Source organism: Pristiophorus japonicus, chromosome X (genome assembly GCF_044704955.1).
Source record: "Pristiophorus japonicus isolate sPriJap1 chromosome X, sPriJap1.hap1, whole genome shotgun sequence".
Classification (NCBI taxonomy): domain Eukaryota; kingdom Metazoa; phylum Chordata; class Chondrichthyes; family Pristiophoridae; genus Pristiophorus; species Pristiophorus japonicus.
In genome coordinates this window covers 14,832,280-14,976,458 of record NC_092010.1, presented here as the reverse complement: position 1 = coordinate 14,976,458, position 144,179 = coordinate 14,832,280, and the positions used below count along the sequence as shown (strand labels likewise).

Below are 144,179 nucleotides of genomic sequence, written 5' to 3'. Positions count from 1 at the left end.
TCACCACCGAGCTTTCGGTGGTAGAGTAATAGGCTATAGGTCTCCTTTTATCCCCGTGATCTTGGGTGACCACGGCCGTATAGAACTCATCTTCATTGTTACAGTGGATGTGGAAATCTTTACTCATGTCAGGCAGTCCCAATCCAGGTGCGGAGACTAGTTCTGACTTGAGTTTACTATACGCCTGTTCTTGTTCAGGGCCCCACTCTATAAGGTCTAGGGCCGGTTTTCCTCTCTTTACTAGTCTTTGTTTCGGCTCGGCAATCTTTGCAAACTCGGGGATAAAGTTCCGGCTGTAATTAAAGAGGCCCAGTACCTTCCTCGCCCCCCTTACCGTTACTGGTCTAGGCATGTCCTTGACAGCCTTTTTCCTATCCGAGGGCATTTCTTTCAGCCCCTTTGAAAGGCAGTACCCTCGGTACAGGACTTGGATTTTCCCTACCTGGGCTTTCTTGGGGTTGACCTTAAGGCCTGCCGTCTCCAAAGCTCGTAACACCAGGAATAGGGTTGCCTGATGTCCCTCCTTGGTTTCTGAAGCTATTAATATGTCGTCGACATAGTGTAAAATACTATTTCCTGCCGGTACTTCTATTTGTTTTAGTACGTCGCTCATGACTCGGTAGAAAATGGCAGGACTATTATGGAACCTTTGTGGTAATCGGGTCCAAGCATATTGTTATCCTCCACCGTGAAGGCGAATTTCTCTTGTGATTCTGGGTCGAGGGGAAGTGCCCAGAAGCCATTGGCTATGTCCAGGACTGTAAAGATTTTATGTTCAGGGGATAATCCATTAAGGATTGTGGAGGGACTGGCCACTATCGGGTATAGTTTGGGGGTGACCTTATTCAGGGCGGTGTAGTCAATGGTTAGTCCATAACTCCCATCTGGCTTCCCTACTGGCCATGTTGGGGAGTTAGTGGTGCTAACAGTTTCTCTGAAGATACCTTTTTCCACTAGTCCCTTTACTATTTCTACAACTTCTGTTCTGGCTTCGGGTCTTATAGGGTATTGCTGGTGTGGTTTATGAGATGGTCCAGGGACATTAATAGGGTCCATGTCTGCCTTTCCGGTATCCAATTTTGTCTGTGCCCAAACCCTGGGCACAGAGGCACAAATGCCGCCATATCCTCCAGTCTCGGTATGCCAGTTGGTTTTTGTGGCTGTTGCTACACCTAAACTTTCCATATGGTGAGCTATCTGTCCCAAATCTCCCTTACTGACATCTGCCTTTGGCCATGTTAATTTCCCCTTGCCACAATCAATCAGGGCCTGAAATTACTTAATTACGTCATTCCCCAATATTGTTCCCTCACGATTCTTGCATACATAAAATCTCATGGGTATACATAAATTATCAATTTCCACCACTTGGGTGGTGCTCAGGTAGGCCGGTGTTGGCCGTCCATCTATTCCGTTTATTAAAGCCTTTTTGTTGGTTACGGGAAGGGGTAGATTGGTAATGGATATTGAGGCTCCAGTGTCCACTAGCATCTCACACTGTCGGCCCCCTACTAGTGCAGACACATGTCCTTCCCTCCTTTTTACTTTGTACAGGGACCGCCGGGCATCACAGGGTGGCTTTGTACTCCTGCCACTGCTGGTATTCCTGTTCTGACAGGGTCCTTGCCTTATTAGGATAGCCATTTTTACCATAGTAGGTCACGTCTAAATGTCCCTTTTTGCCACAATATGTGCATTGTTTTTCCATGCGTTTCCCCTTACTTTCTTTGGCAAAGTGACCCACCTTCCCGCAGTTATGGTATGTCCCCTTTTTCTGTCCTCCCCCCGTCCCTGCTGCAAAAACCCTTTCTTGTTTTATCTTTGGGATTTTTCATCGCCCCCCTCCCTGGACGCCACTAGCCCACTCGACCAGTTCATCATAATCCTGGGTTACAATTACTCCCATTTTTATAATGGTCTGGTGTGCAGCGGATAGTCTGTCCTTAAATGCCTGGATAAATGCTCGGTCGCCGCGGCCCGTGTTTCCCTGTCCGGAATAATCGTTCCCCATACTCTGAGGCTCCTTCCCCTTTTTGTTGTTTGGTTGTAGTAATTTTACCCCAATTAGTAGGGGCATTACCTAAAACTCGTTGGATCTCGGTTTTAAAAGGGCCAAAGGCCGCCTGTTGACCATCTACTTCAGTGGTTAAAGGTACCGCGTGTGTCCAACGTCCCCCTGAAAAGTCGGCATTGGCTGCTACCGCGGCTCCTCCGGCCACTACTCTCCACCGATCTGCCGGGCAAGCCGCTCGGACTAGTTGGTGTATATCTCTGAGGTATAGCTGGTGGCCCACCCAAACTGTATCCAGCTCTGCCCAAAATTTGGTATTCGCACACCGGGGTTGTAATTTACCCAGGGATGCCATTATCTGCTGTCTCTCACCGGGGGTAGATGGTTTATAGGTTGCAGTGGGATCCGCTGCAGTTCCTCCCCTGGTGACTGGCGCCACCGGGAAGGTTTCTAGATCTTCCTGACCCGGGGCTGTTGCCTCACCTTGGTAATCTTCGTAAGGGGGCAGTGAGGCTGTTTCTCCCCCCCATTGGGAACGGTTCTGAATCTGTTGTTCTAACGCCAGGCATTTCTTTTCCCATTCCCTACATTTTCCTTGTGCCTGACTTAATTATTTACTTTTCTCTTCCCTTTTCTCTCTAATGTCCTTTACTTGCTCAATTAGTCCTGCTAACTGATGTACTAGTAATACTCCGGCCTTTTTGGTTTTATCTTTCTTTTGTTTTGCCATCCAACTTCCCTGTTGTTCTAATGTCTGGGATACATCCCAGCCGTCTTTCTGCATTTTTTTAATTAAGACTTGTCGAACTTAAATACTCACGGCCACGATTCACCTCGCAGAGACCTCTTGTCTTGCTCGCGAAGATTAACGTGTTTCCTTACCACTGGAGTCCGGCTCTTGGTTGGAGTGATCAGCTCCCTTCCGCACCGATTTCTATATCATCACCTATGAACATTGGACTAAAATAATCAACCCCCGCATCACTAATTACTTTACTTTCACTCTGCGTTGTACGCCACTACAGTCTGAATTTCTTAACTCTTATCACATACTATCAAGTTATGTCTCTTTCCTCACTTAATCTATTTTATTCGTTTGATACCACTTCGCCGGCCAGCCGCTTCCCCCAGTATAATTTCTGGGTGGTCAGAAATTGACTACTGTCCCGTTCTACTTGGTCATACGACTATCCAGCTCCGCGGTATCCTGCCGACTACGCCAATTTGTTAGTGAAAATAAATTCACATGGACTCTGGTAAAGTAAGAGAGACAACTTTATTGCTAACAGAGCTCTGGGAGAAGAGTTGAGATCCCACGACCTGCGAAGCACCTTCTCCCCGAGTGCCTGGTGCCGTGGGGTTATAAGCAGTTTACAGAGGGTGGAATACAATCATTTAAATTCATTTACATACAACCAATCAATCCATATGGCAACGCAATTCGTTCACATACAACCAATCAATCCATATGGCAACGCAATTCATTTACATACAACCAATTATATTGTTGCACAACTTTTTAGTCCTAGTGAAACCTGATAGCATGGCGCGAGTTTGGGGCCCTTCCTCTGTATCTTCTTTTGTGGTTAGTTATTCTGTTACAAAGCTTTCTATGAAACAGTGGCCTGCACCTGGCCATGAGTCACTTGTTGCTGCAGAGTTCATTAGGCTTCTTGGTACAAAGTTCATTTAGTGAAAAGGCAGATAGTTGGCTTACCCCATCATGCTTTGCTATGTCCGAAAATCCACTCCAACACATCCAATACTGGAGGCAGTGGAGGGGTCGAGCGAGGTGGTGGAGAGGTAGAGCTGGGTGGAACCTGACGTTGTGTTTCCGGGTGATGTTGCCAAAGGACAGCATATAGATGTGAAATAGGAGGGGGCCAAGGATAGATCCTTGGGGGGGCACCAGAGGTAACGATGTGGGAGTGGGAAGAGAAGCCGTTGCAGGTGATTCTCTGACTACGATGAGATAGATAAGAATGGAACCAGGCGAGTGCAGTCCCACCCAGCTGGCCGATGGTAGAGAGGTGTTGGAGGAGGATGGAGTGGTCAACCGTGTCAAAGACGGGTCGAGAAGGATGAGGAGGGTTAGTTTACCACAGTCACAGTCATTGATTAGGGCCATTTCAGTACTGTGGCAGGCACGGAAACTAAATTGGAGGGATTCAAACCTGGATCTGTTGCATCTCTGGTACTTTATCCTCTTCCTCTACTGTGAAGACTGATACCAAGTAGCTATTTCATTAGTCTACCATTTCCTGCTTTTCTTTTACAATATGATCTGCATCTGTCTTTAAGGGGCCCACAGTTATCAGCCACTTTTTCTCTAATATGCTTGTAAAAACCTTTAGTGTTGCCCTCAATATCCCTCAAGTTTTTTCTTTTATTGCGTTTTTGCATCTCTTATTTCTTTATATCCCTTTTTTTCTACTCTTTATATCTCTCCCAGTCCGTGGTATCTCAACTGTTCTTTATATTTGTGCAAGCCCTCTTAGTTTTATACGAGCTCTCACTTTTGTTGACCAAGGTTGTTTAGTTGGACAAGTAGCACTCTTGCCCTTCAGGGGCATGTACAGGACTTGTATTCTACCAAATACTTCCACTGTTCAACTGTAGTTTTACCAACAGTTCCACCCAGTTTACTGTGATCAATTTCTGCCTCATCCCTCCCAAAGTCTGCCTTCCCTAAATATCAAACCTTGGTTCGTGATTCACTTTTCTCCCTCAAACCCAATATTGAATTCAATCATATTATGGTCAGTGTTAGCTCGGTGTTCCCTCACCGTTAGATTATTGACTCATTCTGGCTCATTACTTGACACTAAATCTAATATGACCTGCCCTCTTGTTGGTTCAAGAACCTATTGTTTCAGAAAACTGTCCCAAATACGCAAGAAATTCACTGCCTTTGGGGCTCTAGCTGTTCTGCTTCTCCCAGTCTGTGAAGGTTTAAAGGGGTTGAAATTCGGTGCTGCCATTTTTGAGGCGTTGTCACCACTTGAGAGAAATTTTTAACGCCTCGCTTCAGGCGCGGTCCCCAAATGCGAACCAGTGTTGTCTCCCAAAGAGTTGATAGCAGCGTAAAATCATGGCGTTGCACACTTACCTGGAGGCGCTATGCTGTGTTGTGTGGGCCATTAGGCGTGGGCTCAACATCCAGGAGTTAGGCAGCATTTGGAGCTGCACCACAGACATAGTGGCCCCACCTGGATTTAATTGAAACATAGAAAATAGGTGCAGGAGTAGGCCATTCGGCCCTTCGAGCCCGCACCACCATTCAATATGATCATGGCTGATCATTCACCTCAGTACCCCATTCCTGCTTTCTCTCCATACCCCTTGATCCCTTTAGCCGTAAGGGCCACATCTAACTCCCTTTTGAATATATCTTAATGAACTGGCCTCAACAACTTTCTGTGGTAGAGAATTCCACAGATTCACAATTCACAATTGAGGCATTGATTGGGTGCTTCCAGGCCTCGTGGCACTATTCGCTTCCCACGCACTCGCTCAGATGGTGAGTATGGCAAACCCAGCAGCAGCAGCTCGTCAGCGTGTCCACCAGTTCATGGACGCAGCAGTGGATGCACTGCTTGGTGCCCTGGAGAGGCATTGGCAAGTGCTGAGGACACAGGCTGGGAGGAGACCCCAACCCAAATATACCGAAGGCTCTGGAGGGAGATAGTAGCGCGAGTGTCTGCGAGTGACACAGTGCCAAGGACAGCGATGCAACGTAGAAACAATTGGAGCGACCTAACACGGATAGTGAGGGTGAGTATCTTTAATTTCAACATGCTATGCTCTGACCTCACTCTGCACTCTGCTCAATGTAGTGTTTCCGAATCCATGCTCTGAGTGGGTGAGGCCACAGTCAAGGTTCCCATTTGAGCCTCACCCACTGCAAGGGCCTGCATGCGCTGTTATCCTTGCTACTTGGTTCTGCAAACCCACCCTCGTGTTGTTGACTCCTCACTCTTCATATGTGTCTCGAAGACGGTATCCTCCCCGTTACTGTTAGGTCCTGGCCCCCTGATCCCACCATTGCCACAGCAAGTCCACGCAGCGAAATAGTACTTGCATCGAACTGTGAAGACTGTCATCGAGTAACATGTACTGAAAGTATGTAAGGTACTTGGGACACACTGATCGAAGGCTTCTAACTCCGACTTTCTGTTAAATACTACAGGTGAAGCTCGGCCACAACCGGCGGGAGGGAGCAAAGGCAGACTGGTGGAGGGGAGCCAGACCTCCAAGTGCTCACTTCGTTGGAGTAACGGATAGCTGCCCTGATGGGCGTGTAAGTTGATGCGATGGCAGTGGGTGCGGCCGACCCCCCCTCGGGACAGTGATGGTACGTGGAGTTCCTTTGCAGCGACCTGCAGGACATGGCCCCGACACCATCAATGTGCAGCTATTTCCATCAGACTGGCATTCACAAGCGCCTTTCCCTGCTCCTGACCCCCTCACCTGCAGGTAACCGCTGTTCTGTGTTTGTGCTTTCAGATAGCCAGCCAGATCCACTGGGGTCTTCTCGGGCGCCTTCCATGGGTGCAGATGGTGGCAACGACCAAGAGGGGGGGCGCGGAGGTGGGTGATGCTCCAGGACCCAGTGGCCTCCAGCAATGCCACGGGGGAGGGGAAGCCAGGGGACCAGCTCCCAGGAGGGTGAGTGCACGAGTGAGTGATGCTCAGCAACACTCTGACAATGAGCCCGACCTAGAGGTTGTCGCAAGACAAATCCCTGCAGTTGCACCGCGATCTGCTAGGTGTAATGGCAAGGGTGCCCCAGAGTCTCGATGCACGAGCTGTGAGGATGGAGGAGTCCGCCTCAACTACTGCTGATGCCTCTCAGCAGCCCACCGAGTCCATCCTTGGTCGATACCAATGGATGCTGGATGCAAACGATGACCATGGGGTCCCAGACATGGTGGCACAGGCTATTGCTGACATTGCAGTGGCCATTGAGCATCAGGCCGATGCTATTGTAGGCCTCCATACTCAAATGTCATCAGTGCATGGTGTCCTGAGTCAGCTCCCTGGTGTACTGCAGTCACAGCCACAGAGACAAATAAATTCATCGGACGCACTGACCGCTGCCATCCTGTCTGGGGCCTCATCAGGACCAGCGCAGGATTCTGACCTCACCCAGATTTCTGCAGATGATGATGCTCTGCCCCGGGGGAGTATCAGCCTGTTGGGCCAATTGGACCACGATGTCCTTTCTCAGGACGACATCATTCTGCCTTTGCAGCTGCCGCTCTCCATCAACAATAAAGTGCTTCCGCCCATGCTGAGGTTATGCAGTCCGCAGCCTGATCTTCCAGGGCCCGAGCTGGTCGGGGACGTTCTGCTAGGCCATCATGTGTGGCTGCGGCTCCAAGTCAGCAACCAGCCTTGCTAAAGGCCCTGAGACCCCCATTGAGGAGGAGCAGTAGACATGGGAGGGGGGGGGGGAGAAGGGAAAGGGTGGTAAAGCCTTCTTTAAGATAAAGTAAAGACCCATGGGAAGGTGGCCACATATGCTCACCTTGTGAAGCTATGAGCTTTTAAAACTAGTTGCACTTGTATGACCCACCAAACATTTGCTTGATAGTCAACAGAGATGGCTAGGTTGTTGCAGTGTGAGCTCATGTAAATTGTTGCACTTGGATGAACGCTGCAACAATTGTTTGTTACTTGCCAGAGATGGCTACCTTGTTACATAATGAACTGATGTCAATAGTTGTACTTGGATGTCTATGAGAAGGTTTGAAGGGGTTTTGTGGGTATGTTGATGTGTTGGGGATGAAGTTGTTGTCTTGTGGATGTTTTCAGCACACCATGATTTCCATGATTTATGTTTGTAATAAATCAATTTTGGATTGCTCACATGATGATGCAGTGATTATTTAAGGCGGAGGGCTGCAGGGTGTGTAGTGATGTGTTGAGTTGATGCCCAGGTGTATAGGCTGGCCATTCAGCACATCAAGACTCATTCATTGGAATCGATGAGCAGCCCTTCCAACCGCAGCAGTGTCATGCTGCCTCCTCCTTGGCTGAGGCTCCTCGTCTTCCTCATCATCGTCGGCCTCTTCCTGAGGTGGATCTTCCATCCCTGGTGGTAATGGCTGTGCCCTCATAAGGGCCAGGTTGTGCAGCATGCAGCAGACAATGCTGAACATGGAGACTCTGTCAGGTGAGCACTGCAATGCCCCTCCAACACGGTCAATGCAGTGGAAGCGCTGCTTCAGAACCCCGATAGTTTGCTCGATAATGGCCCGGGTTGTGATATGGCTGGTATGGTAGCGCTGCTCAGCAGGGGGGTGGTGGGATTGTGGAGGGGTGTCATCAGCCATGGGGCCACACTATATCCTTTGTCGCCCAAGAGCCAGCCATAGCCTTCATGCGGTGGCTTGAACAGTCGTGGCACACTGGTCTCCTGCAGGATGAAGGCATCGTGGCAGCTGCCAGGATAGCGGGCATTGACAGCAAGGATCACCTGCCTGTGATCGCAGACCAGCTGAACGTTGAGGGAGTGGAATCCCTTGCGATTCCGAAATATATATCTATTGTGGGACAGGACCCTGAATGCCACATGCGTACAATCGATGGCCCCCTGAACCCTGGGGAAGCCCCCTATCCTGGCAAAGCCACGGGTGCGCTCATCCTGGTCTTCCCTTGACACGCTGAACTTGATGTTGTCTAATCGTTTGCCGTAGAGAGCGTCGGTCACCTGGCGAATGCAGCAATGTACTGCAAACTGCGAGATGTTGCATATATCGCCAACAGGAGACTAGAAGGACTTCAGTGCTACTGCCACTGACAAGCGAGGTCCTAGTGCCGATGCCAGCTGCCAGGTATGTCTGCAGAAGGATGCAAAACTCTGTGACCACCTCTTTGCAGAACCTCACTCAGCCTTCTTAAGCACTGCTCCTCGGACATGTCAAGATAACAGTAATGCGCACGATAAACCCTGCGTCTGTACGGCCTCCAGTCCCGCCGTCTGGGGTGTCTCCTCTGGGGAGGATCCACATTTGCCCCCTAAGCTGTCTCTGCAGCTGGCGCCCTTCAAGTCGACGATGTGGTGTGCGATCACTGCCCCCATCAATTGGTAGAGGTCACAGCGAAATGCAACTTTCAGATTTTCCCGATATGGAACCCAACAATGTGTCCCACATGCTAGTTGTCAATCTGACGAGTCAACAGCAGTACCATGACAACACCCTACACTCTGTGCGAGCGTCAAACGCAGCACTGACCGAGACCTCAGCTGCAACTCCCTTTAAATAACTCCCCGGATTAGTTTCTCCGCCTTGTGCAGTCCAACTTTTTCAGGTGCCATTTGATGCCAGTCATTAAGTGAGGTGGCAAAAGTGAATGTGGCGAGAAGGGCGCCAAGGAGGCGTCGCACACATACTGATGTCATGATTTCCATGGCCCAACCGCCTAACTCCCAGTTAACACCGAAGTTATCAACTGAAGTTTGACCCCAAAGTCTCCCATGATAACCACTCTGCTTTTGCAACAAGCTTCTCTGACCTCTGTTAATGCATCCCACTATTTTGAGAGGTCTGCAGACAACTCCCAAAATCTTCCATCCATTCCTATTCCTCAATTCTACCCAGAGAGTTTCTACTGCTTGCTGTTGCTATTTAAAGCTACAAGTGCCCTCATCAATATTGTGACTCCTCCTCCAATTTCCCTGTCCCCTTATAACCTGGAATATTTATCTCTGTCATGCCCAGTTTATAGCCAGGTCTCGGTGATGACTACCTCCATCAGACCCTTTAAGTTGAGTTTGTGCTTCTAATTCACTCGTTTTATTCCTTATACTGCATGCATTGGTGTATGGAACTCTTATTTGGGCAACAGACCCCACCCTGCCTTTAGCATCTTTCGAAGAGGCAGGAAAAAATTTAGGGGCAAGGTGAAGAAATGTAACCAATTAATACTGTCCACATTCACAGCACTGACTTTCTTTTCATCTTTTTTTGTTTACTTATTGAACCATTTCCTTTTTATGATCTGGTAAAATCTGTCTCAGCAATTGCTGTCGAACCCCAATCATGCCAGGAATTTGTGCTTTAATGAGTGTGTAGAAATTGTCACTGCTGGAGGGCTACTGGACAGTGGCCAGACTGAAATATCACATCAGGTGAAATGGTTCACCTGCACATTGAAGTTGAACTAAATGGGAAACACTATGTTAGCAGTCGTGCATCCACTCAATTGAAATTACTGAAAGAATTGCCTTTCGAATGTGTCAGGAGGAGCTAAGGTTTAACATTTATTTTCAGTTCCTTTTTTTCATGCTCTTATCACATTACCAGGGCTAAAAGGGTTCAATTATGAGGACAGGTTGCAAAGACTGGGCTTGTATTCCATGAGTATAGAAGATTGAGGAATTATCTAATTGAGGTGTCTCTGATCATTAAAGGATTTGATGGAGTAGATAGTTTTTCTCTACTTCCTCTGGTGAGGGAAACCAGAACAAGAGGGCTGACCTGTATTTGAACTCCATCAACCCGCCTTGGTTCTATATCCCTCAATACCCTTGCCGATCAAAAATCTATCCATCTCCATTTTGAAATTTTCAATTGACCCCCTTTTTGGGGGAGAGAGTTCCAGAGGAAATAGTTTTTCTCGCTCTACCCTATCAAATCCTTTAATCATTTTAAACACCTCAATTAGATTACCCGTTAATCTCCGATTCTCGGGCAAATACAAGCCTAGTCTATGCATCCTGTCGTCCTAATTTAACCGCTGGGATTCAGGTAAGGGTCTGTTCTGTAGCTGAGGTGAACATTGAACTGCTGAGAAACGGTTACCTGAGCTTTGATACTTGGTCCTCTTCATTTGCACAGACAGATGAACAGGGTACATTAAGAATTCTTATGGCTGAGTCAAGGTCTGTCATGTAACATTAGGAGCTGTTCCATTATACTCAATTAGTCACGTGATGTTGTGTTCAACTACAGGCACAGTTCCTTTGGAATTTTGAGACCACTTACTGTTTTCTTACACATTGTGAGTATTGTGTGGGATCCAGCATTCATATTTCCTCAACAGCATAAAGTCCGACTCGCCATCAGCAACCGAATGAGTGATTTGTTAATCTGTAAAAATATTTGTTGACATCAAATCTGAACCTTGCACCATGTACAGTAGACACCTCAAGTTGCTGAAAAATATCACCAACGATGTCTCCGCAAGATCCTACTAATCTCCTGGGAGGATAGGCGCACCAACATCAGCGTCCTCATTCAGGCTAACATCCCCAGCATTGAAGCACTGACCACACTCTATCAGCTCTGCAGGTCACATAGTCTGCATGCCAGACATAGAAAACATAGAAAATAGGTGCAGGATTAGGCCATTCGGCCCTTTGAGCCTGCACCACCATTCAATATGATCAGAGCTGATCATTCCTTCAGTACCCCTTTCCTGCTTTCTCTCCATACCCCTTGATCCCCTTAACCATAAGGGCCATATCTAACTCCCTCTTGAATATATCCAATGAACTGGCATCAACAACTCTCTGCGGCAGGGAATTCCACAGGTTAACAACTCTCTGAGTGAAGAAGTTTCTCCTCGTCTCAGTCCTAAATGGCCTATCCCTTATCCTAAGACTATGTCCCCTGGTTCTGGACTTCCCCAACATCGGGAACATTCTTCCCGCATCTAACCTGTCCAGTCCCGTCAGAATTTTATATGTTTCTATGAGATTCCCTCTCATCTTTCTAAACTCTAGTGAATACAGGCCCAGTTGAACCAGTCTCTCCTCATATGACAGCCCAGCCATCCCTGGAATCAGTCTGGTGAACCTTCGCTGCAAGAACATCCTTCCTCAGACTAGGAGACCAAAACTGAACACAATATTCCAGATGAGGCCTCACTAAGGCCCTGTACAACTGCATTAAGACCTCCCTGCTCCGATATTCAAATCCCCTAGCTATGAAGGCCAACATACCATTTGCCGCCTTTACCGCCTGCTGTACCTGCGTGCCCACTTTCAGTGACTGATGAACCATGACACCCAGGTCTCATTGCATCTCCCCTTTTCCTAATCTGCCGCCATTCAGATAACCTGCCTTCGTGTTTTTGCCCCCAAAATGGATAACCTCACATTTATCCACATTATACTGCATTTGCCCACTCACCGAACCTGTCCAAGTCACCCTGCAGCCTCTTGGCATCCTCCTCACAGCTCACACCGCCACCCAGTTTAGTGTCATCCGCAAACTTGGAGATATTACACTTTATTCCTTCATCCAAATCGTTAATATATATTGTAAAGAGCTGGGGTCCCAGCACTGAGCCTGCGGCACTCCACGAGTCACTGCCTGCCATTCTGAAAAGGACCCGTTTATCCCGACTCTCTGCTTCCTGTCTGCCAACCAGTTCTCTATCCACGTCAGTACATTACCCCCAATACCATGCGCTTTGATTTTGCGCACCAATCTCTTGTGCGGGACCTTGTCAAAAGCCTTCTGAAAGTCCAAATACACCACATCCACTGGTTCTCCCTTGTCCATTCTGCTAGTTACATCCTCAAAAAATTCCATAAGATTCGTCGAGCATGATTTCCCTTTCATAAATCCATGCTGACTTGGACCGATCCGGTCACTGCTTTCCAAATGAGCTGCTGTTACATCTTTAATGATTGATTCCAACATTTTCCCCACTACTGATGTCAGGCTAACCGTTTTCTCTCTCCCCTTTTTTTAAAGGTGGTGTTAAAGCTACCCTCCATAGGAACTGATCCAGAGTCGATAGACACTTGGAAAATGATCACCAATGCATCCACTATTTCTAGGGCCACTTCCTTAAGTACTCTGGGATGCAGACTATCAGGCCCCGGGGATTTTTCGGCCTTTAATCCCGTCAATTTCCCTAACACAATTTCCCGCCTAATAAGGATATCCTTCAGTTCCTCCCTCTCACTAGACCCACTGTCCCCTAGTACTTTCGGAAGGTTATTTGTATCATCCTTTGTGAAGACAGAACCAAAGTCTTGGTTCAATTGATCTGCCATTTCTTTGTTCCCCATTATAAATTCACCTGAATCCATCTGCAAGGGACCTACGTTTATCTTCACTAATCTTTTTCTCTTCACATATTTATGGAAGCTTTTGCAGTCAGTTTTTATGTTCCCTGCAAGCTTTCTCTCATATTCTATTTTCCCCCTCTTAATTAAACCCTTAGTCCTCTGTTGAATTCTAAATTTCTCCCAGTCCTCAGGTTTGTTGCTTTTTCTAGCCAATTTATATGCCTCTTCCTTGGCTTTAACACTATCCTTAATTTCCCTTGTTTGCCATGGTTGAGCCACCTTCCCAGTTTTATTTTTACTCCAGACAGGGATGCACAATTGCTGAAGTTCATCCATGTGATCTTTAAATGTTTGCCATTGCTTATCCACCGTCAACCCTTTTAGTATCCTCTGCCAGTCTATTCTAGTCAATTCACGCCTCATACCGTCAATGTTACCTTTCCTAAGTTCAGGACCCTAGTTTCCGAATTAACTTTGTCACTCTCCATCTTAATAAGGAATACTACCATATTATGGTCACTTTTCCCCAAGGGGCCTCGCACAACAAGATTGCTAATTAGTTCCTTCTCATTACACATCACCCAGTCGAGGATGGCCAGCTCCCTGGTTAGTTTCTTGACACATTAGTCTGGAAAACCATCCCTAATACACTCCAGGAAATCCTCCACCGCATTGCTACCAGTTAGGTTAGCCCAATCAATATGTAGATTAAAGTCGCCCATGATTACTGCTGTACCTTTATTACACACATCCCTTATTTCTTGTTTGATGCTGTCCCCAACCTCACTACTACTATTTGGTGGTCTGTACACAACTCCCACTAGTGTTTTCTGCCCTTTTGGAATTCCGCAGCTCCACCCATACCGATTCCACATCATCCAGGCTAATGTCCTTCCTTACAATTGCATTGATTTCCTCTTTAACCAGCAACGCCACCCCGCCTCCTTTTCCTTTCTGTCGATCCTTCCTAAATGTTGAATACCCCTAGATGTTGAGTTCCCAGCCTTGGTCACCCTGGAGCCATGTCTCCGTGATGCCAATCACATCGTATCCGTTAACTGCTATCTGCGCAGTTAATTCATCCACCTTATTCCGAATACTCCTCGCATTGAGGCACAGAGCCCTTCAGGCTTTTTAACACACTTTGCCCCTTTTGAATCTTGCTGTAATATGGCCCTTTTTGCTTTTTGCCTTGGGTTTCTCTGCCCTCCATTTTTACTATTCTCCTTTCTGTCTTTTGCTTCTGCCCCCCTTCTATTTCCCTCTATCTCCCTGCATAGGTTCCCATCCCCCTGCCATATTAGTTTAACTCCTCCCCAACAGCACTAGCAAACACTCCCCCGAGGACATTGGTTCCGATCCTGCCCAGGTGCAGACCGTCCGGTTTGTACTGGTCCCACCTCCCCCAGAACCGGTTCCAATGTCCCAGGAATTTGAATCCCTCCCTGCTGCACCACTGCTCAAGCCACGTATTCATCTGAGCTATCCTGCGATTCCTACTCTGACTAGCACGTGGCACTGGTAGCAATCCTGAGATTACTACTTTTGAGGTCCTACTTTTTAATTTAACTCCTAGCTCCCTAAATTTGTCTCATAGGACCTCATCCCAGTTTTTACCTATATCGTTGGTACCTATATGCACCACGACAACTGGCTGTTCACCCTCCCTTTTCAGAATGTCCTGCACCCACTCCGAGACATCCTTGACCCTTGCACCAGGGAGACAACATACCATCCTGAAGTCTCGGTTGCGTCCGCAGAAACGCCTATCTATTCCCCTTACAATTGAATCCCCTATCACTATCGCTCTCCCACTCTTTTTCCTGCCCTCCTGTGCAGCAGAGCCAGCCACGGTGCCATGAACTTGGCTGCTGCTACCCTCCCCTGATGAGTCATCCCCCTCAACAGTACTCAAAGCAGTGTATCTGTTTTGCAGGGGGATGACCACAGGGGACCCCTGCACTACCTTCCTTGCACTGCTCTTCCTGTTGGTCTTCCATTCCCTATCTGGCTGTGGACCATTTACCTCTGGTAAGACCAACTCGCTAAACGTGCTATTCACGTCATTCTCAGCATGGTGCATGCTGCAGAGTGAATCCACCCGCAGCTCCAGTTCCGCAACACGTTCCGTCAGGAGTTGGAGGCGGATACACATCCTGCACACGTAGTCGTCAGGGACACCGGAAGCGTCCCTGACTTCCCACATAGTACAGGAGGAGCATAACATGTGTCCGAGCTGTCCTGCCATGATTTAACCCTTTGATACACTTAAATTGGCAACAACAATGCTAAAAGTTACTGATAGAGAAAAGAAAAGCTACTCATCAATCACCAGCCAATCACTTACCACCTTGGCTGTGATGTCACCTTTCGATTTCTCTCCACTACTTTTTTGCCTCACTGCTGCAGCTGCACAAGCCACGCCTCTCCGACCCCGGACACGCACTGCCCAACTGCCCGAACTCCTCCTCCGACGTACCTTTATAGGCCTCTCCGACCCCGGACACGCACTGCCCAACTGCCCGAACTCCTCCTCCGACGTACCTTTATAGGCCTCACCGACCCCGGACACGCACTGCCCAACTGCCCGAACTCCTCCTCCGACGTACCTTTATAGGCCTCTCCGACCCCGGACACGCACTGCCCAACTGCCCGAACTCCTCCTCCGACGTACCTTTATAGGCCTCTCCGACCCCGGACACGCAATGCCCAACTGCCCGAACTCCTCCTCCGACGTACCTTTATAGGCCTCTCCGACCCCGGACACGCGCTGCCCAACTGCCCGAACTCCTCCTCCGACGTACCTTTATAGGCCTCTCCGACCCCGGACACGCGCTGCCCAACTGCCCGAACTCCTCCTCCGACGTACCTTTATAGGCCTCTCCGACCCCGGACACGCGCTGCCCAACTGCCCGAACTCCTCCTCCGACGTACCTTTATAGGCCTCTCCGACCCCGGACACGCGCTGCCCAACTGCCCGAACTCCTCCTCCGACGTACCTTTATAGGCCTCTCCGACCCCGGACACGCGCTGCCCAACTGCCCGAACTCCTCCTCCGACGTACCTTTATAGGCCTCTCCGACCCCGGACACGCGCTGCCCAACTGCCCGAACTCCTCCTCCGACGTACCTTTATAGGCCTCTCCGACCCCGAACTCCTCCTCCGACGTACCTTTATAGGCCTCTCCAACCCCGTACTCGCGCTGCCCAACTGCCCGAACTCCTTCTCCGACGTACCTTTATAGGCCTCTCCGACCCCAGACTCAAGACTCCCAAAGCAAGTGCTCTACTCAGAGCTCCTCCACGGCAAACGAGCCAAAGGTGGGCGGAGGAAACGTTACAAGGACACCCTCAAAGCCTCCCTGATAAAGTGAAACACCCCCACTGACACCTGGGAGTCCCTGGCCAAATACCGCCCTAAGTGGAGGAAGTGCATTCAGGAGGGCACTGAGCACCTCGAGTCTCATCGCCGAGAGCATGCAGAAATCAAGCGCAGGCAACGGAAAGAGCATGCGGCAAACTAGTCCCACCCACCCCTCCCCTCAACGACTATCTGTCCCACCTGTGACACGGACTGTGGTTCTCGTATTGGACTGTTCAGCCACCTAAGAACTCACTTCAGGAGTGGAAGCAAGTCTTCCTCGATTCCGAGGGACTGCCTATGATGGTGACCTTGCACGGAGACTCATGAGGTCAATGGGTCTTCTCACAGCCAGGTTTCACAATGGCCCCATTGAAAGTCAGACGAGGGCGTTTGACTTTGGACTGGCCTGACAGCTTATTTGAAGCTGGCTAAAATTGGGGATGAAGTGAAGAAGGCTTTTCAATGGAACCACTTCAGGATGTCCTGGAACAGCTGATCTGCAGAGATCTCCGTGTGAGGTAAGGATACTGTAAAGTCCTGACCCTGCAGTACAGACTTACACGAGGCACATGCTAAAGTCAAGGTCACTCTGGACCTGCACCTTTATTTCACAGCTCTGGAATGCCACACTTGCCTGAGACCTCCCTTTATATACCTGTGTGGAACAGGTGTGCAGTGTCTCCTGCAAGTGCACCCCTGGTGGTAAAGTATGCTTGTGGTTACAGGTCATATCTAGTTACAGTCATGTATAGCATGGTAAGATACAGTTATATACAGTAGTGTGAGTTACATGACATCACTCTCCCCCAAGGTCTTATTGTCTTTATAGATTCAGTCTCTCAGGTGGTCTACGCTCTCGCGTGGAGCGTCTTAGTTGTGGTTCAGTTGTTTGCCTTGGTGCCTGTTTTTCTTTCGGTGTGATTGCTGGTATCTCGCCTGGGCTCTCTGTTTCGTTCGGTGTGATTGCTGGTATCTCGCCTGGGCTGTCTGTTTCGTTCAGTATGATTGCTGGTATCTCGCCTGGGCTGTCTGTTGAGACTGCCCTTTCCTCAGGTTGTTCCCTCTGTCTGTCCACCAGGTATGGTGTGAGTTCCACATTGTAGTCTGCCTCTGGTTCTGCAGTGTTGTTGGTAAATCTACTTTTTGCTTGGTCTACATGCCTCCGGCAGGTTTGGCCATTTTCCATTTGTACAACCAGTAGCCTGTTTCCTTCCTTGCCTGTTACTGTCCCTGCAAGCCATTTGGGACCCCTGCCATAGTTTAGCACAAACACTTTGTCCCCTATCTCATTCCATCTCCCCCTCGAATTTCGGTCATGGTACTCAGTTAGCTTCCGGCGCTTTGCCTCAACAATTTTATGCATGTCTGGGAGGATTAATGAGAGCCTGGTCTTTAAGGTCCGTTTCATCAATAGTTGCGCGGGGGGAACCCCAGTCAACGAATGCGGACGAGATCTGTATGCCAGCAGCAGTCGCGACAGGCGGCTCTGCAGCGTGGGACCTTTGATTTTAAGCATGCCTTGTTTAATGATTTGCACTGCTCGCTCTGCCTGGCCATTGGAGGCCGGCTTGAACGGTGCCGTCTTAATGTGATTTATGCCGTGGTCAACTATAAAATCTTGAAATTCTGCGCTGGTGAAGCACGGACCATTATCACTGACCAATATGTCAGGAATTCCGTGCATTGCAAATATGGTTCTCAGGCTCTCCACAGTGGTGGAGGTGGTGCTCGAGTTTAAAATGGTGCACTCGATCCACTTTGAAAATGCATCGACGACTACGAGGAACATTTTGCCCATGAATGGGCCCGCATAGTCTACGTGCACCCGCGACCACGGTTTGGGGGGCCAGGGGCTCAGGGGGACCTCCCTGGGGGCATTGCTGAGTTGGGCACAAATGGTGCACCTTCGGATGCAGAGCTCCAAGTCCGCGTCAATGCCAGGCCACCAGACGTGGGATCTGGCTATGGCCTTCATGAGAACGATTCCCGGGTGCTCGCGATGGAGCTCCCGGACAAACGCCTCTCTGCATCGCAAGGGCATAACTACTCGGCTGCCCCACATCAGGCAGTCTGCCTGTAGTGATAGTTCATGCATGCGCCTATGGAAAGGTTTGATCTCTTCGGGGCAGGCATCGCGGGCCTCTGCCCAGTCACCAGTTAAAACACATCTTTTGACTAAGGATAACGTGGGGTCGTTGGTCGTCCAGGCTCTGATTTAGCGAGCCGTCATGGGCGAACCTGTGGATTCAAAGGCATTGATTGCCATGACCATCTCACAGTCCTGTTCGTCGGACCTTTCCGTGGTCGCCAGGGGTAGCCTGCTAAGCGCGTCGGCACAGTTGTCTGTGCCTGGTCTGTGCCTTATTGTGTAGTCGTAAGACGCCAGCATGAGTGCCCACCGTTGAATGCGCGCCGAGGCGTTGCCGTTTATTGCCTTGCACCCGGATAGCAGGGACGTGAGGAGTTTGTGGTCGGTTTCTAACGCGAACTTGGCCCCAAAAAGGTATTGGTGCATCTTTTTGACGCCGTACACGCACGCGAGCGCCTCCTTCTCAACCATACCGTACCTGCGCTCCGCCCGCGAAAGTGACCTGGAGGCATAAGCAATGGGTTGCAATTTACCCGCACCATTGACATGCTGTAAAACGCACCCGACCCCGTACGCTGACGCATCACACGTTTTACCTGGGTCAAAAAAGGCTAAAACACTGTTGGAACACAGAAGGTTGCGTGCCTTATTGAAGGCGCGTTCTTGGGCGTCCCCCCAAAACCAATTGCACCCCTTTCTGAGTAGCACGTGGAGAGGCTCCAGCAGCGTGCTCAAGTTCTGCATAAAGTTCCCAAAGTAATTGAGTAGCCCGAGAAAGGCGCGCAGTTCTGAGACATTCCGGGGCCTGGGTGCCAGACGAATTGCTTCAGTTTTTGATTCTGTTGGGCAGATTCCATCAGCGGCAATCCTTCTGCCCAAAAATTCAACCTCAGGCGCGAGAAACAGACACTTGGATTTCTTAACTCTTAGGCCTACCCGATCCAATCGATTTAGTACTTCCTCCAAATTACGGAGATGGGAGTCGGTGTCCCTGCCCGTGATGAAACACAACTGTCCTTGGGATGGACTTGAGCAGACTCTCCATGTTGCGCTGGAATATAGCAGCTGCCGACCTGATGCCGAATGGGCATCGATTGTGCATAAAAAGGCCTCTGTGTGTTGATGGTGGTGAGTAGCTTAGACTCTTTGGTCAGTTCTTGCGTCATATACGCAGATGTGAGGTCAAGTTTCGAGAAAAGCTTTTCTCCAGCCAATGTGGCAAATAGGTCCTCCGCTCTGGGCAGCGGGTATTGGTCCTGTAGGGAGACTCTGTTTATGGTAGACTTGTAATCCTCACAGATTCGTACAGATCCATCAGGCTTCATGACAGGGACGATGGGACTTGCCCAGTCACTAAATTCCACGGGTGAGATAATGCCTTCCCGCAGAAGCCGGTCCAGTTTGTGTTCAATCTTTTCCCTCATCACATAAGGCACAGCTCTAGCCTTGTGATGGACCGGTCTGGCATCCTGTGTGATGTAGATTTTAACTTTAGCCCCTTTGAAGGTGCCCACACCTGGTTGAAAGAAATGTTCAAAACGACTTAGAACTGTTGAGCAGGAGGTCCATTCCTCTGACGACATGGCGTGAACATCATCCCATTTCCAATTTAGTTTTGCCAGCCAGCTTCTCCCCAACAGTGCTGGGAGATCCCCGGGGACAATCCACAGGGAAAGTCGGTACACCATCCCTTTGTGTGTAACTGAGAGCATGGCGCTGCCAAGGACTGGGACGATTTCTTTGGTATAGGTCCTTAGTTTGGTGTCGATCTTTGTGAGTTTTGGTCTGTTGCTTTTGTGCGGCCACAGCTGTTCAAATTGTTGGACGCTCATGAGAGATTGACTAGCTCCCGTGTCCAGTTCCATGTTGATGGGTATCCCGTTGAGTAGGACCCTCATCATTATTGGAGGCGTCTTGTTGTAAGAACAGTGGACATTGATCGTGTTGACTTGGTGTCCCGGGTACTGTCCCCACCGTCTTCTGGTCCGCTTTCTGACCCTTCTGATTCGTATACCAGCCGAGCTGCTGTTTTTCTGCACATGCGGGCCAGATGCGCTGTATAGTTGCAGTTTCTGCAAACAGCATGCTGAAATCGACACCCCTTTGTTGAGTGCCTTCCCCCACATCTCCAGCACAGACCACTTCCATTGTTTCCGAAGGATGAGCTGCATCTGGCTGATCTCTCTTGAGCTTCTCTCAGTCTGTAGTTGATTGCTCGCATTGTGGGTTGATGAGGTGTGAACGGCCGTTCATGTGGCCCTTGATGGCTTCTGGCACCACTGCCTGCTGTTGAAGGCCTGCTCTCCTGCCTTTGTCTGTGTGTGAGGGTAGCGGCTTGTTTCACGCTGTGAACCCCTTGTTCCGATGTTTCGTTAGTTGTCGTACCCACAGTGTAGATCAATCTCGTTTCTTCTTCTCCTGCCAAGAATGTCTGTGCAACCAGTGCTGCTGCCTCTAGAGTCAAGTTCTTGGTTTCTATGAGCTTTCGGAATATGCCTGCGTGGCCTATTCCTTCAATAGAAAAGTATCTCCGTACTTCTCTCCTTAGTTCATCGGAGAACTCACATGAACTAGCCAGCCTCTGAAGTTCTGCCACAAAGTCAGGTATGCTCTGGCCCACACAGCATCTGTAGTTGTAGAACCTGTGCCTGGCCATGTGTAGGCTGCTCGCTGGCTTCAGGTGCTCTCTCACCAGTGTGCTCAACTCCTCAAATGACTTGCTTGTTGGTTTCTTGGGTGCCAGCAGGTCCTTCATTAAGGCGTATGTTTTCGAGCCACAGCTGGTCAAGAGATGGGCTCTTCTCTTGTCTGCCTTATCGTCGCCCAACCAGTCTTTGGTTACAAAGCTTTGTTGGAGCCTTTCTATAAAGTCCTCCCAATTGTCTCCAGCATTGTATTTCTCATCTGAGCCGTTGTTGCCATTCTGTGGATTCTGTGATCCCGTAACTCGTTGCCACTGTAAAATCCTGAATCTAATGTACAGACTTACACGAGGCACATGCTGAAGTCAAGGTCACTCAGGACCTGCACCTTTATTTCACAGCTCTGGAATGCCACACTTGCCTGAGACCTCCCTTTATCTACCTGTGTGGGACAGGTGTGCAGTGTCTCCTGCAAGTGCACCCCTGGTGGTAAAGTATGCTTGTGGTTACAGGTCATATCTAGTTACACTCATGTATAGCATGGTAAGATACAGTTATATACAGTGGTGTGAGATACATGACACATACAGCATTTTATAACACACATTTTCCTGAATATATATTTTGCTATATAAAAGGGGAATAAAATAATCCCACGCTTTAATGACCTAATGACTGAGAGTTGATTGGCAGAATCCTGGGTTGCGCAATAATCCATTCCATACACCGTTGTATCACATTCTACATTTTTGCAATGTGATTTTTGTTATTAAATTGCAAATCATTCAGTTCTGATACCTGTAACTCATTGAAAAGCAACGAGGCATCTTTATATTTAAAATCAGTCGGCACACTTTTAAAACGAGTCTGAACTGGTCCTCGCCTGACCCACAGCCACTTCCTCTTTTGAAGTTTGCGAAAGTTCTTTTTTCTGGGGGCTGTTGATGAAGAAAATGTGTCCTCTGCAGATTCTCCTAATTACGGTTTGTAGTGTTTTTCCGAACTCATAAAATGCAGGTGCGGTGTTTGTGTTGTAGGAGTGAATCTCCGCCGTGGCTGAATGGGGGAAATTGTTGATGCAGAGACCGGTTTCGAATGGGAACTGTTTATTCCCGATTTTTTTCCCTGTGAAACCTCACCGGGTCGCCACTTCAGGAGCAGTCCCAGAACAAGCTTTTCCTCGCGTCCCGACTCCGGTCTGGGCTTGGAACTGGAGCTGTGTGGCACAGGCTAAATTTTGGTTGTGGGCTGTGGCTAGGCCGGAGCCTGGGTCTGGCGCAAGAGCTCAGGTGCGAACAGCGACGCTTGCAGCGGGACAGATCGGTCAAAGGCCTCTGTACCTGTGAGAGAGTACAGCAAAGAGTCTGGTGCCGGCACTCCAGAACTCAGAACTGTCGTTTTATTTGTGGATTCATAACAATGTCAATTTGTAACCTCAAACATCCACATTTAAATTTTCTTTTTACAGTTTTGTTTGTGTTCTGGTTTTTGTGGAATCTGCTGATCTTCATTCTTTTGAGACTGGAGATGAGATTTCTTTTATTACTAAAAGAATTGATTAATGGAGTGCATTCATTGATTGTTTTTTTGAAAAATAGAAAGAAAATAATTCGCATTATTGGGGAATCTGTGCCCAACATATTATAAAAGGTGATCATATCAATTAATTGAGGTGTATACGATTATGAGGGGCTTAGATAGAGTGGACCTATTTCCCTTGGCAGAGGAGTCAATAACCAGGGGGCATAAATTTAAAGTAATTGGTAGAAGGTTTAGAGGGAATTTGAGGGGAAATGTCTTCACCCAGAGGGTGGTGGGGGTCTGGAACTCACTGCCTGAAAGGTTGGTAGAGGCAGAAACCCTCATCACATTTAAAAAGTACTTGATGTGCACTTGTAACCTACAAGGCTATGGTCCAAGAGCTGGAATGTGAGATTAGGATCTTTTTCGGCCGACACGGACACAATGTACCGAATGGCCTCCCTCTGCACCGTAAATTTCTATGATTCTATGACAGAGGATGGAGTTGAGACACAGTGAGGCATTAAAATGTAATTAGATAGATGCTTGAAAAGGGAATGAGTGAACAGGAGAGTGGGATTAGACTGGGTGGGATATTAAAGGGTACGGGGAGTGATGGGGAGAGTGGGATTAGACTGGGTGGGATATTAAAGGGTACAGGGAGTGATGGGGAGAGTGGGATTAGACTGGGTGGGATATTAAAGGGTTTGGGGAGTGAGGGGGAGAGTGGGATTAGACTGGGTGAGATATTAAAGGCTATGGGGAGTGAGAGTGGGATGAGACTGGGTGGGATATTAAAGGGTATGGGGAGTGAGCAGGAGAGTGGGATTAGACTGGGTGAGATATTAAAGGGTATGGGGAGTAAGTGGGATTAGACATAGAAACATAGAAAATAGATGCAGGAGTAGGCCATTCGGTCCTTCGAGCCTGCACCGCCATTCAATGAGTTCATGGCTGAACATGCAACTTCAGTACCCCATTCCTGCTTTCTCGCCATACCCCATGATCCCCCTAGTAGTAAGGACTACATCGAACTCCTTTTTGAATATATTTCATGAATTGCCCTCAACAACTTTCTGTGGTAGAGAATTCCACAGGTTCGCCACTCTCTGGGTGAAGAAGTTTCTCCTCATCTCGGTCCGAAATGGCTTACCCCTTATCCTTAGACTGTGACCCCTGGTTCTGGACTTCCCCAACATTGGGAACATTCTTCCTGCATCTAACCTGTCTAAACCCGTCAGAATTTTAAACGTTTCTATGAGGTCCCCTCTCATTCTTCTGAACTCCAGTGAATACAAGCCCAGTTGATCCAGTCTTTCTTGATCTATGTCAGTCCCGCCATCCCGGGAATCAGTCTGGTGAACCTTCGCTGCACTCCCTCAATAGCAAGAATGTCCTTCCTCAAGTTAGGAGACCAAAACTGTACACAATACTCAAGGTGTGGCCTCACCAAGGCCCTGTGCAACTGTAGTAACACATCCCTGCCTCTGTACTCAAATCCCCTCGCTATGAAGGCCAACATGTCATTTGCTTTCTTAACTGCCTGCTGTACCTGCATGCCAACCTTCAATGACTGATGTACCATGACACCCATGTCTCATTGCACCCCCCCTTTTCCAAATCTGTCACCATTCAGATAATAGTCTGTCTCTTTGTTTTTACCACCAAAGTGGATAACCTCACATTTATCCACATTATACTTCATCTGCCATGCATTTGCCCACTCACCTAACCTATCCAAGTCACTCTGCAGCCTCATAGCATCCTCCTCGCAGCTCACACTGCCACCCAACTTAGTGTCATCCGCAAATTTGGAGATACTACATTTAATCCCCTCGTCTAAATCATTAATGTACAATGTAAACAGCTGGGGCCCCAGCACAGAACCTTGCGGTACCCCACTAGTCACTGCCTGCCATTCTGCATAGTCCCCATTTACTCCGACTCTTTGCTTCCTGTCTGCTAACCAGTTCTCAATCCACGTCAGCACACTACCCCCAATCCCATGTGCTTTAACTTTGCATATTAATCTCTTGTGTGGGACTTGTCGAAAGCCTTCTGAAAGTCCAAATACACCACATCAACTGTCCACTCTACTGGAAACATCCTCAAAAAATTCCAGATTTGTCAAGCATGATTTCCCTTTCACAAATCCATGCTGACTTGAACCTATCATGTCACCTCTTTCCAAATGCGCTGCAATGACATCCTTAATAATTGATTCCATCATTTTACCCACTACCGATGTCAGGCTGACCGGTCTATAATTCCCTGTTTTCTCTCCCTTTTTTAAAAAGTGGGGTTACATTGGCTACCCTCCACTCCATAGGAACTGATCCAGAGTCTATGGAATGTTGGAAAATGACTATCAATGCATCCGCTATTTCCAAGGCCACCTCCTTAAGTACTCTGGGATGCAGTCCATCAGGCCCTGGGGATTTATCGGCCTTCAGTCCCATCAATTTCCCCAACACAATTTCCCGACTAATAAGGATTTCCCTCAGTTCCTCCTTCTTACTAGACCCTCTGACCCCTTTTATATCCGGAAGGTTGTTTGTGTCCTCCTTAGTGAATACCGAACCAAAGTACTTGTTCAATTGGTCTGCCGTTTCTTTGTTCCCAGTTATGACTTCCCCTGATTCTGACTGCAGGGGACCTACGTTTGTCTTTACTAATCTTTTTATCTTTACTAACCTTTTTATCTTTACATATCTATAGAAGCTTTTGCAGTCCATTTTAATGTTCCTTGCATGCTTCTTCTCGTACTCCATTTTCCCTGCCCTCATCAAACCCTTTGTCTTCCTCTGCTGAGTTCTAAATTTCTCCCAGTCCCCGGGTTTGCTGCTATTTCTGGCCAATTTGTATGTCACTTCCTTGGCTTTAATACTATCCCTGATTTCCCTTGATAGCCACGGTTGAGCCACCTTCCCTTTTTTATTTTTACGCCAGACAGGGATGTACAATTGTAGTTCATCCATGTCTGCCATTGCCCATCCACAGTCAACCCCTTAAGTATCCTTCGCCAATCTATCCTAGCCAATTCACGCCTCATACCTTCAAAGTTACCCTTCTTTAAGTTCTGGACCATGGTCTCTGAATTAACTGTTTCATTCTCCATCCTAATGTAGAATTCCACCATATTATTAAAAGTAATAGGAAGTGAGGGGGGAGAATGGGATTAGACTGGGTGGGATATTCAAGGGTATGGGGAGTGAGAGTGGGATTAGACTGGGTGGGATATTAAAGGGTATGGGGAGTGAGGGGGAGAGTGTGATTAGACTGGGTGGGATATTAAAGGGTACGGGGAGAGTGGGATTAGACTGGGTGGGATATTAAAGGGTATGGGGAGTGAGCGGGATTAGACTGGGTGGGATATTAAAGGGTACGGGGAGTGAGGGGGAGAGTGGGATTAGACTGGGTGGGATATTAAAGGGTACGGGGAGAGTGGGATTAGACTGGGTGGGATATTAAAGGGTACGGGGAGTGAGGGGGAGAGTGGGATTAGACTGGGTGGGATATTAAAGGTGACGGGGAGAGTGGGATTCGACTGGGTGGGATATTAAAGGGTACGGGGGAGAGTGAGATTAGACTGGGTGGGATATTAAAGGGTATGGGGAGTGAGCGGGATTAGACTGGGTGGGATATCACAGGTTCATTTCACAAACGACCCTTCGAAGTTAGCAGACAACCAAGGACCCAGGGATGAGAGGCCAACATCTGGTCCTAGTGCCGTTTACTTTTGTGATAATGCTGCAGTTATAATTTCAGAATGTAAATCTAACTCTGCTGAAATGTTACTCGTGGTTCTCTGTCCTTCTATCCAGGTCACCATTGGTCTCGTGTGTGGGCCAATTGACAAATCATGCAGTGAAAAGGAATATAAGCATGACGGTGTCTGCTGTCCAATGTGCCACCCTGGTAAGTCTGAATTCTAAACTCACTCTAATGGCAGGAGTGAGAGCACAGGTTGGGTTTTCTTAACTTTTTGAAAGTGGAACCGAGTACCCGAGTAGCATTGGGGAAGGTTTTATAATTGGTGCTCAGGACACTGGTAACACTGACAGGGTGGCATTTACTGCCCAGCCCTACGGAAGGTGGTGATGGCCATTGATAGCTGCTGTTTGTTTTGGCTTGCTAGATCGTTATGTTAATTGTGTTAGGTGGGCCTCCGGTGGCAGTAAATTGCTTGTGTCTGGCAATCGAATACAACTCCTCCTATTTGGAAGGCAGGAACAGTGTTCAAACTACCCTGATTTAGTGTACTGGTATTGTAGGCAAAGGCAAAGGAAAAGTATCTTCTAAATTCAAAACCACTAGTTACACCCACAATAAATAGGAAAGGAGTATGTTAGAATTCCAACATGTAACACGTTAGCGAAAGGGTTTTCAACCAGTCCGCTTACTTCCCCTTCACTAATATCATAAGAATATAAGAAATAAGGAGTAGGCCATTCGGCCCCTTGAGCCTGCTCCGCCATTCAATTAAGATCATGGCTGATCTTCTACCTCAACTCCACCTTCCTGCATTATCCCCATATTCCTTAATTCCCTTAGTGTTCAGAAATCTATCGATCTCAGCCTTGAATACACAACGACTGAGCCTCCACAGCCCTCTGTGGTAGAGAATTCCAAAGATTCACCACCCTCTGAGTGAAGAAATTCCTCCTCATCTCAGTCCTAAATGACCTCTTATTCTGAGACTGTGACCCCTGGTTCTGGACTTCCCAGCCCGGGGGAAATATCCTCCCTGCATCTACCCTGTCAAACCCCTTAAAAATGTTATATGTTTCAATGAGATAGGGGAAGAAATTGCGTAGCGCCCCGTTTGGATCGATAACTTGTGCAGCAGGACAAAATTGTTGCTGGGTGCTCCACGAGGGACTCTTTCACGAACTTCCGGTTTAGCGCTCCAGGAAGGAAGTGGAGCACTAATTCAAGTGCTACCCCTTCCCTTGGAGCGCTAAAGCCGGCAGGGGGGACGGGCGCACCACTAATGTCGAGGGCAGCAGTGCCGGGATCAGAGGCTCCTTCCCTCCCTTAAAGGGAAAGGCCATCGCTGCAGGCTCTGCATTGAAATAATGTCCCTCCATGGCAACAGCAGTCACGATCCGCCACGATCAGCCCCACTGCCTCCTGCAGAGTGCAGGGCTGATTGATCGCGGCTCACCAAGATGTTCAAAACACAACCCAAGGCATAAAAAAACATTTTGATGGACATAAGTGGCCTTGCCTTTAAATACAGCTCCACAAGCGGCCGGCCTCCCTAACAACGCCTCCTGCAGCTATTGGTGCTGACACCCGGCGATGCTGCAGGGGGTGGAACCCACGTTCGAGTCCAGGGCACTACGCAGCACGATGACGTCCTGGAGATTGTGGTGCTTGGGGTTACCGCTGCCGCAAACCTCGACAGGAATTTTGCGGGCGTCGGTACTCTTGCCGTGCCCGGTCACAGACCTGGTAGCAACCCATTATCGCCCCCCAGAGGCGCTAACAGGAGGCGAATTTCTAGCCCACAGGAATACACCCTCGTCTCCTCAATCTCTCCTCATAGAACAATCCCCCCATCCCAGGAATCAGTCTGGTGAACCTTCGTTGCACTCCCTCAATGGTAAGTATAGAAACATAGAAAATAGGTGCAGGAGTAGGCCATTCGGCCCTTCGAGCCTGCACCACCATTCAATAAGATCATGGCTGATCACTCCCTCAGTACCACTTTCCTGCTTTCTCTCCATACCCCTTGATCCCCTTAGCCGTAAGGGCCATATCTAACTCCCTCTTGAATATATCCAATGAACTGGCATCAACAACTCTGCGGCAGGGAATTCCACAGGTTAACAACTCTCTGAGTGAAGAAGTTTCTCCTCATCTCAGTCCTAAATGGCCTACCCCTTATCCTAAGACTGTGTCCCCTGGTTCTGGACTTCCCCAACATCAGGAACATTCTTCCCACATCTAACCTGTCCAGTCCTGTCAGAACCTTATACATGAAATCGCCTCTCATCCTTCTAAACTCCAGTGTATAAAGGCCCAGTTGATCCAGTCTCTCCTCATATGACAGTCCAGCCATCCTTGGAATCAGTCTGGTGAACCTTCGCTGCACTCCCTAAATAGCAAGAACGTCCTTCCTCAGATTGGGAGACCAAAACTGAACACAATATTCCAGGTGAGGCCTCACCATGGCCCTGTACAACTGCAGTAAGACCTCCCTGCTCCTATACTCAAATCCCCTAGCTATGAAGGCCAACATACCATTTGCCTTCTTCACCGCCTGCTGTACCTACATGCCAACTTTCAATGACTGATGAACCATGACACCCAGGTCTCGTTGCACCTCCCCTTTTCCTAATCTGCCGCCATTCAGATAACCTGCCTTCATGTTTTTGCCCCCAAAATGGATAACCTCACATTTATCCACATTATACTGCATCTGCCATGCATTTGCCCACTCACCTAACCTATCCAAGTCACCCTGCAGCCTCTTAGCATCCTCCTCACAGCTCACACCGCCACCCAGTTTAGTGTCATCTGCAAACTTGGAGATATTACACTCAATTCCTTCATCTAAATCATTAATGTATATTGTAAAGAGCTGGGGTCCCAGCACTGAGCCCTGCGGCACTCCACTAGTCACTGCCTGCCATTCTGAAAAGGATCCGTTTATCCCGACTCTCTGCTTCCTGTCTGCCAACCAGTTCTCTATCCACGTCAATACATTACCCCCAATATCATGCGCTTTAATTTTGCGCACCAATCTCTTGTGCGGGACCTTGTCAAAAGCCTTTTGAAAGTCCAAATACACCACATCCACTGGTTCTCCCTTGTCCACTCTGCTAGTTACATCCTCAAAAACTTCCAGAAGATTCATCAAGAATGATTTCCCTTTCATAAATCCATGCTGACTTGGACCGATCCTGTCACTGCTTTCCAAATGCGCTGCTATTTCATCTTTAATGATTGATTCCAACATTTTCGCCACTACTGATGTCAGGTTAACCGATCTATAATTACACGTTTTCTCTCTCCCTCCTTTTTTAAAAAGTGGTGTTACATTAGCTACCCTCCAGTCCATAGGAACTGATCCCAGAGTCGATAGACTGTTGGAAAATGATCACCAATGCATCCACTATTTCTAGGGCCACTTCCTTAAGTACTCTGGGATGCAGACTATCAGGCTCCGGGGATTTATCGGCCTTCAATCCCATCAATTTCCCTAACACAATTTCCCGCCTAATCAGGATATCCTTCAGTTCCTCCTTCTCACTAGACCCACTGTCCCCTAGTACATTCGGAAGGTTATTTGTGTCTTCCTTCGTGAAGACAGAACCAAAGTATTTGTTTAACTGGTCTGCCATTTCTTTGTTCCCCATTATAATTTCACCTGAATCCGACTGCAAGGGACCTACGTTTGTCTTCACTAATCTTTTTCTCTTCGCATATTTATAGAAGCTTTTGCGGTCAGTTTTTATGTTCCCTGCAAGCTTCCTCTCATACTCTATTTTCCCCCTCTTAATTAAAACCTTAGTCCTCCTCTGTTGAATTCTAAATTTCTCCCAGTCCTCGGGTTTGCTGCTTTTTCTGGCCAATTTATATGCCTCTTCCTTGGATTTAACACTATCCTTAATTTCCCTTGTTAGCCACGGTTGAGCCACCTTCCCCGTTTTATTTTTACTCCAGACAGGGATGTACAATTGCTGAAGTATATCCTTCCTTAGGTAAGGAGACTAAAACTGTACACAATACTCCAGGTGCGGTCTCACCAGGGCCCTGTATAATTGCAGTAAGACATCTTATACTCTCATCCTCTTGTAATAAAGGCCAACATACCATTTGTTTTTCTAATTGCTTGCTGTACCTTTCTGTGTGTTAACTTTCTGTGATTCATGAAGGACACCCAGGTCCCTCTGAACACTAATATTTCCCAATCTCTCACCTTTTAAAAATGTTCTGCTTTTCTATTTTTATACCAAAGTGAATAACTTCACATTTCTCCACGTTACATTCCATCTGCCACATTTTTGCCCACTCACTGAGTCTGCAGCCCATTTAAATGTCTGCGCATCCGTGATTTTTCCATTGTGAAACCAAAAAGCGGACTGTGTGGGATCTCCAGACTGCTGTGCAGCAGCGCAGCTTAACAGGAACATTGGTGCTCGGCTTTCCGCTTGAGCTGCATCTTTTTATTGATCGCTCGTTCAACATCTATTTTTCAATTAGTGGCAGCTCGGAGGGAATGTAGATGGGAGAATTGTCCATCTCTAGAGTTAGTGGGGGTAATTGCTAACTTTGTCACCTCAGCATGCCTGTTGCAGAACCTGGCCGACTTTCAGCCCACTGAGATCAAACAGTGGGTACTATTTGCACCCGAGTCTCAAGTGGGAGTAACAGCAATTCTTTACCACTGAGAACTTCTAAATCACCCCCTTTAGGTGCAGGTTGGCAGAGCTGAGGCTGAGGGAACCCCTGATTGTTGGTAAGCTTCCCACTGCCCCTCCAACAAGGCCCAACTAGTCATTGGGACTCTGCAGCTGAGTGAGAAGAATCGTGGTCCCTAATGACCGCTCTACTGCTAAACCTGTATCGAACCTTGGTTAGACCACACTTGGTGTACTGCGTGCCGTTCTGGCCGTCATATTATAAAAAGGTTATAGAGGGTGCAGAGAAGATTCACAAAGATGATACCAGAAATGCGAGGGTATACATATCAGGAAAGGATGAACAGGCTGGGTCTCTTTTCTCTTGAAAAAAGAAGGCTGAGGGGTGACCTAATGGAGGTCTTTAAAATGATGAAAGGTTTTGATAGAGTGGATACAGAGAGAATGTTTCTACTTGTGGGGAAGAGCATAACTAAAGGCCATCAATATAAAATAGTCACCAAGAAATCCAATGGGGAATTCAGGAGAAACTTCTTTACCCAGAGAGTGGTGAGAATGTGGAACTCGCTGCCACAGGGAGTGGTTGAGGCGAATAGTATCGATGTATTTAAGGGGAGGCTGGACAAGTATATGAGGGAGAAGGGAATAGAGGGTTATGCTGATAGATTTGGATGAGGAAAGATGGGAGGAGGCTCAAGTGGAGCTTAAACGCCGGCATGGACTGGCTGGGCCGAATGGCCTGTTTCTGTGCTGTGCTGTGTGTAATGTTCTAGGTTCTGTTAATGACCCAGGACAGTGTTCTGGTGCACTGCAGCCCAGCCTGGATCATGTATTGGATCTCAGCGTCTACCACAGAGGATTGACTTGATTGCAAACCTGATCACCTTGACCACAAAGAGACCCCGCCACCCCCCCCCCCCCCCCCCCCAGAAAGAGATAGTCACTGGTTGGTCATTATTCTTAAATTTATTCTCCCACACTTGATTGGGTCGTTCTTCCCACGTGATTGGCTCCCAGTTCCTGCCACTTTCACAAGAGCTCCAGTGGACCAGTCAGTTAAAACAAACTGAAAACACCAGGCCACCCCCCAGCAAACCTTTTAAACAAGGATTCTTACAGTTGGGGCCAGTTACACTTTCGACCTCCTGCCCCCAGCTCTCTTTCCGACCAATTCTCAGCATCCATGGTTTTTCTTTGTATCTGTTCTGTGCTCGGACTTATTAGTTGGCACTCTCTCTCTCTCTCTCTCTCTCTCTCTTGTTTTCTGTTCTAGGTCAGCGAGTTCTGAAGCATTGCGAAAAGGATCTTGGCACAGCGTGCAACCTGTGTGAGGATGCCAGCTACCAGAATTCTTTCAACGGCGATGAGAATTGTATTCCCTGCAGCGATTGTAGAGAAGGTGAGTGATTCAAATACCAGTTGAGACAGGCAGGGGCCTCGGCTCTTCCACCCCCAGCGGTCGGACCCTGTGACAGAGGCCACTGGCTGGTTGTCGGTGGGGAACATAAGAATTAGGAACAGGAGTAGGCCATCTAGCCCCTCGAGCCTGCTCCGCCATTCAACAAGATCATGGCTGATCTGGCCGTGGACTCAGCTCCACTTACCCGCCCGCTCCCCGTAACCCTTAATTCCCTTATTGGTTAAAAATCTATCTATCTGTGACTTGAATACATTCAATGAGCCAGCCTCAACTGCTTCCTTGGGCAGAGAATTCCACAGATTCACAACCCTCTGGGAGAAGAAATTCCTTCTCAACTCAGTTTTAAATTGGCTCCCCCGTATTTTGAGGCTGTGCCCCCTAGTTCTAGTCTCCCCGACCAGTGGAAACAATCTCTCTGCCTCTATCTTGTCTATCCCTTTCATTATTTTAAATGTTTCTATAAGATCACCCCTCATCCTTCTGAACTCCAACGAGTAAAGACCCAGTCTACTCAATCTATCATCATAAGGTAACCCCCTCATCTCCGGAATCAGCCGAGTGAATCGTCTCTGTACCCCCTCCAAAGCTAGTATATCCTTCCTTAAGTAAGGTGACCAAAACTGCATGCAGTACTCCAGGTGCGGCCTCACCAATACCCTGTACAGTTGCAGCAGGATCTCCCTGCTTTTGTACTCCATCCCTCTCGCAATGAAGGCCAACACTCCATTCGCCTTCCTGATTACCTGCTGCACCTGCAAACTAACTTTTTGGGATTGATGCACAAGGACCCCCAGGTCCCTCTGCACCACAGCATGTTCTAATTTTTCCCCATTCAAATAATATTCCCTTTTACTGTGTTTTTTTTCCCAAGGTGGATGACCTCACACTTTCCGACATTGTATTCCATCTGCCAAACCTTAGCCCATTCGCTTAACCTATCTAAATCTCCTTGTAGCTTCTGAGTCCTCTACACAACCCGCTTTCCCACTAATCTTTGTGTCATCTGCAAATTTTGTTACACTACACTCTGTCCCTTCTTCCAGGTCATCTATGTATATTGTAAACAGTTGTGGTCCCAGCACCGATCCCTGTGGCACACCACTAACCACCGATTTCCAACCCGAAAAGGACCCATTTATCCCGACTCTCTGCTTTCTGTTAGCCAGCCAATTCTCTATCCATGCTAATACATTTCCTCTGACTCCACGTACCTTTATCTTCTGCAGTAACCTTTTGTGTGGCACCTTATCGAATGCCTTTTGAAAATCTAAATACACCACATCCATCGGTACACCTCTATCCACCATGCTCGTTATATCCTCAAAGAATTCCAGTAAATTAGTTAAACATGATTTCCCCTTCATGAATCCATGTTGCGTCTGCTTGATTGCACTATTCCTATCGAGATGTCCCGCTATTTCTTCCTTAATGATAGTTTCAAGCATTTTCCCCACTACAGATGTTAAACTAACCGGCCTATAGTTACCTGCCTTTTGTCTGCCCCCTTTTTTAAACAGAGGCGTTACATTAGCTGCTTTCCAATCCGCTGGTACCTCCCCAGAGTCCAGAGAATTTTGGTAGATTATAACTTAATGCATCTGCTATAACTTCCGCCATCTCTTTTAATATCCTGGGATGCATTTCATCAGGACCAGGGGACTAGTCTACCTTGAGTCGCATTACCCTGTCCAGCACTACCCCCCTAGTGATAGTGATTATCTCAAGGTCCTCCCTTCCCACATTCCTGTGACCAGGAACTGGGCAATAAATCCACCAAACTCCAAGCTGATTAGACAAGTTGAAACCGAAAGAAAGACTTGGATTTCTATAGCGCCTTTCACAACCACCGGACGTCTCAAAACACTTTACAGCCAATGACGTACATTTTGAATTGTTGTCACTGTTGTAATGTGGGAAACGCGGCAGCCAATCTGCGCACAGCAAGCTCCCACAAACAGCACAGTAGTAATGACCAGATCATCTGTTTTTTTGTTATGTTGATTGAGGGATAAATATTATCCAGGACACCGGGGAAAACTTCCCTGCTCTTCTTCGAAATAGTGCTGTGGGATCTTTTATATCCACTTGAGAGAGTAGACAGGGCCTCGGTTTAACGTCTTGGTTTAAGTGTTGAAGAAAGACTTGGATTTATATAGCGCCTTTCACGACCACCGGACATCTCAAAGCGCTTTGCAACCAATGAAGTACTTTTGGAGTGTAGGCACTGTTGTAATGTGGGAAACGAGAATCTGTTAATAAGAATCTGTTGTTCTCTGGTCCGATTCAGGGATGTATTCAATCGTTACTTGCACTCTTAAAAGTGACACCATCTGTGACTGCTCAGAAGGCTATCACTGCGAAAACATCACCTCCAAAGGCTGCAACAAATGTACAAAGCACAGCACCTGCAAACCACGGGAGCTACAAATCGGCAAAGGTGAGGGGTCAACTCCAAGGTATCTCCTTCATTCTCGGCCCCACTCTCGACGTGTTCTCCCCCCCCCCCCCCCCATGTGCACACACAGACCACAGTCAGTCCATCCAGAAAAAATTAACAAGATCAGTTTGATTTGATCATTAATTTCGTAATGCCGGCAGACAGCATTGTATATCTGCTTTGCTTACAGGCTGAGAGCAACAGGAGACCGAGCAGGAACACGGGCTTCTATCTTTTTAAAAAAAAACAGTGCCTGGCCCAGCTCCAGTTTAAATGTAAAGATACAACGTTGGAACATGAGGCAGGGCAGGTAGCCATTTTTATCACAACATCCCACAGAGTAAAACTGCTCACCACTGCATCTGCCTGCTTATGCCCATGACAAAGAAAAAAAGACTTGGATTTATAGAACACCTTTCACGACCACCGGACGTCCCAAAGCGCTTTACAGCCAATGAAGTACCCTAGCAGTGCAGTCACTGTTGTATTGTGGGAAACGCCAATTTGCGCACAGCAAGCTCCCACAAACAGCAATGTGATAATGACCAGATAATCTGTTTTTGTTATGTTGATTGAGAGATAAATATTGGCCCCAGGACACCGGGGATAACTCCCCTGCTCTTCTTCAAATAGTGCCCTGGAATCTTTAACGTCCACCTGAGAGGGCAGATGGGGCCTCGGTTTAACGTCTCATCCGAAAGACAGCACCTCTGACAGTGCAGCACTCCCTCAGTCCTGCACTGAGTGTGTCAGCCTAGATATTTGTGCTCAAGTCTGTGCAGTGGGACTTGAACCCACAACCTTCTGACCAGCTGACATTTGTGTTGGCCAAACTCAGCTGGAGCAGTCGTAGGAGTGTTCCAATTGACCTTGGCACCCCAGAGTCAGAGAGGGCGGTGAAATTAGCCAGGGTTCCTGATCCTGATCATAGAATCATAGAAGTTTACAGCACGGTAAGAGGCCATTTCGGCCCATCGTGTCCGTGACAGCCAATAAGAGGCTATCCAGCCTAATCCCACTTTCCAGCTCTCGGCCCGTAGCCCTGCAGGTTACAGCACTTCAAGTGCACATCCAAGTATTTTTTAAATGTGGTGAGGGTTTCTGCCTCTACCACTCTTTCAGGCAGTGCGTTCCAGACCCCACCCACCCTCTGGGTGAAGAAATTTTCCCTCAAATCCCCTCTAAACCTTCTACCAATTACTTTAAATTTATACCCCCTGGTTGTTGACCCCTCTGCTAAGGGAAATAGGCCCTTTCTATCCACTATATCGAGGCCCCTCATAATGTTATACACCTCAATGAGGTCTCCCCTCAGCCTCCTCTATTCCAAGGAAAACAAACCCAGCCTATCCAATCTGCCCTCATAGCTAAGATTTTCCACTCCTGGCAACATCCTCGTAAATCTCACCACATCCTTCCTGTAATGTGGTGACCAGAACTGCACGCAGTACTCCAGCTGTGACCTAGCCAGTGTTTTATACAGTTCAAGCATAACCTCCCTGCTCTTGTATTTTATGCCTCGGCTAATAAAGGCAAGTATTCCGTATGCCTTCTTAACCACCTTATCCATCTGGCTTACTTTCAGGGATCTGTGGACATGCACTCCAAGGTCCCTTTGTTCCTCTACAATTCTCCATGTACAATAGACACTTCAAGTCGCTGGAGAAATACCACCAACGATGTCTCCGCAAGATCCTGCAAATCCCCTGGGAGGACAGATGCACCAACATTAGCGTCCTCGACCAGGCCAACATCCCCAGCATCGAAGCACTGACCACACTTGATCAGCTCCGCTGGGCAGGCCACATTGTCCACATGCCCGACACGAGACTCCCAAAGCAAGCGCTCTACTTGGAACTCCTTTACGGCAAACGAGTCAAAGGTGGGCAGCGGAAACGTTACAAGGACAACCTCAAAGCCTCCCTGATAAAGTGCAACATCCCCACCGACACCTGGGAGTCCCTGGCCAAAGACCGCCCGAAGTGGAGGAAGTGCATCTGGGAGGGCACTGAGCACCTCGAGTCTCGTCGCCGAGAGCGTGCAGAAATCAAGCGCAGGCAGCGGAAGGAGCGTGCGGCAAACCAGTCCCACCCTCCCTTACCCTCAACGACTATCTGTCCCACCTATGACAGGGACTGTGATTCTCGTATTGGACTGTTCAGTCACCTAAGGGCTCATTTTTTAAAAGAGTGGAAGCAAATCTTCCTCGATTCCGAGGGATTGTCTATAATGATGATGAAGCCCTCCCCAAATGCATTACATCACACTTCTCCGGATTAAATTCCATTTGCCACTACTCTGCCCACCTGACCAGTTCATTGATATCTTCCTGCAGTCTACAGCTTTCTACTTCATTATCAACCACATAGCCGATTTTAGTATCATCTGCAAACTTTGTAATCATACCCCCTACATTCAAGTCTTAAATCATTGATATTTACCACCACAAGCAAGGGACCTGGTACTGAGCCCTGTGGAACTCCACTGGAAACATCCTTCCAGTATCATCAACACCATCAACCATTACCCTTTACCCATCATGAGCAGTGATCCCTGTTGGAAGATGCGTGCGTGGGTGAGGCTAGGGTCGTACTTGACTGGGATCTTTGTTGCTCTGCATTTCTCAGTGGGTCTCAGCCTAGAATCATGACACCAACCCCGTGTATTATTGGGAATATTTAATGCTTCAACTTTATATTTCTCAGGAGCTTACAGGAGGGACACCGAGTGCCAGCCTCGACCAAGGGGGCATAACTTAAGTAAGAAAGCTCCTACAATACCACCTGAGAGGACAAAGTGAGTAGACTGTTACAGATCACTTTCAATCCAAAACATTTACAGTGACCACCTACCTATATCTGGGCTCCTCCCTTCCCACCAGACTTCTCCCTTTCTCTCTTCAAGGTGCGATATGCTGTTGGAGTGTCGTTCCATGGGTTTCAGCAGCCTCTCCTATCCCGTTGCAGTGCATGATCCTGAATAGCAACAGTTAGCAAGGTCTTCTCCTGTAGTGGTTCTCCTGAGCCTAACCTTACCCAATGTCCACACACATACTTTCCAGCAGGATGGGGATCAGAAGCAAGAATCCCAGCTCCTCTCCCCTCTTGGGAGAAATACTGCCACCCATGTGAAAGAAAGACTTGCATTTCTATAGCGCCTTTCACGACATCCCAAAGTGCTTTACAGCCAACTAATTACTTTTTCAAGTGGAGTCACTGTTGTAATGTGGGAAACGCAACAACCAATTTGCGCACAGCAAGCTCCCACATACAACAATGTGATAATGACCAGATAATCTGGTTTAGTGATGTTGATTGAGGGATAAATATTGTCCAGGACACCGGGGAGAACTCCCCTGCTCTTCGAATAGCACCGTGGGATCTTTTACGTCCACCTGAGAGAGCATAAGGAGCCAAATTTTAAAGTCTCATCTGAAAGACGGTACCTCTGACAGTGCAGTGCTCCCTCAGCACTGTACTGGAATGTCAGCTGAGATTATGGGCTCAAGTCTCTAGGGTGTGACTTGACTGTGATGAGGTAGAAACCCACATCACATTTAAAAAGTATTTGGATGTGCAATTTAAGTGTCGTAAGCTACAAGGCTACGGAGCACCTGCGGAAAAGTGGGAATAGGCTGGATAGCTCTTTGTCGGCCGGCACGGACACAATGGGCTGAATGGCCTCCTGTGTATTAATTTCTATGATTCTATGAACCCAGGACCTTCTGACTCAGAGGGGAGAATGCTAGCCACTGAGCCACGACTAACACCTTGACACAGTGGAGAGCAGCCAGTCATAATTCGACATGTTTGGTTTACAATTTGGAAAATCCATTGGGTTGAAGCAGCCAGACTAAAATGTCCAAGGGATTGGAATATTGCAAGTCTGGAACTCTCTCCCTCAAAAGGCTGTGCTTGTTGGCGGTCAATTGTAGTTTCCAACACTGAAATCAATAAATTGTTGTTACCTAAGGGCATCAAACGACATGGAGCTCAGGCGGGTACACAGAGTTAAGCGACTGATCAGCCATGATCTAATTAAATGGTGTGACAGGCTTGAGGGGTTGAATGACCTCCTGTTCCTATGCTCCTAAAATCATGCCGACTACATACCATCATGCCATACACCACACCTGGTATTCTGGTCTGTGTGCCTGGTGTGCGATGCTCTGTGCCAGCAGCTGAATCATATCAAATGATCCATTAGTTGGGGAGGCTCAGTCAGAGGTCATAGAGTACATGGTTTACGAAATGCAAAAATGTCACACTAATGCTGTACAGGCGGTTGGCTTTGGGGAACATTGATAGGACAGTGTAGAGGGAGCTTTACTCTGTATCTAACCCATGCTGTACCTGCCCTGGGAGTGTTTGATGGCACAGTGTAGAGGGAGCTTTGCAGATGACACTAAACTGGGTGGCGGTGTGAGCTGTGAGGAGGACGCTAAGAGGCTGCAGGGTGACTTGGGCAGGTTCGGTGAGTGGGCAAATGCATGGCAGATGCAGTATAATGTGGATAAATGTGAGGTTATCCACTTTGATGGCAAAAACAGGAAGGCAGAATATTATCTGAATGGCGGCAGATTAGGAAAAGGGGAGGTGCAACGAGACCTGGGTGTCATGGTACATCAGTCATTGAAAGTTGGCATGTAGGTACAGCAGGCGGTGAAGAAGGCAAATGGTATGTTGGCCTTCATATCTAGGGGATTTGAGTATAGGAGCAGGGCGATCTTACTGCAGTTGTACAAGGCCTTGGTGAGGCCTCACCTGAAATATTGTGTTCAGTTTTGGTCTCCTAATTTGAGGAAGGACGTTCTTGCTGTTGAGGGAGTGCAGCGAAGGTTCACCAGACTGATTCCTGGGATAGCAGGACTGACATATGAGGAGAGACTGGATCGACTGGGCCTGTATTCACTGGAGTTTAGAAGGATGAGAGGGGATCTCATAGAAACATATAAAATTCTGACGGGATTGGAAAGGTTAGATGCAGGAAGAATGTTCCCGATGTTGGGGAAGTCCAGAACCAGGGGACCTAGTCTAAGGATAAGGGGTAAGCCATTTAGGACTGAGATGAGGAGAAACTTCTTCACTCAGAGTTGTTAACCTGTGAAATTCCCTACCGCAGAGAGTTGTTGATGTCAGTTCATTGGATATATTCAAGAGGGAGTTAGATATGGCCCTTACAGCTAAAGGGATCAAGGGGTATGGAGAGAAAGCAGGAAAGGGGTACTGAGGTGAATGATCAGCCATGATCTTATTGAATGGTGGTGTAGGCTCGAAGGGCCGAATGGACTACTCCTGCACCTATTTTCTATGTTTCAATGTTTACTCTGTATCTACCCCGTGCTGTACCTGCCCTGGGAGTGTTTGATGGGACAGTGTAGAGGGAGCTTTACTCTGTATCTAACCCCCTGTACCTGCCCTGGGAGAGTTTGATGGGACAGTGTAGAGGGAGCTTTACTCTGTATGTACCCCGTGCTGTACCTACCCTGGGAGTGTTTGATGGGACAGTGTAGAGGGAGCTTTACTCTGTATCTAGCCGTGTTAATATCCTTTAGTTTGAGCACAAAATAACTGATGCTGTTGATCAATATGAGAATGCGTCTGTGAAATTGTTTGACTGGTACAAACGTCTGTCCTATGTCGAGAGGACAGTGATATTACATGGGACTGCAGTATAATGGATGTATCGAGCTTTTTGGTGTCCGGTTATCATCGCATCTAATGATCAATTAGCTCAGTGGCTTCATTAAAATAACAGACATAGAATTGATACAAATGCATTAAACGGTTCATTACTAGCATCGCACCGTTTGATTTCAACTCGTTATTCTTCGAAAACAACACTCGTCCCAGTTATTTGATGAATTTGTTAAAATATTAAAACTGTGTGTCTCAAATTATATTTTGCTTCCACAGTGATGATGAGAATGGACAGACTGGACACACACCTGGGAGTGCCCCAGCAAACGTGCAATATATTATCATGTTTTTCATTTTATCACTCTCAGTTTGTGCTAACATCGTCTGTATGATCTGGAAGAGAGAAGTTATAATCTATCATTTATGCTCAGGTATCTATGAAACTGCGAACCACATTTTGTGTACCCTGGTTGAATATATATAGTGCTGCAATGGGGGATTGTTGGGGTCAAAGCCACTGTCTAAGAGCCAGGGGGAGAGGTGGTCTCATTCTGAGAGAGAATTGCAGAAAGCAGGACTATTGTGACTGGCAGTAAAGAACCGAAACAGCAAAGATTCCGAGGGAGTGACCTGGAACATGGGAGGCGATTGCTCTGGGAGGGCACAGGGACTGTGGAGGCATTTGAAAACCTGGACAGGGTTCTAGAAGTCGATTCACTCTGGCACAGCGAGGCCGTGGAGCTGGGTGCAGAGGCGGCGGGAGGGCTGTTGGGTGTGCAGGACTGTGTAGGAGAGTTTCTGGATCAGTGTTTTGTGCGGGTGGAGGGGAGAGGGGGCCGGGTGGGAGGGGTGTGGGGGTGAGCAGTGAGGGTGGCAGTAGGAGGAGGGGGAGCGGCAGTGATGATGGGAGGGGGAGCGCTGGCTGAAGGGGGGTTGCGGTGAAGGGAGGGTTTGCGGCAGGGAGGATGGGAGAGGGAATGCGGATTGGAGGCGGGGGAGCTCTGCGAGGGGGTCGGGGTTGAGAGGAGGAGCGGTGGGATGAGGTGGTGGTGGGTGGAGTGAAGGGAAGCGATGGGAATGGTGAGGCTGGGAGGGGAGGGGTGCTGGGTGGGAGGGGGGTGGGGGGAAGTTCTCGTGTTGGAGGAGGTGGCAGAATGTTGATATATTGGATGTTGGGTCGAGCAGGTTGACAAGCCTGAGCAGACAGCCAGTTCATGGAGTCATAGCGACACCGACATGGGTACAAGTGAGAGCTGAAATGGCTGTCTTTGTTTTTTTTCCATGTTGAACTGAAGGGAATTCTAACTCACCCAGGACCCCATGTTAGGTGGGCAGGTGGATGGTAATGTGTCACCGACAGTCTGGACTTTCTCATAGGTGACAGGAGAGCTACCTGTTCCGGTGTCTTCCTAGGGTGGAATTTTAACCCCAAAAATGGGCGCGATGGGGTCGGGTAGGAGGTTAAAATGATAAATCTGAATCCAATCCCAACCCAACCCGCCCACCTCCGATTTTAACAGTGTGGGGGGGGCAGCCAACCAGCTCCCAGGAGATGGGTTGGCCATTTAAATATGTTAATGAGGCTGGGTGCTCATTTTGAAGCAACATTTTAAATGTAACCATGGACAGCTGGGTTACCCAGGCCTCAGGGAATCCTGCAGCTAAAGTGAGGCGTGCTCCCCCCCCACCCGAAGCCTCCGATCTCCAATTGTCCATCCTTGGCCCCCAACCCCCTGTCTGGCCTCCGATGCTCGGCCCCCGACATCCCCACTCAAGCCTCCGATCTCCAACCCCCTCTTGGCTTTCCTAACCCCCCCACCCCGATCTCCGGCCTCCTCCGATCCCGGCCTTCTGACCCCAGCCTCCGATCCCTCCCTCCCTCCTCTCTCCTACCCATCTGACAGCCAGCTAGCCTCTCCAGCTGGTCGCCTGCAGGCGGGAAACAGAGAAACAAAGCGTTAATCAGGCCCGGCCGTTGAATTCAGCCGGGCCTGAGGGAAATCCGTTCTCCTGGGTTTCCCGACTGCATTCCAGCAATCCCCCCGCCCCAGCCCAGCTCCCTACCCGCCTCCAAGTTCAAATTCCAGCCTTGGTCAGCTGCTTCAGAGCAACCCCGAGTCACCTTTGCTGAGATCAGATGACTCTGCAGAGACCGGGAGATTGAGGCTTGGGACCTGGGTGGTCCTGGCACTATGCACTCACTGGGGCCAGCTTTCTGGATGGGTGCTGCTGGCAGGGGCCTCGCTCACTGACGACACATCCGTTAAATCAGCCCAACAACCAATCGGGGGAATTGTGCAGTTTTGTGAATAAATTGAAATGAATGATGATACCTGGTTCATGATTATCAGCACTCAATGTGTGAATGTTGTTTTAAAAACTGCAAGTAAAGCTATTATTTTTTTTAGGTTTTTCAACTATTGGGGCCTGTTTCAAGGTAATGCATTTTTGTTTTCTGTATGAAACTCAATGTTTATCGTAATCTGGAATCAAACAAGGCGGGGGGAGTAAAATTCATGTTGAGTGGTAAAGAATCGACCGCCTGTTTTACACCCAACTTGATTTTCTTTCCCATTGAACTCGACGGGGACAAACTTACACAGTGTTAAACGGACAGCCAATTCACTGCCACCCAAGCTGAACTTCAACCCTGAGGTGTCTTCACTTCCTTGTGAAATTATCTTCTCCAATAACATTTACATCTCACTTGGTGTTTCAATCCCTTCACTCATCTTCCCAATAATACTGACAGGCCTGTAGATCTTTGGTTCTGATTTATTCCCTTTTTTGAAAATAGGAACTCCATGAGCTAGCTTCCAGTCTAAGGGAACTGTTCTCGACTCTATTGGACTATTGAAGGTACAGGCAAGGGGCTCACAGAGCTCCTGTCCCAGCTCGTTAATCACCCCTGGATGGATATGATCTGACCTGGAGTCCTATCAATGCTGAGATTTCCTAATCTACCCAAGATGGCATTACTATCTATTTTAATATTAATAATGCTTTTCAATACTGAGCAACCCATATTTGGAACAGAAGCATCATCTACAGGAGTATCGACTGATGTGAAACAGTCATTCAGCAGCTCTGCCATAACCTGAGATAGTTTGAATCAGCTCTAGAGTGTCCTTTAGTGGCCTCATACGATCCTTAATGGTCTTCTGACTTCTGGCAGTGCTCAACAGGCCTTTGCTGTTCCTGCCACAATTACACGCCGTCTTCTTTTCCAGAGATCTCCTGGCTACTCTCGTGGACGTTTTTGACTCCTCAATTGCATGTGATATTTTTCCCTGTTCTCCTGTGAGTTATATGCCTTAAGTGTACAGAATGCCTCCTATTTCAATCAAACCTGTCTCTGCACATTTCTTGTTGGCCAGAATGGTGTTGTTTTGCCATGGGCCCTTTTAACCATTGGAACATCCATGGCTTCATTCTGTTTGAGAGTGGTTTTAAACGCACCCATTTATCCTCAGTACAAAAGCAAAATACTTTGGATGCTGGAAATCTGAAATAAAAACAGAAAATGCTGTAAATACTCAGCGGGTCGAGCAGCATCTGCAGAGAGAGAGAGAGAGAGTTAACGTTTCAGGTCAATGACCCTTCGTCAGAACGAGATATAACCGGTTTTAAGCAAGTACAGAGGCAGGGAAAGGGGGAGGTCTGTGATGGGGTAGCAGGCAGGAGAGATTAAATGACAAAAGATATGCTCATACAAAGCAAAAGGAGATGGTAATGGGGCAAGTAAAGAAACAAAAGCGGTGTAAATGGGAATAGCAGAATCATGCAACAGCTGCCGTCTGGGAAAAAATGGGGGCAGAGGTTATGATCTGAAATTGTTGAACTCGATGTCGAGTCCAGAAAGCTGTAAAGCGCCTAATCGAGAAATGAGGTGCTGTCCCTCGAGTTTGTGTTGAGCTTTATTGAAAAAGTGTAAGACACTGAGGACAGTGAGGTCAGAGTGGAGCGGAGAATTAAAGTGACAGGCCACCGGAAGCTCAGGGTCACACTTAGGGACTGAACGGAGGTGTTCCGCAAAGCAATCACCCAATCTACGCTTGGTCTCCCCAATGTAGAGGAGACCACATCGTGAGCAGCGAATACAGCACTTAATTGAAAGAAGTACAAGTAAATCGCTGTTTCACAATGTCTATCTGATAGGGTTGCCCAGTCAATGTTTGCCAGATCTTCAGCCATTTTTGTAAATTTAGCTCTCTTAAAATCTGGGACCAACATTTGATTATCTGCAACCTTTGCATCGCCAATCTGATTAAACCGAATTATATTATGATCAGAGTTGGCCAGGTGTCGCCACACGTGAAGGTTTGATGCAGCACTGCTAAAAACCACATCTAGAATCGGTCTACCCTGAGTTGCCTCACCAATATGCAGTGTAAGGAAACTATCATTGACGGAAAGAGAGAGAGAGGGCTGTAATGGAGGTTGGAGGCCAGAGATGAGCAAGGGACCATCTATCGGATGATAATTGTTTTCAGGTCTGTGAGAGGGCCAGAATAGCCTCGCTCCTGCAATTATACAGGGCCCTGGTGAGACCACACCTGGAGTATTGTGTACAGTTTTGGTCTCCTTACCTAAGGAAGGATATACTTGCCATAGAGGGAGTGCAACAAAGGTTCACCAGACTGATTCCTGGGATAGGGGGATTGTCCTATGAGGAGAGATTGAGTAAACTCGGCCGATATTCTCTAGAGTTTAGAAGAATGAGAGGTGATCTCATTGAAACATACAAAATTCTTACAGGGCTTGACAGGGTAGATGCAGGGAGGATGTTTTCCCCGGGCTGGAGAGTCTAGAACCAGGGGTCACAGTCTCAGAATAAGAGGTCGGCCATTTAGGACTGAGATGAGGAGAAATTTCTTCACTCAGAGGCTGGTGAATCTTTGGAATTCTCTACCCCAGAGGGCTGTGGAGGCTCAGTCGGTGAGTATATTCAAGGCTGAGATCGATAGATTTTTGGATATTAAGGGAATCAAGAGATATGGGGATCGGGCGGGAAAGTGGAGTTGAGGTCGAAGATCAGCCATGATCTCATTGAATGGCGGAGCAGGCTCGAGGGGCCGAATGGCCGACTCCTGCTCCTAATTCTTATGTTCTCTAGATACAGCGGTGTTCAAGTCTCAGACAGACTGAGTTGAAATATCGCACAAGTTTTGTGTTGATTTAAAAGCAATTGGAGTTGATTTCACAACCTGAAGCTTAGAGCTTCACCTCATGGGAGCACAGGTGGAATTCAGGAGTGGAGGTGTCCTGCACAACTTTCTATCCGCTAATATCAATGTGCGGAAACCCCTGGTGATTTCCGAGTCCGGATTGCCCACAGATAATCCTGTGATTTCAGTGATTTTAATCACAGGCTCGAGTTTCTCATTGCTGTAAAGTTGTCTCTCTCACAAACTCACTCTGTTCTCACACAGCAAGCGACTGATGATGAGCACCGTGCGGAGGCAGGAGTCCAGACATCCGTGCAGGAGCAGCAGCAGGGGCACGGAGAGTATTTGGCCGTTTCTATACAGGAGCAATCATTGCATAGCCATTCGGCTCTCACCAAGCAAAGCCATGACTTCGCAGGCAGCAACCTGCTGACTGCAGGCAAGCTGAAAGAGGAAGACGGTGAGTACTTGGTGCTTAGAGTGCAGCGGTGCACCGGCTCAGAGTGAGGACAAACAAAGCTCAGGTCTTCACCAGTCCCAGAGTGTGAAAGGACAGTGTGATAACCCACTGTACCACCCAGTCCCAGAGTGTGGAAGGACAGTGTGATAACCCACTGTACCCAGTCCCAGAGTGTGAAAGGACAGTGTGATAACCCACTGTACCACCCAGTCCCAGAGCGTGAAAGGACAGTGTGATAACCCACTGTACCACCCAGTCCCAGAGTGTGAAAGGACAGTGTGATAACCCACTGTACCCAGTCCCAGAGTGTGAAAGGATAGTGTGATAACCCACTGTACCACCCAGTCCCAGAGTGTGGAAGGACAGTGTGATAACCCACTGTACCACCCAGTCCCAGAGTGTGAAAACCCACTGTATCCAGTCCCAGAGTGTGAAAGGACAGTGTGATAACCCACTGTACCACCCAGTCCCAGAGTGTGGAAGGACAGTGTGATAACCCATTGTACCACCCAGTCCCAGAGTGTGGAAGGACAGTGTGATAACACACTGTACCCAGTCCCAGAGTGTGAAAGGACAGTGTGATAACCCACTGTACCGCCCAGTCCCAGAGCGTGAAAGGACAGTGTGATAACCCACTGTACCACCCAGTCCCAGAGTGTGAAAGGACAGTGTGATAACCCACTGTACCCAGTTCCAGAGTGTGAAAGGATAGTGTGATAACCCACTGTACCACCCAGTCCCAGAGTGTGGAAGGACAGTGTGATAACCCACTGTACCACCCAGTCCCAGAGTGTGAAAGGACAGTGTGATAACCCACTGTACCACCCAGTCCCAGAGTGTGAAAGGACAGTGTGATAACCCACTGTACCACCCAGTCCCAGAGTGTGGAAGGACAGTGTGATAACCCACTGTACCACCCAGTCCCAGAGTGTGAAAGGACAGTGTGATAACCCACTGTATCCAGTCCCAGAGTGTGAAAGGACAGTGTGATAACCCACTGTACCACCCAGTCCCAGAGTGTGGAAGGACAGTGTGATAACCCACTGTACCACCCAGTCCCAGAGTGTGGAAGGACAGTGTGATAACACACTGTACCCAGTCCCAGAGTGTGAAAGGACAGTGTGATAACCCACTGTACCACCCAGTCCCAGAGTGTGAAAGGACAGTGTGATAACCCACTGTATCCAGTCCCAGAGTGTGAAAGGACAGTGTGATAACCCACTGTACCACCCAGTCCCAGAGCGTGAAAGGACAGTGTGATAACCCACTGTACCACCCAGTCCCAGAGTGTGAAAGGACAGTGTGATAACCCACTGTACCACCCAGTCCCAGAGCGTGAAAGGACAGTGTGATAACCCACTGTACCACCCAGTCCCAGAGTGTGGAAGGACAGTGTGATAACCCACTGTACCACCCAGTCCCAGAGTGTGGAAGGACAGTATGATAACCCACTGTACCACCCAGTCCCAGAGTGTGAAAGGACAGTGTGATAACCCACTGTACCACCCAGTCCCAGAGTGTGGAAGGACAGTGTGATAACCCACTGTACCACCCAGTCCCAGAGTGTGAAAGGACAGTGTGATAACCCACTGTACCCAGTCCCAGAGTGTGAAAGGATAGTGTGATAACCCACTGTACCACCCAGTCCCAGAGTGTGGAAGGACAGTGTGATAACCCACTGTACCACCCAGTCCCAGAGTGTGAAAGGACAGTCTGATAACCCACTGTATCCAGTCCCAGAGTGTGAAAGGACAGTGTGATAACCCACTGTACCACCCAGTCCCAGAGCGTGAAAGGACAGTGTGATAACCCACTGTACCACCCAGTCCCAGAGTGTGAAAGGACAGTGTGATAACCCACTGTACCCAGTCCCAGAGTGTGAAAGGATAGTGTGATAACCCACTGTACCCAGTCCCAGAGTGTGAAAGGATAGTGTGATAACCCACTGTACCACCCAGTCCCAGAGTGTGGAAGGACAGTGTGATAACCCACTGTACCACCCAGTCCCAGAGTGTGGAAGGACAGTGTGATAACCCACTGTACCACCCAGTCCCAGAGTGTGGAAGGACAGTGTGATAACCCACTGTACCACCCAGTCCATGAGTGTGAAAGGACAGTGTGATAACCCACTGTACCACCCAGTCCCAGAGTGTGGAAGGACAGTGTGATAACCCACTGTACCACCCAGTCCCAGAGTGTGGAAGGACAGTGTGATAACCCACTGTACCACCCAGTCCGAGTGTGGAAGGACAGTGTGATAACCCACTGTATCCAGTCCCAGAGTGTGAAAGGACAGTGTGATAACCCACTGTACCACCCAGTCCCAGAGTGTGGAAGGACAGTGTGATAACCCACTGTACCACCCAGTCCCAGAGTGTGGAAGGACAGTGTGATAACCCACTGTACCACCCAGTCCCAGAGTGTGGAAGGACAGTGTGATAACCCACTGTACCACCCAGTCCCAGAGTGTGGAAGGACAGTGTGATAACCCACTGTACCACCCAGTCCCAGAGTGTGGAAGGACTGGTTGATTTTCAGTTCTGTGCGAGTGATGGGTAATGTAATGACAGATTCTGAAATTGAAACCTTTATATTTCAGCGGAGACCATCCCCATGAGGAGCTCTGTGAAAGCGTTTCATGATGATGCTTACTGCAGTGAAGATCCTTTACCTCATCTACAATAAATGGGACCTTTATGATGAATTCAGACAGCGCGTTTTATTCATTCTGTATCATGTCTAAGCTCTGAATCTTTTTTGCTATTTCTTGCCATTTGTCTTCAATTTAATGACACTTTTAAAAATATTCATTGCTGGGGTGTGGGCATCGCTGGCAAGGCCGGCATTTATTGCCCATCCCTAACTGCCCCTTGAGAAGGTGGTGATGAGCCGCCTTCTTGAACCGCTGCAGTCCGTGTGGTGAAGGTGCTCCCACAGTGCTGTTAGTTAGGGAGGGAGTTCCAGGATTGTGACCCAGCGACGATGAAGGAACAGCCGATATATTTCCAAGTCAGGATGGTGTTTATCTTGGAGGGGACCTGGGAGGTGATTAAGTTGTCATGCGCCTGCTGCCCTTGTCCTTCTAGTTGGTTGTAATGTATGCACTTGAGTATGCCTCGTTCTAAACAGGGTACAACCTGCTGGATTATTGATGAAACGTCTCAGTTTATTGCAACCGAACTTGTCTGATACGGTAGAGAATTAGTGCAGAAATGTCAATTATCATTCCGGTACTAAAGAAGGGTGATCAGGTCAGATCTCTGTCCGTTGAATAAGGCAAATCCACGCAAATGGGACATTGGTACAATTACTCGTGTATGTGGCACCAGACAGTACTTGGTCAAAATTGGTGAATGCATCACAAGAACACCATAAATAGGAGCAGGAGTAGGCCACCTGGCCCCTCGAGCCTGCTCCGCATTCAATAAGATCACGGCTGATCTGATCATGGACACAGGTCCATTTCTCTGCCTGCTCCCCATAACCCCTTATCCCCTTATTGCTCAAAAATCTGTCTATCTCCACCTTAAATATATTCAGCCTCTCTTCTCTCCTCCCAGCGCCCGGTTCTCAGGCCACCTCCAATTTCTGCGGTCTGGAAGAGTCCGTGTTCCAATTGTATGTACAGTGTGTGAGGTTGCAGCCCCTCTTCCATTATTTGAAGGGGCTGCTCCTCAATTTCTGGTTGCACTTCAGTCCCACACTCCTGATCTTTGGGCACACTGTGCGGAGGGGAGCGGGTAGGTCCGAGGGCCTCCTGGTTGGACTGCTCCTGGGCATGGCCAACTGCCTGCCCCTCTCCCGCGGTTACATCCGAGCCAGGGTATCCCTGGAGATGGAGCACGCGGTGTCCACCGGTACGCTCGCGGACTTCCACGAGAGGTGGGCGCTGGAGGGATTGAAGTGCATCATCACCCCCGGCAACCAAATTTTAATATGATCATTTTTTATTATGTTCATTTTAGCGGGGCACTCAGCTTTGTCGTTTAATTAAAATAGTTGTGGAGCTGTTGAGTTGTGAGTGGCTTAGCCAGTCACGTGATGTTCACAAGACTCAATAAAACCCCAGCCAGTTGGGTTTGGGGGATCCACAATGAGGCAGGTGGCTGTGAGCCCGGTGGATGAACTGGTAATGTGTCATGTGGTTGTTAAACCTTTGTTAATTAACCAACTAGTTCTTAATAGCAATGTGTTGCTGTGAATTCTTAAGCAAAGAACCCATGAAGCAAATACATTACAATAGTAACGGTCACGGGTTTGGGAGCACTGCCAAAGAAGCGGCAGTGCATCTTGTAGAAGGTGCACAATGCAACCACAGTGCGCCGGTGGTGGAAGGAATGAATGTTTGCGGTGGTGGGTGTGGGAGCTTGCTGTACGCGAATTTGCTGCTGTTTCCCACATTGCAACAGTGACTGTACTTCACTGGCTGTAAAGCGCTTTGGGACGTTCTGAGGTTGTAAAAGGCACGATATAAATGTTATATACATTTTAATGCAGACACATATCTGTTAATCGTGGACTTTTTTTTATTTATAAAAAGTTTATTTTAATTAACATTTTAAAAATAAAGAAATTAGAAAAAAATTGTATTTGGTCAATTTTATTTTTGGAGAAGGCAATCCAGTTGTTCGGAACTGATGGGGCAATCCCTTGTGGCAAGAATGGTGTGCAGCCTGGAACCAGTTGCCGCCTCCTTTTCTCGGTTCCTCCAGAGGTTGAGCATTTTAAAGGTTTGCATGACCATACTCTGGTTCGGTGATTCACACTGCTCGATTTCATAGCTTTTCAGCTCCAGGAACTCTATCCCAATTTGCTTCCACTGATGTCCCATTTTTCCGGCCAATTGCATCAGAGTTTTGTCCGTCAGTGTCTTTGGTTCCACTTCTGTAAACAATGAGATGCAACACTGGAATTAAAACATTGGCTTATGGTTTCCCTGATGGCCTCTAAGTGGGTGAGTGTACTGTCCAGTGTGGTACTGAGGGACCAGTAGTCTGCACAGGAGTTGGGAGCTGTAAGTGAGCGACAGCGCGACAGCGAGAGAAACGCAAAAATCAAACACTGTCCCCGCGGCGGATCATTATCCAGCGACTCCTGCTGGACAGTCCATGATGTGGACGTCAGGAACAAGGGTAGGATTGGGCTCAGCCGTGCTGCACGCCACAGTTGAATATCCCACTCAGAGAGTCAGGGCTGAATTTTCTTCTGAGGTGGGGCAGTGGGTCGTGTGGGATTTCCACTCGCTGCGTTGACCCCTGCTTAAAAAGTCTTGCCTCGCTACGCTGCACATCCTCCATTTTCCGTCCTGGCCACTTTGCTGTGCTCCCGCCCTGTGTGTCCCCAGATTCGCTTTCGAAAATATGGTCACCCTCCCATTGTAACCTCTCTCATTTCTGTGCCCTGTTGAAATATTCCACAAAGATCTTAATTTTAAACGGAATATTTAAGCATGATTTTACATACTGCTTTTCTTTGCGTTGACCTCCTCGCTCACCGAAGGATCGGACACAGTTCCAGCACTGTCACAGCACACGGGGCTCTTCCTCTGTGCTAAGTAAAGGAACAGGTGATTAGAACTCCGGTCCGGTCTGGTCAAGTCTAAAGCCAGGAGCAATGACTGAGGTCCGCCTCCAGCTTGGGTGTCCTCTGACCTTGACATCAGGTACAGACGGATTTGAAATTGATTCTCAATACCGACCCTGTGAAAATCTCAGCAGGTTCACCAGGGACAGTTCACATTCTCTTCCAGTCTATTTCAATCAGTTCAAGTGCTTCAAAATCGGTACCTTACAGTATCAAGGACACTGCTGAACGACACAGGGCTCTGGGAGCCAAAATGTCTACCATTAATAATGGGGTAGAAAGGCCGAGAGCATTATTGTGTCATCTGAAGTGTGCACGGTCTAACTTCTGCCCAATATCATTTCCCCACAATGACCCCACATGAAGTCGGGGTTATTACCATGTTAGCGGTGGGGGCCGCGCCAACAGGATATCAGAATGGCAGAAGACGACACCGGTGGGTCTGGCTGAAGAGACATGGAGTTTCCAGGCGAGGGTTTGTTACTCACTCGCTGGTGGGCCCAGATATTAACAGCAACCACACCCTCCGAGGTCGATTGCCACTTGCTCCCTCCTCGTGCAGCCCGTAATTGGCCCAGGACTGCACCTACGCCTGTGTTCTGCGGCTGGGCACGATGCTGGCTTATCTGGCCAATTTCCGGGGGCAGTGCAGGGACACCCCCAGACATGTCAGGATGGAGCTGCTGCGGGTACAAGAAGCGCCTGCCCCTCCCCATCCGAGTGGCAGTCAAGGGGCAGAAATCTGGCAGAGACCGATTAAACCCAATGTGAGATTGACCGCTGCCACACTGCACTGGACTTTTCTGGGCTAAGAGCTTCAATATTTTGTACAATATGTTCTGGGGAGGCAGAGAGAGACGGTACGATTTCTATCTCCACGGGAAAGGTGCAAATTATAGACAGGCTTCTGGCATTTCTTTGGCAGCAGCACAGGATACAACATGGGGGAAGATGGGATATACAGTGGGGAGACGCATGGGAAAAGGTTTATTCATTAGAAAGGATTTGTATAATGGACTTTGTACTTCTAAGTTTCTATGTCTTCATTACTTGTGACATAAAGCGACTGTTTATCCGTGAGCTCCTTTCTCTGGTAGCAGCTGGTAAACGAGTGCTTAATCTCTGCCCTGCAACTTACAAGTCCAGCGTCCCTTCTCTCTACCTCTGGTACCCCAATGCATATCGTCCCAGTGTACAGACTGCCCGTGCCAGTGTGAGCCCAGTGTAAGACTGCCCGTCCCAGTGTGAGCCCAGTGTACAGACTGCCCGTCCCAGTGTACAGGCTGCCCATCCCAGTGTACAGACTGCAATTCCCAGTGTGAGCCCAGTGTACAGACTGCCCATCCCAGTATGTGCCCAGTGTACAGGCTGCCCTTCCCAGTGTGTGCCCAGTGTACAGGCTGCCCTTCCCAGTGTGTGCCCAGTGTACAGGCTGCCCATCCCAGTGTGTGCCCAGTGTACAGACGGCCCGTCCCAGTGTGCCCAGTGTACAGACTGCCCATCCGAGTGTGAGCCCAGTGTAGAGGCTGCCCGTCCCAGTGTGAGCCCAGTGTACAGGCTGCTCGTCCCAGTGAGCCCAGTGTACAGACTGCCTGTCCTAGTGTGTGCCCAGTGTACAGACTGCCCATCCTAGTGTGAGCCCAGTGTACAGTCTGCCCGTCCCAGTGTGAGCCCAGTGTACAGGCTGCCCGTCCCAGTGTGTGCCCAGTGTACAGACTACCCGTCCCAGTGAGTGCCCAGTGTACAGACTGCCCGTCCCAGTGTGTGCCCAGTTTACAGACTGCCCGTCCCAGTGTGTGCCCAGTTTACAGACTGCCCGTCCCAGTGTGTGCCCAGTTTACAGACTGCCCGTCCCAGTGTGTGCCCAGTTTACAGACTGCCCGTCCCAGTGTGTGCCCAGTGTACAGACTGCCCATCCCAGTGTGTGCCCAGTGTACAGACTGCCCGTCCCAGTGTGAGCCCCGTGTAGACTGCCCGTCCCAGTGTGTGCCCAGTGTACAGACTGCCCGTCCCAGTGTGTGCCCAGTGTACAGACTGCCCGTCCCAGTGTGAGCCCAGTGTACAGGCTGCCCGTCCCAGTGTGAGCCCAGTGTACAGGCTGCCCGTCCCAGTGTGAGCCCAGTGTACAGGCTGCCCGTCCCAGTGTGAGCCCAGTGTACAGGCTGCCCGTCCCAGTGTGAGCCCAGTGTACAGTCTGCCCGTCCCAGTGTGAGCCCAGTGTACAGGCTGCCCGTCCCAGTCTGAGCCCAGTGTACAGGCTGCCCGTCCCAGTGTGAGCCCAGTGTACAGGCTGCCCATCCCAGTGTGAGCCCAGTGTACAGGCTGCCCGTCCCAGTGTGTGCCCCGTGTACAGGCTGCCCATCCCAATGTACAGGCTGCCCGTCCCAGTGTGAGCCCAGTGTACAGGCTGCCCGTCCCAGTGTGAGCCCAGTGTACAAACTGCCCGTCCCAGTGTGAGCCCAGTGTACAGGCTGCCCGTCCCAGTGTGAGCCCAGTGTACAAACTGCCCGTCCCAGTGTGAGCCCAGTGTACAGGCTGCCCGTCCCAGTGTGAGCCCAGTGTACAGACTGCCCGTCCCAGTGTGAGCCCCGTGTAGACTGCCCGTCCCAGTGTGTGCCCAGTGTACAGACTGCCCATCCCAGTGTGTGCCCAGTGTACAGACTGCCCGTCCCAGTGTGAGCCCAGTGTACAGACTGCCCGTCCCAGTGTGTGCCCAGTGTACAGACTGCCCGTCCCAGTGTACAGACTGCCCATCCCAATGTACAAGCTGCCCGTCCCAGTGTGAGCCCAGTGTATAAACTGCCCGTCCCAGTGTGAGCCCAGTGTACAGACTGCCCGTCCCAGTGTGAGCCCAGTGTACAGGCTGCCCATCCCAGTGTGAGCCCAGTGTACAGACTGCAATTCCCAGTGTGAGCCCAGTATACAGACTGCCCATCCCAGTGTGCCCAGTGTACAGACATCCCTTCCCAGTGTACAGGCAGCCCATCCCAGTGTGTGCCCAGTGTACAGGCTGCCCTTCCCAGTGTGTGCCCAGTGTACAGGCTGCCCTTCCCAGTGTGTGCCCAGTGTACAGGCTGCCCGTCCCAGTGTACAGACGGCCCGTCCCAGTGTGAGCCCAGTGTACAGGCTGCTTGTCCCAGTGAGCCCAGTGTACAGACTGCCCGTCCCAGTGTGTGTCCAGTGTACAGACTGCATGTCCCAGTGTGAGCCCAGTGTACAGGCTGCCCGTCCCAGTGTGAGCCCAGTGTACAGACTGCCTGTCCCAGTGTGAGCCCAGTGTACAGACTGCCTGTCCCAGTGTGAGCCCAGTGTACAGTCTGCCCGTCCCAGTGTGAGCCCAGTGTACAGGCTGCCCGTCCCAGTGTGAGCCCAGTGTACAGGCTGCCCGTCCCAGTGTGTGCCCAGTGTACAGACTGCCCGTCCCAGTGTGAGCCCAGTGTACAGGCTGCCCGTCCCAGTGTGTGCCCAGTGTACAGACTGCCCGTCCCAGTGTGTGCCCAGTGTACAGACTGCCCATCCCAGTGTGTGCCCAGTGTACAGACTGCCCGTCCCAGTGTGTGCCCAGTTTACAGACTGCCCGTCCCAGTGTGTGCCCAGTGTACAGACTGCCCGTCCCAGTGTGTGCCCAGTGTACAAACTGCCCGTCCCAGTGTGAGCCCAGTGTACAGGCTGCCCGTCCCAGTGTGAGCCCAGTGTACAGGCTGCCCGTCCCAGTGTGAGCCCAGTGTACAGGCTGCCCGTCCCAGTGTGAGCCCAGTGTACAGGCTGCCCGTCCCAGTGTACAGACTGCCCATCCCAATGTACAAGCTGCCCGTCCCAGTGTGAGCCCAATGTACAAACTGCCCGTCCCAGTGTGAGCCCAGTGTACAGACTGCCCGTCCCAGTGTGAGCCCAGTGTACAGGCTGCCCATCCCAGTGTGAGCCCAGTGTACAGACTGCAATTCCCAGTGTGAGCCCAGTATACAGACTGCCCATCCCAGTGTGCCCAGTGTACAGACTGCCCTTCCCAGTGTACAGGCAGCCCATCCCAGTGTGTGCCCAGTGTACAGGCTGCCCTTCCCAGTGTGTGCCCAGTGTACAGGCTGCCCTTCCCAGTGTGTGCCCAGTGTACAGGCTGCCCGTCCCAGTGTACAGACGGCCCGTCCCAGTGTGAGCCCAGTGTACAGGCTGCTTGTCCCAGTGAGCCCAGTGTACAGACTGCCCGTCCCAGTGTGTGCCCAGTGTACAGACTGCCTGTCCCAGTGTGAGCCCAGTGTACAGGCTGCCCGTCCCAGTGTGAGCCCAGTGTACAGACTGCCTGTCCCAGTGTGAGCCCAGTGTACAGACTGCCTGTCCTAGTGTGAGCCCAGTGTACAGTCTGCCCGTCCCAGTGTGAGCCCAGTGTACAGGCTGCCCGTCCCAGTGTGAGCCCAGTGTACAGGCTGCCCGTCCCAGTGTGAGCCCAGTGTACAGGCTGCCCGTCCCAGTGTGTGCCCAGTGTACAGACTGCCCGTCCCAGTGTGAGCCCAGTGTACAGGCTGCCCATCCCAGTGTGTGCCCAGTGTACAGACTGCCCGTCCCAGTGTGTGCCCAGTGTACAGACTGCCCATCCCAGTGTGTGCCCAGTGTACAGACTGCCCGTCCCAGTGTGTGCCCAGTTTACAGACTACCCGTCCCAGTGTGTGCCCAGTGTACAGACTGCCCGTCCCAGTGTGTGCCCAGTGTACAGACTGCCCATCCCAATGTACAAGCTGCCCGTCCCAGTGTGAGCCCAGTGTACAAACTGCCCGTCCCAGTGTGAGCCCAGTGTACAGGCTGCCCGTCCCAGTGTGAGCCCAGTGTACAGGCTGCCCGTCCCAGTGTGAGCCCAGTGTACAAACTGCCCGTCCCAGTGTGAGCCCAGTGTACAGGCTGCCCGTCCCAGTGTGAGCCCAGTGTACAGGCTGCCCGTCCCAGTGTGAGCCCAGTGTACAGGCTGCCCGTCCCAGTGTGAGCCCAGTGTACAGGCTGCCCGTCCCAGTGTGAGCCCAGTGTACAGGCTGCCCGTCCCAGTCTGAGCCCAGTGTACAGGCTGCCCGTCCCAGTCTGAGCCCAGTGTACAGGCTGCCCATCCCAGTGTGAGCCCAGTGTACAGGCTGCCCATCCCAGTGTGTGCCCCGTGTACAGGCTGCCCATCCCAATGTACAGGCTGCCCGTCCCAGTGTACAGGCTGCCCGTCCCAGTGTGAGCCCAGTGTACAAACTGCCCGTCCCAGTGTGAGCCCAGTGTACAGGCTGCCCGTCCCAGTGTGAGCCCAGTGTACAAACTGCCCGTCCCAGTGTGAGCCCAGTGTACAGGCTGCCCGTCCCAGTGTGAGCCCAGTGTACAGGCTGCCCGTCCCAGTCTGAGCCCAGTGTACAGGCTGCCCGTCCCAGTGTGAGCCCAGTGTACAGGCTGCCCGTCCCAGTGTGAGCCCAGTGTACAGGCTGCCCATCCCAGTCTGAGATTCTGGGTCCGGCCCCGGGCTGTTTATTCATTCAATTGACTGGGGTGCTTGTTGCAAATCCGTGCACCTTTGTCACTTTCCGGGCGTCCCTGTGTGTAACTGACACGCTGGGTCTTACCCTGTTTGCTTCCTTCTGACCTGCCCCTCTTCCCGTCTGCAAACATCTTCAGCAGGTCACGCCTGGGGACTTGAAATAGGGTCTCTCGGGTGATTTCTCGGGCCTGTTCGGCATAGTATTGCACGAGTAGAGATGCTATTTCCTCCCGAGATCTGTCTTCTAGTTGACCACTCGGTATCGGATTGCTTTCCCTGAACTTAAGATGGAAGTTGAACCGTTTGACTTCTGTGTCGTTCAGTTCATCAAGGACTTGGATCAGAAACTTTGCTGTTGACATGATGATTTTTCATTCAATGCGATCCAAACTCGTTTCTTCACCGTTACACAAAGACTCGGGGACTGGTCGCTTGCCAAATGATACAGTCCTCAGGTACAGCCCAATTCACACGGTGCTGCTCTTCGGAAATAAATTAACCACCGCGGGTTAAGTTTCGCTTTCGAGCTCAGAGCTCGCTTTTTACTTCCTGAGGAAGTCGTTCCTGCTCACACTGGGACGGGCAGCCTGTACACTGGGCTCACACTAGGACAGGTTGGAATTCATCTCCGGTCAGGGCTGAATTCTGCCCCCTCCCTCCCTCGTTCTTGGAACTGCAGCTGGAATTTAAATTAGAATAATAAACTCGACAAACTTAAAGGGGATAAGATCCGTGGTCCAGATGGGTTGCATTTGCATCTATTAAAAGAAACTAGAGAAGAGACAGCAGAGGCACTATTACATAAAAAATCTAAAAATCCAATAGAAAAGGAAATCGTACCAGACAATGTTCCCTCTCTATTTTTTTTGTACGAGGTCCCTTTAAATTTGCAGAGTGACTATTTGCACTGTTTTTTCTGCGCCTGTATCCTCTGGACTCCGTCCCATTTTATACACTGCTCCCAGCAAAGGACTGGGCACAGCAGCAGCCAAGTTCATGGCACCGTGGCTGACTCTGCTGCACAGGAGGGCAGGAAAAAGAGTGGGAGAGCGATAGTGATAGGGGATTCGATTGTAAGGTGAATAGATAGGCGTTTCTGCGGCCGCAACCGAGACTCCAGGATGGTATGTTGCCTCCCTGGTGCAAGGGTCAAGGATGTCTCAGAGCGGGTGCAGGACATTCTGAAAAGGGAGGGTGAACAGCCAGTTGTCGTGGTGCATATAGGTACCAATGACATAGGTAAAAAAAGGGATGAGGTCTTACAAGATGAATTTCGGGAGCTAGGAGCTAAATTAAAAAGTAGGACCTCAAAAGTAGTAATCTCAGGATTGCTACCAGTGCCACGTGCTAGTCAGAGTAGGAATGGCAGGACAGCTCAGATGAATACGTGGCTTGAGGAGTGGTGCAGAAGGGGGGGATTCATATTCCTGGGACATTGGAACCGGTTCTGGGGGAGGTGGGACCAGTACAAACCGGACTGTCTGCACCTGGGCAGGACCGGAACCAATGTCCTAGGGGGAGTGTTTTCTAGTGCTGTTGGGGAGGAGTTAAACTAATATGGCAGGGGGATGGGAACTAATGCAGGGAGACAGAGGGAAATAAAATGGAGGCAGAAGCAAAAGGTAGAAAGGGGAAAAGTAAAAGTGGAGGGCAGAGAAACCCAAGGCAAAAAACAAAAAGGGCCACATTACAGCAAGATTCTAAAAGGACAAAGATTGTTAAAAAAAAACCAAGCCTGAAGGCTCTGTGTCTCAATGCAAGGAGCATTCGTAATAAGATGGATGAATTAACTGCGCAGATAGCAGTTAACGGATATAATGTTATTGGGATTACGGAGACATGGTTCCAGGGTGACCAATGCTGGGAACTCAACATCCAGGGGTATTCAATATTCAGTAAAGATAGGCAGAAAGGAAAAGGAGGTGGGATAGCATTGCTGGTTAAAGAGGAGATTAATGCAATATTAAGGAAGAACATTAGCCTGGATGAGGTGAAATCTGTCTGGATAGAGCTGCGGAACACCAAAGGGCAGAAAACGCTAGTGGGAGTTGTGTACAGACCACCAAATAGTCATAGTGAGGTTGGGGATGGCATCAAACAGGAAATTAGGGATGTGTGTAATCAAGGTACAGCAGTTATCATGAGCGACTTTAATCTACATATAGATTGGGCTAACCAAATTGGTAGCAATACGGTGGAGGAGGATTTCCTGGAGTGTACAAGGGATGGTTTTTGTTGTGTATGGAGAAAGAGTCAGACTGAACACTGTGAGTTCAAAGTAAAGTGTGACCTTAGTCTTTTATTGCAGGTCTCCAGAGTGCCTCTCCAACCTGTGAAGCCTCCTTAAATACCTGTGCTCCCAAGGGATTGTGGGATCCCTTGGGACTCCAGGGGATGAGCCCTCTGGTGGCTGTACAGAGTAAATACAAGTCCACATATATAACAACACCCACCCCGCAAAGTCAATAGTGTAACTATTTACAATGTGAGTCGATCTGGGGCCCTTCTTGCCCTGGTTGATCGTCTCGGTGTGAAAGCTGGTGTTGTTGAATCATTTATTGGGCCCTCGCTGGGCTGCTGTGCAGCTGGCCTTGCTGGGCTGCCTGGTGTGTTGGGCCCAGCAGGGCTGCTGTGGATGATGGGTTCTGCTTCGTGGTCAACCGTGGTGCCGGTTGCCACTGGTGTGTATGTTGGGGGATCAAAAAAGGTAGGGTCCAAGGTGGGTTGCTCAGGGTAGTCCGTGAATCTGAGTTTGATTTGGTCCAAGTGTTTCCAGTGAATGAGTCCGTTTGAAAGTTTGACCCGAAACACCCTGCTCCCCTCTTTGGCCACGACAGTGCCGGGAAGCCACTTGGGACCTTGTCTATAATTTAATACAAATACAGGATCATTGATTTCAATCTCACGTGACACATTTGCGCTATCGTGGTCTGCACTTTGTTGAAGCTGCCTGCTCTCTACCTGTTCATGTAGATCAGGGTGAACTAACGAGAGCCTTGTCTTAAGTGCTCTTTTCATGAGCAGTTCAACAGGTGGGATCCCAGTGAGTGAGTGGGGTCTCGTGCGGTAGCTAAGCAGAACTCGGGATAGGTGAGTCTGCAGTGAGCCTTCAGTTACCCTCTTCAAGTCTTGCTTGATGGTTTGCACTGCTCTCTCTGCCTGACCATTGGACACTGGTTTAAACGGGGCAGATGTGACATGTTTGATCCCGTTACGGGTCATGAATTCTTTGAACTCAGCACTGGTAAAACATGGCCCGTTGCCACTCACCAGGACATCGGGTAAGCCGTGTGTGGCAAACATGGCCCGCAGGCTTTCAGTAGTGGCAGCAGACGTGCTAGCCGACATTATCTCACATTCAATCCACTTGGAGTACGCGTCTACAACCACAAGGAACATTTTACCCAAGAACGGGCCTGCATCGTCAACATGTACCCTAGACCACGGTTTAGGACTGCCAAGACCATAAACGTAGCGGCGCCTCCCTGGGTACATTGCTTAACTGCGAGCATGTATTACATCTGTGAATGCAGGGCTCTAAGTCCGCATCGATACCGGGCCACCACACGGTTTCATCATTACGATGCCTGGGTGGGTACTGTGGAGGTCATTGATGAAGGTGTCTCTGCCCTTCTTGGGGACCACTACTCGATTGCCCCACAGAAGGCAGTCTGCCTGTATAGGCATTTCATCTTTGCGCCACTGGAACGGCTTTATCTCTTCCTGCATTTCCACTGGGACACTGGACCAGCTCCCGTGAAGCACACAACTTTTGACTAGAGATAATAAGCGGTCCTGACTTGTCCGGGTTTTGATCTACCGGACAGTGACAGATGATTGCTCACTCTCAAATGCTTACAATAACCATGGCTAGATCTGCGGGCTGCGCCATTTACACCCCTGTGGTGGGCAATGGCGGCCTACTGAGAGCATCGGCGCAGTTTTCTGTGCCTGGCCTGTGGCGGATGGCGTAGTTGTATGCGGACAACGCGAGCGCCCATCTCTGGATACGGGCCGATGCGTTGATATTTATCCCTTTACTCTCGGAAAACAGGGGTATAAGTGACTTATGGTCAGTTTCCAATTCGAATTTTAGCCCAAACAGGTATTGATGCATTTTCTTTACCCCAGAGACACACGCTAATGCTTCTTTTTCAATAATGCTGTAGGCTCTCTCAGCCTTAGACAGACTCCTGGATACATAAGTAACCGGTTGCAGTTTCCCGAAATCATTAGCTTGTTGCAATACACACCCGACGCCATATGACGACGCATCACATGATAGTACCAAACACTTACATGGATCATACAACACAAGCAATTTGTTTTACAAAGGCATTTTCTTGGCTTTTGCCCCAAACCCATTCGTCCCCTTTTCGTAGTAAGACATGCAGTGGTTCTAACAGTGTGCTGAGACCCGGTAAGAAGTTACCAAAGTAGTTCAGGAGTCCCAGAAACGACCGCAGCTCCGTCACGTTCTGTGGCCTCGGTGCGTTCTCGATTGCCTTCGTCTTCACGTTGCTGAACCTAATGCCGTCCGCCGCAATCCTCCTTCCCAGGAACTCCACTTCAGGCGTTAGGAAAATGCACTTCGAGCATTTTAACCTGAGCCCCACCCAGTTGAATCGACTAAGAATCTCCTCCAGGTTCTGCAGGTGCTCAACTGTGTTCCGACCTGTGACCAAGATGTCGTCCTGGAAGGCCACGGTGTGCGGGACCGACTTCAGTCAACTTTCCATGTTTCTCTGGAATATCGCCGCCGTTGATCAGATTCCAAACAGGCATCTGTTATGAACAAAAAGGCCCTTGTGCGTGTTGATACAAGTGAGGGCCTTCGATAATTCCTCCAGTTCCTGCGTCATGTGGGCTGAAGTCAGATCCAGCTTCGTGAACGTCTTTCCTCCCTCCAGCGTTGCAAAGAGGTCGTCGACCTTTGGTAGTGGGTATTGGTCCTGCAGGGAGAAACGATTGATAGTTACTTTGTAATCGCCACAGATTCTGACGGTGCCGTCTCCCTTGAGGACTGGGACAATAGGGCTGGCCCACTCGCTGAACTCGATCGGTGAAATGATGCCCTCTCTTTGCAGCCGGTCTAGCTCGATCTCTACCCTTTCTCTCATCATGTACGGTACTGCTCTCGCCTTGTGATGGATGGGTCATGCCCCCGGAATTAGGTGGATCTGCACTTTTGCTCCTTGGAATTTCCCAATGCCTGGTTCGAACAGCGAAGGAAATTTGTTTAAGACCTGGGCACACGAAGTGTCGTCAGCGGGCGATAGCGCTCAGACGTCGTCCCAGTTCCAGCGTATCTTTCCCAGCCTGCTCCTGCGAGCAGCGTGGGACCATCGCCCGGTACCACCCAGAGTGGTAGCTTGTGCACCGCTCCATCGTAGGAGACCTTTACGGTAGCACTGCCGATTACAGGTATCAGTTCTTTAGTGTAAGTTCTGAGTTTTGTGCGAACTGGAGTTAAGACCTGGCCATGAGGTCTTGTTGCACCACAACCTTTCGAAAGTCTTTTTGCCCATGATGGACTGGCTCGCGCCCGTGTCCAGCTCCATTGACACCGGGAGTCCATTTAGTTCAACATTCAGCATTATCGGGGGACAATTCGTGGTGAATGTATGCGCCCCATGTACCTCTGCCTCCTCGATCTGAGGCTCTGGTTCATCGTGATCCTCCGTGGATCTGTCCTCCTCTGTAACATGGTGGTTTGCAGGTTTAACAGGATTAGCAGCTCGCCTGCACTCTCGTTGGAGAGTGGTTTTTCCACAGCCCTTGCAAACGTACTCTTTGAATCAGCATGAATGGAAACGATGATCACCCCCACAGCACCAACAAAGTGTTAATGGCCTTGCATTCATCACCCTTGATGGTGGACTCTGAGACATCTGCGGACGTGTAGCTGCAGGTATGTGTGACCTGCCCTATACGTAGCGATTCGAAAACAACATTACTTTGTTTACAGTACTTGTAGCAGCACTTGTGTGCTGAGAGATTTGCTTAGTATAGTCACTGGTGGCAATGAACGCCTGGGCTATCGCTCTGGCCTTACTCAAGGTTGGGGTCTCTACAGTCAAAAGTTTGCGAAGTATGGTTTCATGGCCAATGCCAAGTACAAAAAAGTCTCTGAGCATGTGCTCCAAATGTCCTTCAAATTCGCAATATCCTGCAAGGCATCTTAGCTCGGCGACATAACTCGCCACTTCCTGGCCTTCAGACCTTTTGTAGGTGTAGAACCGGTACCTCGCCATCAGAATGCTTTCCTTCAGGTTCAAATGTTCTTGGACCAGTGTGCACAAATCGTCGTATGATTTCTCCGTGGGTTTCGCTGGAGTGAGCAGATTCTTCATGAGGCCATATGTTGGTGCCCCACAGACGGTGAGGAGGATCGCCCTTCGTTTGGCAGCACTCTCTTCCCCATCTAGCTCATTGGCCACGAAGTATTGGTCGAGTCGCTCCACAAAAGTTTCCCAATCATCTCCCTCCGAGAATTTCTCCAGGATGCCCACTGTTCTCTGTATCTTTAGGTTCGCTATCTGTATCTCGTCGCCAGTTGTGTATGAAGAAAGAGTCAGACTGAACTCTGTGAGCTCAAAGTAAAGTGTGACCTTAGTCTTTTATTGCAGGTCTCCAGAGTGCCTCTCCAACCTGTGAAGCCTCCTTAAATACCTGTGCTCCCAAAGGATTATGGGATCCCTTGGGACTCCAGGGGATGAACCCTCTGGTGGCTGTACAGAGTAAATACAAGTCCACATATATAAAAGTTTTCTGGACAAATATGTTGAGGAACCAACTAGAGACCTGGCCATCCTAGACTGGGTGTTGTGTAATGAGAGAGGATTAATTAGCAATCTTGTGCGAAGCCCCTTAGGGAAGAGTGACCATAATATGGTAGAATTCTTCATTAAGATGGAAAGCGACACAGTTAATACAGAGACTAGGGTCCTGAACTTAAAGAAAGGTAACTTCGATGAATTGGCTCGAATAGACTGGCGAGTGATACTTAAAGGGTTGACGGTGGATAGGCAATGGCAAACATTTAAAGATCACATGGATGAACTTCAACAATTGTACATCCCTGTCTGGCGTAAAAATAAAACGGGGAAGGTGGCTCAACCGTGGCTAACAAGGGAAATTAGGGACAGTGTTAAATCCAAGGAAGAGGCATATAAATTAGCCAGAAAAAGCAGCAAATCTGAAGACTTGGAGAAATTTAGAATTCAGCAGAGGAGGACAAAGGGTTTAATTCAGAGGGGGAAAATAGAATATGAGAGTAAGCTTGCAGAGAGCATAAAAACTGACTGCAAAAGCTCCTACAGATACGTGAAGAGAAAAAGATTACTGAAGACAAATGTAGGTCCCTTGCAGTCAGAATCAGGTGAAGTCATAATGGGGAACAAAGAAATGGCAGACCAATTGAACAAATACTTTGGTTCTGTCTTCACTAAGGAAATCACAAATAACCTTCCGGAAATACTAGGACACCGAGGGTCTAGCAAGAAGGAGGAACTAAAGGAAATCCTTATTAGTCAGCAAATTGTGTTAGGGAAATTGATGGGATTGAAGGCCAATAAATCCCCAGGACCTGATAGTCTGCATCCCAGAGTACTTAAGGAAGTGGCCCTAGAAATAGTGGATGCATTGGTGGCCATTTTCCAACATTCTATAGACTCTGGATCAGTTCCTATGGACTGGAGGGTAGCTAATGTAACCCCACTTTTTAAAAAAGGAGGGAGAGGGAAAACAGGGAATTATAGACTGGTCAGCCTGACATCAGTAGTGGGAAAAATGTTGGAATCAATTATTAAAGATGAAATAGCAGCACATTTGGAAAGCAGTGACAGGATAGGTCCAAGTCAGCATGGATTTATGAAAGGGAAATCATTCTTGACAAATCTTCTGGAATTTTTTGAGGATGTAACTAGTAGAGTGGACAAGGGGAGCCAGTGGATGTAGTGTATTTAGACTTTCAAAAAGGCTTTTGACAAGGTCCCACACAAGAGATTGGTGTGCAAAATTAAAGCACATGGTATTGGGGGTAATGTACTGACGTGGATAGAGAACTGGTTGGCAGACAGGAAGCAGAGAGTCGGGATAAATGGGTCCTTTTCAGAATGGCAGGCAGTGACTAGTGGGGTGCCGCAAGGTTCAGTGCTGGAACCCCAGCTATTTACAATATACATCAATGATTTAGACGAAGGAATTGAATGTAATATCTATAAGTTTGCAGATGACACTAAGCTGGGTGGCAGTGTAAGCTGTGAGGAGGATGCTAAGAGGCTGCAGGGTGACTTGGATAGGTTAGGTGAGTGGGCAAATGCATGGCAGATGCAGTATAATGTAGATAAATGTGAGGTTATCCATTTTGGTGGTAAAAACAGGAGGGCTGATTATTATCTGAATGATGACAGATTGGTAAAGCGGGAGGTGCAACGAGACCTGGGTGTCATGGTACATCAGTCATTGAAAGTTGGCATGCAGGTACAGCAGACGGTGAAGAAGGCAAATGGCATGTTGGCCTTCATAGCTGGGGGATTTGAGTATAGGAGCAGTGAGGTCTTGCTGCAGTTGTACAGGGCCTTGGTGAGGTCTCACCTGGAATAGTGTGTACAGTTTGGTCTCCTAATCTGAGGAAGGATGTTCTTGCTATTGAGGGAGTGCAGCGAAGGTTCACCAGACTGAATGATAGGACTGAAAAATGAAGAAAGACTGGATCGACTGGGCCTGTATTCAATGGAATTTAGAAGAATGAGAAGGGATCTCATAGAAACATATAAAATTCTGACGGGTTTAGACAGGTTAGATGCAGGAAGAATGTTCCTGATGTTGGGGAAGTCCAGAACCAGGGGTCACAGTCTAAGGATAAGGGATAAGCCATTTAGGACCGAGATGAGGAGAAACTTCTTCACCCAGAGAATTGTGAACCTGTGGAATTCTCTACCACAGAAAGTTGTTGGGGTCAGTTCGTTAGCCATTTGAATAAGGGAGTTAGATATGGCCCTCACGGCTAAAGGGATCAAGGGGTATGGAGGGAAAGCAGGAAAGGGGTACTGAGGTGAATGATCAGCCATGATCTTATTGGATGGTGGTGCAGGCTCGAAGGGCCGAATGACCTACTCCTGCACCTATTTTCTATGTTTCTATCAGTTAAGGGATCACCGCAGCTTTATTGATGAATACTTAAAATTGAATACCATCTTAAATGGTACAGTGCATTTTATGTAGTTTTCGCTGTCCTGCTGTGCAATGCATGCTCTGATGTTTCGAAAGCTTCAGTTAAAGAAGTGCAGTGATCAACTCTCTGGTGTTTTGTCTATTTGTTTTACTCTTTATTGTGGAAGCACCTCGCCCCTCAGTGGAACCTCACTGTTGCCTTGCAATTTGGTATTCTGTTTCTCCTTGGCTTGCTTAAGAAAAGGAACTAAATTGTGACTGAAACCTCTCTGCTTTTATAACTGTTAAAGACAACTGTTAAAGTGCCTATTCGCAAGGATGCATACAGAATCATAAGTACAGTATCTCAAAGTATTTTTACACTCTACAATGCATACAGAATTCAAATGCTTCCGGAGTGTTGCAGATATACCCAGTTGTGCAATAATTGACAGTATCCTGTAGGATTTCCAGTCAAAGCATGGGAGATCGCTTGACTAATACTGCAATGTATGTATTATACATTAATATAATACCCCAAGGGCTCACTCACTCAGCAGACCAAGGTGTACAAAAGATTGTGTTTGACCATTTCGGATGCCCCCAAAAGTTCATCACCATCCTTCGCCTGCTCCATGACGATATGCAGGCCGTGATCCTTACCAACGGATCCATCACAGACCCAATCCACATCCGGACCGGGGTCAAACAGGGCTGCGTCATCGCCACAACCCTCTTCTCAATCTTCCTCACTGCCATGTTCCACCTCACAGCCCAATCCACTTATTGAGAATGGGTCAGCCCTTTAGTTACTTAAGATTTACCGCACAAAAACAGCCCATTCCGGCCAAATGGTCCAAGCCATTTTTATTCTCCACACGAGCCTCCCCCCACCCTTATATAAACAGTCCACAATAGGAATGCAGAAGTAATTCATCTGGCCCTATCAGCATCGCCTTCTATTCCTTTTTCCCTCGTACCTATGTAGCCTCCACTTAAATGCATTTATACTATTCATCTCAACTACCCCTTGTGGTAGCAAGTTCCACTCTCTGAGTAAATACGTTTTCTCCTGAATTCCTCATTGGATTTATTGGTAACTCTAGTTTTGGACACTTTCCTCCCCCACCGCCCCCCTCCCCAACGCCCCAAACAAAAAACTAGTGGAAGCATTAACCTCACCCCTCAACCTTTTCCAGAGAAACGAGCCCAAGCCTATTTAGCCTTTCCTGATCATTCGAACCTCTCAGTTCTGGTGTCCTTAAATCTTTTTTGCACCTTCATCAGTGCCACTATGTGCCTTTTGTACTATGGAGACCCGAACTGTGTGCAGGACCCAAGTGTGGTCTAACCAAGGTTTTATCCACGTTTAACATAACCTCTGCTTTCAATTCCATCCCTCTAGAAATTAACCCCAATGATTTTGGGCCTGAATTTGATGAAGGCCTCTGCCCGCCCAAGTGCCGCACACGGGACCGCCGATGGCTGCCGAGGTACCTGACGGTACTTTCGGCGGGGTTTTCATCATCCAGGTCCCTCGAAGGTTGGCGGGCGGCAAACGAACGACTTACGCCGCCAATATGGGCGGCAGCGGGCAGGAGCTCTCGTTCTCGGCGGCAGAGGTGCTTGCTGCCCAAGTGCCACCGAGGATAGAGTCGGGTCCACGGAGGGTCGAAGACCCGAAAAGTAAGCCATGGGCGGCGAACATTGCCCGTAGACTTTCTACCGTGGCAGAGGCTGTGCTTGAATTTAAAATGTCACACTCGATCCATTTGGAGTAGACGTCTACTACAACCAAAAACATTTTTCCCATGAAAGGACCTGCGTAGTCCACATGGATGCGTAACCAAGGCTTGGCGGGCCATGGCCTGGGGCTAAGGGGGGCTTCCCTGGGCGCATTGCCCAGCTGGGCACACGTGTTGCACCTGCGAATACAAAGTTCCAGATCTGCGTCTATCCCTGGCCACCAAACGTGTGACCTGACAATTACCTTCATCATGACAATGCCCGGGTGCTCATTGTGGAGTTCTCTGATGAACACCTCTCTGCCCATCTGGGGCATGACTACGCGGTTTCCCCACAGTAGGTAATCGGCCTGAATTGAGAGTTCATCCCTGCGCCTGTGAAATGGTTTAAATTCCTCAGGGCATGCCCTGTACGTGGCTGCCCAGTCCCCATTCAGGACACATTTCTTGACTAGAGACAATAGCGGGTCTCTATTTGTCCAGACTTTGATCTGACGGGCTGTCACGGGTGAGCCTTCGCTTCCGAAAGCTTCAACAGCCATGACCATCTCAGCACCATGCTCGGTTGCCCCCTCGGTGGTGGCTAGTGGGAGCCTGCTGAGTGCATCGGCGCAGTTTTCGGTGCCCGGTCTGTGCCGAATTGTGTAGTCATAGGCGGCTAACGTGAGTGCCCACCTCTGTATGCGGGCCGATGCGTTTGCATTTATGGCCTTGTTGTCGGCCAAAAGTGACGTTAGGGGTTTGTGATCTGTCTCCTGCTCAAATTTCCTGCCAAACAGGTACTGGTGCATTTTCTTTACCGCATATACACATGCGAGCGCCTCCTTTTCTACCATCCCGTAGCCCCTTTCTGCCTGGGACAGACTTCTGGAGGCATAAGCTACCGGCTGTAACTGACCCTTGGCATTGACATGCTGCAACACACACCCGACACCATAGGACGACGCATCGCACGTTAACACAAGTTTCTTACATGGGTCATATAGCGTTAACAGACTGTTGGAACATAACAAATTGCGTGCTCTATTAAAAGCCCTTTCCTGGCTGTCCCCCCAGACCCATTCGCGACCTTTGCGGAGGAGCACGTGTAGTGGCTTTAACAGCATGCTCAATTTGGGAAGAAAGTTACCAAAATAGTTCAGGAGCCCCAGGAACGAACGCAGCTCCATCGTGTTACGGGGTCTGGGTGCTCTCTGGATCGCTTCCGTTTTGGACGCAGTAGGTCTGATCCCATCTGTTGCTACCCTCATCCTCAGGAATTCTACCTCTGGAGCTAGGAAGACGCACTTCGCCTTTTTCAGTCGCAGCCCTACCCGGTCCAGTCTGTGTAGCACCTCCTCCAGGTTGTGGAGGTGTTCTTCAGTATCGCAACCCATCATGAGGATGTCGTCTTGAAAAACCACCGTCCTTGGAATCGACTTGAGGAGACTTTCCATGTTTCGCTGAAAGATCGCGGCGGCCGAGCGAATCCCGAACGGACATCTGTTGTACTCAAACAACCCCTTGTGTGTCATGATGGTGGTCAGCTTCTTCGACTCACTCACCAGCTCCTGGGTCATGTAAGCTGAGGTCAGGTCCAATTTTGAAAAAAGTTTGCCACCGGATAGCGTCGCAAAGAGGTCTCCGCTCTCGGTAGCGGGTACTGGTCTTGGAGTGACACCCGATTGATGGTGGCCTTGTAATCACCACATATCCTGACCGACCCATCCGCCTTGAGCACCGGCACAATCAGGCTCGCCCAGTCACTGAATTCGACTGGCGAGATGATGCCTTCCCTCAGCAGGCGGTCCAATTCGCCTTCTATCTTTTCCCACATCACGTACGGCACCGCTCTGGCCTTGGGGTGTACTGGCCTGACGTCCAGGTTTATGTGAATCACTACCTTGGTCCCCATAAAAGTGCCAATGCCGGGTTGAAATAGAGAGTCAAATTTGTCCAGGACCTGTGAGCATGATACTCGCTCCACAGAAGAAATTGCATTGACATCGCCCCATTTCCAGTTCATGACAGCAAGCCAACTCCTCCCCAGTAGTGCGGGACCGTTCCCCGGGACAATCCAGAGTGGCAACCTGTTCTCCGAAACTTTGTGGGTCATGACTACCGTGGCACTGCCTAGCACCGGAATGATCTCCTTTGTATATGTCCGTAGCTGTTCATCAATCGGCAATAATTTTGGCCTCCTGGCCTTGGACGTCCACAACTTGTCGAATTGTTTGATACTCATCAGGGACTGGCTGGCCCCCGTGTCTAGCTCCATTGATACTGGGATGCCACTGAGGAGCACATTCATCATTATCGGTGGCGTCCTGGTGTATGAACTGTATGTGTGCTCGACATGAACTCGCTGAACTTCAGCTTCCAGCGATTTCCCCCAGTGTCCATTTGGCCTTGTAGGGCTTACATCGGGCCGGTCCTCCTCGTACATCAACCTGGCTGCAGGCTTCCTGCACATACGCACCAAGTGACCGCTGACGTTGCAGTTTCTGCAGGTATATTGCTGATACCTGCAAGCTCTGGCTGTGTGTTTGCCTCCACACCTCCAACATGAGCCGTTGTTGGAAACAAAAGGTCCATTACCAGTTGATCGTCTCTGACTGTCTCTGTAACTGTCCTTAAGCGCACCATTGACAGGTGTTGATGGCCCCATTACTGGCCGCATTGTCCATTGCGATGACATGAATCGCCGTTCAGCTAGCAATTGTCTCTGTTGAATTCCCCCTTTGGGTTCGACTACATGCTCGGGCATGTCCGATTGCCCCTGTCTGCCTAGAGAACTGTGTGCCACGTTAACAATGTTGACTCCCTGTCCATTTGCTGCATTTAAACCAAGATTTTTGTCACACATCATTCTGGTCTCTTCCTCCCCTGAGATAAATGTCTGGGCTATCAGAGCCGCCGCTTCCAAGGTCAAGTCTTTGGTCCCAATCAGTTTCCTGAAAACCCCAGCGTGCCCGATGCCCTCAATAAAAAAGTCTCGCAGCATCTCCGCTCTGCATGCATCTGGGAACTTACATAGGCTCGCCAGTCGCCGGAGATCTGCCACGAAGTCTGGAACGCTTTGCCCTTCTCGCCGCCGGTGCGTGTAAAACCGGTGTCTCGCCATGTGCATGCTGCTCGCTGGTTTAAAGTGTTCTCCGATCAACTTACTGAGCTCTTCAAAAGTCTTGTCCACCGGCTTCTCAGGCGCTAGAAGGTCCTTCATCAGGGAGTACATCCTGGATCCACAAACCGTCAGGAGATGAGCCCTGCGTTTGTCGGCCGAATCCTGTCCCAACCATTCCTTGGTGATTAAACTTTGCTGTAGTCTCTCAATAAAATCGTCCCAATCATCACCAACACAGTACCTCTCGTCTGTGCTGCTAGTGGCCATGCTCGTGTGGTTTAAATCCCAGTTTCTCGTCGCCAATGATATGTCCTTACTATACATTACAAATGCACACGAGGCCCATACTTGAGAGAAGGTCACTCTGTGACCAGTAACCTTTATTAGCCAGCACTGAAGTGGAGAAGATGGGTGGAGCTTCCCCTTTTATATCTGAAAGTCCAGGTTAGGAATGTCTCCCACAAGTTCACCACCTAGTGGTCAGTGTTCTCACAGTGTACAACTTAGGTCAGTTTATACATGGGTTACAATGACAGTTGAATACATGTCAGTACCAGCAGCAAATCCTATATCAGATGTACTGGAAACAAGTCCAAGAGAAAGTCAGAATTTAAGTCTGAGTCCGAGTCAGACAGACAAACAGTCTGAAGTTGTAGAGAGTTCAAATGTAGATCAAGGGTTGCCCTTGGAGGAAAACTTTCCTCAGAATCAGCCTAGAATGAGTCAAAGTTCGACACCATGTTTGGAAAGTTTTGTTCGAGAGCGAAGGTATCCTCTTCGAAACAGAAAACAAGTGGTTAAGTTTGATTTGTAAATATGGCAAAATAAGTCCATATCTTTTGTTATGTATAACCATGCACGTTATGTATGATGTCTGTTTGTTATAATTACTTCTTCATTCAGGAGGGAGAGGTGTAGCTCCACCTGGTGGACTACTGTGGCATTGCAGCCATTGCTGTTTACAACAATAAAGAGGGAACAAGTCACGTGATAGGCTTCCTGAAGTTATCAGCCATCTTAGAGCCTGTGTGTGTTTGTGAGGTCGTACTGAAAACATAACACCCCTCGCCCCCTCGTCCCCCTCTCTCTCTCCCCCTCCCTCTCTGTCTCTGTCTCTCTCCCTTTCCCTCTCTCGCTGTCTCTCTCTCTCAATCTCCCTCTCCCTCTCTCCCTCTTCCCCCATTCCCTCTCTCTCTTCTCCCTCTCCCTCTCCCTCTCTCTCTCTCCCTCAGTCCTTCTGTCTTCCCACTCTCTCTCCCCCTCTCTCCCTCTCTCCCACTCTCTGGCTCCCTCTCTCCCTCTCTCTCTCCCTCAGTCCCTCTCTCTTCCCCCGCTCTCTCTCTTCCCCCTCTCTCTGTTTCTCCCCCCCTCTCTCCCTCTCCCCTCTCTCTCCTCCCCCTTTCTCTCTCCCTCTCTCTCTCCGCCCTCACGCTCCCTCTCCCTCTCTCTCTCTCTCCCTTTCTCTCTTTTCCCCCTCTCCTTTCTCTCTCCCTCTCTCTCTCTCCCTTAGTCCCCCTCCATTCCCTCTCTCCCTCCCTCAGTCCCTCTCGCACCAATCTCTCCCTTTCCTTCTCTCTCTCCCTCTCCCTCCAATCTCTCCCTCTCCTTCTCTCTTTCCCTCTCACTTTTTCTCCCTCAGTCCCTCTCCCTTCCCTCTCTCTCTCTCTCCCACACTCTCTCTCTCTCCCACACTCTCTCTCTCCACCCTCTCCCTCGCTCTCTCTCCCTCTTCCCCCCCACCTCTCTCTCTCCCTCTTCCCCCCCACCTCTCTCTCTCTTCGTTTCTCTCCCTTTGTCTCTCTCCCTCTTCCCCTCTCTCCCTCTCTCTCATCCCCCTCCCCCCCTCTCTCTCTCTCTCCCTCTTCCCCCTCTCCCTCTCTGATTATTCCGGTTCTCAAGGGCGATGGCATGGTCAGAATTTGTGGGGACTATAAAGTAATGATTAACCGTTTTTCGCTGCAGGACCAGTACCCTCTACCCAAGGCAGACGACCTATTTGCGAGGCTGGCAGGAGGGAAGACATTCACCAAGTTGGACCTGACCTCGGCCTACATGACGCAGGAGCTGGCGGAATCTTCGAAAAGCCTCACCTGCATCAACACGCACAAAGGTCTGTTCATCTACAATAGATGCCCATTTAGGATTCGATCAGCCGCGGCTATTTTTCCAAGGAACATGGAGAGTCTGCTAAAGTCGGATTCGCGCACCGTGGTTTTCCAGAATGACATACTGGTCACAGGTCGGGATACCATCGAACACTTGCAGAACCTGGAGGAGGTTCTAAGTCAGCTAGATCGTGTGGGACTCAGGTTGAAATGCTCGAAGTGTGTTTTCGTGGCGCCAGAGGTTGAGTTCTTGGGGAGAAGAATCGTGGCAGACGGCACCAGACCCACCGACGCCAAGATGGAGGCCATCAAGAACGTGCCGAGACCACAGAACGTGATGGAGCTGCGGTCGTTCCTGGGACTCCTCAACTATTTTGGTAATTTCCTACCCGGGTTAAGCACCTTGCTAGAACCTCTACACGTGTTGCTACGCAACGGAGATGATTGAGTATGGGGAAAATCACAAGAGACTGCTTTTTAGAAATCCCGAAATCTGTTATGTTCCAACAAACTGCTTGTTCTGTATGACCATGTAAACATTCAGTGCTAGCTTGCGATGCGTCTTCGTACGGGGTCGGGTGTGTGTTACAACAAGCAAACGAATCGGGAACATTGCAACTGGTCGCTTATGCGTCCAGGAGTTTGTCCAAGGCCGAAAGGGCCGACAGCATGATTGACAAAGAAGCTCTGGCATGTGTTTATGGGGTGAAAAAAATGCACCAGTATCTGTTTGGACTTAAGTTCGAGTTAGAAACTGATCATAAGCCACTCATATCGCTATTCTCAGAGAGCAAAGGTATTAATACCAATGCCTCTGCTCGCATCCAAAGATGGACGCTCACGTTGTCTGCATATAACTATGTAATTCGCCACAGGCCAGACACAGAGAACTGCGCTGATGCTCTCAGTCGACTACCATTGCCCACCACCGGGGTGGAAATGGCACAGCCTGCAGACTTGCTCTGGGTGATGGATGCATTTGAAAATGAAAAGTCACCTGTTACGGCCCACCAGATCAGGACCTGGACCAGCCAGGATACGTTACTGTCCCTGGTAAAAAAACTGTGTCCTCCATGGGAGCTGGTCCAGCGTCCCAGCGTCCCAGCGGAGATGCATGAAGAGATCAAGCCGTTCCAGCGGCACAAAGATGAAATGTCCATACAGGCGGACTGTCTTTTGTGGGGTAATCGCGTGGTTTTGCCCAAGAAAGGCAGGAAAACATTCATATGCAACCTACACAGTACCCACCCAGGCATAGTAATGATGAATGCTATAGCCAGATCCCATGTGTGGTGGTCCGACATCGACTCAGATTTGGAGTCTTGCGTGCGCCAATGCAACACTTGCTCTCAACTGAGCAATATACCCAGGGAGGCACCACTAAGTTTGTGGTCATGGCCCTCCAAACCGTGGTCTAGGATCCATGTTGACTTTGCTGGCCCGTTTCTAGGCAAAATGTTCTTGGTTGTTGTGGATGCTTATTCAAAATGGATTGAGTGTGTAACAATGTCGGTAAGCATGTCCACTGCCACCATCGAAAGCCTACGAGCCATGTTTGCCACACATGGCCTGCCTGATGTCCTTGTCAGCGACAATGGGCCGTGCTTCACCAGCGCTGAATTCAAGGAATTCATGACCCCCAATGGAATCAAGCACGTCACATCTGCCCCATTCAAGCCCGCATCTAACGGCCAGGCAGAACGGGCAGTCCAAACCATCAAGCAAAGCTTGAAACGTGTGTCGGAAGGTTCCCTGCAGACCCCCCTGTCCTGAGTTCTGCTCAGCTACCGCACAAGACCCCACTCGCTCACTGGGGTTCCCCCAGCCGAACTGCTCATGAAAAGGGCACTCAAAACAAGGCCCTCTCTAGTCCACCCTGATCGCCATGATCATGTCGAGGGCAGGCGGCATCAACAAAGCATGTACCATGATCGCGCAAATTTGTCATTGAGGTCAATGACCCTGTATTTGTACTCAGCTATGGACATGGTCCCAAATGGCTTGCTCGCACTGTCATAGCCAAAGAAGGGAGTAGGGTGTTTGAGGTCAAACATACAAATGGACTAACTTGCAGAAAGCATTTGGACCAAACCAAACTGTGATTCACAGACAGCCACGAGCAACCTGAAGAGGACACCACCAACTTCAACCCTCCGACACACACACAAGTGGCAACCGACATCACGGTTGACCATGAAGCTGAACTCATCATCCCCAGCAGCCCAGCAAGGCCGGCTGCACAACAGCCCAGCGAAGGCCCAACCAACTCACCTGCACCTGTGTTTGTAGTGAGACGATCGACTAGGGAGCGAAAAGCCCCAGATCGTCTCACCCTGTAAATAAGTATACTATTGACTTTGGTGGGAGGGGCGGGGGGGGGGGGGGTGGAGTGATATTATGTATGCAACACCTTGTAACCAGCATTCTACCAGAGGGCATACCTGTTGGAGTCCCAAGGGATCCCAGCATCCCTTTGGAGCACTGCATATAAGCAGGCCTTCCATGCTGTACCAGCACTCTGGAGTCAGAATAAAGAGACTAAGGTCACACTTACTCAAGTCTACAGTACTCAGTCACATTGCTTTATTTGAGACATAACACTCCCTCTTAAATATATCCAGTGACTTGGCCTCCACAGCCTTCTGTGGTAGAGAATTCCACAGGTTCACCACCCTCTGAGTGAAGAAATTTCTCCTCATCTCGGTCCTAAATTTCCTACCCCGTATCCTGAGACTGTGACCCCTTGTTCTAGACTTCCCAGCCCGGGGAAACATCCTCCCTGCATCCAGTCTGTCCAATCCAGTCAGAATTTTATACGTTTCAATGAGATCCCCTCTCATTCTTTAAACTCTAGTGAATACAGGCCCAGTCGACCCAATCTCTCCTCATACCACAGTCCTGCCGTCCCAGGAATCAGTCTGGTGAACCTTTGCTGCACTCCCTCTCTGGCAAGTATATCCTTTCTTAGGTAAGGAGATCAAAACTGCACATAATACTCCAGGTGCGGTCTCACCAAGGCCCTGTATAACTGTAGTAAGATATCCTTGCTCCAGTATTCAAATCCTCTTACAATGAAGGCCAACATACCATTTGCCTTCCTAACTGCTTGCTGCACCTGCATGTTTGCTTTCAATGACTGGTGTACAAGGACACCCAGGTCCCTCTGTACATCGACATTTAAATAATACTTTATCCTTATGTTTTTCCTACCAAAGTGGATAACTTCACTGGACCTGATGGCTTACATCCTAGGATCTTAAAAGAAGTGGCTGCAGAGATAGTGGATGCATTGGTTGTAATCTACCAAAATTCCCTGGATTCTGGGGAGGTCCCAGCGGATTGGAAAACCGCAAATGTAACGCCCCTATTTAAAAAAGGAGGCAGACAAAAAGCAGGAAACTATAGACCAGTTAGCCTAACATCTGTCGTTGGGAAAATGCTGGAGTCCATTATTAAGGAAGCAGTAGTGGGACATTTGGAAAAGCATAATTCAATCAAGCAGAGTCAGCATGGTTTTATGAAAGGGAAATCATGTTTGACAAATTTGCTGGAGGTCTTTGAGGATGTAACGAGCAGGGTGGATAAGGGGAACCCAGTGGATGTGGTGTATTTGGATTTCCAGAAGGCATTCGATAAGGTGCGGTTTGGGGATAATATATTAATATGGATAGAGTATTGGCTAACTAACAGAAAACAGAGAGTCGGGATAAATGGGTCATTTTCCGGTTGGCAAACAGTAACTAGTGGGGTGCCGCAGGGATCGGTGCTGGGGCCTCAACTATTTACAATCTATATTAATGACTTGGATGAAGGGACCGAGTGTAATGTAGCCAAGTTTACTGATGATACAAAAACGGGTGGGAAAGCAAGTTGTGAGGAGGACACAAAAAATTTGCAAAGGGATATAGACAGGCTAAGTGAGTGGGCAAAAATTTGGCAGATGGAGTATAATGTGGGAAAATGTGAGGTTATCCACTTTGGCAGAAAAAATAGAAAAGCAAATTATAATTTAAATGGAGAAAAATTGCAAAGTGCTGCAGTACAGAGAGACCTGGGGCTCCTTGTGCATGAAACACAAAAAGTTAGTATGCAGGTACAGCAAGTGATCAGGAAGGCAAATGGAATGTTGGCCTTTATTGTAAGGGGGATAGAGTATAAAAGCAGGGAAGTCCTGCTACAACTGTACAGAGTATTGGTGAGACCACACCTGGAGTACTGCGTACAGTTTTGGTCTCCGTATTTACGAAAGGATATACTTGCTTTGGAGACAGTTCAGAGAAGGTTCATTTGGTTGATTCCGGAGATGAGGGAAGGTTGAGTAGGTTGGGACTATACTCATTGGAATTCAGAAGAATGAGAGGTGATCTTATCGAAATGTACAAGACCAAGAGGGGGCTCGACAAGGTGGATGCAGAGAGGATATTTCCACTCATAGGGGAAACTAAAACTCGGGGACATAGTCTCAGAATAAGGGGCCGCCCATTTAAAACTGAGATGAGGAGGAATTTCTTCTCTCAGAGGGTTGTAAATCTGTGGAATTCTCTGCCCCAGAGAGCTGTGGAGGCTGGGTCATTGAATATATTTAAGGTGGCGATAGACAGATTTTTGAGCGATAAGGGAGTGAAGGGTTATGGGGAGCGGGCGGGGAAGTGGAGCTGAGTCCATGATCAGATTGGTCATGATCTTATTGAATGGCGGAGCAGGCTCGAGGGGCCAGGTGGCCTGTTCCATGTTCTTATGTTCTCCCTCTCCCCCTCTTCCTCTTTCTCCACCCCCTTCCTCTTTCTCTCCCCCCTCTCTCTCTGTCCCCTCTCCGCATTCTCCCTCTCTCTCTTCTCCCTCCCTTCCCCCTCTCCACCTCTCCCTCCTCCCTCACCCTCTCTGTTCTCCCTCCCCCCCTTCACTTCCCCTCCCCCTCTCCCTCTTCACTTCCACCTCCGTTCTCCCTCTCCCTCCCCCTTTCCCCCTCCCTCCTCCCCTCTTCCCACCTCCCCCTCCCCCTCCCCCCTTCCACTTCCCCCTCCACCCCTCCCTCCCCCCCCTCCACCTCTCTCTGGTGCTGTAGATGAAGCTATGATGCTGTTACTGATTCCTCTCCCAGACAGTTCCACAATCTCACAAACACTTTCACAAGGAATGGAGACATCCTCCTGCACTCACCCTTCTTGTCTGTTCTGGCAGAATGCAGCGGCGGCTCTTGTGATTGGTTGTTCTGTGCTACCAATCAGGTAGCTGCTTAGTTCACCCATCAGCAGATGTAAAAAAAAGGGTGGAAATAATTGCCAGACCTAAAAGGATTAATGAAATTTGAAAAGCCCCCCAATGTATATGTAAATCAAGAAATGGATTTAGTCACTAATGTCGCCTAAAAACAAAGATATTACAATCTCTCTCTTTCTAACCTCGGATTCTCTGAATTATCCATCACTAATTCCAGACTCTGCTCTAAATGCGGGTTTAACCTGCAGGTTCCTTCAAATGTGACAGTGCGGAATCATCATCATCATAGACAGTCCCTCGAGTCGAGGATGACTTGCTTCCACATCAAAAAGTTCACCAGTGTTTCAATGAAGGACCTAATATTCCGGATCCCGAACTACATCCTGAAGGGTGGAAGATGCCTGTGTGTGGATTTTTTTAACGTGGGGTGACCGTTGCACACCAGCCACCACACGGGCTTGACAGAGCGAGGCCTTGGTCCAGTGGCAAGGATTAACCAGGACCACTGGAGATCAGCTCTGCTGCACGGGCCTAGTGTGCACACATATCGCAGTGTGGGCTGGGCCCGTGCTGCCCCTGGGCCCCGAACTCACGCCTCTCCAGGGCCCCGGTCACATCCCTCTACAATCTCTTGCCGCTCCTTTGCCCCAACCTCGCCGCTCCTGCTGTATCTGCCCACGCTCCAATCACCGTCCTGGACCTTGGTGACGTCACTCTTCGCTGCCGTTGCTCTCCTGCTCCAGCACGTGCTGCTCCCTGGTGTGGTACACCATCACTCTGCTCCTTCCGCTCCCGGCCTGCTCCCATGGTGCTCGCAGGCCGGGGGTCGCTCAGCCTGCTGGGCCCATATTCCGCCCCTTCACAGCATTCTGTGAACAGAAGCATTCCAGGTCAATATCTGCATCAGGAATATCAGATTTTTTTATTTTTTTAATTATTATTATCGTAGCCAATCTTTCCAATTCTTTGTCAGATCACAAACGCCAGAGGTCACCTTGCACACATCAAGGATCACCCTGCGCCAATGCTCTTAGCCAAAAGGCCTAGAGCCACTGCACCGTTCCTGGAAGTACTGCAATACCAGGTTCGTGCCATGGAGGTGGATGGGTCAGGTCCCCCACACACCTCCGTGGAGGTGGATAGGTCAAGCCACCCCACCCACCTCCTATTCAGATTCTGCATTGCAACCTTTTCACAGGAGCTAACTCAGGGCCGAGACTCCTGGTGAAGGAGACAACAGTGACCAACCCTGCCAACTGTTCTGGTCTCAGTGTGAAGGCTTCAGGATTGTTGCACGACAAAAGGTTTACTGTTAATGAAGTGAAATGCCCCAATAGTAATGAAACAAATCTTTAAGTGAAGGATATGGCTGAAGGGGCAGAATCTGAATGGGTCTGATATCAATGTGACTGGAATGTGAGCATCAGGGGCCTGGGCTCCGTTCATTGGGCATAAATGGAACAACTGCACAAGATTATACCGGGCAGTAAAATGATTATTTCTGATAAATCTTCCCACCAAAATGAAACCTAAATTACAACAGCAATTAGTAAGTTTCAGAAAGAATCGTAGTTTTAAAATCAGTGCAATAAACCAACTGAATGGGGAGATGCTGCAGCTCTTTCAGAGGGACTGTGGGTGGCTCCTATCAGAGCCGGTGTGTTTGGTGTTGTCAGGACAGCATGCAGTTTTACTTGGAGCTAGTGTACTTGGTCACCGCTCAGAATGGCAGGCAGTGACTAGTGGGGTACCGCAAGGTTCTGTGCTGGGGCCCCAGCTGTTTACATTGTACATTAACGATTTAGATGAAGGAATAGAGTGTAATATCTCCAAGTTTGCAGGTGACACTAAACTGGGTGGCGGTGTGAGCTGTGAGGAGGACGCTAAGAGGCTGCAGGGTGACTTGGACAGGTTAGGTGAGTGGGCAAATGCATGGCAGATGCAGTATAATGTGGATAAATGTGAGGTTATCCACTTTGGGGGTAAAAACACGAAGGCAGAATATTATCTGAATGATGACAGATTAGGAAAAGGGGAGGTACAACGAGACCTGGGTGTCATGGTACATCAGTCATTGAAGGTTGGCATGCAGGTACAGCAGGCGGTGAAGAAGGCAAATGGCATGTTGGCCTTCATAGCGAGGGGATTTGAGTACAGGGGCAGGAAGGTGTTACTACAGTTGTACAGGGCCTTGGTGAGGCCACACCTTGAATATTGTGTTCAGTTTTGGTCTCCTAATTTGAGGAAGGAAGTTCTTGCTATTGAGGGAGTGCAGTGAAGGTTCACCAGACTGATTCCCGGATGGCAGGACTGACATATGAGGAGAGACTGGATCGACTAGGCTTATATTCACTGGAGTTTAGAAGGATGAGAGGGGATCTCATAGAAGCATATAAAATTCTGACAGGACTGGGCAGGTTAGATGCAGGAAGAATGTTCCCGATGTTGGGGAAGTCCAGAACCAGGGGACACAGTCTTAGGATAAGGGGTAAGCCATATAGGACTGAGATGAGGAGAAACTTCTTCACTCAGAGAGTTGTTAACCTGTGGAATTCTCTACCACAGAGAGTTGTTGGGGCCAGTTCATTAGATAAATTTAAGAGGGAGTTAGATATGGCCCTTACGGCTAAAGGGGATCAAGGGGTATGGAGAGAAAGCAGGAAAGGGGTACTGAAGTTGCATGTTCAGCCATGATCTTATTGAATGGTGGTGCAGGCTCGAAGGGCCGAATGGCCTACTGCACCGTTTGTCTATGTTCCTATGTTTCCGACACGGTGTGCATGGCCAGTTCCCTGGGCAGCAGCAGGCACGGCGGTCTGGATCTCTCGGGAGCTGATGGTGCGGTGCTTGTTGTAATGGGCAGGCAGGAAGCCTCACCTGCGATGTGCTCAAAACTATCATTCACAGACGGGTTCATGATGCCCATGGCCTTGGAGGAGATGAACCTGCTTCATCACTTTGTAGATGGAGTAACTCTCCTCCTTGACTTCCTCCACTTTTTGCCACCCTTTCCTGGTGCTTTCTGCAGCCTTTAATTGGCACCCTTCCTGGGAAACTGGTTTCTTCTCATCAGGCATCTTTAAACTCAATTTCTGAGCCAGAAATAACCCGAACCCGCTCCGAGAGTCCATTAAATAGGCAACGCCACAACCCTATGTTAATGAGGGATGGGGAAGGCAAGGATTGGCATCGGCCCATTGGCACTGGTGGCAAATATTTTTCCTTTAACTCTGATTGGTTCCTGGTTTCTTCAGATGTCCAATCAGATTTGCCACCAATCAGAAGCATGCTCACACTGTACATTGTTTCTGTAACTCTGGAAAATTATTGTTCCTGTTGCAGTTCCCACTTTCGGCCATTAGATGTCAGCAAAGCCCAGTTTGCAGATGTGACAATGACACGACAGACAGTAATTGCTCACACATTGCACGAGTGGGATTGCAATCAAACATTGGCAGGCTGAACAGTAATTCAACAATGGGAGGCCTTCAAAGAGGAACACCACTGTATACCTTCCTGCAGCCTGAAAAACAACCGTTCACCACTACTCTCTGTTTCCTGTCACTGAGCCCATTCCGTGTCCATGCTGCCGCTGTCCCTTTTATTCCATGGGCTTCAACTCTGCTGCAAGCCTATAATGTGGTACTTTGTCAAACACCTTTTGGAAATCCATGTACACCACATCAATCGCATTACCCTCATCAACCCTCTCTGTTACCTCATCAAAAAACTCAATCAAGTTGGCTAAACACGATTTGCCTTTCACAAATCCATGCTGGCTTTCCTTAATTAATCCATCCAAAAAGGATCAAAAATGAAATCTTACTGTGGGGCATAGGGCATGGCTGAGGTACTAAATGAGTACTTTGCATCTATCTTCACTAGAGAAGAGGATTCTGCCCATGTAGTAGTAAAGAAGGAGGCAGTAGTGATATGGGATAGGATCAAAATAGATCAAGGTGGTAATTAAAAGGTTGGCAGTACTCAAAGTAGAAAAGTCACCCGGTCTGAATGGGATGTATCCGAGATTACTGAGGGAAGTAAAGGTGGAAATTGCAGGGGCTCTGGCCATAATATTCCAATCCTCCTTGGATATCGGGATGGTGCCAGACTTTGAAAAGACATTTCGCAAAGTGCCACATAATAGACTAGTTAGTAAAATTAAAGTCCATGAGATTAAAGGGACAGTGGCAGGTTGGATACAACTCTAGCTAAGGGACAGAAAGTAGAGAGCAGTGGTGAACTGTTGTTTTTCAGACTGGAGGGAAATCTGGGGCTCAATTTCCCACATGGCTGATTGTTCGCACAGTTGTAGAAGTACGTCTGATTTTTTGTGGCCGACTGTGCCAAAAAAAACTTTCATTATGAAACGGTGCAGATTGTCGTTAAGCTCTGTGGGTGGAGCTTAAGGTCTGCGCTGAAAAACTGAGGTTGCCAGGGTAACATAAGAACATAAGAAATAGGAGCAGGAGTCAGCCATTTGGCCCCTCGAGCCTGCTCCGCCATTCAATAAGACCATGGGTGATCTGATCATGGACTCAGCTCCACTTCCCCACCCGCTCCCCGTAACCCTTTATTCCCTATCACTCAAAAATCTGTCTATCTCCACCTTAAATATATTCAATGACCCAGCCTCCACAGCTCTCTGAGGCAGAGAATTCCACAGATTTACAACCCTCCGAGAGAAGAAATTCCTCCTCATCTCAGCTTTAAATGGGTGGCCCCTTATTCTAAGACTATGTCCCAGAGTTTTAGTTTCCCCTATGAGTGGAAATATCCTCTCTGTATCCACCTTGTCGAGCCCCCTCATTATCTTATATGTTTCAATAAGATCACCTCTCATTCCTCTGAATTCCAATGAGTAGAGGCCCAATCTACTCAACCTTTCCTCATAAGTCAACCCCGTCATCCCTGGAATCAACCGAGTGAACCTTCTCTGAACTGCCTCCAAAGCAAGTATATCCTTTCGTAAATATGGAAACCAAAACTGCACGCAGTATTCCAGGTTCCGGTTCCTATTTCTTATGTTCTTATACTCCCTCCCGCTTGCAATAAAGGCCAACATTTCATTTGCCTTCCTGATTACTTGCTGTACCTGCATACTAACTTTTTGTGTTTCCTGCACAAGGACCCCCAGGTCTCTCTGTACTGCAGCACTTTGCAATTTTTCTCCATTTAAATTATAATTTGCTTTTCAATGTTTTCTGCCAAAGTGGATAACCTCACATTTTCCCACATTATACTCCATCTGCCAAATTTTTGCCCACTCACTTAGCCGGTCTATATCCCTTTGCAGATTTTTTTGTGTCCTCCTCACAACTTGCTTTCCCACCTATCTTTGTATCATCAGCAAACCTGGTTACATTATACTCGGTCCCTTCATCCAAGTCATTAATATAGATTGTAAATAGTTGAGGACCCAGCACCGATCCCTGCGGCATCCCACTAGTCACTGTTTGCCAACTGGAAAATGACCCATTTATCCCGACTGTCTGTTTTCTGTTAGTTAACCAATCCTCTATCGATGTTAATATATTACCCCCAACCCTGTGAGCTTTTATCTGTGCAGTAACCTTTTATGTGGCATCGAATCGAATGCCTTCTGGAAATCCAAATACACATCCACTGGTTCCCCTTATCCACCCTGTTCATTACATCCTCAAAGAACTCCAACAAATATGTCAAACATGATTTCCCTTTCATAAAACCATGCTGACTCTGCTTGATTGAATTATGTTTTTCCAAATGTCCCGCTACTGCTTCCAGCAATGGACTCCAGCATTTTCCCAACCACAGATGTTAAGCTAACTGGTCTTTAGTTTCCTGCTTTCTGTCTGCCTCCTTTTTTTTTTTAAATAGGGGCGTTACATTTGCGGTTTTCCAATCCGCTGGAACCTCCCCAGAATCCAGGGAATTTTGGTAGATTACAACCAATGCATCTACTATCTCTGCAGCCACTTCTTTTAACAAGGGACACACTGAAGGGCTGAGGCTGCAAGGCTGTAAACATACAAGCAGCAGCAAAGCATAAGCAATTGTAGAGCCCCAGTGCCAGTGCTATCCCAGGCCGAATGCCCCCCGCCCCAGTGCTATCCTGGGCCAAATGGCACGCCACCCCCAGTGTCGTGTCTTCAGCTCGGCTAAAACAATGGCGTCTTCTCCGTGCCGATTTTCTTAACTTCAACTAAGGTTTTTCGGAAGAGTACACTGCGCCATTTTTGAAAAAATCCTACTTAGCCAAAGTCGCTTAAATGTCCAGAAATGGCGCATCCGGCAGGTTCCGTCCCCAGTGATGTCAAAAAATCGGGAACGAAAAAAAATCGGACGCAAGTAGTTTAGGACGACGCAGAACGTTTGGTGAAACTTGCAGATTTTAGCCTGCTGCCAAAAAACAGTGCAGAACGGTGGGGAAAATTCAGCCCATACAGTGGTGTTCCCCACCGTTTCAATGTTGGGACCACTGCTCTTCCTGATACATTAATGACACGGACTTGGGTACACAGGGCATCATTTCAAAGTTTGCAGAGGACACAAAACTCAGAAATGTAGTAAACAATGAGGAGGATAGAAACAGACTTCAGGAGAACATGGACAGACTGGTGAAATGGGCAGATACGTGGCAGATTCAATTTAACACAGAAGTGTGAAGTGATACAAGTTGGTAGGAAGAATGAGGAGAGACGATATGAACTAAAGGGGACAATTTTAAAGGGGGAGCAGGAACGGAGAGACCTGGGGGTGTTTGTACACAAATATTTGAAGGTGGTGGGACAGGTTGAGAAAGTTGTTAAAAAAGCAAATGGGATCCTGGGCTTTATGAATAGAGGAAGAGAGGACAAGCAATGATAAACCTTTGTAAATCACTGGTTAGGCCCCAGCTGGAGTATTGTGTCCAATTCTGGGCACCACACTTTAGGGAGGGTGTTGAGGCCTTGGAGGGGGTGTAGAGGGGATTTACTAGAATGGTGGACTTCAGTGAAGAGACTGGAGAAGGTGAAAGCAGGTGAAGGTGATATTTGATAGAGGTGTTCAAAATCATGAGGGGTTTTGATAGAGTAAATAAGGAGAAACAGTTTTCAGTGGTGGAAGGGTCGGTAACCAGAGGACACAGATTGAAGGTGATTGACAAAAGAACCAGAGGCAACACGAGGAAATTATTTATTTATTTATTTTTTTTAAACGCAGCGAGTTGTTGTGATCTGCAATGCACTGCTTGAAAGGTTGGTGAAAGCAGATTCAATAGCAACTTTCAAAAGGGAATTGGATAAATACTTGAAGGGAAAACATTTACAGAGCTACGGGGAAAGAGCAGGGAGTGGGATTCATTGTTCTGGGAAAACACGGACTAGATCAGCTGCTTTGACTTTTCGCCCAAGGGGTAGACGCTTATCTGCACCAGCAGTGACGACGTTCTGTACGACTACCAGCGTAGGAAACCAAAAAGGACACTGTACGGTAAGTATGGGTAGGCCTGATCAGATACTCACACACAGCAAACACTGTGGTTTACAATAACAAAAATCGCTGATACTATGTGGCACTTGTCACTTCGACAAGTACATTAGATACTTCCATGGTCACAGCAAGAGAGTTGGTGCATTATGTACGTCTCCTGTGGATGACACCTTGATGTCCAGTTCCTTGGATAAAACCCTCACTGTAGGACCACAGATTCAGGGGAGGCCTGCCCTGAGGGTGACTGAAGGAGGATCAGGGGGGAGGAGGGATCCAAACATCACCAGCCAGAGGTTCGAAGAACATCACGGGCAGGCCAGAAAAGCAGGGGATCGGCCCGTAGGGCGAGGAGCGGCTAGAAAAGGAGGGAGAAGAGAAAGAGGTGCGATCGGAGGTCTTGTGAGGGGCAGGGGTCGCCTCCGATCACAGGGGGTAGGTTAGGCAGGAAGGTAAAGGCACTTGCCTCCTGGATCCAGGTCGGGATACAGATTTTTGACACTTTAACTACCACCACACCACCAACCCACCTATTTTTTTTTTAGGTTAAATCCCCCCCCCCCCCAAAACATATCTTTTAACTTGAACTCTGGATCCTTTAAGCAGAAGAGGCAGATACATAGATGGTCTCAATCTCAGACAAAGGAATCCAGAGGAAAGTGAGTTGGGAGTTTGAGTGAATTAGTGAGGGAGCTGGGGGAAGAGTTTCCTCCCCAGGGGTGGTTATTGAGGGTTGTGGGGATAGAGAGACGAGGAAGTGGCCAGAAAGCCTGGTTGGTGCAAAATGTTTGAAGGGGTGGGGTGGGTGTGTGGGGGAGACTGTGTGAAGGGGAGAGGGTACGGTACTGTACTAATAATGTAATGTAACTGGACTACTGTAATAATCCAGAGAACACAAGTCCAAATCCCATTGTGGCAGTTTGAGAATTTTGAATTCAGTTTAAAAAAAAATCTGGAAATAAAAGGCTGTGTAAAAGTGACCATGAAGCTATCGGATTGTCACAGAAACCCATCTGGTTCACTAATATCCGTAGATGGCGGGTAGATGGAGCCAAGATACAGATCAGCCATCATAAACTATAGAACCTGTTCAACCTTTGTCGCCTCCAGGCTAGATCCAAGACCGTCCCATCCTCTGTCATCGAGCTACAATACATGGACAACGCCTGCGTCTGCGCACATTCAGAGGCTGAACTCCAAGTCATCGTCAACATCTTCACCGAGGCGTACGAAAGCATGGGTCTTACATTAAACATCAGTAAGACAAAGGTCTTCCACCAACCTGACCCCGCCACACAGCACTGACCCCCCCGAACATCATAATCCACAGTGCAGCCTTGGACAACGTGGACCACTTTCTATAACTACTTACTGCGCCTGATACCCTTGCAATAACTAAAAGTGGACAGAGGCTGGATACTCTGACATGTGGCCCATCTTCCGATGCCTCAAAGCTATTTACAAGCCTCAAGTCAAGAGTATGATGGAATGGACTCACCTGGATGGATGCAGCCACAACAAACAAGCAACTCAACTCCATCCCAGACAGAGCAGTTCACTTGATCAGTGCCCCATGACTCAATATCCAGCCCCTCCATCATCAGGGCACGGTGGCTACAGTATGCATGGTCTCTAGCAGATTTCCATTCCATCTGTCTCACTTAACCACCATGTCCAAGTGGAAGATGTCAGTCGATCCCAGAAAGCAGTTGTAAAGGTTCCAAATCTCCCCCATAGAGAGAGAGGGCCTTGCAGTGGCCTTTCCTCCCTTTCACCTGCTCAAGGCCTCAGTCTTGGCCAAGGCATTCAGTGGGAGCCTTAATACCTTCTTCAGGACCCTTTTGCTGTGTTAAGGTTGCTCACTGCCTCGTGTCCTAGGTGCTGCCCTGTCGGGATTCCCCTCTTCACACTGACAGGCTCCCGCTTGGCAGCATGAATCCCACTGGGAGCCCGGCAGGTATACATAATGAACTCCAACCAAGGAAAATGAGGGATTGGGGTGGAAGTCCCACCACACCGTGAACACTGCCCTGAGGAGAAGCTCTGCAGGGTCTGAGCAGCCATTTTAGATTTTAACAAAGTTAAGTGGGATTCATCTTTGATGTGGGATGCAGCAGCTTTTAAGGTCAACCACAATGCAGAGGGAATTTCGTAAAATGCAATTATATATGACCTGAACATTTTAAATGTACAAAAGATACACACCCTTGACCCTCGGGCTGCCCAAGGCTGCTTCCATTGCAGACTGGCCAACCATTCTAGAATCGGAGAGTCATTCAGACCACTGAGTCTAAGGCAGCTCATTCGAGACACCAAAGCAACAGAAAAACATATCTGTAACCTAACGAAACCTGGACACACAGAAATTAGTCATTACAGGCAGAAAGGAATTGGTAGTAAGCCTCAATAGAACTGCAGCTTCACTTGTGCGAAATTTAAAAAAATATGGATTCAGAAAATACCGATCAGGAAATATCACCTGCAAATTTCAGTTTACTTCAGAATATTCAGCAATAGAAATGAAGTTTTAAGCATGTTCAATCACATATGTGCAGTTTCTGAATTGCAAAAACTTAATTCATTACACCAAGGGTCACTAAAGGATTCTTTAACTGGATTTTTTTTTAAACTTGAGAGTTGGGGCAGAGAATGGTTCTTTTTGGTTTGTAAACAAACCAAAACACCGCAACATGCTACTTCCCCAGATGCTGCGAGAACAATTACTGCATGAACTGGAGTCCAGAGTTGATACCAGAAACCACAATGAGTTTTAAGAACAGGGATCCGATGCCCGAAGATGAGACAACAGAACCCAGTAAAAACCCCTTCAGTGGGATTCTGTGAAGGCATTGGGGTTGGCTCCATGCATGCACACAGGATATCACGGAACAAAAATGGCCAATAGGCTTCATAGTCAGAGCATCACTCATGCAATAGAACAGATATCATTCCTGCAAGTTCATCACGGGAACTTCCATAACTCAAAGCGGGAGCCATCAGAATACAACACTTTACATTTCAGACACCCAGTGTCAGCAAACACTCCCAGGGCAGGTACAGCATGGGTTAGATAGAGAGTAAAGCTCCCTCTACACTGTCCCATCAAGCAAGTACTCCCAGGGCAGGTACAGCACGAGTTAGATAAATTTTCCAACAGTCTATCGACTCTGGATCAGTTCCTATGGACTGGAGGGTAGCTAATGTAACACCACTTTTTAAAAAAAGGAGAGAAAACAGGGAATTATAGACCGGTTAGCCTGACATCAGTAGTGGGGAAAATGTTGGAATCAATTATTAAAGATGTAATAGTAGCGCATTTGGAAAGCAGTGACAGGATCGGTCCAAGTCAGCATGGATTTATGAAAGGGAAATCATGCTTGACAAATCTTCGAGTTTTTTTTGAGGATGTAACTAGCAGAGTGGACAAGGGGGAGCCACTGGATGTGGTGTATTTAAACTTTCAAAAGTCTTTTGACAAGGTCCCACACAAGAAATTAGTGTGCAAAATTAAAGCACATGGTATTGGGGGTAATGTATTGACGTGGATAGAGAACTGGTTGGCAGACAGAAAGCAAAGAGTAGGAATAAACGGTTCCTTTTCAGAATGGCAGGCAGTGACTCGTGGGGTACCACAAGGTTTAGTGCTGGGACCCCAGCTATTTACAATATACATTAATGATTTAGACAAAGGAATTGAATGTAATATCTCCAAGTTTGCAGATGACACTAAGCTGGGTGGCAGTGTGAACTGTGAGGGGGAAGCTAAGAGGCTGCAGGGTGACTTGGACAGGTTAGGGGAGTGGGCAAATGCATGGCAGATGCAGTATAATGTGGATAAATGTGAGGTTATCCACTTTGGTGGCAAAAACAGGAAGGCAGAATATTATCAGAATGGCGACAGATTAGGAAAAGGGGAGGAACAACGAGACCCGGGTGTCATGGTACATCAGTCATTGAAAGTTGGCATGCAGGTACAGCAGGCGGTGAAGGCAGCAAATGGCATGTTGGCCTTCATAGCGAGGGGATTTGAGTATAGGAGCAGGGACGTCTTACTGCAGTTGTGGCCTCATCTGGAATATTGTGTTCAGTTTTGGTCTCCTAATTTGAGGAAGGACATTCTTGCTATTGAGGGAGTGCAGCGAAGGTTCACCAAACTGATTCCCGGGATGGCAGGACTGATATAAGGAGAGACTGGATCGACTGGACCTATATTCACTGGAGTTTAGGAGAATGAGAGGGGATCTCATAGAAACATATAAAATTCTGACGGGATTGGACAGGTTAGAGGCAGGAAGAATGTTCCCGATGTTGGGGAAGTCCAGAACCAGGGGACACAGTCTAAGGATAAGGGGTAAGCCATTTGGGACTGAGATGAGGAGAAACTTCTTCACTCAGAGTTGTTAACCTGTGGAATTCCCTACCGAAGAAAGTTGTTCAGGCCAGTTCGTTAGATATATTCAAGAGGGAGTTAGATATGGCCCTTATGGCTAAAGGGATCAAGGGGTATGGAGAGATAGCAGGAAAGGGATACTGAGGTGAATGATCTGCCATGATCTTATTGAATGGTGGTGCAGGCTCGAAGGGCCGAATGGCCAACTCCTGCACCTATTTTCTATGTAAAGCTCCCTCTACACTGCCCCATCAAACACTCCCAGGGTAGGTACAGCACGGGTTAGATACAGAATCAAGTCACTTTACCCACTAATCTGGGCTTGTCTGACGTTCCAGGGGTGAAAGATCAATGAAGCGTGAAGCGTCAGATTCGCACTAGCTGGGAGATATATAAATATATCTATATTATATATTAATTTTGCACACTATTTGGTGGTAGAATTCCAGTAATCGTGACTGTACCAGCAATGGCCACTAAGAATACCACCCTTTTAACAGCAGATTTTTACAGGTTATGACAGGAGAAAGCATTTGGTATATTTCTCTTTACTGGAGGCAAATAGTGATACAAATTAAAGACTCAACTGATTTATTTATTTGAGGAACTTGAGAGTTCAGCAATCCAACACACCTGAAGTTTTTTGCTTTTATCCAATGCCAAAAGGAAGCATAGCTTTGTGCACAGGGCAGGGACTTTCTCTGCTAAAGTGGGCATCTTCAGAGAGTCAATTGGCCTTTTCTTCCCACCAAAATCATTAGTGGTGGCTGGAGATTCCAGTAGTAAAACTGAGTAAATGTCTTTAAAAAATATAGTACAGTGCTTCTATATACACATTTAAAAAAGATGTTAATGTTTGTATTGGTGTCTGATCGATGTTAAGCAAGTTGTACACAGTAGCAGAGAAAGGCGTCACATTGATTCAAGTGCTTCAATTTCAACGGAAAGCCATGGTGATGAGCAAGAGTCTCTTGAGCACGGACTACAATGCAGCAATATTACAAACCACAGTCAACTAATCTAGACTCCTGCCTCAAGACAAGAGGAAGAATTGCAAGTGAATTCAGACACGTGCTAAGCGCTCCAGTATACGTCGGTACTGTTCCACAGTGCTCTGGTAGGTCTCCTCCAGATACTCCTGCTCTTGGCTCACACTCATCTCTGCCTGCTGTGCCAGCCAATCCTCCGGCATCAAACGGGAGAGGCGGGTTGCTTCTTTCTTATTTTTCTGGAAAAATGAAAAGGAATGTCATGAAACTCCGACAGAGCAGGCAGGTTTCTGCACACAGGGCCAGAAAGGACACAGCACAGGAATGATTTCATTTCCCTCCTCTTCTGTGGTCTTCACAGAGTTGCTGGAGCAATGGGGGTTTTGCCACAGGCAGTAGTTGAGACACTATCGTTCAAGGGAAAGGTGATAGGGAGGGGGGGGGGGGGGGGGGGGAGAAAGTGATCCTACAGTTACCATTCCACCTCCGTCTCCACCCCACCCCCCCCCCCATTCTGCCTCGTCCTTTTCCCGGCTCTCCCCCACCCCTTCCCCGCCTCCATTCCATTTATGTCCTACCCCACGCCCTCGCCCGACCCCCTCCGTTCCAGCTCTGTCCTCCCCGCCCATCCTCTCTCCGCCCCCCCCCCCCCCCCCATTTTAGCTCTCCTGAGATAAATTCCTGAGATAAATAGTGTGTCAGATACCTTAAAAGGAATGGCAAGCCTGCGTTTCACATCCAATCGGTACTCGCTGCTCTGCACTGAATCACTCATGTTGGTCACTCGCAGCCGCAGAATCTCATATACTCGTCTTGAGTGATGCTGAAAAGTTTTCAAAGAATTAACAAACTGCAGTCTCAATTTCATTCAGGCTCTAGTTTATTGTTTTATTAACATGGCCGTGTTTTTAACAAACGGAACTGGACGACAGTCCGTGGGACAGGAAACTTGGTGAGGTGGGTAACTGCAGTGCTTTAAAACGGCCCGCAGTGATAATATAACAAGAAATAGGAGCAGGAGTCGGCCATACGGCCCCTTGAGCCTGCTCCGTCATTCAATAAGATCATGGCTGATCTGATCATGGACTCAGCTCCACTTCCCCGCCCGCTCCCCATAACCCTTTACTCCCTTATCGCTCAAAAATCTGTCTATCTCCGCCTTAAATATATTCAATGACCCAGCCTCCACAGCTCTCTGGGGTAAAGAATTCCACAGATTTACAACCCTCAGAGAAGAAATTTCTCCTCATCTCAGTTTTAAATAGGCGACCTCTTATTCTGTAAATATGCCCCCTCGTTATAGATTCCCCCACGAGGGGAAACATCCTCTCTGCATCTACCCTGTCCAGCCCTCTCAGAATCTTATATGTTTCAATAAGATTACCTCTCATTCTTCTAAACTCCAATTAGTACAGGCCCAACCTGCTCAACTTTCTTCATAAGACAACCCCTTCATCTCCGGAATCAACCTCGTGAACCTTCTCTGAACCGGCCCCAATGCAAGTATATCCCTCCTTAAATAGAGATCAAAACTGTACACAGTACTCCAGGTGTGGCCTCACCAATACCCTGTACTGTTGTAGCAAGACTTCCTTACTTTTATACTCTATCCCCCTTGCAATAAAGGCCAACATTCCATTTGCCTTCCTGATTACTTGCTATACCTGCATACTAACTTTGTGTTTCATGCACAAGGACCCCCAGGTCCCTCTGTACCTCAGCATGTTGTAATCTCGCTCCATTTAAAAATAATTTGCTTTTTTATTCTTCCTACCAAAGTGGATAATCTCACATTATACTCCAGTTGCCAAATGTTTACCCACTCACATAGCCTGTCTATATCCCTTTGCAGATTCTTTGTGTCCTCCTCACAACTTGCTTTCCCATCCATCTTTGTATCATCACCAAATTTGGCTACATTACACTCGGTCCCTTCATCCAAGTCATTAACATAGATTGTAAATAGTTGAGGCCCCAGCACCGATCCCTGTAAACGAACGTGCAGCATGCAGGTAGTGTATGTTTGGTGCCCAGAATTTGCTCGGTGTCAAGCTACAATGTGAGCACATTGCAATGTAGCAACAGTGTCCTGCAAAGGACATGGGCATGCCTGTGCATTTGGAAAGTTATCAGAGTACTGGGTATTAACCTTCTATGATGCTGCCCTAAAGCTTGGAGTGACGTGCTCTTAGCTTGGATTGAAAGGTTATATTGTAAATTTCTCTGTCTTTTTTTTTGTGATTTATTTAAAAACTTACTTTGGACGTAAAAAAATTGCTCCCTTTGAACTGAAGCATGACCATATCTGCACAATATTTGCAATGTTTCATTAACCAGGGATTGAAATGAAACCCGTAATACTATAATTTGGTCATCAAAAATGAATCCCCACACCCTTTTAGTCTCCATATGTGGCTGAGGCTGTAATCTACAAATCAGGTTTATATTAAATTCACAAATTTGGAACAGCAGGTTTCATTAATTTACAATATAAAACTCAACTCCAGCTAAAAAAAAACTAACCCAATGGATAACCAATGCCGGCCAGCCAGTACAGCTGTCTTAAAGCCACTTCACATTTAACAAATGTATTTTTTGGAAGAATTAATACAAGGAATGCATCTGAAAATGATAGGCAGGAAAAGACTAGCTGGCCCCACTCCTAATGATGCCTGGAGCATACGGACTAGATATTTGTAGATATAATGTACATGGAATTTTAGAATATATTCAAGATGATATCACACAGGAGGCTTATTACAAAACATCAGGCTTATGGTACAAGAGGAAGTGTAGCTGCATAGAAAGTTGGATGACGAGGAGGAGAGTGTGTTGGGGTTAAAATGGGTGTTTCTGGATTGGAGATGTCAGTGCTGGGTGCACGTCAGTTCTTGGCATATATAGATGATTTGGACAGCAACAAAATACACTGGCAGGTTACCAATTGGCCCGAAACAAAGCCACAAGTGACATCCTGTAATCGCGTGCACTATCCCTCCTCATCCTTTTTGATCTCTCTGGGTCTTTGACCCAGTTAACCACACCACCCTCCTCCAATGACCAGCTCAATGGGACTGCACCCGCCTGGCTCCACGCTTATCGATCAAAGCTTAGCCAGAGAATTTCCTCCAATGGCTTCTGCATCTTTACCTCGAGTCCCCCAAGGATCTATCCTTGACCCCCTTCTATTTCTCATCTGCATGCTGCCCCTCGGAGGCATCATCAGGTTCCACATGTCCGCCGTCATCCACCTCTACCTCACCACATCGCAACTCCTCCACTGCCTACAATTTCTCACACGGATTGTCCAACATCCATATTGGGTGAGCCACAATTTCATCCAGTGAAACATTGGGAAGACCAAAGTCATTGTTTTCGGTCCACACCACAAACACTGTTCCCTCGCCATTGATTCTGCCTCCCCTCCCTGGACACTGTCTCATGCGGAATCAGATTGTTCACAAACTCATCGTCCTATTTGACCCAGAGTTGAGCTTCCGACCCCATATCCTCTCGATCACAAAGCCGGACTACTTCCACCTCTAACATCGCCCGTCTCCGCCCTTGCCTCAGCTCATCTGCTGCTGAAGCCCTCATCCATGTCTTTGTTGCCTCTCGACTTGACTATTCCAATACACTCCTGGCTGGCCTCCCATCTTCCACCCGACAAACTTCAGCTCACCAAAACGGCGCTGCCCGTATCCTGACTCGAACCATGTTCCATTCGCCCATCACCTCAGTGCTCGCTGATCTACATTGGCAACGCCTCAATTTTAAAATTCTCATCCTAGTGTTCAAATTCCTCCATGGCCTCACCTCTCCCTAGCTCTGTAACCTTGTCCAGCCCCACAACCCTCAGAGAACTACCTCTGCATTCCTTCAACTCTCACCTCTTGCGCATTCCTGATTTTCATCACTCCATCATTGGCAGCTGTGCCTTAGCTCTGGGGCTCCTTCTCTACACCTCAGACTTGAAGACCTTCCTTAAAAGTAACCACTACACTTTCCCATCAAACACTCCCAGGGCAGGTACAGCATGGGTTAGATACAGAGTAAAGCTCCCTCTATACTATCCCATCAAACACAACCAGGGCAGGCACAGCACGGGGTTAGATACAGAGTAAAGCTCCCTCTACACTGTCCCATCAAACACTCCCAGGGCAGGTACAGCACGGGTTAGATACAGAGTTAGATAATGGGACTAAAGGCGGATAAATCCCCTGGACCTGATGGCTTGCATCCTCGGGTCTTAAGAGAAGTAGCGGCAGGGATAGTGGATGCATTGGTTGTAATTTACCAAAATTCCCTGGATTCTGGGGCGGTCCCAGCAGACTGGAAAACTGCAAATGTAACACCCCTATTTAAAAAAGGAGGCAGACAAAAAGCAAGAAACTATAGACCAGTTAGCCTAACATCTGTGATTGGGAAAATGTTGGAGTCCATTATTAAAGAAGCAGTAGCAGGACATTTGGAAAAGCATAATTCGGTCAGGCAGAGTCAGCATGGATTTATGAAGGGGAAGTCATGTTTGACAAATTTGCTGGAATTCTTTGAGGATGTAACAAACAGGGTGGATAAAGGGGAACCAGTGGATGTGGTGTATTTGGATTTCCAGAAGGCATTTGACAAGGTGCCACATAAAAGGTTACTGCACAAGATAAAAGTTCACGGGATTGCGGGTAATATATTAGCATGGATAGAGAATTGGCTAACTAACAGAGAACAGAGAGTCGGGATAAATGGTTCATTCTCGGGTTGGCAATCAGTAACCAGAGGGGTGCCGCAGGGATCAGTGCTGGGACCCCAACTATTTACAATCTATATTAACGACTTGGAGGAAGGGACTGAGTGTAATGTAGCCAAGTTTGCTGACGGTACAAAGATGGGAGGAAAAGCAATGTGTGAGGGGAGAACATAAAAAATCTGCAAAAGGACGTGGACAGGCTAAGTGAGTGGGCAAAAATTTGGCAGATGGAGTATAATGTTGGAAAGTGTGAACTTTGGCAGAAAAAAAATCAAAGAGCAAGTTATTATTTAAATGGAGAAAAATTGCAAAGTGCTGCAGTACAGCGGGACCTGGGGGTCCTGGTGCATGAAACACAAAAGGATAGTATGCAGGTACAGCAAGTGATCAGGAAGGCCAATGGTATCTTGGCCTTTATTGCAAAGGGGATGGAGTATAAAAGCAGGGAAGTCTTGCTACAGCTGTACAGAGTATTGGTGAGGCCACACCTGGAATACTGCGTGCAGTTTTGGTTTCCATATTTACGAAAGGATATACTTGCTTTGGAGACAGTTCAGAGAAGGTTCACTGGGTTGATTCTGGAGATGAGGGGGTTGACTTATGAGGAAAGGTTGAGTAGGTTGGGCCTCTACTCATTGAAATTCAGAAGAATGAGAGATGATCTTATCGAAACGTATAGGATTATGAGGGGGCTTGACAAGATGGATGTAGAGAGGATGTTTCCACTGATAGGGGAGACTAGAACTGGAGGGCATGATCTTAGAATAAGGGGCCGCCCATTTAAAAGAGAGATGAGGAGAAATTTCTTCTCTCAGAGGGTTGTGGATCTGTGGAATTCGCTGTCTCAAGAGAGCTGTGGAAGCTGGAACATTGAATAAATTTAAGACAGAAATAGACATTCTTCAATGATAAGGGGATAGGGGGTTATGGAGAGCAGGCAGGGAAATGGACCCGTGTCCATGATCGGATCAGCCATGATCGTATTGAATGGTGGAGCAGGCTCGAGGGGCCGTATGGCCTACTCCTGCTCCTATTTCTTATGTTCTTATGTTCCCTCTACACTGCCCCATCAAACACTCCCAGGGCAGGTACAGCATTCCTTGTTGCTCTAGTGCGATCTTTTTATTTCCCACATTAGCCATCCTTGTAGCCAAAGTGAGACTTTCAATTTCGGGAGATAATTTGTGCTGTGGGTCTACATCCATTACAAATTGTGCCAATACTGGCAAACTGTTAACACAGGACTCTTAGTGCCAGCAAAGGAGATTTTCAGCAAGGCTGAATTAAAGCCCAAGCCTCAGCGATGAACATTCAGTGTGTAAGTGACTGCTCCGGAGCCCGCAGAGACAATGTGGCTATATGATTCAGTAAGTCTGATGCCGTTTGAAGTCCAAGTTGCAGTGTGTAAATGTTCGAAACCACAATTACCTTATTTATTTTCCAGGTTCTTCTGGCCTCTTCTATCATTTCTGCACTGAATCCTTTCTTGAGTTTTTCAGGTGCAAAGGCATTGAGCTCCTGGCACAACTTGGCAAGAACAAAATCTCGCAATTTCACAAAGTCCTCAGACGGTTCTTCAGCTGAAATTCCAAAACAAACGGCCTTAAAAAAAATGTAGGATTTGGGACAGAAATTACTGCAAGCTTAAATTAGAATATAGGAAGATGGAAAGGCCATTCAACCCAACCAAATCCATCGCTCAGGATTAGGTGGCTTTTTTAAAAAAAAAACACTCAACCTGTATCTCTGTACTTGCTGCTGCATTAGTAAGTCATGTTTACAGTGTTCAGTTCCATTCGCAACTGCTCAGATAATGAAACAGTCCATGCCTGTATGCAGCAAAACCTGGACAACATTCAGGCTTGGGCTGATAAGTGGCAAGTTAACATTCATGCCACACAAGTGCCATTCAATGACTGTATCCAACAAGCGAGAGTCTAACCACCTCCCTTTGACATTCAACAGCATTACCATCGCTGAGTCCCCCACCATCAACATCCTGAGGGTCACCATTGACCAGAAACTTAACTGGACCAGCCTCATCAATGCCACGACTGCGAAAGCGGGTCAGAGGCTGGGTATTCTGTGGCAAGTGTCTCACCTCCTGACTCCCCAAAGCCTTTCCACCATCTACAAGTCACAAGTCAGGAGTGTGATGGAATACTCTCCCCTTGCCTGGATGAGTGCAGCTCCAACAACACTCAAGAAACTCGACACCGTCCAGGACAAAGCAGCCCACTTGTTTGGCACCCCATCCACCACCTTCAACATTCACTCCCTCCACCACCGGCGCACCGTGGCTACAGTGTGTACTACTCTACACTATGCACTGTAGCAACTCGCCAAGGCTTCTTCGGCAGCACCTCCCAAACCCACGGCCTCTACCTAGAAGGACAAGGGCAGCGGGCGTATGGGAACACCATCACCTACAAGTTCCCCTCCGAGTCACACACCATCCTCACTTGGACATACATCACTGTCAAAATCCTGAAACGCCCTACTGTGGGAGCACCTTCACCACACGGACTGTAGCGGTTCAGGAAGGCGGCTCACCAATACCTTCTCAAGAGCAAATAAGGATGGGCAATAAATGCCAGCCTTGTCAGCAATGCCCACATCCCAAGAATTAATTTTTAAAACGTTCACTTTCCTTTCAAATGCCTGAGTTATTGCAGTATTTGCTTTACTAAGTGCCAATCTTTTCAGTCAGACAATAACTCAACAGCATTTAAGTGTGGAAGAAGCGACTCAAGTTAAATAGGTGGCAGAATGCAAGTTCAATTTTCCTCTCCAGTTTCTGATCTCAGTGAAAAAGACCAAGCCCGTCCCTATAGCAACATGGCCCATCAAAGCACTCTGCCCACAGCGGGTGGTCACCGACAGTGGGTAGTCTAGAGAAAACAGATTTAAATTCAACTTCCCCATCCACAGTGCCTCCCATGGTCATTGAAGTGCAACTTAGGCTAGAAAATTCAATAGCTGTGTTCCTGGTGTAGGGGATTCGAACAGCTACCTTTGGACAACCAGTCCTACTGGCACACAACATTTTAATTGCTCTAAATTCTCATTTTCTGAAATACGTTGTATTATTCATTCTGCTCGCTTGAAAATGGCTGCTGTCCGAAGCCCACTGAAGACACTAACCAGTAATATCCAGTATGGATGGCTTTGCTGTGTAAAACTTCTGGACTGTCTCCATCAGCTGTGCACCATGTCCTTCACCCTGGAATGGAGGTAGCACCAGCATTTGGCTTCAAAATAAAACAAGAATCAATGAATAGAAATCAATGTTCAATTGTGAGGAAAGCAGAATAGATGCATCAGCCTTTGTCCTTTCGCGTGTCTGCATTTTGGTTGCTGCTCTCGACCCAAGCCCATTACTTCTACCTTCCTTTTTCTTCTCTTGGTCTCTCATAACAACATAAGAAATAGGAGCGGGAGTAGGCCATAAGGCCCCTCGAGCCTGCTCCTCCATTTAATATGATCATGGCTGATCCGATCATGGACTCAGCTCCACTTCCCTGCCCGCTCCCCATAACCCCTTATCGTTTAAGAAACTGTCCATTTCGGTCTTAAATTTTCGGGCCCAACTCTCCCATCTCCTCCCCTTCCCATCACCCAGTTATACCACCTTCCATTTCTCGCTCTGGTACTTTGCCCTCGCACCAATCCCACTACTCCTCTGCCTTCCTGCCACTGTCCCAGGCTTAAATGCTCCTTGGATAAGCCCACAGCTTCCCCCTCCCATTCTGGGAAGGGCCCGTCACTGTCTCTTTACAAACAGAAAGCCCAACTGCTCCATCCTCCTCTCATGGCGACCTTCCCAACCAGAGGGCGAGCATGGCCAGCCTTGTTCACATCCCACAGCTTATCCCCACCACCCCTCTCCATGGACTCTGTAGCTCAATACCCATCCCTCCCCTCTCCACATCTCCCTCCAGAATGTCCATTCGCTCGTAAGTAAAGCCCTCACCATCCATGACTTATTATGGACGATTGCATCAACATCATGGCCGGCACAAAAACTTGGATCACGAGTGGCAACATCTGGCCCCTTACTGAAGGCTTCTTCGCCTGGCTATACTTTCCACTATCTGCCCCAGCCCAAAGACTGCAGTGGTGCTGTGGCCCATATCACACCTTGGTCTGTCCCACTACTCCTGTGGTATTTTCTCCTTCTTACAGCACTTGTTCCATCACTCGTCTTTCCTCGTTCTCTCTCCAGTGCCCCAAGTCCCATTGCGAGTTTCTAATTGAGGCATCCTCCACTCCATCAACCCGAGTGACTCCTCATCTCCTTGGTGATTTCAATCTTCATCCTGTTGCCCCCTCTTCACTGCCTTCTTGTCCTCCCGAAACATCTACCTCCACATAAATTCTCCTACCCATATTCACATCCACCCTCTTGACCTCGTCATCTAAAGTGGCCTCTCTACTCCGATCATTTCAATCACAGATCTCTGACCACTTCCTTGAATCCCTCACCACCCACATCCCCTTACCTCCTTACAGCCCAACTTCCTCTGTGCCTGAAATAAACTCTCCATGAAGTCATTTACAATTGCATTTTCAAACTACCAACTGTCTACTCTTTGGCCCTCCGTTCACCATGATATTTCTGCAATGGTTCTCTTCAATCACTCCCTCACGCCTACCTTTGATGCCCTGGTCTCCAGCGAAACCTTTACTCTCTTCCATCCGATGAATCCCCATCCTCGCTCCCTCAAGTCAAAAAGACGCAGACCTGAAAATATCTGACTGCAACAACCAGTTTACCCCTCTATCTCCAGATCTATCTGGGCCACATCAAATGCCATCACCTCTGCCCTCTGCCAAATGGCTCACTACTCCAGGATCATCCCGAAGAGCAAAGATAACCCACGGCTTCTTTTCTCCACTACCAGCCTCTCCACTGCCCCCCTCCAATCTCACCAACAACCTGCTTTGTCACGGAGATTCACACTATCCGTTCAGCTGCCTCTGCTATATCTCCACCGCTCTTCAAGCCATGCTTCCCCCAAAGTTCACCCCCTGCCCCATCACCGACCTCGCATCTTTCTCTAGTTTTATCACCTAAATCTCCTCATGCCCTGAGCTCATCCTGTCCAGGAGACCTACTTACTGCTTTCTCAACCCTATTCCCACTAAACTGCTGATCACCCAACTTCCCTTCCTGCCTTTCATGTTAGCTGATATTGTGAACAGTTCCCTCGGAGTACTGCCCCCCTCCCTTTCAAAACTGCCATCAACAACCCCTCTGTCTTCATAAGCCACCACCCCAGCCAACCTCCCTTTCCTCTCCAAAGTCCTTGAACGTCTTGCTACTTCCCAAATCCATGCCCATCTTTCCCGCAGCTCCATGTTTGAATCCTTCCAATTAGGTTTATGCCCCTGCCGCAGAACTGAAACGTCTTTAATCAAAGTCACAAATGACATCCTGAGAGACTGTGACTCATTATCCCTCCTCGACCGCTCAGCAACCTTTGATAGTTGCCCACACCACACCATCCTCTTCCGCCAAAGCCTCTCCTCTGTTGTCCCTCGCTTGGTTCCACTCTTGCCTATTCAATCGTAGCCAGAGAATCTCCAGAAACAGCTTCTCTTCCCACCCGCACACTGTTACCTCTGGTGTCCAAGGAGTTATCCTTGGCCACTCCTATTTCTCACCTATATGCTGGCCCTCAGCGACATCATTGATGAGGTCAGCTTCCACATGTACGACAACGAACCCCAGCTCTACCTTGAGCCCTTCACTGCTTCAGTGTTCTCAGACTGCTTGTCTGACATGCAGTCTTGGATGGTCTTCAATTTCCTCGTCTTATGCATTACGAAGACCTAAGCCATCATTGTTAGCCCCTGCCGCAACTTTGTGCCCTCGCCACTGGTACCAGCCCTCTGTCTCAGGCTGAACCAGACTGTTTGCAACCTTAGAGTCCCATTCAACTCTGAGCCGAGTGTCTAACCCCATATCCTCCCCACTACAAAGGCCATCTATTTCCACCTCTAACATTGCCTGCCTTCACCTCATGCCTTGGTCCATAGGATGCGGAAACCCACATCTATGTTCGACACCTTCAGTCAAAACTATTCCAACGCTCTCATACTCCAATCCATAAATAGCAGCCCATCCAAAACTCTGCTGCCTGTATCCTATCCTGCACCAAGTCCTGCTCACCCATCACCCCTGTCCTTGCTGACCTACATTGACTCCTGGAACCACCCCGCCCCTCACCCCCCTCCCCCAACACCTCCAATTTAAAATTCTCATCCTTGGGTTTAAATCTCTTCAGGCCCTCGCTCATTCTGTAACCTCCTCCAACCCTACAGCACCCTTACATAAGAAATAGGAGCAGGAGTAGGCCATTTGGCCCCTCGAGCCCGCTCCGCCATTCAAAAAGATCATGGCTGATCTGATCTTGGCCTCAAATCCACTTCCTTGTCCGCTCCCCATAACGCTAGACTCCCTTATCATTCAAAAATCTGTATCTTCTCCTTAAATATATTCCCACCTCAAACTCAATGTGTGTGTGTGCATCTCCCCTCCTTTCATCCATCTATACCCCACACTCTAGAATTCCCTCACTAAACCACTCTGCTTCTCCACCTCTCTCTTCCCTTAAAACCTAACCCTTCCACCAAGCTTTCAGCCACCAAACCCAGTCAGTATCTCCTTTAGCTCAGCGTCGATTTTTGTCTCGCACCTTGGGATGTTTTTCTACGTTAAAGGTGCTATATAAATTGTTGCAAAGGAAAATCAGTCCATTGTAAGTAGCAATGTCATGTTGACCATCTGATCGGGAGGGTTTTACAGTTATTGTTTTAGGATTTCTCAGTTTGATCAATATTTATTTTGGACTAGAACATTTCTGCAAGGGATCTTGTTGGTTACCTACCCAATTCGAGGTCTCATTTTGTCAGGATATGCATAGAAATTATATACAGTCATATAACCCACAGTTGCAAAGCGTGGGGAGCCATCTTCAAGGTATTTTTCAAACCTGCATAAAACAAAAATGATAAAGGAAATGACAGAATCATGACCACTTCTTGACTGTCACTTCCTCTTCAGTCCTCCGCTGCAGATAATGTGCCTGCAGCTGCTTCCCACTCAATCCGTGCCTGTTCTCAAATACACAGTGAGCCACAGACACTCTCTCTACCCTCTCGACTACACCCCCCGCCCCCCCCCGATCTTTGTGGAGATGTACTACAGATTGTTACTGGTGGTGGTTTGATGTTACTGTGTATATTGAGCGTTAGTTTTTTCTTCACCAACAGATGCCTTAAATGAACAGGAAACCTTGGCCATAACTGATCGCACCACACGGCATCCTAACTTTAGACATGGGCATTAAGACAAGCTCTGCAAAAAAAACTTCCTGCAATTCAATACTTACACCAGAAAGAACTGCCATTTGTCGTCATCCACATCGATGAAGCTCGCTGTTTCGATGAACCAGATGAGGAAGGTCTGCAGTCTCTCGTGGTATTCTTTGAATCCTGGACAGCTAATGTCAGTCTGCATGAAAGGGGATTATCATCACTACTGAACTGTGTCACAATTCAACCAGTAATATTTAAGTTGCACTGTCAATGTACCCGAAAGTACTGATATTCTCTATGAAAACTGTCCATCTGGGCTGGCCATTTAGGATCTTTGCATTGCAGGTGATTATTGTTTTTTTTTAAAAAATGTGTCAAACAACTCAGTTTCTTCTTTGTGGAGAAGTCCTGAGATTGTGAACGGATAATAACCAATGGCGACGTAAGCTTATTCTACAGGACACGACACAGGAGAGGGAGCTGGAATACTGGTGGATAAAGGCCTGAAGCCATCAGCACAGAGTGTGGCAGCGGTAGACAGAGCAAAGAGGGCCTTGGGCTGTATAACCAGGGGGAGAGAGCAGAAATCTCAGCCAGTGATTGATTCTGTACAGGGCACTGGTCCAGTCCCACCTGGAGTACTGGGTACAGTTCTGGGCTCGGGAGAAAGACACCAAGGCATTGGAGAGGCTGCAGCAAAGGGCAACTAAACAGAGAGCTGGGATTAAGGCCCCTAGGCTTTGGGGAGAGGCTGCAGAAACTGGGAATGCTCACACGGGAAGAGAGAGGCTCAGGAGAATTCAAGATCATAAAGGACATGGACAAGGTAACCGTCAATATGTTTAACACAGTCACAGATTGTACGAGAGGCGTAGCCTCAAACCTAGAAGATGGAGGGTGAAAGGACAGTTTAGAGTTAACTCCTTTACACAGGTAGGTGAAGGCATGGAACAGGCTGCCCAGCGAGGCCGATCTGAATCTGCTGAGTTGAACATGCACCGGCTAAGCTAACTTTTTTGCTAGTTGTCTCTCTGCCACTCCTGAAGGTGCAGAGTCTTGCTGGGTATGATCTCTCAGGTATTGGCCACCCTCCAATACCGCACCCAACTGGTCTTTCTTTTGTGTGAGCTGAGACAGTGAGTATCGACAGGACATTCAACCATGAAGGGAAGTGCCAAGAGAGCTGTACACGACCCTTCCCTCACCCGAATTCCACGTGTGCACAGTTCAACAGGGGTTACTGAACATCTCTCTCTCTCTCTCCCTCTCCCGGCCCGGCCCGCCCCCCCCTCGCCACCGGCCCCGCGCCCCCCCCCCCCAGTCAACTGCACTGTCGTGCTGCTACTCGATATCAGCTGAGCAACAGTGGACGTCTCAAACCACTTTACAGCCAATGAAGTACTTTTGGAGGGTAGTCACTGTTGTAGTGTGGAAGAAACAGCAGCCAATTTGCGCACAGCAAGCTCCCACAAGCAGCGATGTGATAATGACCAGATAATCTGTTTTTGCAGAGAGAGAGCGAGAAAGAGAGAGAGAGACACACAGAAATAGCAAGAATGCAAGAAAGAGAGACTGAGTGGACTCGTGGAGGGGAGCACCTACGTGACAGATTGAGTGGGCGTTGAATGAGTGAGTTCGGAATAGCTTATGAAGCAAAACTACCATGCTAAGAAAGTTGTAAGATTGAAACCGGAAAGTCAGATATAGACAGTTTTCGTAAAACATTTGTATATAAAAATGAACTTATATTTATATAGCGCCTTTAACATAATGAAACATCCCAGGCGCTTCACAGGAGTGTTATCAAAATAACAAAAAAATGTGACAGCGAGCAAGACAAGGTGGTGTTGGGGCAGATGTGCAAAAGTTCGGTCTAAGAGGTAGGTTTTAGGGAGCGCCTTAAAAGGAGGAAAGCAAAGTGGAGGCGGAGAGATATAGGGAGGGAATTCCAGAGCTTAGAGAGCTGAAGGCAGACACCAATGGTGGAGCATTTAAAATCAGGGATGTTCAAAAGGTAGAATAGGCGGAATTATAGGACTGGAGGAGATTACAGAGATAGGGGAGGGACGATGCCATGGAGGGATTTGAAAACAAGGATGAGAATTTTAAAATTGAGGCGTCGTTTAACTGGGAGCCAATGTAGGTCAGCGAGCACAGGGGTAATGGGTAAACGGGACTTGGTGCAAGTTAGCACACGAGCGGCAGAGTTTTGGATGACAAGTTTATGGAGGGTGGAACTAGGGAGGTCGGCCAGGAGTGCGTTAGAATAGTCAAGTCTAGAGGTGATAAAGGCATGGATGTGGGCTTCAGCAGCAGATAAGCTGAGGTAAGGCAGAGATGAGCGATGTTACAATGGTGGAAATGGGCTTAATGACAGAACAGATAGGAGGTAGGAAGCTAAATTCATGATCAAATATAACACCAAGGTTGCGTCAGACTTGGTCAGCCTTAGAGCGTTGCCAGGGAGAAAGATCGAATCTGTGGAAAGGGAATGGAGTTTGTGGCGTGAACCGAAGACAATGGCTTCGGTCTTCCCAGTATTTAATTGGAGGAACTTTCTACTCATCCAGTGCTGGATGTCAGACAAGCAGTCTGATAGTATAGAGACGGGGTGGAGGGTTTGAGAGAGGTGATGGGGAGGTAGAGCTGGGCGTCATCAGCATATGCCTGAAAACGCACGTTATGTTGCCCGATGATGTCACCGAGGGGCAGCATGCAGATGAGAAATAGGAGGGGCCTAGGATTGATCCTTGGGGGACAGAGGTGACAGTGCGGGATCAGGAAGAGAAGCCATGGCAGGTTATTTTATGGTTACGGCTGGAAAGACAGGAATGAAACCAGGCGAGTGCAGTCCCATCCAGCTGAGCGACGGTGGGGAGGCGTTGGAGCAGCATTTTGTGGGCAACCGTGTGAAAGGCTGCAGACAGGTCCGAAGGACGAGAAGGAATAGATTACCTTTGTCACAGTCAATTAGGATGTAATTTAACACCTCGGTAAGAGCCGTTTATGTTCTGTGACGGGGCGGAAACCTGATTGGAGGGAGTCAAACAAGGAGCCCTGGGAGAGATGGCCGCAGATTTGGAAGGCGACAACACATTCAAAAACTTTGGAGCTGAAAGGGAGGTTTAAGTTGGGGTGAGAGTTTGCAAGGACGGTGGGGGGGGGGGGGGGGGTCAAGGTTTAGTTTTGTGAGGAGAGGGGTGATGATGGCAGATTTGAAAGAAAGGGAGACAATACTGGAGGTGAGTGATCCATTAACAACATCCATTAACATGGGAGTCAGGAAGGAAAATTGGGTTGTCAGCAATTTAGTAGGAATAGGGTCGAGAGAGCAGGAGGTCGGACTCATTGACAAGATGAACTTTGAAAGAGCAAGAGGGGAGGCAGGAGAGAAATTAGAGAAATATGCAAATTTACAGTTGGGCAGAGAGAAGAGAGAGAGGAAGTAAGTTCCGGTGGGCAAAGGGAAGGGAGGGAATTGAAAGCAGAAGCAGTTGAACGGATGTTGCCAATCTTTTGACAAAAATTAAGTTTGAGATTAGGTGTACCTAGAAGCAAAGCAGACAATGGAAGAAGGAAAATCACCTTACAGACTTCCCAAGGTGAAAACGAAAGACCAGAGGGAGGCAGATCTGACCCACTATTCCAGTGGAGGAGGAGAAAGAAATGATGAAGACACATGCATTTATATAATGGGTGCCAATGTAGAAAAACAGACAAAGACATTTCAGAGGCGTGATCAGAAAAAAAAATGGGCGTCAAGTTAAACGAGATAATGGGCCAAAAATTGGGGTCGGATGCCTCCGACCTGGTGGTCCCGGAGGAACGAACACTTGCGCTCCAAGGCTTAGACACAGCCCAGCAGAGGGGCACACAGCCCTGGAGCGCAAGCGCTTCCTGGGATCACGTGGGCCTGGACCACCAATCACAATGTTGTATTCTCATCGAGCTACCATTACTATCAATGAGAATACCCCTAAAAAAAAACACAAATAAAAAGAACAGTTCACTTTAAAAAAAGTAATAGGAATTAAATTAAATTCAATGTTTTATAAAAAAAAATGTTTTTTTAATTAAAAAAAATGTTTTAATGGTGTTCAACATAAACTTACCTTCATGGGCAGGGTTTTTAATATATAAATAAGTAATAAAATTTAGCTTTTCTATCTTTTAAAACAAGCTTTTACCAGGCACAAGAGTTTGAAGGACATTCACTGGGCAAGAGTTGGGCAAATAGCCCAAATCTCTGACTGCGAAGGCCCTTCTCCCGGGGATTTTGACAGATCGCAAATGCCTGGTTTAAGCGCATGCGCTTCGCGTGCCTAAACCCGGAACTTGCGGGGCCTCTTCGGGCGCGTGCGTACAACGAAGAGGCCGCAATTTACGGCCCATTAAGAGTGGTGACCAACAGTTTGGAGAGAGTTGAATTTCAAAGAGGGGCTTAAGGGAAGAGAGGAAGGTGGAGATATGGCGAGGTTTACAGAAGGTATTCCAGAGTGAGGGGCCTCAGCAACTGAATTTGGGTGGGTGAAGGGAGGGGAGATGTGCAAAAGGCAAGAGTGGTAGCAACGGAGAGTTCTGGGGGAGAGGAGGGGGACTTATAGGGCTGGAGAGGTTAGAGATAGGAAGGGGTAAGGCCATGAAAGGATTTAAATAGGAGGATGAGACTGGGCACCAATCAGTGAGCACAGAGAAGATGGGTAAAAGGGACTTTGCATTGGATAGGATACGCATCAGTTGAAGTTTAGAGAGGGTGCAAAGGGCGGGGGGGAAGCTGGTCAGAGCATTGAAATAGTCGAGTCTGGAGGTAACAAATTATGGATGAGAGTTTCAGCAGCAGATGGGTTGAAGCAGGGGTGGAAACGGGCGAAGTTAGAGGGAGAAGTAGGCGGTCTTTGTAATGGAGAGGATATGGGGCGGAATCAGAATTCAGGGATGGAATCAGTGGCCAGGGAATGGAGTTTGTGGCCGGGGCCAAAGACAATAATAAGAACGTAATAAATACGGCCCCTCGAGCCTGCTCCGCCATTTAACACGATCATGGCTGATCCGATCAGCTCCAATTCCCTGTCTGCTCCCCATAACCCTTTATTCCCTTATCGTTTAAGAAACTGTCTATTTCTGTCTTTAATTTATTCAATGACCCAGCTTCCACAGCTCTCTGAGGCAGCGAATTCCACAGATTTACAACCCTCAGAAGAAATTTCTCCTCATCTCAGTTGTAAATGGGCAGCCCCTTATTCTAAGATCATGCCCCCTAGTTCTAGTCTCCCCCATGGCTTTGGTCTTCCCAATGTTTAACTATCGAAAATTGTAGCTCATCCAGGACTGGGTGTCAGACAAGCAGTCTGACAAAACAGAAACAGAGGAGGTGGTTGAGGTAGAGCTGGATGTAGTCAGCGTACACGTGGAACCTCACCTCACGTCTTCGTATGATGCCACCAAGGGGTAGCATGCAGAGGAGGCACCAAGGATAGATCCGTGGGGGCTCCGTAGCTAACTGTGCAGGACGGGAAGATAAGTCATCGCTCCGGCTAAAATTGAATAGGTGAGTGTAACCAGTCAAGGGTAGTCCCACCGAGCTGGTCAACGGAGGAAGGGTGCTGGAGGAGGATGGTGTGGCTGACCGTGCCAAGGTTGCCAAGAGGTTGAGGAGAGAGAGTGCACTGCAGTCACCATCACTGTCAGAGGATATCACTTGTGACTTTGGTTAGGGCCGTTTCCATGCTGTGGCAGGGACAGAAATCTGATGGGAGAGACTTATATGAACAAAATGGACAGAAAAGGGGCAGCTGGCCCACCAAGGCTGTCGCACGGAGTCATGTTGCAATTAAGCATCATTACCCCCAATGTTCCTCACCCACCAGCAGCCACGTAATCGCCTCAGAGATAGAGAGAAAAATAAACCCTGGGCTAATTCAGGGGGAAAATAATTCTGGGATCATCCTCTGCGACCATCGAAGGCAATCAAAAAGCATTTCCAGGGGGACCACAATGACCATGAGGCACATCTGCCAACACCCCACCTACCTTTTATACACAGTGATATCAGCTTCAGCGAGGAACTCGCTAAGCTTTGTCACTTAGCATGGGTCCCCAGGAAGGGAAGTTGGGTGGGCCAGCAGTTTAGTGGGAACAGGGTCAAGAGAGCAGGAGGCGGGTCTCATGGGACAAGAGGAGCTCGGAGGAGGAATGAGGGGAGATAGGAGAGAAAGAGAAAGGTACAAGTTCAGGGCTAGGGCAGGGGGAGGTTTGGTTTGGTTTGGTGGTGAAGGGAGGGTTGTGGCCGAGGCAGCTGAAGGAATGGTCTCCCATCAGGGTACGGTAGTATCGTGGTTATGTTACTAGACCAGCAATCCAGAGGCCTGGACTAATAATCCCAAAAACTTCAAATCCTACGGTGGTAGTTTGAGAATTTGAATTCAATTTCCTTTAAAAAACGGAATCTGGAAATAAAAAGCTAATACCAGCAAGTGACCATGAAGCTGTCGCATTGTTGTAAAAGCCCAACTGGTTACTAATGTCCTTTAGGAAAGATAACCTATCATCCTTACCCAGTCTGGCCTGTTGTGACTCCAGTTCCACACCAACATGGTTGCCTCTTACCTGCCCTCTGAAGTGACCTAGTAAGCCACACAGTTGGATCAAACCGCTAGAAACCACTGTGGCGACCTAGACATTGAATTTGGACATGACGAAGGCACAGCCAGCACAGTCGACCCTGCAAAGTCCTCCTCACTAACATCTGGGGTCTAGTGCCAAAGTTGGGAGAGAGTAGTCTCAGACTAGTCAAGCAGCAGCCTTACATAAAGAACTTGCATTTATATAGCGCCTTTCACAATCTCAGGACGCGCCAACGCACTTTGCACCCAATGCAGTACTTTTTGAAGTGTAGTCACTGTTGTTATTTAGCAAAATGTGGCAGTTAATTTGCGCACAGCAAGCTCCCATGAACAGCAATGAGATAATGACCAGATGATCGTTTTTTTTTAGTGATGTTGGATGAGGGATAAATATTGGCCAGGACACCGGAGATAACTCCCCTGCTCCTCTTTTGAATAGCGCCATGGGAACTTTTATATCCACCCGAGAGGGAAGACGGGTCCTCGGTTTGATGTCTCATCTGAAAGATGGCACCTCCGTCAGTGCAGCACTCCCTCAGTACAGCACTGGAGTGTCAGCCTGAATTTTGTGCTCAAGTCTCTGCAGTGGAGCTTGAACCCATAACCTTCCGATTTAGAGGAGAGTGCACTATCCACAGTCATACTTGCAGAATCAAACCCATAAGACAATATCCCAGACTCCCCTATCAACATCCTTGGGCATGTCCTGTGCCATTGGCAGGACAGACCCACCATAGTTGGAGCACAGTGGCAGAGTTGGGTGGGAGCATGACAGCATCGATAAGAGTGCCCACCACACAGTCCTTGCTGAAACCAAGGCTTGCCTTCATATTGAGGACACCCTCCATCATGTTTACGATTTTTGCAGCACGACAGCTACAGGAAAAATGCAGGGAACAGCGACAGCCCTTATACATGGCCTTCTTCGACCTTACAAAGGCCTTTGACATTGTCAACCGCGAGGGTCTATGGAGCGTCCTCCTCCGTTTCGGATGCCCCCAAAAGTACGTCACCATCCTCCGCCTGCTCCACGACGACATTTGGTCATGATCCTTACCAACAGATGCATTACAGACTCCATCCACGTCCGGACCGGGGTCAAACAGGGCCACGTCATCGTCCCATCTCTCTTCTCAATCTTCCTCGCTGCCATGCTCCACCTCACAGTCAACAAGCTCCCCGCTGGAGTGGAACTAAACTACAGAACCAGTGGGAACCCGTTCAATCTTCGCCGCCTCCAGGTCAGATCCAAGACCACCCCAAACTCTTGTCGAGCTACAGTACGCGGACAACGCCTGCGTACACACAGAGGCTGAACTCAAGGACATAGTCGACTATGTACTGAGGCATACGCAAGGACGTGGCACTACCACCGTGCTAAATGGGAGAGATTAACAGATCTAGCAGCTCAAAACTGGGCATCCATGAGGCGCTGTGGGCCATCAGCAGCAGCAGAAGTGTATTCCACCACAATCTGTAACCTCATGGCCCGATGTATCCCTCACCACTCCATCACCAGGAAGCCAATCCTGATTCAATGAGGAATGTAGAAGAACATGCCAGGAGCAGCAACCAAATGAGGTGCCAACCTGGGGAAGCTACAACACAGGACAACATGCATGCTAAGCAGCAGAAGCAGCTTGCTATAGACAGAGCTAAGTGATCCCACAACCAACTGATCAGATCAAAGCTCTGCAGTCCTGCCACATCCAGTTGTTAATGGTGGTGGACCATTAAACAACTAACGGGAGGAGGCGGCTCCATGAATATCCCCATCCTCAAATGATGGCGGAGCCCAGCACATGAGTACAAAAGACAAGACTGAATCGTTTGCAACCAGCCAGAAATGCCAAGTGGATGATCCATCTCAGTCTCCTCCTGAGGTCCCCACCATTACAGAAGCCAGTCTTCAGCCAATTCAATTCACTCCACCTGATATCAAGAAACGGCTGAGTGCACTGGATACAGCAAAGGCTATGGGCCCCGACAACATCCCGGCTGTTGTGCTGAAGACTTGTGCTCCAGAACTAGCCACGCCTCTAGCCAAGCTGTTCCAAATATGGAAAACTGCCCAGGTATGTCCTGGTCACAAAAACCAGCACAGATGCGACCCAAACAATTACTGCCCTATCAGTCTACAACAACTTGCATTTATATAGCGCCTTTAACGTAGTAAAATGTCTCAAGGGCAGATTCAGGACTATTCTACTCCCAATATCAGCAAAGTGGTGGAAGGTGTTGTCGACAGTGCTATCAAGCAGCACTTACTCACCAATAACCTGCTCAGTGATGTTCAGTTTGGGTTGTGACAGGACCACTGGGCTCCAGACCTCATTACAGCCTTGGTCCAAACATGGACAAAAGAGCTGAATGTGACTGCCCTTGACATCAAGCCAGCATCTGACCGAGTGTGGCATCAAAGAACCCGAGTAAAATTGAAGTCAATGGGTATCGGGGGGAAAACTCTCCACTGGCTGGAGTCATACCCAGCACAAAGGAAGATGGTTATGGTTGTTGGAGGCCAATCATCACAGCCCCAGGACATCGCTGCAAGAGTTCCTCAGGGATCGTTATACTAGTTGTCGTCAGATACATTCATATCTGCGCCCTCTGAACTTCAGGGAGTGAAGATGGGGGCTATACCAGGAGGAATGACCAGGGTGGGAGAAAGTAAAGGTTACACTGAGGACAAGAGTATCAATGGTGAATATGAGGGATTGGTTAAGCAGATCAGCTGCTGTGAAGTAATGCGCTGAAACAGATGAAATCATGGACATATTCAGTACTCAAAGCTGTTAACCAGTCAATGGTTCAGGAATCGAACCTCAAATAGGCGTTCCGACTTTTTATTAACCTTGGACTTTGAGTGGAATTTTATCCTGTATTATGTAGCGTTTTTGTGCTGCTGAGTTATGGATACATTTAAACTATACTTAAAAATGTAATGAGTTAAACTGGATCTATTACGTACTTTGTGTATTTGATGACATGATAGTATTAATCACATCATCAGTAGATCCTGGATCTATGTTCGAACTCTATCTTTGATGGTAAGAGGAGGTGAACTCATTCACTCTGGTGTTTTACACTCCCTAGGTAGTGAGTTTGGTTTGTTTACCCGTCAACAGAATCTGATCCTAAAGATTGGATACAGGTAATCATTTTAGGCATCTAATATCCCTTCGATGTGGTAAACCTTTGGCCAGTTCGCAAAAGGAACTAGGGTAAAAAGGGGGTTCAAGATCCATTGGATACTCTTTAGTTAATGGACAGATTTAGCTAGCCACAGAATGATTGCAGTGCAGATGTGAAATTACTAATATAAATTGTACTGGATCTGTGGCAATGCCAGAGCCAAATCTGTAGCTGGACAGACATGGTAGAGTGCCAGTACAGACTAATAACACGCTCTAGTTGTGAAACTCATTCGTGAAGAAAAAAATGACACCAGAAATCATTGCGGAGAGAGACACAACAGAATCAGATAATCAATACCTCAGTAAAAGACAGCCTCAATCTTCAGTGCTGAGCTGGTACTGAAAAATGCCTGTACCAAACAGGATTGCGTGTTCAAACAGCCAGAGAATTGTTCAGGCTTTGTAACAGCCATTAGGAAATGCAGCCAGTGTGTTTATTCACTCACCTTGTAAATCTCATAGTTTAACTCCAATCCCTCCTTCTCATCATACATGGTGTATGAGTGAATGAGTACTCCGAATGGCCTGAAGGAGGCGTCCTTTTCCAGTTGCACAATAAACTCATCAAGGTTGATGCAGTAACCAGCTGGGATAAATTCTAACACTTTACTTTCAACATTATCAACCTAGATAGGAACAAATTGTGTACAGTAAACTACAGGGCTTCACGCACACAGGAAGCAGTTTTTCTTTTCCCTCCCTCTAATATTCTTCCCTTGCAGCACACTGGGGTTTTATATTGATCCCAGAGCTCAAAATGTAGAAACTATTTTATGTCCATCTCTGTATAAAATCCTCCTTGGCGACGTGGCCATGTACCAGCCCATTGAAATCAATGGGTAACACAAACAGCAACATCTGGTAATTCCCAGTCTGTTACAACAAACAGCTGAAAGACAAACAGTTTCCTCCTCCTCCTCCTCACCAGGAGGGGCCCTGCAGGGTTTATTAGTGATCTAAACAAACTCCTCAGAGTACCGTAAGCACGATTACCAAACAGTACTATTGGTTCAGTTAAACTAATTTAATCAATGACCTGGCTCTTCGAAAATGTTTCGATCTGCACCTCATTCTTCAGGAAAAAAAAAAGAATTTGTAAATGGATGAAATATCTGCCAGATGTTTGACTCAAATTCACAACTGCAGGAACAGAAGATCGACCGACAGCCCAAGCACTCCAAGCATGCATGGTCCTATTTCAGCTCTCTCTTGGTGTCAAAGTAGTGATGGCACGCTTTACAAATCTCTGCCCTCCCCCTTGAAAGTGCCAACTCTCGCTGCAGTGGAGTTCCACAGGCATCAGCAGCCTTCCACCGCAGCTCGATTGGCTGCTCCTTATGAGTGAGCCCAGGCCGAGGGCCAATGGGGCGTGCAACCAGGGAGGGGCGAGAAGAGGAGAAAGGAATATCACAATCAAAAGCTGATCTTCACCCCACATCCACAAGTACACTTTCTGGCAGTGATCAGGAGCGGGCACTCTGGCAAATCTCCCCCTCCCTAACTCAGGGGCACTGAGGCAACTGAAGCCCCTACTACCACCACAGTAACACACACCAGATTCAACTCATGAAATAATGCATTACAGAACCTTGCTTGTATGAACAGACTGCAGTACCATTATGCGGTGCATAAGCTGAGCACTGCTTAGATTAGTAAGACCTAGTGAAGACAAGCAACATTTCAATAGCCTACCTCTACGTTGTCATATTTTTCTATAACTTTGCTGGAGTATTTGATATTGAAGAATGTAGTGAGGCTGCAGGTACTGTAGTACAATTGGATTTCAAGGTCCTTGTAGCCAAATACTGATTCTCTGCAGGCAAAGCAGAAATAACCACATGTTGATAGCGAATCTGCAGAAGTTAGATTTCTTTTCCCTTTACTTTAATCCAGGCCCATTTATAAATCTCAATGAGCATATTTACTAGACGATGTTTAGTTACATAGTGGTCATGTCCAGTGCCTGATTTATATTGGAGCTGCCTCAGCGGAAGCATTGCTATTGTGTCTGAGCTCTCAGCCCACCCATACAGCTCAGCAATGTACCTTTGCTACTACTGGTCTGCAAAGAAAAAGACTTGCATTTATATAGCGCCTTTCACAATCTCAGGACATCCCAAAGCACTTTATAGCCAATGAAGTACTTTTGGTGTGTAGTCACTGTTGTAATGTAGGAAACGCAGCAGCCAATTTGCGCACAGCAAGCTCCCATAAACTGCAATGTGATGATTGAAAAGATTGAAAAGTTGCGCTTGCGACTTTGCAGAAAATGCCTGCGCAAATGCTGCTAAACCCGTCTCAGTATAAATGGAAAGTGAGTTGCACTGTAGAAGCACCTGCACTGGAAGAGGGTCCATTAACGGTGAGGGTTACTGATGATCTCTTCAAATGATGCAACACCACAGTGGTTTACTCAACAGCTCAGGAAACTCAGCGATAATAAGAGTGTCGGAACACAGCTGTCAACACTTAAATGGTGCCAAATTATGGAACTGCTATGAAACTTAAAAATTGAAAGATTGCGTGTCACAAACCATCTATATCTAATGTATATTAAATTCAGTAAATACAGTGAACATTCCATTAAAAACTCATATGCCATTCTCCTTGAATAGGATCCCCCATTGTAAAAGTGGCCACATTTACCTGCAATGTCAGATACACCTGTAGGTAGCACGGAGATAAAAGTTTCACACAGCATTGCATAATGCCTTGCATCACACAATACCAGCTATTTTGCAGGGTTAGGGTGCTGAACTATACAGTCAAAAATGGTAGAATACAAATCAATGGAAGTCATGATCAAACTAGTACGTTGGTCAAACCACACCTTCAGTACTGGTCATAGAGACAAAGCGCTGGAAGTAAATGTAGAGAAAAGTCATGAGGCCAATCCAGGGTGTCAGATGGACTGAGTTATGAGGTAAAACTGGAGGGAAACAAGATGGGACCTCGGAGGTTTATACTGTCAGCTTGACTTGAGTTGGTAGCACTCATCAGGTTATGGGTTTGAGCCTCATGCCAGGACTGGAGCCCATAAGCTGTTCTGACACCCCAATGCAGTACTGAAGGAATGCTGCACTGTTGGACGTTTTGCAGACGTTAAATTGAGGAGCCCAATTCGCTTGCTCAGATAGATGGTAGAGATCCCATGTCATGATTTGACCAAGAACAAGGCGTTCACCTGGCCAACATTACACCCTCAATCAGCACAAACAACTGCGTGTGCAGTCCTGGGCACCCCATTGTTGAAAAGCTAGAAAGAGACATGGAAAAGGGACAGTAACGATTCACTAGAATTATACCAGGAGTAAAAGGCTGTAGTTGGAGAGAAAGGTTCAAAAAAAATTGGTGAATTGGTAACAAGGGATTATCACTGGAAGACTGAAGTGAGAAGAAATGTTTTCACACAGGGCGGTTATAGAACAGGAAATGTCTTGCCACAAGAGGCTACGGAGGCAGAGACTGGAGCATCATTTAAATGGGAGTTGGATATAAGAATATAAAAGGATAGAAGAGATTTCCAGTCGACCAGCCTGGCAGCTGATCAAGAGTTCCCATGATTTTTCCAAAAAGATCCTAGAACATCGGGATGCAGACAGACTCCGAAAAACAAAAACAAGAGTAAAGAAATCAAGTGGATCAGACTCCATTGGGAGCCAAGAGTATTATAAACAAAGATAATATGGTGCAGTGGGACAGCACCACACTCCTGGGCCCTCGCACGTTCGGGACCAGAAGAGGCGAGGGCCCAGGGGCAGCACGGCCCAGCCCACACTGTGATATGTGTGCGCACTAGGTCCGTGCAGCAGAGCTGGTCTCCAGTCGTCCTGGTTAATCCTTGCCACTGGACCAAGACCGAGCTCTGTCAAGCCCGTGTGGTGGCTGGTGTGCAACGGTCACCCCACGTTAAAAAAATCCACGCACAGGCATCTTCCACCCTTCAAAATTTAGTTCGGGATCTGGAATATTAGGTCTTTCATTGAAACACCTGTGAACCCATCCCCTTTTGGCGTGGAAGCAAGTCATCCTCGCTTTGAGGGACTGTCTATGATGATGCCTAGGCCCTCAGAAGGGTAGAGAAAGTTCCATCTGAGACCAGATAACTTAGATCGGCAGCATAAAATTATAAAAGGGACCTAGAGCCGGAGATTGTTTGGGTGAGGCTCGGCAAATCCAGGAAAAATAATGATTTTGGTATTAAGGAGATGGATGTCGTAGACAGGCTGAAAGGCTCAAAACAAATAAATCCCCATGGACAGATGATATTTATTCCAGAGTGCTGAGACTGGGGAGGAGATTTGTGAGACACTGATAAGAGGGAGTCAATGGATATTAGGAGGCTCCATTAGATTGGAAACAGGCTAGCATGGTGCCCAGATTCAAAAAGGGGGCAAAACAAACAGGCAACTACAGACCCATTAGTCTCACTTCCATGTCAGGGGTCTGAGCTATGGGGACAGATTGGAGAAATTTGGGAAATTCACCTCGGAAAGATGGTGACTGGGATGACTATGGAGGGATACAAGATAGTTAAAGGAATGAAAAAGGGAATATTACTTCAAATTAAATGGAGTAGGACAAGGCATCACAGGGACAAACTGGTACAAGGTAAATTTAGGACTGATATCAGGAGATTCTTCACAGATTGAGCAACACATGGAATGGCCTCCTGGATAGAGCAGGGGAGGCAAAAAATCTGCAATCATTTAAGAACCAATCGGATGATGCAATGGGAAAGGACTGTTGGAGCTTTCTGAGTAGATGAATTAAGATGGGCCAAATGGCTTTCCTCATCTGTAAATGTCTTGTGATAAAGTGAAAGGGCAAGGAAATGGGATGTGCTGTAATTCTACAGGCAGGAAAATCTAACAATGATAAAAAGGTGGTGGAATATCACAAGGAGAGGGGCAACAAGCATTTTAGCAGAATGAAGTCGGGGGGGGGGGGGGGCGTGAGGTGAAAAAATAAAGTAAAATAACGTATGAGGGGGATTGACAGGACAGATGCCAAGAGATTGATTCCTCAAAATGGAGAGTCTAGAACCAGGGGTCACAGTCTCAGGATAAGGGGTCAGCCTCTTAAGACTGAGATGAGGAGCAATTTCTTCAGAGGGTGGTGAATCTTTGGAATTCTCTACCCCAGAGGGCTGTGGATGCTGAGTTGTTCAGTATATTCAAGACGGAGATCGATAAAGGTTTGGACACTAGGGGAATCTAGGGATATGGGGATCGGGCAGGGAAGCGGAGTTGAGGTTGACAATCAGCCACGATCCCATTGAATGGCGGAGCAGGCTCGAGGGGCCATGTGGCCGACTCCTGCTCCTAATTCTTCTATTCTTGTGTATAGGGTTTGCTGGGAATGGCAAGCTAGCATAACTGCATGCTAAATGAGAGCAACACTGCTCACTTGAAAAAGCAGTGAGACACATGGAAGCCTCTCAAATGATTAAAGTAGGCTTTATGAGCAGGTGCTGTTTTAGCCAAAGCCGAATATAATTGTGGGGAATCCTTGGCATTTTGAGCACTGAACACATTTCCTTCCTCATTTGCCGTGGTTTTGTTGTGCTACTTGTCCAGACATTCTGAATTTCAGCGAGCAAACCACCTTGTTGGTTGATGAAAAAACTACAAATGTACCAGATTAGTTTGCTCCCAGCTTTGAGGAGAGTCGGTTTACAGATCGTCCAGCGTTAATTGCACCGCTCGAAACCATTCACTAATCAAATCAGTGGTTAGATACACGAGGGTGAGAGAGAGAGAAAATGAGTTAATGCAAGACTTGCATTTATATAGCGCCTTTCATGACCTCAGGACGTCCTAAAGCGCTTCACAGCCAATGAAATACTTTTGAAGTGCAGTTAATGTTGTAATTTGCGCACAGCATGGTCCCATTAAAAAGTAACGAGATAAATGACCAGATAATCTATTTTAGGTATTGGTTGAAGGATAAATATTGGCCGGGACACCGGGGAGAACTCCCCTGCTCTTCTTCAAAATAGTGCCATGGAATCTTTTACGTAATCCTGAGAGGGCAGACGGGCCCTCGGTTTAATGTTGCATCTGAAAGACAGCACAGCACTCCCTCCCTCAGTATTGCACTGGAGTGTCAGCCTAGATTTTAGTGCTCAAGTCTCTGGAATGGGACTTGAACCCACAGCCTCTGACTCGGGAGGTGAGAGTGCTACCCACTATGCTAAACCTGCCAAACTAGAACCACGAAAGAACACAAAGCAATCATAAACAGCCAATTGTAGAACACAGAATGAAAACAGAAACCAAATAAAAACACTGAAATCTTGCAACAGGTTGTATATTAGACATAGAAACCCTGTTGCCAGGATTCAATGCAACTGAATGAACACAAATCACATACTCATCTCCAAACACTTGGTGACTGTATAATGGATTGAAGCTCGTGGTCTCATCCTCCAGGTCTTCAGCGAAGCGAACTGTTAATATGAAAAAACACATCATGCTGACTCTCCGCTTTGGAGAAAGAAATGGCCGACACAAATTCATTACTACCCAATGGTTACATTAGCAGTTCAATATGTAGAGAAATCGTATTACATCACAAATGGAATGTACTACCCAGAGGAGGATTTTACATTGGCTCGCTCGTACCAAAAAGCTTCAAACTACTTACCAGCACCACAGCAACATTTTTACCCCATTTCAGTTATCAATTTGCCACGGATAGCACTGCTGGAAGCTAGTAGCATTAACCCCTTCTCCCCTGCTGCCTCAAGCATGCAAAGGGAGCAGTGTGCAAGTTACAACTTGAAGCACTTACCTAACTTCAGCCGAATAGCCTTGTTGGTGTCACACTTATATTCTGCTAACTTCTTTTCCAGGTTCAAAAGATCTATGAAAAATAAATCAGACATTAAAAAAATTAGCAATGAAACATCTGATCTAGATAATCAGTGTCATTTGATAAAGTGCAAGCAGTCCCGATCAAAACTACATTTTATACATGCACACACACACCAAACCACCTTCTGTCAGAGGTTATGCTCAGTGGCATTACCGGGGCACTGACATCAGCATCAGGGGCGGCCCTAGTGTCTGGGAGCACGAGGGTGGGGTCCCATTGTCGAGTGGTACACCGGGATGGGCTCCCAGGGACTGGGAGGAGGTTCTGAGGGGTCCAGGTCCTGGAACCTAGTGGCATTGGGGGAAGAAGTTCTCACGATTTAGAAGCATGGGGGGCGATTGTAGGACTAGGAACGCACTGGGAGTGTGGTCTCAGGGATTGTGAGCACAGAGAGGATTGCAGGATCTAGGAGTGGGGAGGGAGAAGGTAGGAAGTCTGAGGAGATCCGGAGTGTCCAGCAAGACTCAGGAGGTAGTTTGGGGCACTGGGGGTTGCTGGGATCTGGGAGTATCCTGGGGGCAGGGTAGGGGCAAGAGGGAGAGCAGGGTCTAACACCCTTGGTGGGGAAAGAAAGACTTGGATTTATATAGCGCCTTACACAACCACTGGACGTCTCAAAGCACTTTACAGCCAATGAAGTGCTTTTGGAGTGTAGTCACTGTTGCAATGTGGGAAATGCAGCAGGCAACTTATGCACAGCAAGCTCCCACATACAGCAATGTGATAATGACCAGATCATGTTTTTGTTATGTTGATTGAGGGATAAACATTGGCCCAGGACACCGGGGATAACTCCCCTGCTCTTCTTCGAAATAGTGCCATGTGATCTTTTACGTCCACCTGAGAAAGCGGATGGAGCCTCGGTTTAACGTCTCATCCGAAAGACGGCGCCTCCGACAGTGCGGCGCTCCCTCAGCACTGCACTGGAGTGTCAACCTCGAGTTATGTGCTCAAGTTCCTGGAGTGGGACTTGAACCCAGAAAGAATGGGACACAAACTGCCAATGGCACGTTTTGAAACAACAGGCCCCCACGCTCCATGTACCCCCACCCCTTTCCCAACCGCAGCTGTTTTCCATTTTTATGGTCCCGATTTCAAGAAAGCACAAAATGTTCTGCTCATTACAATGAATTGATTAATAATCACAGACTGGAGGTGGGTGCTATTTGAACACACAGTCCCAGCATGCACCAGGAATGAGCTTGCTGAATTAGTGCTCAATTAACACATTTCTATCAACAATTACTCCACAAAATGCAGGCAGCTGGAGGAGCCACTCAGGTTCGCCATCCGTCTGCTGCCATCTCCCTGCAGCACTACTCACAGCTCAGGAAGGTGTTTCATTATTAGTTAAGAGTGGGTGGAGTCAAGACCATGCAGTCTGCACTGTAGTTATAAGTGAACTCCAAATGCATGCTTACAAATGCCTCGGATCTAGCCAGAACTATTAGCCCAACGAATATTCAGCCCTTCACGGAATTATTTTTTTTTGCTCAGGTGTCACTTGGTTGATGACATTCAGCGGAGAAAACAAGGACGCGTGAGTCAGGTCAGGTACTCAAGGACTCCAGCCCAAACATTTCCACAGTGAGCAAAGCACATCGCCACCAAGCGGCTCACTATAAACAGCGGGTCTGTAAAACCAAACCAACCACACTGCATTTCTATAGCCCCTTTCATGTCCTCCGGACGTCCCAAAGCGCTTTACAGCCAATGAAGTGCTTTTGGAGTGTAGTCACTGTTGTAATGTTGGAAACGCAGCAGCCAATTTGCGCACAGCAAGCTCCCATAAACTTAACAGATACATAGCCAGGTATTTTTTTTGTGTGATTGGGGGATTGTTGTTGACCAGGACACCGGGGGAAGAACTCCTTTGCTCTTCAAAACAATGCCATGGGATCTTTTACATCCACCCGAGGGGGCAGACCCTCTGTTTAATATCGGAGAAAAATCCTACGTCAGGAGAGAATCACCAGACGTGGACTCAATTAATATTGATACCGTCATCATCGGACGTTTGAATACAGGAGACAGGACAAACCATTTTGAAACACTACATCTGTTATACCTTCCCCCATGCAATGATTAAAAACCCCATCGGAATCACAAAACCACCAACGATGCTGTGCAACTCCCCTTTAAAAGCCTGCCTCGAGTGTGCAGTTCCACTCTGCCCAATGGGCGTTATCGAGGAGCACGTTTATGAAACGTTTCTGCCGACTCAAGATACCACAGGTCTGCACTGCTCCCCGCTCAACCCGCGGCATATTGCTGGCATCTTCCATTTCTGTCCCCCAACTACAGCCCTGGTTCACCCAATCCAGTCATCTCAGGCAAACGTTGCCCTTCAGCAGTGGGCCTGAGCTGAGCCAGTGCTACTTCGCTTCCTCCCTCCTCCTTCCCTTGATTCCCTTAGTATCCAGAAATCTAATCGATCTCAGCCCTCTGGGGTAGAGAATTCCAGAGATTCACGACCCTCTGAGTGAAGAGGTTTCTCCTCATCTCAGTCCTAAATGGCCGACCCCTTATTCTGAGACTGTGACCCCTGGTTCTAGACTCCCCAGCCCGGGGAAACATCCTCCCTGCATCTACCCTGTCAAACCTTGTAAGAATGCTGTATGTTTCAATGCGATCACCTCTAATTCTTCTAAACTCGAGAATATAGGCCCAGTCTACTCAATCTCTCCTCATAGGACAATCCCCCTATCCCAGGAATATAAATTAAAATAAGGACAGAATGCCCGACTTCAAGATGGGGACTAAGTTACATCTGCACACCCAAGTCCAAGTCTCCTGCCCCTCTAACCCTGAAGACTACACGTGGTGTCGACTCCCCATATGTAAATGCCACAGGAGATCGACTGGTAATAAACGACTCTTGCATTTACCTTCTACCTTATCAAAGCACTTCATAATGAATTACCGTTGAAGTGCTGTGGCTGTTATGTAGACAGAGTTAAATCAAATTTGTGCAATTCAGAATTCTGGAAAGGACTTCAGTATATCTTCCAACTAGAAAAACTAATGTAGCATAAGAACTGTTGGAACCGAGAGGGGTAAAGGGCAAGGGATATCTTAGTATATGTACTAGATGTATGGAGAGCCAACCTGGACATCTGGATAGACGTTACTGACCCATTTGAAAGATGTTTGTAGATTGGCAACTTGTTCTCAATATTTAAACTTAAAGGACCCCCTTGATCAAGGATGAACTTGAGACTCCAAGTTGCTTTCCCCACCTGACGTGACTGCAGTGAGGCTGAACAGACGAGGTTTTGTGTTTCTGATGTGACACGGCATTTTGATTTCATAGAAATAGAGGTTACAACACAGAAACAGGCCAGTCGGCCCAACTAGTCTGTGTCAGCGTTGAGCCTTCACGCGAGTAAATATTCCTAATCACATTTGCTCACCTGTTCCCATAGCCTTTCATCCACCTGTCCAATCTAATCTTGAATGTTGACATCATTTCTGCCTTAGCCACGAACCCTGGGAGTGAATTCCACACCCCTACAGCTCTCTGTGTGAAGACGTTTCTCCCTCCTCTGTTCTAAATCTTATATCTAGGACCTCTTGTTCTCAACCCCTCAACTACTGGAAACACTCTGTTTCTATCCATCAGGTCATAATTTTAAACACTTCTATTATATCACCCCATCATTTCCATTGTTCTAACAAAAAAACTACATATTTCAAGTTTTTCTTCATATTTGCATTTCCACATACCAGGAGTATGCGAGTGAATCTGCACTATACTCTTTCTGAAGCCTCAATATTGCTCCTCCAGTGTGGAGCCCGATACTACACACACTACTCGAACTGAGGTCGAGCTAAGGTTTTATACAGGCTTATCATTACCTCTTGGTTTTTATATTCTATACTTTGTGATAAAACCTAGTATTCCATGAGCTTTAAAAAGAAATCAGCTTAATCAAGCAGAGGTTCTGTCTTTAATGTCCTGTGAAGCTGTCCCCCCCAAAACCCCACAGAACTGAGCATACTTCCTGCCTTTTTTTGAGCCAAAATGTGTCACCTCACTTACTGATATTGAATTCCATCTAACACTTTTTGCCCATTCCACCATCTTATCAATATACCGTTGCAGTTTTCTAAAGAATGAACTGTACCTCCTATTTTGACACCACTCTCTCTTAGGCCTATATTGAAATCACTGTAGTGTACAGAAGTGGTCCCAGAACTGAACCCTGTGGAACACCACAGCCCATTTCTAACCACACTGAAAAACTGCCCTTAATTCCTACTCTCCCTTCTCATCAGTTTTAAATCCAATTTGCTGTCCAGCCTCAAGTTCATATACACTACATCCACTGCATTACCCCATCCACCATGCTGGTTACCTCCCGAAAGAATTCAATGAGGTTTGTTAAACCCGATCGTCCCTTTTGAATTCTGTGCTGGTTACTTCTAACTATTTTCTCTTTATCTAGATACCTGGAAATGTCATCCTTAAAAAGACTAAAACTTTCCCTACCACAGATGTTAAACAGGCCGATTAGCCGATTAACTCTTCCCTTTTTTAAAAATGGGTCTTGCATTGGCCACTCTCCAGTTCTACGTCACCCACCCTCACTCAGTACAGCCCTGAAGCATCACCTCAGGCCTCGCTGATTTCCTCTTTCAGGATCCGTGGTGTCCCATCACACCCTGCTGCTTCGTCTTCCTTTGGCCAAAATGTCCCTTTTATCCACCACCACCACCTCGCTCTCAACCACTTCAGGAGTCACTTCCTCTCCAAAGAGAGAGAAAGATCAAAGTAAAGTATAGATTAAATAACTCCGCCATTTTCTGATCATTTACAAATTGCCGATCCTCTCCTCTCAGGGGTCTCGCCTCGCTTTTAACAATTCTCATTTTACTGATGCGCTAATAAAATATATTACTGTTCCTTTTAATGTTTCTCAGTTTTGCTCCTCCTCATACTCCCCTTAGCTTTCCATACACTTAACTTCTTGATTTTTTCCATATTCTCCTTTAGTTTAAAAAAAATGATTTTAGTATCCACTCGGACCTCATCTTTCATTTTAATTTAGTTTCTACCCTCTATTTATCCACAGCATCCTAAAACTAGTAGCTTCCTTCTTTGTTAGTGGAATATACTTAGCCTCTACCTTTGCCATCTTTTTTTTAAAAAAAAGAATATCCCACTGTTGCTCCAGCCCACATCCCCTCAGCGAGCAAGTTCCTCACCTCTCCAGAATCTGCCCGAATCCAATCTAATGGTCTAGGTTTTATAATGACTATTCATTTTTGTTGGATCTTAAGCCCCATCATACTGTGCTCACTATTTGAGGTACTCACCCACATTTAACTCATCGGTTTCATTACTCAGAACCAGATCCAGCAACATCACTGCTCGAGGAAGGAGTCCCAGACACATTGCAGGAATTCAAATCTCTTTGTTATTGTCCCAATCATAAAGTGGATGATTAAAATCTCAAAATAATAATTTTGTTATTCCTACTCAGCTCTTTAATCTGACTGAAGATTTCCTCCTCAATTTCCTTTCCACAATTGGAGGTCTGTAATACACCCCTACTAATGTAACAAATCCCTTTTAATCCTTGAGCTCCAACCAGATATGCCCCCTTCCTTGTCTACATCGATCCTCTCTGCAGCCCTTGTATTCCCAGTAACCAATACTGCCGTCCCAACTCTTTTCTTATCTGTACTGTCCCTCTATATATTACATCCCAATATGTTTATTTTCTCCTCTCCACCAGTTTACAGTCAGGTTTCTGTTAATGCTTTAAGTCTAGTTCTTCCGGTAAATTAATTGCTTCCAATTCCCCCAGTTCAAATTCCTCTATGGCCTCACCCTTCCCCCGCTCTGCACTGCACTACCCTACCCCTCCCCTCCCCTCCCCAGCTCTCCACTCACCCACCCCCCCAGCTCTCCACTCACCCACTCCCCCCCAGCTCTCCACTCACCCACTCCCCCCCAGCTCTCCACTCACCCACTCCCCCCCAGCTCTCCACTCACCCACTCCCCCCCAGCTCTCCACTCACCCACCCCCCCAGCTCTCCACTCACCCGCCCCCCCCCCCAGCTCTCCACTCACCCGCCCCCCCCCCCCAGCTCTCCACTCACCCACTCCCCCCCAGCTCTCCACTCACCCACTCCCCCCCAGCTCTCCACTCACCCCCCCCCAAGCTCTCCACTCACCCCCCCCCCCAAAGCTCTCCATTCACTCCCCCCCAAAGCTCTCCACTCCCCCCCAAAGCTCTCCACTCCCCCCCAAAGCTCTCCACTCACCCCCCCCCCAAACTCTCCACTCACCCACCCCCCCAGCTCTCCACTCACTCCCTCCCCCCCCCCCCCCAGCTCTCCACTCACTCCCTCCCCCCCCCCCCCCAGCTCTCCACTCACTCCCTCCCCCCCCCCCCCAGCTCTCCACTCACTCCCTCCCCCCCCCCCCCAGCTCTCCACTCACTCCCTCCCCCCCCCCAGCTCTCCACTCACTTCCCCCCCCCCCCCCAGCTCTCCACTCACTCCCTCCCCCCCCCCAGCTCTCCACTCACTCCCTCCCCCCCCCCACCCCCAGCTCTCCACTCACTCACCCCCCCCCCTCCCCAACTCTCTCCCCACCACCCCGAGATCTCTGCGCTCCTCCGATTCTGGCCTCCTGCGCATCCCTGATTTTAATTGCCCCCACCATTGGCGTCAGTGCCTTCAGCTAGTCCCCAAACTCTTAATTCCTTCCTTAAACCCCTCTCTCTCCTTCTTGGAGACACTCCTTATAACCTCCTTCTTTGACCAAGCTTTTGGTCACTTGTCCTATTTTGTTTGATAACACTCCAGTAAAGCACTTTGGGACGTTTCACTACATTAAAGGTGCTTTATAAATGCAAGTTGTTGTTGCTTCCTTCAGTCTCCCCAACCCCCCCACCCTTTATAACTAGTCAATTTGGTTTTATTCCTCTGCTCCATATCCCTTTCGCTTAATTGTTATCCGCACAAATGTTACCCTCATCTATTTCTCAGTTCCTGGTTGGTTTTATTTTCTCAGCACCCTCTTTTTCCTGGTTTAAATATCCAGTCACTTCCCCATTTTGCCACTGCATTTGCACTCTGCCTGTTCGGATGTAGCCTGTACTTGCAGAATAGCTCCCATCTGTCCCAGAGCTGGTGCCAATGCCCAAAGTGAAATCCCACTTCCGGACACCACATGTTCAGCCATGCATTGATTTCTCGAACCGTCTTGTTCTTCCCTATTCTGGCACATGACTGGAGGGGCATTCCTGGGATGATCACCTGTGAAGTCTAGCCAGTTACAAGGGCTGATTACTGCAACTGAAAGGTTGCTTTTAACTTTTGTTATTTGACTATATAAATAATATAAAATTGAAGTATATTGTAATAAAAACAAGGACAGCGCAACGAAATTAAAATAAGGACCTTATAAGGCCATGGTCCAAATATCTCCATTTGGACCATGAGTACACACCACAGTGTCAGCTGTGGCTCAGTGGGCAGCACACTGGCCTCTGAGTCAGAAGGTTGTGGGTTCAAGTCCCACTCCAGGGACTTGAGCACATAAATCTAGACTGACACTCCCAGAGCAGTGCTGAGGGAGCGCTGCACTGTCGGAGGTGCCATCTTTCAGATGAGACGTTAAACCGAGGCCCCGTCTGCCCTCTCGGGTGGATGTAAAAGATCCCATGGCACTATTTCGAAGAAGAGCAGGGGAATGTCTTGGCCAATATTTATCCCCCAATTAACATAACAAAAATAGATTATCTGGTTATCACATTGCTGTTTGTGGGAGCTTGCTGTGCGCAAGTTGGCTGCCGCGGTTCCCACACTACAACAGTGACTACACTCTAAAGGTACTTCAATGGCTGTAAAGCACTTTGAGACGTCCGGTGGTCATGAAAGGCGCAGTATAAATGCAAGTCTTGCTTTCTTTATGAGACATGGGCTGGTTATATTCCAATCTTGCATACAGCGTGCTCTGTCCTGTCACACATTTCCTACAATGTTTCGGTGACTCATTAAGTGAAGTAGAATAACTTTAACCTAGGCCTATTGTACCATGCCTAATTGGGTCATTCCCCCCAACCTGACTGGTTCCCAATTCTGACTTCCATTGTCAAGAGCTGCAGGTGACCATGGAGACATCAAAACAAACCAGAAACAACGCATCAGCCAAATACAGGAAAGGTTGAACTTTCAAACAAGGATCCTTCCATAGGATCATTTACACTTTGCACCTATTGCACTCAGCTTACAACGACATAGAAATCAATGTTGAAGGAGCTTTGGTGGGGGGGGGGGGGGGGGCAAATAGAGAGAAAGGCAAGAAAAAAGTCTCATGCAACTCAGACACACGCACACAGTTCTGTTACTGTACCAACATATCACATTGTGAAATTGAATTAAACAAATCGGTCATTTGTGGACCAGTGCCAGAAAAATAACCATAACTGTGCGATTATTGTACGTATAAAAACAAATGTTTCACTAACCCACATCCCAAGAATAAATGGGAGAAAGAGAGGCATGGACAGAGAGAAATGCAGAGACACACTCAGCATTCTTTCATAGATCCAACAGTTTACATGCAATAACATTTGTGAATTGCAAGAAAAATGGAAGCTAGAATTAAAATATATTCAAAGTTAGAATCAATCTCATGTGGCGTAGCAGTTAAGACCAAACGTTGCCTTCACATGGACAGAGGTTAACGGTCAGGAGATAATTGGCCCAGAGCATGCAGATGTTAATTCAGTCTCCATTTTAAAGTCAGATATTTGATACATATGGTTATATTCCCATTATATATTCCTATATCCATATTTATGATGGAAGCTGTTTAGGTAAGCATTGTGCTGTAATGACACCCTCCTGCCAGTGACAGCAGCATAGCACCAGAGGGAGGGGGGAGGATTGAGGAGCAGGAGGGCGTCATGAAAGCGTGACAAGTTTACAGGGGCACAAACTTACACAAGTATGGACACAGAAATTTATACAATGGAAAAATGTTGACAGGAAGTGCAGACAAGATTTTTAAAAATGTTATATAAATCGGTTATATAAAAGGCATATATACCTTGCTCACTACACCAGCATGACCGAGTTGGTAACACTCTTACCAGAGAAAAACATACACAGATGTTGGGGATCACACTGGATGAATATAATGGACTGCTGCGAAAAGGGTTCGTCAGAGCAGCAGCAGAGATCTCTGCAGCTAAGCTGGAGTGATTTAATAGATTTGTAAACAAAATACTGCCAATGATTTGTTATGGGTTAGTGTCAATTCTCAGCTTTTGGCCGTTAAGCATAATATTATCGGCAAACCACGGTTTCTTAAAACAGCTAAGTAATGCTGCGACTGTGTGTGAAGGGGAAATCACTCGAACAGATGATCATCTTACGCAATAGAGAGATAAGGATGGTCAGGTGTGCAGGTAAATCTGTGTTGACTTGACACAGCAGTGCACAGTGTTAAATCAAGGTGAAGCTAGCGTAGCAAGGTGGAAAGGAAGACAAGACTAGCCGGTGCCAAAGAGAGACATAATTAGGGATCATGCTCAGGTGCTGCTAGGTTCCCAGTGATGTCCCAAAGAGTGTGGGAACAAAAGGGGAATACAGCTGGCGAGACATGCCGAGACTCATGTAACACAGGTGAGTAAAAGTAGAGGGTCTACTCTACACCAAGGCTGGCAGCTACGGTGAATCGTCCACAGAAAGAAAGCAACATCATTTGGCTCTGCTCCCAGCATAAAGATAAGCTATGGATCCTGTCAGTTAACAGTTGCCTCATAGCCATGTGCTCATGCTGTTGTGGTCAATGTTGCATGCTTTGCTGCAATATTTGGATCTACTCCTAAATAACAATTAGATTGATGTGTGTGTATGTGTGCCCAATGTGAGGCCTGAAGCCACATTATATTTGGCCAACACAGGTGACAGGCTGGGCAAGTCAAATGTCAGGCTGGGCTGGGGGGATTTCTACCAGGACAAGCTTGGTGGCTGAGTAGCCTTTTCCATCCTGGACTTTGTATGTGCTGCAATTGTAAATTAATCACACTGGCAAAATAATCACATTAACAGTTATTAGTCCACTAATAACCATTAATAACCAATAGTCAGCGTCATGCGTGGTAGCACTCTTGTCTGAGTCAGAAGGTTGTGGGTTCAAGTTCCATTCCAGAGACTTAAGCACAAAAATCTAGGCTGACACTCCAGCGCCGCACTGTCGGAGGTGCAGTCTTTCAGACAAGACGTTAAACCGAGGCCCCGTCTGCTCTCAGGTGGACATAAAAGATCCCATGGCACTATTTTGAAGCAGAGCAGGGGAGTTATTCCCAGTGTCCTGGCCAATATGTATCCCTCAATCAATATCGCTAAAACAGTTTACCTGGTCATTATCACATTGCTGCATGCAGTCCTGTGCTGTAGCTTCCCCAGGTTGGCACCTCATTTAGGTGCTGCTCCTGGCATGTTCTTCTACATTCCTCATTGAACCAGGATTGGTCCCCTGGCTTCCTGGTGATGGACATACTGGCTGCGAAGCCAGGTTGCTGATTGCAGTGCGGGCAGGCACAGCAGGAGGGGTGAAGGAGCGGCAAGAGTTTGTAGATGGAAGTGACCGGGGCCAGGGGAGGCCAGCCCACACTGCGATATGTGCGCGTACTAGGTCCGTGCAGCAGAGCAGGTCTCCAGTCGTCTTGGTTAACCCTTACCACTGGACCAAGACCTCGCTCTGTCAAGCCCGTGTGGTGGCTGGTGTGCAACGGCCACCTCACGTTAAAAAATCCACACACAGGCATCTTCCACCCTTCAACATGTAGTTCGGGACCTGGAATATTAGGTCCTTCATTGAAACACCTATGAACTCATCCCTTTTTTTGTGGAAGCAAGTCATCCTCGCTTCGAGGGACTGCCTATGATGATGTCCGGGCCATGAGGTTACAGATTGTGGTGGAGTACAATTCTGCTGCTGCTGATGGCCCACAGTGCCTCATGGATGCCCAGTTTTGAGCTGCTAGATCTGTTCTGAATCTCTCCCATTTAGCACGGTGGTAGTGCCACAAACATAATGGAGGGTGTCCTCAATGTGAAGACGAGCCTTGGTTTCAGCGAGGACTGTGTGGTGGGCACTCTTATCGGTGCTGTCATGCTCCCATCCAACTCTGGTGGGTCTGTCCTGCCAATGGGACAGGACATGCCCAAGGATGTTGATAGGAGAGTCTGGTTTTGATTCTGCAAGTATGACTGTGTCACTGTGGCTCAATGGATAGCACACTCTCCTCTAAATCAGGTTGTGGGTTCAAGCCCCACTCCAGGGACTTGAGCACAAAATTCAGGCTGACACTCCAGTGCTGTACTGAGGGAGTGCTGCACTATCGGAGGTGCCATCTTTCAGATGACACGTTAAACCGAGGACCCATTTTACCCCTCAGGTGGATGTAAAAGATCCCATGGCACTATTCAGAAGAGGAGCAGGGGAGTTGTCTCCGGTGTCCTGGGGCCAATATTTATCCCTCAAGCCTACCCCTCCCGTCATCATAGGGAGGGGTAGGCTTGATGCATCAGCTGATCTTTTCCTGCCTGTCAATTCTGTATGTTCTAGATCCCATGGCACTATTCATAGACACCACCACACAGGCAGGAGCCATTTGCCCGATTGGGTTTGTGTCTGAACAAAATCATTAGGAGCAGTAGGGCATACGGCCCCTTGAGCCTGCTCCACCATTCAATACGGTCACAGCTGATCTTGCACCTTAACTCCACTTTCCTGCCCGATCTCCGTATCTTGATTCCCCTAGTCGAAAATCTCTCTCAGCCTTGAATACACAACGATTCAGCATCCACAGCCCTTTGGGGTAGAGAATTCTTCTTGAAGAGCACGAGAGTTATCCCCAGTGTCTTAGACTATGGCCTAGAAATTTTGGTTGGAGTACACTTCTGACCCGCGAAACATTTATTAAATTACCTCCCGATGCCCAGTCTGTGAAGAGTTGTGATGTCAGACCTCGCGGCGGAGGACATCGTAACAGTCCACTGACCCGAGGGACACCAGTGGTTTCGAAGTGTACCTGGGATCACGCGGGCTTGGTCCTCCAATGACTAAGGAGAATTCCATTTCAATCATTTATGAAGGGAATCCCCAAATTATACAATTTACACAATTCTAATAAATAAAAATGGACTGAATTTCAATTGTATTCATAAGTCCCTTCATTGCACCAACCTCAACAAAAAAAACATTGAAAAATATTTGTATAAAACTAATTTAAAGTGTATGCGCATAATTTTGGATTTTGAAATGTTTCAGTTAAGCCTTTTGTATACTGTTATATCACATTGCTGTGTGTGGGAGCTTGCTGTGCGCAAATTGGCTGTTGCATTTCCCACATTATAACAGTGACTACACTCCAAAAGTACTTCATTTGGCCGTGAAGCGTTTGAGATGTCCGGTGGTCGTGAAAGGCGCTATATAAATGCAAGTCTTTCTTTATGTTGATGCAAGCAGGCCCGATGTCTGCTGTTACCTGCCGTAACAGTTGCGTGGGCAATTGCTGATCAGTCACTGGGCAAATAACCCAACTTTGCGCCAACAACACTCACCTTTCAGGCGGTTTGGATGCCATGACAGATCGCAAGTTTCGGATTTCGCGCATGCGGAACGCCCGAACTTGCGGGGCCTATCGGAGGCAATATAACGGCGTACTTTTACAGGACGCTGCCGCAAACAGCGACATTTGAGGGACAATATTTATCCCTCAACCAACATAATGAAAAAATATATATATCTGGTCATTAAAAGTGTGTCGTTTGTAGGATCTTGCTGTGCGATTGCAAAGCTCCTCATGGGCTGCAAAGCGCTTTGGGACGTCCGGAAAGGCGCTATAGAAATGAAAGTTCTTTTTCAAATGGGGAGGTGAACTTTAAACATTGAAATGTGGCAGCACAGGAAGCAAGACAGGACCGAGAGCAAGATCCCCGGCCACACGGTGCACTTCAGAAAGCACTGACGTGTTCTCAAGCCGAAACAGCCCGAGAAACTTGCTGTGACTCGGGCAGGGGAAGCCGGCAGCGCCCCCGGGCTCAACACGCGGCGTCTCCCGGGCCCCCAGCCACCAGACCAGCGGCGGAGCCCGCCAACTCCGCCGCTGTCTCCCCGCCAGCGATCCATGCACCCGTCCGCGGCAGCGGTGTCTCCGCTCCCCCGCACCCCACAACTGAACCGCAGTGACCCGTCTACTCACCCGCCATCTCGGCCGCCCAGCACACACAGGCTGACAGCCGAGCGCACAACCGCCGCTCCCGCTCGATTACTGCGGCCTGCCCGCGCACCACGTGACCGGCGACGGTCAGGCGCGGGAACAATCGATGCAAATCAAGCTCGCTCACTGGGCCCGCCCCTCCCGACTCACTCCGACCCCCTCCCCACTCAGTGAGCCCCTCTCCACTCACTCAGACCCCCCTCCCCACTCAGTGATCCCCTCTCCACTCACTCAGACTCCCTCCCCACTCACTCAGACCCCCCTCCCCACTCAGTGAGCCCCTCTCCACTCACTCAGACCCCCCTCCCCACTCAGTGATCCCCTCTCCACTCACTCAGACTCCCTCCCCACTCACTCAGACCCCCCTCCCCACTCAGTGAGCCCCTCTCCACTCACTCAGACCCCCCTCCCCACTCAGTGAGCCCCTCCCCACTCACTCAGACCCCCCTCCCCACTCACTGAGCCCCTCTCCACTCACTCAGACCCCCCTCCCCACTCAGTGAGCCCCTCTCCACTCACTCAGACCCCCTCCCCACTCAGTGAGCCCCTCTCCACTCACTCAGACCCCCTCCCCACTCACTGAGCCCCTCTCCACTCACTCAGACCCCCTCCCCACTCAGTGAGCCCCTCCCCACTCACTCAGACCCCCTCCCCACTCAGTGATCCCCTCCCCACTCACTCAGACCCCCTCCCCACTCACTCAGACCCCCTCCCCACTCAGTGAGCCCCTCTCCACTCACTCAGACCCCCTCCCCACTCAGTGAGCCCCTCTCCACTCACTCAGACCCCCTCCCCACTCAGTGAGCCCCTCTCCACTCACTCAGACCCCCTCCCCACTCAGTGAGCCCCTCTCCACTCACTCAGACCCCCTCCCCACTCAGTGAGCCCCTCTCCACTCACTCAGACCCCCTCCCCACTCAGTGAGCCCCTCTCCACTCACTCAGAACCCCTCTCCAATCAGTGAGCCCCTCCCCACTCACTCAGACCCCCTCCCCACTCAGTGAGCCCCTCCCCACTCACTCAGACCCCCTCCCCACTCAGTGATCCCCTCCCCACTCACTCAGACCCCCTCCCCACTCACTCAGACCCCCTCCCCACTCAGTGAGCCCCTCTCCACTCACTCAGACCCCCTCCCCACTCAGTGAGCCCCTCTCCACTCACTCAGACCCCCCTCCCCACTCAGTGAGCCCCTCTCCACTCACTCAGACCCCCCTCCCCACTCAGTGAGCCCCTCTCCACTCACTCAGACCCCCTCCCCACTCAGTGAGCCCCTCCCCACTCACTCAGACCCCCCTCCCCACTCAGTGAGCCCCTCTCCACTCACTCAGACCCCCCTCCCCACTCAGTGAGCCCCTCCCCACTCACTCAGACCCCCTCCCCACTCAGTGAGCCACTCTCCACTCACTCAGACCCCCTCCCCACTCAGTGAGCCCCTCTCCACTCACTCAGACCCTCTCCCCACTCACTCAGACCCCCTCCCCACTCACTCAGACCCCCCCTCCCCACTCAGTGAGCCCCTCTCCACTCACTCAGACCCCCCTCCCCACTCAGTGAGCCCCTCTCCACTCACTCAGACCCCCTCCCCACTCACTCAGACCCCCTCCCCACTCACTCAGACCCCCCTCCCCACTCAGTGAGCCCCTCCCCACTCACTCAGACCCCCTCCCCACTCAGTGAGCCACTCTCCACTCACTCAGACCCCCTCCCCACTCAGTGAGCCCCTCTCCACTCACTCAGACCCCCTCCCCACTCACTCAGGCCCCCCCTCCCCACTCAGTGAGCCCCTCTCCACTCACTCAGACCCCCCTCCCCACTCAGTGAGCCCCTCCCCACTCACTCAGACCCCCTCCCCACTCAGTGATCCCCTCTCCACTCACTCAGACCCCCTCCCCGCTCAGTGAGCCCCTCTCCACTCACTCAGACCCCCTCCCCACTCAGTGAGCCCCTCTCCACTCACTCAGACCCCCCTCCCCACTCACTTAGACCACCTCCCCACTCACTCAGACCCCCTCCCCACTCAGTGAGGCCCTCTCCACTCACTCAGACCCCCCTCCCCACTCAGTGAGCCCCTCTCCCCTCACTCAGACCCCCTCCCCACTCACTTAGACCCCCTCCCCACTCACTCAGACCCCCTCCCCACTCAGTGATGCCCTCTCCACTCACTCAGACCCCCTCCCCACTCAGTGAGCCCCTCTCCACTCACTCAGACCCCCCTCCCCACTCAGTGAGCCCCTCTCCACTCACTCAGACCCTCCTCCCCACTCAGTGAGCCCCTCTCCACTCACTCAGACTCCCTCCCCACTCAGTGAACCCCTCTCCACTCACTCAGAACCCCTCTCCACTCAGTGAGCCCCTCCCCACTCACTCAGACCCCCTCCCCACTCAGTGAGCCCCTCCCCACTCACTCAGACCACCTCCCCACTCAGTGAGCCGCTCTCCACTCACTCAGACCCCCTCCCCACTCAGTGAGCCCCTCTCCACTCACTCAGACCCCCCTCCCCACTCACTGAGCCCCTCTCCACTCACTCAGACCCCCTCCCCACTCAGTGAGCCCCTCCCCACTCACTCAGACCCCCTCCCCACTCAGTGAGCCCCTCCCCACTCACTCAGACCCCCTCCCCACTCAGTGATCCCCTCTCCACTCACTCAAACCCCCTCCCCACTCAGTGAGCCCCTCCCCACTCACTCAGACCCCCTCCCCACTCAGTGAGCCCCTCCCCACTCACTCAGACCCCCTCCCCACTCAGTGAGCCCCTCTCCACTCACTCAGACCCCCTCCCCACTCACTCAGACCCCCTCCCCACTCAGTGAGCCCCTCTCCACTCACTCAGACCCCCTCCCCACTCACTCAGACCCCCTCCCCACTCAGTGAGCCCCTCCCCACTCACTCAGACCCCCTCCCCACTCAGTGAGCGCCTCCCCACTCACTCAGACCCCCTCCCCACTCAGTGAGCCCCTCCCCACTCACTCAGACCCCCTCCCCACTCACTCAGAACCCCTCCCCACTCACTCAGACACCCTCCCCACTCAGTGAGCCCCTCTCCACTCACTCAGACCCCCTCCCCACTCAGTGAGCCCCTCCCCACTCACTCAGACCCCCTCCCCACTCAGTGAGCCCCTCTCCACTCACTCAGACCCCCTCCCCACTCAGTGAGCCCCTCCCCACTCACTCAGACCCCATCCCCACTCAGTGAGCCCCTCCCCACTCACTCAGACCCCCCTCCCCATTCAGTGAGCCCCTCTCCACTCACTCAGACCCCCTCCCCACTCAGTGATCCCCTCTCCACTCACTCAGACCCCCTCCCCACTCAGTGATCCCCTCTCCACTCACTCAGACCCCCTCCCCACTCAGTGAGCCCCTCCCCACTCACTCAGACACCCTCCCCACTCAGTGAGCCCCTCCCCACTCACTCAGACCCCCTCCCCACTCAGTGAGCCCCTCCCCACTCACTCAGACCCCCTCCCCACTCAGTGATCCCCTCTCCACTCACTCAGACCCCCTCCCCACTCAGTGAGCCCCTCCCCACTCACTCAGACCCCCTCCCCACTCAGTGTGCCCCTCCCCACTCACTCAGACCCCCTCCCTACTCAGTGAGCCCCTCTCCACTCACTCAGACCCCCTCCCCACTCACTCAGACCCCCTCCCCACTCAGTGAGCCCCTCTCCACTCACTCAGACCCCCTCCCCACTCACTCAGACCCCCTCCCCACTCAGTGAGCCCCTCCCCACTCACTCAGACCCCCTCCCCACTCAGTGAGCGCCTCCCCACTCACTCAGACGCCCTCCCCACTCAGTGAGCCCCTCCCCACTCACTCAGACCCCCTCCCCACTCACTCAGAACCCCTCCCCACTCACTCAGACACCCTCCCCACTCAGTGAGCCCCTCTCCACTCACTCAGACCCCCTCCCCACTCAGTGAGCCCCTCCCCACTCACTCAGACCCCCTCCCCACTCAGTGAGCCCCTCTCCACTCACTCAGACCCCCTCCCCACTCAGTGAGCCCCTCCCCACTCACTCAGACCCCCTCCCCACTCAGTGAGCCCCTCTCCACTCACTCAGACCCCCTCTCCACTCACTCAGACCCCTCCCCACTCACTCAGACCCCCTCCCCACACACTCAGACCCCCTCCCCACTCAGTGAGCACCTCTCCACTCACTCAGACCCCTTCTCCACTCACTCAGACCCCCTCCCCACTCACTCAGACCCCCTCCCCACTCAGTGAGCCCCTCTCCACTCACTCAGACCCCCTCTCCACTCCCTCTGACCCCATCTCCACTCACTCAGACCCCCTCCCCACTCACTCAGACCGCCTCCCCACTCACTCAGACCCCCTCCCCACTCAGTGAGCCCCTCTCCACTCACTCAGACCCCTCCCCACTCAGTGAGCCCCTCTCCACTCACTCAGACCCCCTCCCCACTCACTTAGACCCCCTCCCCACTCACTCAGACCCCCTCCCCACTCAGTGAGGCCCTCTCCACTCACTCAGACCCCCTCCCCACTCAGTGAGCCCCTCCCCACTCACTCACACCCCCTACCCACTCAGTGAGCCCTTCCCCTCTCAGTGAGCCCCTCTCCACTCACTCAGACCCCCTCCCCACTCAGTGAGCCCCTCCCCACTCACTCAGACCCCCTCCCCACTCAGTGAGCCCCTGTCCACTCACTCAGACCCCCTCCCCACTCAGTGAGCCCCCTCTCCACTCACTCAGACCCCCTCCCCACTCAGTGAGCACCTCTCCACTCACTCAGACCCCCTCCCCACGCAGTGAGCCCCCTCTCCACTCACTCCGACCCCCTCCCCACTCAGTGAGCCCCTCTCCACTCACTCAGACCCCCTCCCCACTCAGTGAGCCCCTCTCCACTAACTCAGACCCCCTCCCCACTCAGTGAGCCCCTCTCCACTCACTCAGACCCCCCTCCCCACTCACTCAGACCCCCTCCCCACTCAGTGAGCCCCTCCCCACTCACTCAGACCCCCTCCCCACTCAGTGAGCCCCTCTCCACTCACTCAGACCCCCCTCCCCACTCAGTGAGCCCCTCTCCACTCACTCAGACCCACCTCCTCACTCAGTGAGCCCCTCTCCACTCACTCAGACCCCCTCCCCACTCAGTGAACCCCTCTCCACTCACTCAGAACCCCTCTCCACTCAGTGAGCCCCTCCCCACTCACTCAGACCCCCTCCCCACTCAGTGAGCCCCTCCCCACTCACTCAGACCACCTCCCCACTCAGTGAGCCCCCTCTCCACTCACTCAGACACCCCTCCCCACTCAGTGAGCCCCTTTCCACTCACTCAGATCCCCCTCCCCACTCAGTGAGCCCCTCTCCACTCACTCAGACCCCCTCCCCACTCAGTGAGCCCCTCCCCACTCACTCAGACCCCCTCCCCACTCACTCAGAACCCCTCCCCACTCACTCAGACCCCCTCCCCACTCACTCAGAAACCCCTCCCCACTCACTCAGATCCCCTCCCCACTCAGTGAGCCCCTCCCCACAAACTCAGACCCCCTCCCCACTCACTCAGACCCCCTCCCCACTCACTCAGAACCCCCTCCCCACTCACTCAGACCCCCCTCCCCACTCAGTGAGCCCCTCCCCACTCACTAAGACCCCCTCCCCACTCAGTGAGCCCCTCCCCACTCAGTGAGCCCCTCCCCACTCAGTGAGCCCCTCTCCACTCACTCAGACCCCCTCCCCACTCAGTGAGCCCCTCCCCACTCACTCAGACCCCCTCCCCACTCAGTGAGCCCCTCTCCACTCACTCAGACCCCCTCCCCACTCAGTGAGCCCCTCTCCACTCACTCACACCCGCTACCCACTCAGTGAACCCCTCCCCACTCAGTGAGCCCCTCTCCACTCACTCAGACCCCCTCCCCACTCAGTGAGCCCCTGTCCACTCACTCAGACCCCCTCCCCCACTCAGTGAGCCCCTCTCCACTCACTCAGACCCCCTCCCCACTCAGTGAGCCCCTCCCCACTCACTCAGACCCCCTCCCCACTCAGTGAGCCCCTGTCCACTCACTCAGACCCCCTCCCCACTCAGTGAGCCCCTCTCCACTCACTCAGACCCCCCTCCCCACTCAGTGAGCCCCTCTCCACTCACTCAGACCCCCCTCCCCACTCAGTGAGCCCCTCTCCACTCACTCAGACCCCCTCCCCACTCAGTGAACCCCTCTCCACTCACTCAGAACCCCTCTCCACTCAGTGAGCCCCTCCCCACTCACTCAGACTACCTCCCCACTCAGTGAGCCCCCTCTCCACTCACTCAGACCCCCCTCGCCACTCAGTGAGCCCCTCTCCACTCACTCAGACCCCCTCCCCACTCAGTGAGCCCCTCTCCACTCACTCAGACCCCCTCCCCACTCACTCAGACCCCCCTCCCCACTCACTCAGACCCCCTCCCCACTCAGTGAGCCCCTCTCCACTCACTAAGACACCCTCCCCACTCACTCAGACCCCCTCCCCACTCAGTGAGCCCCTCTCCACTCACTCAGACCCCCTCCCCACTCACTCAGACCCCCTCCCCACTCAGTGAGCCCCTCTCCACTCACTCCGACCCCCTCTCCACTCACTCAGACAACCCTCCCCACTCACTCAGACCCCCCTCCCCACTCACTCAGACCCCCCTCCCCACTCAGTGAGCCCCTCTCCACTCACTCAGACCCCCTCCCCACTCACTCAGACCCCCTCCCCACTCACTCAGACCCCCTCCCCACTCAGTGAGCCCCCTCTCCACTCACTCAGACCCCCTCCCCACTCAGTGAGCCCCTCCCCACTCACTCACACCCCCTACCCACTCAGTGAGCCCCTCCCCACTCAGTGAGCCCCTCTCCACTCACTCAGACCCCCTCCCCACTCAGTGAGCCCCTCCCACTCACTCAGACCCCCTCCCCACTCAGTGAGCCCCTCCCCACTCACTCAGACACCCTCCCCACTCAGTGAGCCCCTCCCCACTCACTCACACCCCCTCCCCACTCAGTGAGCCCCTGTCCACTCACTCAGACCCCCTCCCACTCAGGTGAGCCCCCTCTCCACTCACTCAGACCCCCTCCCCACTCAGTGAGCCCCTCTCCACTCACTCAGACCCCCTCTCCCACTCAGTGAGCCCCCTCTTCACTCACTCAGACCCCCTCCCCACTCAGTGAGCCCCTCTCCACTCACTCAGCCCCCTCCCCACTCAGTGAGCCCCTCTCCACTCACTCAGACCCCCTCCCCACTCAGTGAGCCCCTCCCCACTCACTCAGACCTCCCTCCCCATTCACTCAGACCCCCTCCCCACTCAGTGAGCCCCTCCCCACTCACTCAGACCCCCTCCCCACTCAGTGAGCCACTCTGCACTCACTCAGACTCCCCTCCCCACTCAGTGAGCCCCTCTCCACTCACTCAGACCCCCCTCCCCACTCAGTGAGCCCCTCTCCACTCAGTCAGACCCCCTCCCCACTCAGTGAACCCCTCTCCACTCACTCAGAACCCCTCTCCACTCAGTGAGCCCCCTCCCCACTCACTCAGACCCCCTCCCCACTCAGTGAGCCCCTCCCCACTCACTCAGACCACCTCCCCACTCAGTGAGCCCCCTCTCCACTCACTCAGACCCCCCTCCCCACTCAGTGAGCCCCTCTCCACTCACTCAGACCCCCTCCCCACTCACTCAGACCCCCCTCCCCACTCACTCAGACACCCTCCCCACTCACTCAGACCCCCTCCTCACTCAGTGAGCCCCTCTCCACTCACTCAGACCCCCTCTCCACTCACTCAGACCCCCTCCCCACTCACTCAGACCCCCCTCCCCACTCACTCAGACCCCCTCCCCACTCACTCAGACCCCCCTCCCCACTCACTCAGACCCCCTCCCCACTCAGTGAGCCCGTCTCCACTCACTGACACCCCCTCCCCACTCAGTGAGCCCCTCCCCACTCAGTGAGCCCCTCTCCACTCACTCAGACCCCCTCCCCACTCAGTGAGCCCCTCCCCACTCACTCAGACCCCCTCCCCACTCACTCACACCCCCTCCCCACTCAGTGAGCCCCCTCTCCACTCACTCAGACCCCCTCCCCACTCAGTGAGCCCCTCTCCACTCACTCAGACCCCCTCCCCACTCAGTGAGCCCCCTCTCCACTCACTCAGACCCCCTCCCCACTCAGTGAGCCCCTCTCCACTCACTCAGACCCCCCTCCCCACACAGTGAGCCCCTCTCCACTCACTCAGACCCCCTCCCCAATCAGTGAGCCCCTCTCCACTCACTCAGACACCCTCCCCACTCAGTGAGCCCCTCCCCACTCACTCAGACCCCCCTCCCCACTCACTCAGACCCCCTCCCCACTCAGTGAGCCCCTCCCCACTCACTCAGACCCCCTCCCCACTCAGTGAGCCCCTCTCCACTCACTCAGACCCCCCTCCCCACTCAGTGAGCCCCTCTCCACTCACTCAGACCCCCCTCCCCACTCAGTGAGCCCCTCTCCACTCACTCAGACCCCCTCCCCACTTAGTGAACCCCTCTCCACTCACTCAGAACCCCTCTCCACTCACTGAGCCCCTCCCCACTCACTCAGACCACCTCCCCACTCAGTGAGCCCCCTCTCCACTCACTCAGACCCCCCTCCCCAATCAGTGAGCCCCTCTCCACTCACTCAGACCCCCTCCCCACTCAGTGAGCCCCTCCCCACTCACTCAGACCCCCTCCCCACTCAGTGAGCCCTCTCCACTCACTCAGACCCCCTCTCCACTCACTCAGACCCCTCCCCACTCACTCAGACCCCCTCCCCACTCAGTGAGCCCCTCTACACTCAATCAGACCCCCTCCCCACTCACTCAGACCCCCTCACCACTCACTCAGACCCCCCTCCCCACTCACTCAGACCCCCCTCCCCACTCACTCAGACCCCCTCCCCACTCAGTGAGCCCCTCCCCACTCACTCAGACCCCCTCCCCACTCAGTGAGCCCCTCTCCACTCACTCAGACCCCCTCTCCACTCACTCAGACCCCTCCCCACTCACTCAGACCCCCTCCCCACTCAGTGAGCCCCTCTACACTCAATCAGACCCCCTCCCCACTCACTCAGACCCCCTCACCACTCACTCAGACCCCCTCCCCACTCACTCAGACCCCCTCCCCACTCACTCAGACCCCCCTCCCCACTCACTCAGACCCCCTCCCCACTCAGTGAGCCCGTCTCCACTCACTGACACCCCCTCCCCACTCAGTGAGCCCCTCCCCACTCAGTGAGCCCCTCTCCACTCACTCAGACCCCCTCCCCACTCAGTGAGCCCCTCCCCACTCACTCAGACCCCCTCCCCACTCACTCACACCCCCTCCCCACTCAGTGAGCCCCCTCTCCACTCACTCAGACCCCCTCCCCACTCAGTGAGCCCCTCTCCACTCACTCAGACCCCCTCCCCACTCAGTGAGCCCCTCTCCACTCACTCAGACCCCCTCCCCACTCAGTGAGCCCCTCTCCACTCACTCAGACCCCCCTCCCCACACAGTGAGCCCCTCTCCACTCACTCAGACCCCCTCCCCAATCAGTGAGCCCCTCTCCACTCACTCAGACACCCTCCCCACTCAGTGAGCCCCTCCCCACTCACTCAGACCCCCCTCCCCACTCACTCAGACCCCCTCCCCACTCAGTGAGCCCCTCCCCACTCACTCAGACCCCCTCCCCACTCAGTGAGCCCCTCTCCACTCACTCAGACCCCCCTCCCCACTCAGTGAGCCCCTCTCCACTCACTCAGACCCCCCTCCCCACTCAGTGAGCCCCTCTCCACTCACTCAGACCCCCTCCCCACTTAGTGAACCCCTCTCCACTCACTCAGAACCCCTCTCCACTCACTGAGCCCCTCCCCACTCACTCAGACCACCTCCCCACTCAGTGAGCCCCCTCTCCACTCACTCAGACCCCCCTCCCCAATCAGTGAGCCCCTCTCCACTCACTCAGACCCCCTCCCCACTCAGTGAGCCCCTCCCCACTCACTCAGACCCCCTCCCCACTCACTCAGACCCCCTCCCCACTCACTCAGACCCACTCCCCACTCAGTGAGCCCCTCTCCACTCACTCAGACCCCCTCCCCTCTCACTCAGACCCCCCTCCCCACTCACTCAGACCCCCTCCCCACTCAGTGAGCCCCTCTCCACTCACTAAGACCCCCTCCCCACTCACTCAGACCCCCTCCCCACTCAGTGAGCACCTCTCCACTCACTCAGACCCCCTCTCCACTCACTCAGACCCCCTCCCCACTCACTCAGACCCCCCTCCCCACTCACTCAGTCCCCCTCCCCACTCAGTGAGCCCCTCTCCACTCACTCAGACCCCCTCCCCACTCACTCAGACCCCCTCCCCACTCAGACAACCCTCTCCACTCACTCAGACCCCCTCCCCACTGACTCAGACACCCTCCCCACTCAGTGAGCCCCTCTCCACTCACTCAGACCCCCTCCCCACTCAGTGAGCGCCTCCCCACTCACTCAGACCCCCTCCCCACTCACTCAGAACCCCTCCCCACTCACTCAGACACCCTCCCCACTCAGTGAGCCCCTCTCCACTCACTCAGACCCCCTCCCCACTCAGTGAGCCCCTCCCCACTCACTCAGACCCCCTCCCCACTCAGTGAGCCCCTCTCCACTCACTCAGACCCCCTCCCCACTCAGTGAGCCCCTCCCCACTCACTCAGACCCCCTCCCCACTCAGTGAGCCCCTCTCCACTCACTCAGACCCCCTCTCCACTCACTCAGACCCCTCCCCACTCACTCAGACCCCCTCCCCACTCAGTG

General features: G+C 49.4%; 4 protein-coding genes across 5 annotated transcripts in view; 2 read left to right on the top strand and 2 right to left on the bottom strand.

Annotated features, from left to right (window-relative positions):
* spryd4 (SPRY domain containing 4) overlaps positions 1-6,585 on the top strand; it is a 13,842-nt gene extending 7,257 nt beyond the window's left edge. The window contains exon 3 of the mRNA XM_070869402.1: positions 6,201-6,585. The gene's annotated coding sequence lies outside the window, so the exon portion shown is untranslated. The remainder of the gene's footprint in view (positions 1-6,200) is intronic.
* Positions 6,586-21,851: 15,266 nt separating this feature from the next.
* On the top strand, positions 21,852-48,858 carry LOC139240893 (tumor necrosis factor receptor superfamily member 5-like). The gene is made up of 9 exons (XM_070869398.1): positions 21,852-22,120; positions 26,483-26,576; positions 32,304-32,429; positions 34,738-34,887; positions 37,593-37,683; positions 40,803-40,957; positions 42,935-42,963; positions 45,959-46,154; positions 48,754-48,858. The coding sequence occupies exons 1-9, from the start codon at positions 22,082-22,084 to the stop codon at positions 48,837-48,839; spliced, it is 966 nt and encodes a 321-aa protein (XP_070725499.1). The 5' UTR covers positions 21,852-22,081; the 3' UTR covers positions 48,840-48,858.
* A 1,816-nt stretch (positions 48,859-50,674) lies between these two features.
* LOC139240894 (caspase b-like) lies at positions 50,675-57,808 on the bottom strand. Of its 2 annotated transcripts, XM_070869399.1 has the most exons (3): positions 57,320-57,808; positions 51,618-51,704; positions 50,675-51,038 (listed from the first exon to the last, which is right to left on the bottom strand). In XM_070869399.1, the coding sequence occupies exons 1-3, from the start codon at positions 57,594-57,596 to the stop codon at positions 50,755-50,757; spliced, it is 648 nt and encodes a 215-aa protein (XP_070725500.1). In that variant the 5' UTR covers positions 57,597-57,808; the 3' UTR covers positions 50,675-50,754. The 2 variants fall into 2 exon arrangements, with proteins under 2 accessions (XP_070725500.1, XP_070725501.1); XM_070869400.1 differs by lacking the exon at positions 51,618-51,704.
* A 33,129-nt stretch (positions 57,809-90,937) lies between these two features.
* hat1 (histone acetyltransferase 1) lies at positions 90,938-133,489 on the bottom strand. Its single transcript, XM_070869394.1, has 11 exons — positions 133,399-133,489; positions 120,077-120,148; positions 119,657-119,732; positions 114,974-115,094; positions 113,728-113,907; positions 103,536-103,657; positions 103,032-103,136; positions 99,283-99,389; positions 97,567-97,718; positions 92,101-92,217; positions 90,938-91,633 (listed from the first exon to the last, which is right to left on the bottom strand). The coding sequence occupies exons 1-11, from the start codon at positions 133,403-133,405 to the stop codon at positions 91,469-91,471; spliced, it is 1,224 nt and encodes a 407-aa protein (XP_070725495.1). The 5' UTR covers positions 133,406-133,489; the 3' UTR covers positions 90,938-91,468.
* Between the last annotated feature and the right edge of the window lie 10,690 nt (positions 133,490-144,179).

Bases quoted from the DNA above. Each gene is read 5' to 3' on its own strand.
- LOC139240893 (XM_070869398.1), top strand. From the start codon at position 22,082: ATGAAGAAAATGTGTCCTCTGCAGATTCTCCTAATTACG. The intron at 34,888-37,592 runs GTGAGGGGTCAA...TATATTTCTCAG, and splicing joins GGAGCTACAAATCGGCAAAG to GAGCTTACAGGAGGGACACC. The intron at 46,155-48,753 runs GTGAGTACTTGG...TTTATATTTCAG, and splicing joins CAAGCTGAAAGAGGAAGACG to CGGAGACCATCCCCATGAGG.
- LOC139240894 (XM_070869399.1), bottom strand. From the start codon at position 57,596: ATGTCAACAGCAAAGTTTCTGATCCAAGTCCTTGATGAACTGAACGAC. The intron at 51,705-57,319 runs GTAAGACCCAGC...TCCTTTACTTAG, and splicing joins GTCAGAAGGAAGCAAACAGG to CACAGAGGAAGAGCCCCGTG. The intron at 51,039-51,617 runs GTATGTAAAATC...CATTGTTTACAG, and splicing joins GGTCAACGCAAAGAAAAGCA to AAGTGGAACCAAAGACACTG.
- hat1 (XM_070869394.1), bottom strand. The intron at 97,719-99,282 runs GTTAGTGTCTTC...TTGGAATTTCAG, and splicing joins ATCCATACTGGATATTACTG to CTGAAGAACCGTCTGAGGAC. The intron at 91,634-92,100 runs GTATCTGACACA...TCATTTTTCCAG, and splicing joins GGCTTGCCATTCCTTTTAAG to AAAAATAAGAAAGAAGCAAC.